At 41.5% G+C, this 128,144-nt stretch overlaps 4 protein-coding genes across 4 annotated transcripts; all 4 read left to right on the forward strand.

Moving 5' to 3' along the window:
- Positions 1 to 36,712: 36,712 nt before the first annotated feature.
- Positions 36,713 to 37,713, forward strand: LOC119741647 (tumor necrosis factor alpha-induced protein 8-like protein 1). The gene has a single exon (XM_038217481.1). The coding sequence runs from the start codon at positions 36,783 to 36,785 to the stop codon at positions 37,281 to 37,283; it is 501 nt and encodes a 166-aa protein (XP_038073409.1). The 5' UTR covers positions 36,713 to 36,782; the 3' UTR covers positions 37,284 to 37,713.
- A 10,432-nt stretch (positions 37,714 to 48,145) lies between these two features.
- On the forward strand, positions 48,146 to 49,212 carry LOC119740722 (spidroin-2-like). The gene is made up of 2 exons (XM_038216109.1): positions 48,146 to 48,568; positions 49,033 to 49,212. The coding sequence occupies exons 1-2, from the start codon at positions 48,146 to 48,148 to the stop codon at positions 49,210 to 49,212; spliced, it is 603 nt and encodes a 200-aa protein (XP_038072037.1).
- A 3,333-nt stretch (positions 49,213 to 52,545) lies between these two features.
- LOC119741972 lies at positions 52,546 to 85,700 on the forward strand. Its single transcript, XM_038217944.1, has 27 exons — positions 52,546 to 52,612; positions 54,495 to 57,484; positions 58,144 to 58,603; positions 59,731 to 59,909; positions 60,344 to 60,466; positions 61,499 to 61,680; positions 62,173 to 62,348; positions 62,629 to 62,963; positions 63,714 to 63,986; positions 65,139 to 65,373; positions 65,951 to 66,356; positions 67,622 to 67,731; positions 68,715 to 68,892; positions 69,488 to 69,623; positions 70,733 to 70,852; positions 71,386 to 71,515; positions 72,260 to 72,372; positions 73,734 to 73,896; positions 74,895 to 75,137; positions 75,913 to 76,131; positions 76,996 to 77,189; positions 78,124 to 78,325; positions 78,606 to 78,769; positions 78,928 to 80,824; positions 81,829 to 81,975; positions 82,930 to 83,202; positions 83,406 to 85,700. Exons 2-27 carry the CDS (start codon positions 54,542 to 54,544, stop codon positions 84,251 to 84,253), a joined length of 10,449 nt encoding a protein of 3,482 aa, XP_038073872.1. The 5' UTR covers positions 52,546 to 52,612; positions 54,495 to 54,541; the 3' UTR covers positions 84,254 to 85,700.
- A 3,510-nt stretch (positions 85,701 to 89,210) lies between these two features.
- Positions 89,211 to 119,335, forward strand: LOC119741973 (protein NO VEIN-like). Its single transcript, XM_038217945.1, has 27 exons — positions 89,211 to 89,306; positions 93,268 to 95,664; positions 95,890 to 96,352; positions 97,059 to 97,237; positions 98,580 to 98,702; positions 99,508 to 99,689; positions 100,887 to 101,062; positions 101,220 to 101,554; positions 101,828 to 102,100; positions 102,446 to 102,680; positions 103,334 to 103,739; positions 104,283 to 104,392; positions 104,537 to 104,714; positions 104,926 to 105,061; positions 105,820 to 105,939; positions 106,385 to 106,514; positions 106,960 to 107,072; positions 108,606 to 108,768; positions 109,427 to 109,669; positions 110,118 to 110,336; positions 111,251 to 111,441; positions 112,593 to 112,794; positions 113,518 to 113,681; positions 113,844 to 115,734; positions 116,070 to 116,216; positions 116,785 to 117,039; positions 117,435 to 119,335. The coding sequence occupies exons 2-27, from the start codon at positions 93,313 to 93,315 to the stop codon at positions 118,280 to 118,282; spliced, it is 9,834 nt and encodes a 3,277-aa protein (XP_038073873.1). The 5' UTR covers positions 89,211 to 89,306; positions 93,268 to 93,312; the 3' UTR covers positions 118,283 to 119,335.
- Positions 119,336 to 128,144: the final 8,809 nt, after the last annotated feature.

Consider the following 128,144-nt stretch of genomic DNA (forward strand, 5'->3'; position numbering starts at 1 on the left):
AACACAGGTTGTGGATCATAATACATTGTGCCCGGATGTGCTGTGTTCTCAAAATATTTTGCAGGTTTTTGAGGTCAACTTGCACGCTGTATTACCACTCAACCACCCAGCTTACCAGTGCACAGTGAAGTTATATCGGATAAGAACCATCAGTTAAAAAAATTCAAAATTTCAAATAATGGCATTGGGGTTGTGTTCCCACAGTGTTGGAACTTTGTGAATATACTATGAATTTTTCCAAGTAGAAAGGAAATTGGTATATTGTCTCAAGTGGTGGAAAATATACCCAGGGTCAAAGATTCTGCTCAGTAGTTTGCAAATTATTTTGGGGAAAAATTACTCCTCATCCTGGTTTTAAACTGGAAAGTATCTTGTTTTTTGAAGGGCAAAACCTAATATAGATTTACATCACCTCGACGCAAATTCCAACTGATGAATAGTTTATCATGTCTTTGACAATATGTTGAACATAGGTTCATGAAATTTCTATTCATTTTTTTGTACGATATGCTTCAGTGGCTTTGCCGTGGCCTCATGGTCTCATATACTACCCAGGGAGCTGAGATGGTATTTGGAATGTTTCATTGGCTCAATGAGCAGGGTACATGATGTAGCACCTTCGGCATCAATAATGGTGGATACATGCACTTTACAAATACGCATTATCATTATTATTGAGAAACTTGTCCATGGGATCGTCCATGGGATCTCCTTTTAATATATAAAGCCTCTTTAGTTCTAAGCATTTACTCTTGTCAAGCGACACACCCTCCCACACCAGACTGACCCACCCGTTCCCAACCCAGTTAATTCTTCTACTTAGCAGGGTTCGTTTACAGCCAATCCCAATGTTCACCATGGCAAAGAGAATCAGTTGTCAGGTTTTTTTGGGTGTTTTTCTATTTCATTTGCATTCTCATGAGGTTAAAATCATAGAAAAGTAATGTATTTTCTGATGGAAGAATGGAGGAAGAAACATGAGCTGACCTCACTTGTCAGGTCAACTTCCACTGATGATGATAGGCACTTTTATTAGTAATAGCTCTGGGTAATAAAAATAAAGATCAGACAGTGTGTAAATCCCAAGTCATTGATAAAAAAACCTGTCCCCATCACAACATTCACTGTGCATTATCACCCAAATAAATCCACTACAGTTAAGTGGAATTTTATGACCAGGATCAGTCTTGTTGAGTCAATGCTTTTAATAGCCACTTGGTCTGGCTGGATGTGTGCTCCATGCATGGCTTGTTGAGTGTCTTGTCAAAAAATTGCAGACTTGCAAAGTGACAACAAACAGGTGCTCTTAAAGACAGTTTATCCTCAATAGCCACTAGTCATTGATGTTTTGTTTTGATAGTATGATAGGAGCTTTCCTAGCTCACACTTTTGCCAGTGCATTATAAACTCAATTATGATATGAAATTCACCATTCAAGACCAATGTAAAGTGATTGAAACTCAATTTTGTACAGCCCTGAATCTATCGATTCCAACGTATATTCAAAGATGCTTACAGCCGTGTTATAAAGTTAGTCTGCTTTCAGTATATACATGTATAGTGAAGATAGCAGTTGACTAAAGGCCTTTTCTCACTAGACCAACAAATGTCGGGGGTGGCCCCGGGTCTACGCGGGGGTGAAAATAAGCCACATTTCCCACTTTACATACGGTATTATTTTCAAGCAAACTTAAATCCTTGATCGTGATTGGTCAATCCATGGCACCAGCGGTTTGGTATGTATTACAGTGTGCACGTTCTGTCTTTTACTGTGCGTCAAGTTTGCTTAAACTTAAAGCTAAATTCGATATCCCACTCACGCTCATGGAATTGACACAGAAAATGTAGTGTGTCTTTGTTCAATATGCCACTCGCACTTGTGGGAAAACTGTGTAATACTGTAGTTTAGAATTTGAAAATTAATGTTCAGTGAAATGAATTTGAGTGAAACATAGGAGGGTATTGTTTTTTTTATTGAAAGATGAAGTAAATGGTCAGTATAAGAAGGCAACCATTGTTTCCCCCCTCCCCCCCCCCAAAAAAAATCCTACAGGAGCATTGTGTTACCTTCTCACAACCAAAGGGGGTGGAAAACCTTCCAGATTTCTGCTCCACAAAGCAGAATTTCTTAAAATTTGGCAAAGTTAGTTTGCGTAGGCCCAGATGTGTACACACACCTTGCTTTAATACTATTGATGATTATGTTAATCTGATCATCATTTGGTGAGGATGGTGATGGGGAGGGGGCAAATTGCACCTTGGCATTGCCTCATTTTCAGTTTGTTCCCATAGATACATGTATCCAAAACCCCATGGACCACATCAATGCAGACAACAAACATAATTCATCCATAATGTGTAGGAAATGCCTCATAAACTTTTAAAACCGGCTGGGTCTTAAACTTTTACATACAATGGATGCCCTCTTGTGCAGGAGGGTACAATCAGAGGCACAGATGTGTAACAGATTGCCATCACAATATAGTAGTGAGTACTGATGAATCAGCTGGAGGAAACCAGATGGACCAGCCTGGTGCGTGGATTTGATAAGTTTCTGGATGGACTACTGGTACTAATGAGTTTCCAGGTGGATGGCGGAGGTCTGTTCAGTTTGGAACAGTGTTGTAGTCAACAAGTCCCCACAAGCCAATCACATACCATCCAGTCCCCAGTCAAGCCACAAGCTATTCAAATGAATTTGGACAAAGGCATTCTGTTGTTGTTGTTCATCTTGTGTAACATGTGACCCGACTTGTGAATGAACTTGTGATTTACACATGTAGGCCTACTTGTAAACAGACTTGTGATGGTCCTCACAAGTCCTCACAAGTCCTCACAAGTCCATCACAAGTCCATCACAAGTCTTCCAGTGCTAAGTCAAGTCACAAGCTATTCAAATGAATTTTGACAAAGGCATTCTGTTGTTCATCTTGTGTTACATGTCGTCACCGTTTTCACGAAGGGACGGGCATCTTTGTTAGATTCTCAGCTGCGCGCGCATAATCGAACACGCGCGCCCTTCCCTATGGAAAAGCACATTAAACAAGAAGGGCGTAAATGTGAAACAGTTGGATTTTCGTTTTCATGAAGGGACGGTCATCTTTACTAATTAATTTTGGCTAATTAACCACTGTATTAATTATAATTACTGGGTTCAAATTAAAATGTACCTATCAAAGAATTTTGTCAAGGTTTCCTTATTGCATAAATATATATAAATATTGCGATTATCTCGAAAACGGTTTTTCTTCAAAATCCACATGCCCGTCCCTTCTTGAAACCGGTGATGTGACCCGACTTGTGAATGAACTTGTGATTTACACACTTGTAAACAGACTGGTGCTGGTCCCCACAAGTCCTCGCAAGTCCATCATTCATCACAAGTCTATCTCAAGTCCATCACAAGTCCATCACAAGTCTATCTCAAGTCTTCCAGTCCTAAGTCAAGTCACAAGCTATTCACATGAACTGTGACAAAGGCATTCCACTTTTGTTGTTGTTACCGGTATTTTTGTTGTTGTTACATCTACTGTTACCAGTACTTACAACTGGACTTGTAGGCCATCAGCCTGGGGGTTTGGCCAGTATCAAATCAGGGCATAAATGATTATAGTGCACATGCGCAAGGTATACCGCCCCTAGAGTGGTAACAAGCATTTTGATGGACATTTTGAAAAAAGGGTGATAACACCCAAAAAGCTGCCACCGCTGCAATGCTATCACATATTTTCCAACTCTGGAGGTGTATACCTTGCCAAAATCGCTATGACGATTATTCCCCTCATTTGATACCGGTGGCCAAAATTTTGGACCGAGGCTGATGGCCGATTGTGAATGGACTTCTGATCAGGCCCGGTTCTAGAGCCTATATTTCTGGGGGGCTAGCAGGGGTGAAATGTAGACAGTTTTTTTTCTCCGGACACTTAGACCTCCGAATCAATAGGTGGTGGGGAGGGGGGGGGGGAGTGGGGTGGGGGGGGGGGGGGGGGGGGGGGGGGGGGGGGGGGGGGGGGGCTCGTACCACATTTTCAATGGCCAGCGCTGATAAAATCCTACAATCATGCACCCTATGGCCAAGTTCGGGCAAGGACCATTAGTCGGCTAGTGGTTGATTTGTGACGTACCTTACGCCTGCGCACTGGTAGCAACGTGCGAACGTCTCTAGTCAAACGCTGGTCAAAATGTCATCGCAAAACTTCTGGCTCCTGGCTCTCTGCTAGCGTTATGAATGCGCGCGGCTATTGGTTACCAGCGAAGCAACCAACCCAAGTAGGCTGGTTCCAAATAGTCGACTAGCGTAGTCAACCATCGTCGACTAGACAGAGTTCGGGCAAGCGTTAGTTAACCATTGGTCAACTATAGTCCTTGTGCGAACTTGGCCTATAATACCATAGTGCACAATTGCCCCCTTCTCACAACTATTTTTTTTTGGGGGGGGTGGGGTTTGAGATAATTCGCACGTCGACTTCTACAATTGGCTACTGCCATTTCTTTTTATGGAATATGTTTTTTTTGGGGGGGGCTACAGCTGCCCCCTAGCCCCCCCTCCCCCCCCCCCCCCCCCCCCCCCCCGAACCACGCAGGCCTGCTTCTGATTGACTTGTGACCTGACAAAGTCCTCAGTAGTCTTTCAGACCTACATGTATGTCAAGTCACAAGCTAGTCTAATGAATTGTGACAAAGACATGCCGTTGTTGTTCATCAACCTTTCCTTGCGACCGGAATTATGAATGAACTTGTGATTTACTTGTAAACAGACTTCTGGTGGTCCCCACAAGTCCTCACAAGTCCTCACTTGTCTTCCAGTCCAATGTCAAGTCACAAGCTACCGGTAGCCTAATGAACTGTTACAAAGACATTCCATTGTTACAGTTCATCTACTGATTTTCTTGTAACTGGACTTGTGATGGACTCTACTACAACAGTGGCGCACCCAGGAGTTGGCTTGGGGGGCCTTCCCATTTTTTTTTTTCATTTTTTTTAGAAGTTTGAATTTTTTTCAAAAGATATTGCCCAAAATTTTGGCTGCAGAATTGTTTTGTTTAATTGCCTCTGCGCCCTAATACACAAAAGATTTGCCAGAATTCTTTTCACCAGCAAATAATTTGAAATGTGTGTAATAATTACTCTATTTAAAATGTGGGTACAATCTCATTCAAAAGTGAATATCTTTTGTATCGCTAGAGAAATTGCAAATTTAGAGAAAAATAATCTTCTTCTTTCGGAATGAGACTTAGCATGGACAGTACTGTGTACATGTATGCACGTGGTATCAAATTCTCTATGTTATACATGAACTTGGGACTAGATGGTACATGTACATGTATTATGGAAAAAAGAAGTGACATTGACAAGGACACGCCAGTTTCCCTGAGTTGCTGTGCACAGAATTGTGCTTAGCACAAAATCTATTCAAGTAATAGCCAAAAGTCTTACCCGCAATAGAATTGGCGTCGTATTTATTTCTTTTGACCTTCACTCCACTGATTTTCTTCCAGCAGTAAATTTGTACACATGTATATTGCAATAAAATTTGTCTCAGGGCAAGTCCTGTGCATTCTTTTTTCTTCTTGTTCTTAAATCATGGCCACACATTTTGTCAAATGTTACACAAACACCTCGCAATCAAAGCTGGATAAAATTCTCCACTGCAAACTATTTTCTACCTGAGGCCATGTTTACATTAGACCTGTCCTGCTATGTATCACCTGAATGCATATCCTGAGGATTCCTTTCAATAGTAATCATATCACCGTCTCATCCAATTTGGGAGTCTGATATTTTACACTTACTTTTAAAAGCTCCAATTAACTACCCCGTAGTACACATGTAAAATAACAAATAAACCATGAATTGAAACATTTACATCCGCAGGATTTGTGTGACATTTCAGACTGTACACATGTTAAATTTCTCTCTCTTCCTCAACTTCATTGCCAATGATAACTCTTTAAAGTGTCGAATCTTACAGAAACATAATGATGACCTAAAACAGAATTTAACTTTCATAAGTGAAATAAAACTGTTTTACTGAATGGGTACAACAATGCACATGTTTTCCATGCCGTCGTGGAAAACTTAACAGATGCGTAGCGGAAAACATTCTATAGGCCTATATACCAGAATTGTTAATTTTTAAAGGTCAAAACAACATTTGCAAACATCCAACAACAAAAAAAGCTATCAAAATATTAAATTTTGTACGTGATTGTAGGTGAATAATTGTCTCAACTGTCCAGTGAAATCATGGCACCTGGTGTGCTGTCATTAAAAACCGGAATTTTTGTATTGATTTCCAACATTGGTCGGCCGCCCATCGTTGGAAAAACCTGACTTTTTCCAAATACTGCCACCAGTTTACTGAATTTAGTTATTTCACATTTTGTTTGCAATCACTTATACATCCGCGAGCTAGTCTGGTTCTTTGACCTTACATTTCCCAGACGTCTATAAATTGTCCCGTTTTGGGTCAGGGAACCAGGCTACAAGAACAGCATTTTTTCTTTTCTTTTTTTCCAGCATCTATGAAAAACAAAACTTTAAACTGGTCAGTGTATACAATAGTGCTATATAAAATACAAACCCCAAATCCATCTATTTCTGAAAATTACAGCAATAGCAAATGTTGAACATTCCCTTGAATAGCCGAATGTCCAGTTCAACCCGTAATTGTATTTCTGCTTCAAAATTCCATTAATCCTGTGTACCTGCATTCTTTCAAAACACCCAGGTAGTTACAAATATTTGATCGATGAACAACGCATTAAATCTCCTGTGTGAATGAAGTATTTTTAATTAATAGTTTTACATTTCATACATCGCCGTAATGGTCTTTTTTTGTGTGGATGAGGCAGCCCGTAAAAAACCAATAATTGCTATGAAAATTTCATACCCGTCGCTTGCACCCTTAGAATTTATACGGCAACACCATGGCATGCTAATGGTTTTTGTTAATAATTGACCAGTTTCAAGGCTTACTAAGGCGAAAGGAAGCAAAAGGCAATGATAATTTCATTAGGTTCCACCCTGGTGGAAAATTAAAACAGAGAAAAAAAAAACCAAAGGATATAATAGTTGAGTGTTGCTGACCAACTGAGCTGGTACCGTTACTGTGTTTGCACTTGGCGACTGTATCTTGATTAAAAAAAAAAAATGCTGATTAGGGCTAGAGCAACAGGCCAGCGTCGCTGGTTGCTGCAGGAAATACCACTCGACTACGACATGGAGAAACGAAAATTTCATCCAAATTTAGTGTATTATTCCTTTTTTCTTTGCCAAACTGCAACTTAATGTTTGTGGCAGTTTCCCACACTTTTTGTTTTCTTTGATATTATCAATAAATAAATCAATTTTGGGGGATAATGGTCCTTATTCGCAGCAGAAGCTGAGTTATGAAGGACACTGCTACAAACTGGTAGAGCCGAAGGCATGTAAAGGCGCCTTAGGCCAACAAAAAAAAGTCTCCGGTTTCTGGTATGGAGCTTGCCCAAAAAGTGGTGCGGCGACGTGGTTTTTTTTTTTTTTTACCTGATTTTTTTGCTTCAAATGTCGGCTGATGACTGCAAATGGTGGCCGACTAAACTTAGTGCAAATATATGGGAGTCCAGAGAGGCCACATAAAGCTCATTCTCGACCATAACCCAATCTAAAAACATGTTAAAATTGTGCAGCAGCAGGATTCCAGTCAAACCAGTGAGTTTGGCGGTTTTGAGACATCATCTTTCATTGGAAAAAAAAACTTTTTCATTTTGCCGACGCGCATGGCTACGGCGACGCGCGCGCATACCAGAAACCGGAGCCTTTTTTTTTGGCCTTAGGCAGCTGCCATACGACCCATGTCTTACCACGGAGCACAGCCAAATCAAAAGTGTAGATATTTGAGGAGGGACGAAAACCGGAGAACGCAGAGTTAAAAACCCTTGTGGCACAGGAGAGAATCAATAAACAAATCTACTTACATATGACCCAAGACGGGAATCGAACCAGGGCCACAGTGGTGAGAGGCGAGTGCTTTACGCACCGTGCCAACCGTGCTGATCACCGGTAATACAGTGATGCATGTATGCATATTGCATGCATGTAACTCCACAAATATTTTGAAAAGAAAAACGAACGGCACTTCAGCACGCCAGAGACATAGCAAGGTCATACATGTAAAGGTATATCGTTTGTATTTATAATGTACCTATGTTATAGCATCATACATGTACATGTACCTTATATTATTTCGCATTCCACCAGGATAGCCCACAAGATCTTTTGACTTTTTTTCCAAATTTTAGTTTTAGAGGTGGGAGGAAAACCTAGAATGACATCCCGGAGAAAAATTGTGGACTTTATAGGTGCCGGTACCGGTGTCACATGAAAATCCGACTCCTATGAAAATCGGACCCCTATTACCCTATTATTGGTTGATCCCTCGCACGTGACAGGTCACTCTCCCGAAACAATCCTAAAAATAGCATAGTATCGTACTCACGCGTGCGCAGTACTGCCAATGAGTCCACATTTCATGGAGTCAGATATTCACGCTACACCGGTACTTGTACATGGGGAACAAGAATCCAATCCATAACGTGGCCATTGTGGGATTCGAACCTGGGTCACAGTGCATGGTGAAAGGTGAGGGGAGTATTACGACAACTACTTGTACATGCACAGGCACCTAGCTGTCTATCTTACGTTCTAGAATTACGTTCAGATGTACCGGTGGGACCTAAGTTTTAGACTCTATTTCTTCCCCTGAATATTAGCTCTGTATGTATTGCTTCATTGATACAAAACTCAAACTACATGTAACTCTGTATTCTAGATGTCGGCCAGGTGAAAGCATAATTTGTCCTTGACATGTGACCCTGGTATAATAACCAAAACAAATTGATTGTGCAGGTACAATTTCTCCAGCAATGAGTCTAATTCATAGTGTGATGGACAACAGTTACAGTACTGTAGTGGATGCACTTACTGTGCCGTGTACAGTTACAATTTCGGCACAATTTGTGGCAATCTGTTCTGGTGCCACCTACTATGAGTATGACATGTATTTATCCCGCGAGTGCCGGTGGAATACAGTGGAATATACTTGCATGCAGTTCCCACACCCCAGTTTTCTCCTGTCGCCTCAAAACAATGGACCAAACAGGGACTGCATTATCGGTACATGTAGTGTAGTACTCATACTCGCTTTCGTACTCATTCACAACCTTACAGATGGGTTATGTTGGATTCTTGCATTGTTCTCTTTCTAAGAATTTCCCTTGTGGGGCACTGTAAAACAAAGCCTGATTTGTGCGCCACCTTTGATCTGATACACTGTGCCCTCTGGAGACGTGTGTACAATAGGGAACAAAAGATTGTATACGTCTCCACAGGGCAATTTCTATAGATGAATACCGGTACGTCTCCACAAGGTTTTCGCGAAATAGATATATGGATTTTACTCAAAAACTAGCAATTTCCAAGCTATGTTGATGTGTTGCAAATGGAAGAGTTTTAGAAAAGGGATATTAAGTCCAAATTTCAGCCAAGGAAACGCTTGGTTGCGTAAAATAGGCAGTTGCAGTTCTCCTACAGAGATGGCCGTGATTGAGCGAGCCCTTTTGTATACAATGTACAAATAGTAAACTGTCCCCTCAGCACTTGTTGCTGTTTGCAGATCAAAATTGTTCTCATCAGTACAATTATGTAGTGCATAGGCCCACTCCCATATAGTGCAATGAGAGCCAATCATGTGCACTTGATAAAAGCTAACCGTCTTGCATTGATTAATCCACTCATATTAAACAAATGATCTCGCAGATTCATTCTGATCCAACTTTAATGAAATCCTGAGCATCAGCATATCATGCCGTGACTGAAAATTAATTTCCCCTTTTTAAATGTTTGAGTTCCGCACGCCTAATCCACAAGATGCATGCACAGCACGTTGTGCAATAACTGCGCTAAATTGGTGGTAGTTAACCTTTTCCAACAATTGCCTTGTCTATAAGCCAGGCTAATGTATAAACCTCCCTGGTTATAAGGCAGTGAGACTGTTCCCCCGACTTTTATTAATTTCTAAATATAGTTTGACCTCCCCCAGGGCAGCCAGGGCAGTGCACGTATTTTGTGGTGAACCCCGGTGACATTTGACCCAGGTAATCATTTCCTAGAGATGTTGGCAGGGGCACCGTTTTGATTCCTCAAGTTCAACCTGATAGCCTGGCAGTACACCATTGAATTATTAGCTGAACATTGTAGTCTTGATCGTTGCACCACTGTTTTTCAAACACAAAGTTAAAGGGAATATACTACATTTGCAAACATCAAAAAACAAAACTACACAATTATTATGAAATACCATACTGGACTGTTAGTCCATGAATTGCCCCGTTTCGCATAATTAGGGTCAGGGAACCAGACCTACAGAAACAAGATTGTTTTTCTTGTCTTTTGAGCATCTATGTCCACAAAACTTCAAACAAGTCAGTGTAACAAAATTTGCTATAAAATACTAACCCCCAAATCCATCCATTTCTGAAAATTACAGCAAAAGCAAATGTTGTATACTCCCTTTAAAGGCGTACATATTACATGTATAATTTTGCATTTATCCCAAAAGTAACACACCGCATTCTTCATTGCACCACTGTTTTTCAGACACAAGGTTAAAGGCATAAAATCATTTGCATTTATCCCAAAAGTTACCAACAATGGCTGCGTACAAAGTCTATAGAGAGTCAAGCAAATTTTTAAAACAAAATTTGAAATGTTTCTCAGTCCCAGATTCATGTCTTGTCAGCATTTTTGCAGTGATTGGCCTTTACTGAGATGATATATGACGAAAAAAAGTGGTGTCAGGTTGCAACACTCTTTCCTGGATCATCAACATTGGCATTTATCCCAAAATTAAGTTACCTACCAAATTATTATCAAAAAGCTTACTTTGGATGCAAGTTCATACTGGTACTAAACACCCTGTCAAACATCCTGCTGTTAGTTAACAGAAATCAAGAAATGTACCGGTAGGTGATTTCCAACGATTAGTCAACTGACTGATATTTGGAAATAAAGTGCTGTTGACAAAATCATGGGTTTTTTTTTTTTGGGGGGGGGATCAAAAGGTTGTGCATGGTCTTTCACTGTTTTGTTCAATAAAAAGATTTGATGTTTCCAACCCATGACCCATGGCTCAATATCCAGAGGAGGTGTTCCCCATGTTAGTGGCTAAATCTCTTGAAGCCTTTACAGGAGGCTAAGGCCCAAAAAAAAAAGTCTCCGGTTTCTGGTATGCGCGCGCGTCGCCGTAGCCATGCGCGTCGGCAAAATGAAAACGTTTTTTTTTCAATGAAAGATGATGTCTCAAAACCGCCAAACTCACTGGTTTGACTGGAATCCTGCTACTGCACAATTTTAACGTGTTTTTGGATGGGGTTATGATCGAGAATAAGCTTTATGTGGCCTCTCTGGACTCCCATATATTTGCACTAAGTTTAGTCGGGCACCATTTGCAGTCATCAGCCGACATTTGAAGCAAAAAAAGTCAGGTAAAAAAAAAAAAGGGGCCGCGTCGCGCACCACTTTTTGGACAAGCTCCATACCAGAAACCGGAGACTTATTTTTTTTGGCCTAAGCCAAGGGTTTTGAAAATCCCCTTTGTTTCTGATACCCCTTCCCACCCTTTGGAAGCAACCACCTGCAAGGCTCTTTCTTGAAATTTTTACTCACCAACCAATTTTTTTCTCAGTTTCTGCCATCCTTGCCTGTAACTCTCCAGGTTCAGTGTATACAAATGTACATACTGTACATGTGCATGTATTTTGTATACATGTATGTGACAGGCAATTTACAGTCCATCCCCTGTCCGGTCCGGTTTCCGGGAGTTGCTAATCCCCTTCGCATACATTGGCATCTTGCCAGACTCTTTTAACATAGGGAGTGATCATGTTCAATGGCTAGACATTTGAAACATATGCACATGTACACACACCGTCGTGTACATGTTTTTTGGGGTGTAAATCATTGAGACTGAAAAAATTGTGATCGTATGAGAGTGTCAAGTTGCAGTTCAGATTACCTGGGGATTACCAGAAAAGACATTTTATGCGTCAGTTCCCCCCCCCCCCCCTTCTCTTCCTGTTCTATCCCAAACCTTGTAATGTTTTTCTAGATTTGTACCAGTATTCATTTTCTGTTGGAGTGGGGGGGGGGGGGGGTGAGGGGGGAGTCAACATTTTGGGGCTTGATTTTGAATAGTAGCCTTACACTAGTTCCTATTGCTTGAGTAAACCACATTGTCCAAAGTTGGACAATTTAATTTCAGGGAAAAAGGTACACTGAGATCAAATTTAATTCACTATTTTTTGCATCATTAAAGATAATTCAAACATCTCACGAGAATGACTGTCTCATTCAGTGTCAGCAGCCACACAGGACCTCTGTATGAGCAGACATATGCACAGGCACAACGCAAAGAAAAAGGAAAAAGAAAAGAAAACCTGACGCAATGTCCACTATAAGGAGTTCCAGATTTTAATCAACATCAACACACGGGTAGTTTGATCTTGATTCGATCCTCTGAAGAAAAAAAAACGCGGCCTCTCTGGTCAGTCGGCACCCAGATCCGGAACCTCGGCAGCAAATAAAAGAAGACGACAAAAGCAACCAAACGTGGCTTTATTAAAACTGAACCTGCAGGAGTTATTAAGCATCGGCGCTGCTGGGAGGCCTGGGTTGCCGCGATTTTTATCAGTGCCATCGCAAATCGGAAACCTAAGGGGGAGGCCTGCGGACTTGCTTCCTGAGAAGCTGTATGCTGTCTGTTTTAGGGGGGTGGAGAGAAGGAAAGGGGGACGTGTGGTTGCCGGATTAAAACTAAATGAGCTTGTCACTTCCAATGCGTGGTGATAATGACTTCCATTTTTATTAATTTTTTTTTAAAAAGATTTACTTTAAAGAGCGACATCACTCATTCAGGGTTTTGCATTGTTACTATACAGTAACAAAAATTAATGTAACAGTTTGGGGTCATTTATAATGACGTGACTCGCCCAGCGCTATAGCAGTAGTGATGTGCATGTACATTCTGGGGCGGATCCAGGAATTTTTGCACTTGGTCTCTGTAAATATATAGGGGGGGGGGGTGGGGTGGGGTGGGATGGGGTGGGGTGGGGTGGGAGGGCTCGTACCATGATACTTTCATGGGAGTGCTGTTCAAATCCGATGATCATGAACACTACACTACAGAGTAGTGTACAAATACCCCCGTACCCCAGCTGCCTCGGTCAAATGTTGTGCACAGGTGGACATCATTACCGGTATAATTGTCATAATTTTGTTTGGGTGTCAGAGCAAGGGGGGGGGGGAATTCACATTATTTTGAATATACTTCTATTTAAAAAAAAAATTGAGTCAGAGCTGCATCTGCACCTGACATTTATAGTTTAGATCATGTATACATTCAAAATGAGTCGTTCTATAAATTGGGGTCTTAAGTGTGACATTTTTTTCTGTCCCTGTTACCTGTGAACTATTTAAAATGCCATGCAAGTATTATTCAGAATGACTTTAAACGATTTTTATTTGTTGGGTAAGGTAGTTTGCTATTCACAATCACTCGTGGAGGACGACTGCATGAAGGAGTGCATGCAGAATTTTAAATCATAGGTGTCAGATGTAACAGGGATGGGGAAAAAAAGAGGACCCCAAATTTATAGAATGACTCGTATTTTGTGAGACATTCGCAGGCGTCGGTTTGGGTTGAAAAGAGAAAACACAATTTTGTGTTTGGGATGAAGAGGCCAGTGAGAAAATGTATGTTTTGAGCTGCCGTTGAAAGTATGTGATGTCCACAGGCGAGGGGCAATGCTAGAAAAATCTCTGTCTCCATAACTGGCTAGTTGGGTCCGGGGGAACAACGAAACTATACATGTATTGCTTGTCGACCTCATCAGACCCAGCCCGACAGAGCGGGGTTGCAGTAAGTTCTTTAGATATAGAGGGGCAGGGCCATGAAGTGTCATTGACCAAAAATATTTACACCAGTTTACATGCATGATCTTTCATTGTCTTGATACCGTCACTTTATTTTATTTCTTTCTGGTAATGAAACCAAGGATTCCTCAAAAGTACCCTAAGCACTGTAGCTCGAAAGCCTGAAGAAACCTGTAGAGAGAAGGCAATGAGAAGAATTTACAGTTTTACAGGTGGGAGGAAAAGCCCAGAGGAATATTCTGAGGAAAACCCACGGAATCAGGTAGGGACTGAAAACCCAATCCACATATTGGCCCGGGCGGGATTTGAACCCGGGTCACAGCGGTGGAAGGCAAGGAAAGTACCGCTACGCCAACCTGACTCTCCATATATCCAGGACATGTGTGAAATGGATCCTGCAGTATAGGCTTGCCAGGATATCCGCTCGTTCATTTCCCTCTGTGTGTGTTTTTTTGGCTGGCAAAACAGGATCTCATTTATATCCAGTGTACCGGTACATGTACGTGAGTGCTCAATTCATACTATTGAGGTACTCCAAAAAGGTTTTACCAAGCCAAAGTACCAATGTGTATGACAAGGAATGATTTATAGTACCTTAACCCTGTCCTTGATAACGCAAGAGAGGATTCAAGGGGTGGTTGGGGTGGCTAGCCACTCCCCCCCCCCCCCCCCCCCCTTTTCGGACTAACCAATGTTCATTATTTAAATAACGGAAATAATTACCAAGTTTCATTAAAATCCCCGTTTAACGATATCATTAGTCGGCTAGTGGAGACTAGTGGTTGATTTGTGACTTACATGTAGCTCACGCTTGTGCACTAGTAATAGCCATATGCAAACCCTTCCTGTCAAACGCTGGTCGAAATTCATCACAAAACTTCTGAATGAAGGCTATTGACAACCAGTAATTCAACCGTACCCTGTGGCCTGGTTCCAAATAGTCAACTGCCGGTAGAATAGTCCATCCATCCGGCATTCGAGAGAAGTTAATAGTCCAAACATGGTTAACCATAGACCTTGCTCGAACTTGCTCCTATAGGGCCTGTGCGCCAACAAAAGAGGGCACGCTTTTACCACTTCTAAGAGCCCCTTGGACAGGACAACGTGTGTGCGCACTGTAATTCTTGCGCGAAGTTCGCACGGCTTGTTTTTTTTCTGAATGTGCACAAAGCCAAGCTACATCGTCTTCACGCGTGAGCGTCAGGCGTCCTCGGTGCGCGAATACGTTTGAATACGTTCGAATTAAACTTGCGACTGTCTCCCGGCCTAATCCCCAACTCCAATAACTTTGGATACATTTGAAATACGCAGTGGATGGATCGGGAATCAGTCTAGGTCACCCCCAACTCTCCTTGCCGTTGATGGGGGTACTTGTGCACAGAGCCCATAGCGATCACTCTTTGGAAAGTCCTGCTTTCCCCCACTGCAACCCAATCAGTGTCCAACAGAAGGAACTGTTCAGAGTTGGATTCAGTTGGGCACTGGTAAATAACGCCAAGTTGGACTCGGTTTGATCCAGCAGACAGCTGAAAAATAAGGCACAGTTGGATTCTGTTGGATTGAGCACACTGGTCACTTTATATTTTCATGTACCCAACAACTTGGCAAGTTGGGTTGTGCGACTGTGTTGGGTTGAGCAGGAAACTGTAAAACTCATAATGAGTAACTGTCGGACTTTGTTGGAGTTTGGGAAGTCCCGAGGAACTACTAGGGGGTTAGGGTTTAATGTAGTGTTGTGGATTTTCAAATTATTTGAATATTCATCCATTGCCTTTATGGTAGAAACCTTTTTAAGGACATCAATTATCATGCATAGGTGCATCGATATCTTTTCGAAATACGCAGCTGACAAGCTGGTATTTGACAGGTTTTAAAGATGCAAATTAGGGATAATAATTCCTCATGGAACTATCAAAAAAAAAGCTAAAGGGGACGAACCTGTGTTCACAGGAAAGGAGTGGCCATCTCTCTTTTGAAGGGATTGGGCCAGACTCATGGAACTATAATTACTCATGGAACTAACATTGTGCATGTGGCTGGTTCTCCGCTGTTTGCCGTGATGTAGGATAATTTGGATGTTTTGTTTTGAGAATCGCTCATAATTTGATGTTGATGGGTTCTGTTGGATTCAGCAAAGCGTTTAGAATTTATCTTAGGATATGAAAAAGTCTAACAGCAATACTTTGGGCAATGATTTTGGGGTACCGTTGCAGTTGCGTCTATCTGTCCATCGTTATACTCAGTGATATCTCCGCCTTGTTTAATCCCTGTGCATTGAGAGGAAATGTTTCATCACCCGAGCGTTCATCTAATATGTAATAGCCTTTTAGTTTCTTAAAAGAGGCTGTCTTAGAGGAACCTCATAAATGTGTATTTTGATATGAACATTTCCTTGTAGGTTTTGGCAATTTATTAAATATGAAGATTCATCACCCCAGCATTCCTCTTGGCTTATGTTATAGCCTTTTAGTTTCTTAAACATGTTTGTTTTATATGAATATTTCCTTATAGGTTTTGGCAATTTATTAAAATTTAACGCTATAGCGTCCATCATTTGTAATATGCTTATTATGTTCGTTTGAAGCAACAAAAGTGCTCACAATCTAAAGAACGGTGCTGTGCAACTAACCTGATGAAGTTTCAGCTCAGTGAATGCTCCGAAAAAAAAAACCCCTATATTCTAGAATCTTGATTTTAAATCAAAACTTGCTGCGTCATGTTTTGAGTTGGGCCTGAATTCAGCGTCCGACACATGGCGCGCGCGTTGCATGTATGCATGTACCGGTAGGAATGAAAAATTCCTTTCTCCATGCATATTTTGTCATGTCATGTACCGGTAGGCCTACAGCTCAGAAATTTCAGATACCTTAAAAGTCCTTAGAGAGAGAGCAAAAGCTACATGTACTGCTAGTTGTTCCGGCTCCATGGTACTTAATTGTAAAAACAATATACCCTTTGGCTGGGTACTTCACCCTGTTGGCGTCTCTTGACTTTGGACCATGCATGTATGTACTTGAGTTTTTTTGTATGTGTCAGCCACTGCTGTTTATCCCTGGAAACTAAATTGTTGATTCTGATGTGCAGGGTGACCGTTTTAGCAGATTTTTGGCTAACTTTGACAGATTTTTGGTAAAAAAAACGAGTTTGACAGAAAATTTGACGGAATGGATTTTTTGGGGGCAGATTTCTGGCAGAATTATGCAAAATTGGTTATTTGACAGAAAAATACAGCAAATTTGAAAAAAAATGGTACATTTGTGTGAAAAAGCTTTCATCTTTTCAAACAAACCCTTGCATAATGGGACAGGTTGGCTGGTCTAGGTGCTGAGGTTCACTGGGAACCAGACTTCGTCGTGGCACGACCACGTTTTGCCTGAAATTTACACTATTTCAAAATATTTTTATGTGACTATAGATTGTTATGCCCCGCGGCGAAGCCGAAGGGGCATACTGTTTCCGCCTTGTCCTTCCGTGGGTGGGTGGGTGTGTGGGTGGGTGGGTGTGTGGGTGGGTGGGTGTGTGGGTGGGTGGGTGTGTGGGTGGGTGGGTGTGTGTGTCCGGATAAATCGTGTCAGCGCGATAACTTGAGAAATACTTAACATATGAACTTCAAATTTGGTTTGTGGATTGTTCTTGGTAATCCTAAGAAGCCTATTGCATTTGGGGCCAAAAGGTCAAGGGTCAAGTTCAGAGTGGCTAAAACAATAGAAATCTTGTCAGCGCGATAACTTGAAAAATACTTAACATATGAACTTCAAATTTGGTTTGTGGATTGTTCTTGGTAATCCTAAGAAGCCTATTGCATTTGGGGCCAAAAGGTCAAGGGTCAAGCTCACAGTGGCTAAAACAATAGAAATCTTGTCAGCGCGATAACTTGAGAAATACTTAACATATGAACTTCAAATTTGGTTTGTGGATTGTTCTTGGCAATCCTAAGAAGCCTATTGCATTTGGGGCCAAAAGGTCAAGGGTCAAGTTCACAGTGGCTAAAACAATGGAAATCTTGTCAGCGCGATTACTTGAGATATACTTTACATATGAACTTCAAATTTGGTTTGTGGATTGTCCTTGGCAATCCTAAGAAGCCTTTTGAATTTGGGGCCAAAAGGTCAAGGGTCAAGGTCACAGTGGCAAAAACAAAAGAAATTTTGTCAGCGTGATAACTTGAGATATACTTTACATATGAACTTCAAATTTGGTTTGTGGATTGTCCTTGGCAATCCTAAGGAGCCTATCGCATTGGGGGTCAAAAGGTCAAGGGTCAAGGTCACAGTGGCTAAAACAATAGAAATCTTGTATTTATTCTGAGATCATAGGGATTAGGGATTTATTCATATAAAACCTACAGAAGACACTAATGCTGTCAATGAACATTCCATTTGACCAAGGTACATGTAAGTTGATGTTAGAGTGGTGTTATGTCATGGAAACAGTCACGGTTGCGGGGCATTTGTGTTTGTAAACACACCTGACTTGTTTATAATGTAATTTGGACCTTAATTAAGGCAAAACTGCAACATCCGCATGTGATTTTAAGTGGTTATAGTGTATTTCGAGTAATTTGGGGGAATTTGGCAGATTTTTGATCAATCTGACAGACTTTTTAAGTGCATTTAGCAGAATTTGGCTGTGACCTTACGGTCACCCTGCTGATGTGTGCACACGCAGTTGAAAAAGAAATAGCGAAAAGGCTTACATCTGTGGGTAATTGACAAGTCTCCATGCAAACTGCAAAAGTGGATTTTTTGTGTTTTTGTTTGCTTTTTGTTTAAGTATCCCGAATCAGGTGAAATTTCGAGCCACCACTCCTGGAGCAGCTTTAGCTTGCCTTGTCTTGTCTTTTTATCTTCTTGCTTTTTTATCGTACATACTTCTGAAGAACCCTCGACAGTCTTAAACACCAAGCGGAACTCACCAGAATCATCAGCGTTGTATTTGTTATTTCAAGGTGCCGCGCTTTAAAGCGTTTTGTTTACGATCCCCTCGGGGTGCCGTGAATATTTGGAGTATCAATCTTTTCAAGCTGTCCAATTTTCATGTTTCGGGCCGTCAACAATATCCCAGGAATCCGCTCGTGTGATATACTTTTTTTCTTTTAATTCCTTACGGGCATATTGCCCAGTGTTTGTTTTTCCTGCGGGCTGATCGAGAAATATGCGCCAGTGTCAACCTTTGTGATCGTCTTCGTTATTGATAGCAGCTGCAGTAAATTTGATACGGATATGTCTTTCTGAACTGGAAAGAAATCAGAATAATAATATTCATGTACGCATCGCATATCAAACTTATTTACTCAGTTTCTACATGTACCTGAAACATCATTCTAACATAAACCATGCCAATTCCACACCAAGAGTTCCTATTTATAAACTGCAGATGGACATTTGTTGTCTGTAGGCCTATTAAACCAATTTTATAAATACCGGTACCTGGGGCACTTTACCTCTTCTTACTCACAGAGCCTGGCATATGGTTAATTTTAATACACCATTCAAAAAGACCTAAGACAGTTTACCCATTCCTTTTGGTCGAGAGCCCATCACGTGGCCAGTCTTAAACTGGTCTTCAACAGTTTTCCAGTGTCACATGAAAGTTTGACTCCTATGAAATCTGGTCCCTTTTACCCTTTTATTGACTGAACATTCACAATCCTCACTTTGCTAAACAAGCATGCGCAATACTACCAATGAGTCAGTATGCCAAAGTCCAAAATTCACACAACACTGGCACAGCTGCGTTCTGCATCACATCACGCAGTACGCGTCTTGCGCGCGCCAACCTCCATATAAGGAGTTGTTTAGGACTACTTGCGAGAGACACATACCATAACATAGCTAGAGGGGTGTTTTAAAAAAACGTTCATGAAGTAAAGTATTGAAATTTCTTCTTTTTTAAACTTGTTTTGACTCTTTGATAGAAAAGGTATTTATGAATGGGAATAAATACCAGTATTTGCTTGGCCGGTATTAAATAAGTCCGTTTACCCCAGCTTTCGGCACGGGCTATTATCAGCGTCCGGCCATTCCCCCAGCCAGGCTTAAACGGACTTGTTTAAAACCAGCAAAGCACACATTTATTCCCTTTTGTGTTAAAATAAGGGAAAACCTTGTCACAAGACCCTGTGCTCTGCGCTACATACAGACAGTATACGGTACGTGCACTGGCTACAACCAAATACTTGAGAACCACTGATATGATCACCAGGGAAGATGTTAAGCACACTGCACGTGCCACGCGCCTCATATGAAATATCTCAATCATGGGGTAAATTGGAAGAACAAAATTGTTGGAAGTTTGTCAACTTTTCAGCTTGTAATGTTGTTTTTTTACGGAAAAGGTATTTGTAAATGGGAAAAGTGTGATGTTCGATAAACCTGATGTTTAAAACTGGATGTACATTTACATTGTAAATGCTAGTACTACCGTATTCTGCTGACAAGCATGGAATTTGAAATACACTTACGTACATGTTTTAACCTTGCTGCGGATGCATCCGTGTACGTGTTCTGCATTACCCCCGAGGACCGACACACAAAGGGAGAACAACAGAATCCTTTCAGTCCTCGGGAGTTGGGTCTTTTGTTGGAAACAGTCCTCTGTAGTAAGTTTGTGTGCTTAGTCTATGGGAGAGTGTAATATTACAGCCCTGGACAGAGGGAAGCACAAAGCATTGTCCTCGAGAGTATAGTAAAACAAAAGTGGGTGCTACTGTGAGTGTACTGTACCCATACTTGTGCTTGGGGGAGCTGTCTACGTTATGGGGACTTTTTTATTGTTAGGCAAATGAGGACCGAGTAATAGGGACTTTCTGCTGTCCCAGCGTCCTCGGTCTGGGTATCGTTGGACAACTCGTGTGTAGTCCCCAGAGTGATGGAACACCCATGCGTGTACCGTGTATTTGTTTGTCTTGTTTCATTTTTGTCATACCGTATCTCCATTTTACCTCTTCCTTCCTGTCATTTGCTGTATGTCCCCCCCCCCCCTCCCCCTCTCTCGCTCTCTCTCTCTCTGATTAATGACATTCCAGACAAAGTCCAAAAAGCAGAAGAACTGGCATTCAAAATATGCAGGGTACCCGGTATGTGTATTTTGTGGTCGAATCAACAACAATATTTTCATTAGTAAAATACCATTCCAGCTACATGGTACCTTGTTTCCTACCTCTGTGCTTTGATGAAGCCTCAAATGTCCGGAATCTGTCAAGATGTGTTCAGCTTTTCGATAATTAAGGGGAAAAAAAGTCGATTAAAATTGATTAAAATGTGAGAAATGTAAAGAAAGGAAAAGTAGCTCTATGGTGTGTCCAGGCAGTGAACTTGTGCCTCACAGTCACTGCACGTACACATGAAATTTCTCTTGAATGTCTGACAGTCTGATGCACAGTTGTACGTGCACAGTGCACTTATTTCTGACATTGAATTGAGATTAATGACAGAATTCAGCACCAGCACATTTGTGTTTCAAATGAATCATTCATGGACAAGGACAAAGTAACTCAACTACTAAATTATTTGTGTTTATATAGTACATGTAACTGCAGAAACTGAAAGATTAGTCAGAATTTTAAATATACCGGTGTATATTTTTTATATGTACAAATGTATCTTGTAAAAATTATTTTCTTCCAGATGCTGAAAATGAACTCGCTAGCCTTGTGGAGAGCGAGTTGTGCTCTCACACATGCGAGTGACCCTGCGAGTACTCGCCAGGTTTTTAAAACCGAGCAAGCAACTGCGAAAGCGGTATTCCCTGCCAACTGCGAGTACCCGCAAGTGCTTGCGAGTATTCCCTCTCCCACAAGGCAACCACTCGCAACCACTCGCAGGTCCACACTCGCCCTGTTGGAGACTACCTTTACTCTGCTTATGGTCACTGTGAATTAGGCACAGACTCACTAACCGGACACATGTACCGCAAGTTGTGTGCAGAAACTACAGCTCAGTCTAAAGCAATATAGACCTCTATCATGCTGCCACCATTTTAGTCATGTTTCCTGAATCCAAAAACAGAACTCAATGACAACGTTTCTCATGTAAAGGAACCAGACTATTTTTTCCTTCCAGCCTCGCTTTGGTTACGTTGATTTGAATGGGAAAAATCACAATGGCCGCAACATGATAATGGTCTATAAGATTGCATGACAGTTTGACTAGTAACCTACTTTTCTTCCCTGTGCTTAATAGCATCTCCGTGAAATTGGCCCCAAATCACATCTTCCTCAGTTCTCTGTAATAAACCTCAAGCTTTCTAATCTAGGTCCATCATGAAGTATCGTTGTTTATATCTCTTGGAGGCACTCATCAATTTGCCCAAGTAGGGAGAGCTTCCAAATATCTTGTTTACTTTCCAAGATCCACTCAGATACTGTATCTGAGTGGATCTTGGGAAAGTAAACAAGACATTTGGAAAGGGAATTGTCAATGATTCATAGCATTATCCTTGATTCTTGATTCTGCGTTTAATGCGATGTGAAAGGCAAAGAGGGATTTTTTTTTTTTTTAAAGAGAGATAGTTTACATGTGTAAATATCAGCCTGTAGTCAGAAGCGTTTGTCAGAGTTAATGCAGTGGCAGAGAATTCTGCAGTTTCAAAATCCGCAAAGTTCTTACATTCTGTTTACATTGATGCATTGCAAATTCAACCAAGAACATGTACGTACGTATGTTGATGCTCAACATTCTTCATTCAGTGGCGCCTAGAAAGATCTCTCGAAAGGCTCCCATATGATACATGTACTTCCTGTGCGAATTTTGTGGAGCACTGTCTTTTTTGTTGAACATTGTCTGCTTTAGTAGGCAGGAGGATGGGTTAAAGGGAATATTCAGCATTTGCAAACATCAAATGATAAAACTACCAAATTATTATGAAATATGTTACTGGACTATTATAATATAGTGAATGACAGTCTAAAGCATCCTGTTAAATAGTGGCACCTGGTGTGCTGTCATTTTCAAGAAAAGGGGTATTTTTGTATCAATTTTCAACGCAGGTGGCTTTTTTTCCCTTCAAATTTACCATATTTAGTTAGTCCGCATTTTATTTGCAATCCATTACACGCCTATGAACCGGTATAAGCAGGCTAGACTTGTTCCCTGACCTTACTAATATTCCCCGACGTCTATAACTTGCTCCGTTTCATCTTAAGTGGGGTCAGGGAACCAAACTACAGGAACATTATTGCTTTTCTTGGTTTTTCCGGCATCTACGAACAACAAAACTTAAAAGTCAGTGTAACAACATTTGCTAAAAAAAAAAAAAACCCAAATCCATCCACTTCTGAAAATTACAGCAAAAGCAAATGTTGTATATTTTCCCTTTAAGTTCCAACTGGCAGGCTTGGGATTTTTCTCACAGGCCCTCTGACAGCACTAATACCCCCACCCGTACAACCCCACCTACGTGTACACCCCCCACCCCCAAACATGGGTATGGGAGATGATAGGATGACAAGGCCTACATGTACGTGCCTCTGCAGACCTTTCCTATTCATCTGTACAAAACCTTACAGCCATCCACTTCCATGTCAATTGGAGATGAAAGTGATGATCATTATCTATTAATCAGCCATTAAGCCTCTGACCCTGAGGGAGTCAATTAATTATTATCTCTCCAGCTGTGTGGTCTTCCTGCTCCTGCTCAGCGCTGCATAATCTTAAGACTGAATCAATTCAAATTGTGGGTCAGTTGGGGAAAACATGAAAAATGACTTTATTTTAACAAGATATTAGAGAATGTCTGTGCTATGTACATGTTTCACCTCAAGACTTACACCACTCTCAAAATAACAATATGGCACACATTTACTTAAATGTCTAAACACAACGTACACATTACACAATTTATGCTTTTTAAATTTGCCGCCCTCGGTGAAAAACATCGGTTAGCCATCCCCAAAGACAATTCCTCCATACACCACTGGTATTTTTCCCTTTACAAGGAATCTTCAACTTGGGACAAAATTGACTTCAAAACACATTCATAAATACTTAAGACAGTTTACCCATTCCTATTGCTCAAGAGCCCATCACTTGGGTGGTTTTAAACGGTTGATAAAACACCAGCTGGCTGGTCTTCAACACTTTTCCGGTGTCACATGAAATTTGGAGCCCAAAAAATCTAGTCCCGTTTACCCTTTTCATTGGTTAAACATTCACGATCTTCAGCACGCGCAACACTACCAATGAGTCCGTACACTACACCGGCTACACCATTGGTAGTATTGGGCGTGCCTGGTGGGACCTTTGCGTGGTTGTTGAAAGAGAGACTGCATGTACTGGCAAGATAATGGTCCGTGAGCGGGGCAACCAGCCACCAGGCCCAAGCCTACTAATACTACCAATGAGTACGTATTTCAAAGAGTCCTTAATTCCACTACACCGGCAACGCCGCGTGCATTCTGCACCACATCACGCAGTACACATGCGTGCCAATTTCCATATAAGGAGATTTGTATTACTCCTAGCTAGAGGCACAAGTATACACACAAGAGGCACATGACTTTTTGACCCATACATTGTAGGTATAATGGGAATAAGTATGTGCTTGGCCAGTATTAAAGAGAATATACATGATTGGCTTTTGCTGTAATTTTCAGAAATGAACTATTTGAGGGGTTAGTATAATAGATCAAATATTGTTAGACTGACATGTTTGAAGGTTTGTGTTCGAAAATGCTGGAAAAACCTAGAAAAACAAAAATTTTCAAGTAGTCTGGTTCCCTGACTCCACTAAATATAAAATGGATCAATTTACAGATGCCGGAAACTTGTAAGGTAATTACCAGTCTAGCCGGCCTGCACCCGTTCATGAACATGTAACCAATAGCAAACAAAATTTGGACAGAAAAATGGTTAATTTGGAGTAGTAGTTGAAAAATAGTTAGGTTTTTCCAACGGTGGTCGGCCGACCACCATTGGAAATTTTTACAAAAATACCATTTTCTTGAAAGTGACTTAACACCAGGTGCCATAATTTTACAGGATGCTTTAGACTGTCATTTACCAACATCCTAGTATGGTATTTCGTAAAAACTAGGTAGTTTTATTTTTCGATGTTTGCAAATGTTGTATATTCCCTTTAAACAAGCACGTTTAAAACGGGCTTGGGGCCTGGTCACTGGTTGCTCCACTCAAGGAGTTTAATCTTGCCAGTACATGTACATGTACATACAGTCTCTCTTTCATTGAACCCAACCATGCAAAGGCCCCACTAGCCTCTTCAGTGCTTCCACTCTCCAAAATTGAATTTCCTTAGATTGGCATACTTTTTCCTGAGATTTCCTTAGAATTTTCTTGGAATTTCCTGATATATTTCCTTAAATGAAGTCACCATAAAATGGCTATTTCTCAGTTTTTAAGTCTCTCAGTTTTTCAAAAAAATTCTCACTGATGCTTTAGGCCAAGTTGCGTCCTTGTCCTCTGCACGGGTTTTCAATATGCAGACATCAGCTGAGGCTCTTTCGCGAGTGCTGGCCAAGACTGTGGATGCGGCCCTGGAGCCGTAACCTCGACTCATGTTCTGTATGACCCCCCAAAATGGCCTAGGTTTTCATTTGGATACAAATTTACTGTACTTTCAATTGAATTGCTTGATTTTTCTTGTATTTTAGAAATTTCTGTAAAATTACCTCAAGATTTCGGGATTTCCATAAAGTTTCCTTCAATTTTTCATTTCCTGAGAAATTTCCTTCGAACCTGAAAATTTCCTTAAAATAAGGAAATTTCCTTAAAATCGGAAACACTGAGCCTTTTTGAGACACAGTGGACACAAATTGAGGGCACTTCTTGTATTTGGTTCAGTAAAACTCTTTTGTACATTTATGGTACATGTATTTAATAAGTATGTACCGGTATGTGCCCGTACTGAATAGCCTCTCCTGTTGTGTCCCATGTATGTCTCAAAAAAGCTAATTGGTCAGACTGTCAGTCATCGGTCAGCCCAAAAAAGCTGCCTACAATTATCAAGTACCATTTGGAATCGGTTTGAAGCAGCTTATCTTTATTATCATTGTACAGATGGCTCTTTTGTCCAGGATCTGTCACAATGACCCCTATCTACCACACTAACCCCTGAACCCCACTTCGCCTGATTACGACTGATAACCCAATATTATAAAGTGGATAGACAGCGATTGGACCATTATGTTGAAGTACATGACATTGATTCCAACGAGCCATTTCAAAAGTTCTTTCACAAGAAGTTTGGTAACAAGTAACAGGGAGTAAACAATAACAAAGGACTGCCTTTGTCAAAGTGCATTTGAGGAGCTTGAGACCTGGATTAGATCTGAATTACTCGTCATGGTCTTCTGAGGGCCGGTGATGGACTCTCGATTGACCTGTGATGGACTTGTGAGGACTTATGAGGGACTGTGACTGAAACACTGCAAATTTGTTTCAGCTCAGATTACCATAAAATGAAATCAGTGTGAAGTTGAACATAAACATGAACACATATTTCTGGCGTTAACGGAAATTCAACATGTTAAACGTGTATCCTGAGGCAATCTTTTCAGTGTTTTTAATAAACATAGCTAATTTTGACTCGCCAGCCGGGCTACTTTAAGGAATAGTTTTCACTAGCATGTAGCTAGCGGGCTACCGCTAAAGTCGAACCCTGCCTTTCTAAGATGGTTGCAGATGCCCAAAATAAAAAGAAGGATTTGTGTCCATGTGTACATTATTCTGTCTGAGTATCAAGAGCAAAGAATTGTGTGCTGCAGCTGTATGCATAGAATGATGATCATGAGCCCAGAAGTCGGTGATCAGCAGAACCATGAAATTGCGCCACGGCATCAACTCCGGCAAGTCAACAAGCTGAAAACAATTTGCATTCTTGATTTTTGTATGCAGAGTGACTCGACAGTCACAGTAACCCTCCGTGCTTCAATATTTTTGCACTTGGTCTGGATCCCGGGAATTCAAACAGGCTTTACGCTCCGCAAAACTGGGGCCGTAAAAGACATCCCGGCGGTCCCCTGGACGGATGTTAGAACGAGTCATGAGTTTGGTGTCTATCTCTCCTGGCAAAGCTTTGCCATTTGGCGGAGCTAATACAGCAGACAATTCATCCCATGGGTCATTGACTTTGTGGCTCATCATTTCTCCTCAATTTGCCAGCTTCAGCCGAGACATCCCCTCACCTTAATTCCCAATGGATTCAGGGATTGCACAGAACATGCGGTAGCTAAGGGATGAAGCGCTACTAATTCAAACACTGTTATTAAAGGGACCTTGGGGTTTTTTTCTGCTTCATTTTAGCCAGAGAATATGGTTGCCATCCTTGCATGTTGGTTAATATTTTAGTGACAAAAAAAATCTTATTTTCAAGTGCCTGCTTTTCATTTTATCCGTTATGTTGAGTAACGCATGGACCTCATTTTCTATTACACATTGGTTTTCCTTTATGCCATTATTTTCTACCTCAAATTTGCCAATAGCCAAAAATCAGCTACAAACACAATTTGAGAATTAAATCCAAAAGTTGAGCTGAAGATAAGGACCTCATATTCTTCCTTTGTTTGCAATTAGAAAAATCGTGCAATGTTTTGATTGAATGCAATTTTACCTCGGGCGGTGAACATACAAAATGTATAGACGTTGCCTCACGCAAGATGCTCACAATTAAATTAGGATCAGCCATGAAACTGTAACAATCCAGTTTGTGTCTAGGCGGGACCAAAGTCCTTTGCATTGCAGAATTGCCTCTTTTTACCTGGTTGAAAGTACGAGGGCGATGCTTGAGGAGAAAGATTTGTAGGTGTTACAAATGGATAGGTTGCAGCCAGACAAAATTTTGCATCCAAGCAAAATTTTGCCTAGAGGGTAATTTTTTTTCAGTTCAAGGCTTTTGAGGAAAGTTGACCTGTATGAGTTGCAGTTGAAAAGATGCCTTTTTCCCGACTAAATTTAAATGCAATGAAACATTGTATCATAGGTATTTAGACAGGCTGATGAACTCATTTCAATGGAGATCAGTTTTGCGGTAAAAAGAGCAAGAAAAAGATAAGGGAAAAAATGAGGCGGGGGAGGGAGAAAAGAATGCACTCGGTGTGTGAAGAGGAGATTTCGTTTTATAATAACTACTGTTGATAGCCCCGTGTGCAGGACCTACTGTGCCACACACTGGTTTGTGCCCAAAGCTTATGTAATTCTGAAGAGTACAAACAACATAACGTCTTGATTTGAGTGCCGATTGCATGCTGATAATGTGTCCAAATGTCCGACCTAGTACATGTAAAGGCCGGCTCTTTATTACTTGCCGCGAAAGCGAATGCGAATTTGTGATGTCATGACACCGCGAATTTGCAAAAGTTGTACACATTTCAACTCGGGTGAATTTTGTAGCGAATGTTTCATGACGTCATATTTCCTTCTCAATCGCATTTGCATTGAAGCATGAACCAGCCGTAACGTTGTCTTTGACATTCAGCGGGCATTGTGCAAGAAGTCCGTAGGCCTGAAACTTAAACACTTTAGAATGAATGTATGTAGTTCGGATGAAAGGACCCCCTTAAGTGATTTTTCATAGTTTTATACTGCACCAACAAAATGTAATTAGGATCATATATTTTGTGCTGTCCAAAGGCTTGCAAGGAACTATTACTTTGGTGGGACTCGAACCCATGACCTCCTGCTCACTAGTCCAGGGGTGTTTCCAGTCAAGCAATTGTTGCATGGAACGCGTCCCAGTTGTCTTTCGACCACCCAGTTTGCCGGGGTTGGTTGGTTGGTTGGTTGGTTGGAATCTGATATATCTTCCTACAAAGATAAGATATTAACACTCATGCATGCAGTGTATGAAGAAAGAAATTTCCTTTGTGGGAATTTTATAGAACCCAATGGTTTTCCCTCTTGATCCCTACAAATCATATACACATGCGACCCTCAGTATTTTGTTAAAGACGTTACAGGGCTTATTAACTCTTTCAGTGCCCGCGAAATTAGAAAAGTTTAGCCCTAAAGTGCCCAACTTCAAGCATTTTGTTTTAATTGTTCGAAATTCTGTAAAAAAAAAAAAGTAAATAAGTTTGAATCACTAAATTTGTTGTTATTGCTCTCTGGTATATCCTTGGTACATTGGAAAGTCAATAGTAGTCACGTACATATTGATACACCCTGAAACACTGTCCTGCACACAGGGGAATTCTGCACTTTTTGCAGAAAAATACGAGTGTCAGTGCTGCGCCCTCTCGCAAGAATTCGAATGAAGCAAACAAATACAGGTCGTACCTGAATGAAATTGATATTATTAGAAAGAGCGAGAGCGCCCCTTTGTGATAACATGCTTACTCTACCTCATACATGTACAAGGTTTGGAGATTTTACATGTAAGTACAAACATTACCTCTTACATGTACGAGGTGGCAATTTCGAGCTAACAAATATACCTCGTACATGTACGCCATTGGCACTGAAAAAGTTAATTACATTGTAGTGATGTCCAAATGCACATGTCAAAAATACACATCAAAAATATTTCTCTTGAAGGTAATTACATTCTTCACAAATTTTGTCTTTACAACATCAGTGCAGTTACAATATTTGTTCCATATGCCTCATTACTTGGTATTCATGCACTCAGATTTTTTTTTTCTTTTCTGTCAAGAGATTAATGAGTCTGTAAGGGGCAATATCCCGCGTAGTGCACAGTTGGGTGTATATACTCTGTGTACATTTGTGTTACGTAAAAGCCGAGGAAAACATAATGAGTGCATTGGTTGGTGACCAGAGAGAGGTACTCTTGTTTTTCCTTTGACAAAAAAATTAATTACGGCCTCAATGTTTGCGCAGTCATGCTTTTAAGGAGAAATCAGCTGGAATATAAAAGGAGATTTGCGTTCAGGACTGCCAGTTTCAAGAGTGTTACAGCAGTGCAGCTTCTACACTACTCCAGAAAACAGCTTTTGGCTTGTTTCCGCAGAGATTCTAAAAAAAACCTGGCGAATATGTGCTTCTGCTACGTATTTCTCAACGGGCGGATGAGGGCCCAGTTTGCATTTGGACGAGGTCAGAGGAAGGTTGGAGGTACAATGTTGTTGTGTATTGTTATTCTTGTGGCATTGTTCATCCCCTGCTGCTGGGGTTTGGAGGTGTGTTATAGAATGCGCGCAGCAGATCTTCATGACATTTGGTGACTTTTCCCCAAAGTTGTACCGTGGTCATTTTGGTCACATTTCTGTTACCACAGCAACCTATTCCAATAAATTGTTTCCTACGTAAATGCATACAAAAAATGTTTGCAAATTTTTGTCAAAAGGAGTTAAGTTTTTTGGGGAGTACCTAGACCTATTGGTTCCATGCATGTAGATAGCACTTAGTGAAGTCTCACAATAGCTCTGTGTGTGCGGGACACACGCGCACACACTGGTTCACGTACATTGTCCGGAGTACATGTTGTACGTATGCACATCGCACAACAAATATTCCTCTAAATGTGAACAAACCTATAGGTCTTGTTCAAATGACGTCATTTCCTACAGACCATCCATGTTCATCGGCAATTTGAGCGTCAACTTGTATAACGCGCATCGGCTGCGTGGTACTTCGAACACATTTTGAGCAACAAGCGCGCGTGTTTGGAACATTTTCAACACTGCGCAATGCGTGCTTGATTGCGTTAAATATGCAGTTGCAGTTCTCCTACAGAGATGGCCGTCATTGAGCGAGCCCTATAGCCTTTTCATGCGATAATGCATTCAAAAGTTCCAACTTCCACCTTACTTTCTTCACGCCACCGTTCAGGGGATACATGTGCATGGATTCGGTATTCAGACATTCATTTCAGACAAATTAACATTGTTACTTGATCAACAGTGATGCATTTTGGGAATCCATCTTGCCCCATTGAAACAAATAGCTGTTTCCAGTTTACATTCTGCATGTCAATCTGAAGATTACGGAACATGTGCTTTTTTTTTGCATGTTCCATAAAAAAAAATAATCAGAAAAATCAAAATTTTAAACATCTGTTTTACAGTTTACCTTTTCCACTACTAATAACGTCTTTATTTGCCTCAAACATGTGCATAAATGTTTGAAATGATGACTTGCACCAAACAACATATGTTGTTGGATACTAAGTAGCAGCTGTTTTTTGACACGTTGGTTCACATATGTGATGTGATCAAGCTACATGAGTCGTTTGTCGACCCCGGTCGAAATTTTTTTTATTACAGATTTGAAAAGAGCACCATCTCAGCATTACTGCTGTGAAAACCGCATGCTGATACCATCCTTAGTTCAAAAATTATGGAAGTTGGAAAACCAAGAGATGTCATAAAGTGATGTGATGAAGTGGCCCTATTTTGGCCCGTATCTCCAAATGAAAATTCCCGACAAACGACTCACTTAGCTTGATTGCATCACATTGTAGTTTGGGCTAAAAGGCCTCATGAAATACTGAAGCCCGTATGCACTTGAAATGCATCCAATGAGCAAACAGTGGTTAGTGGTCAGGCTGAGTGAGGCAGCCATTTAGTCAGTGCACAGCTGTCTAATGTAATGACATAACCTACTTTCATGGACATCCATCCGTTGTCGAGAGTATATCGATATCTTGATCATCAAAACGATTTTTCTGCTTGAGGGACTTACGATCATAAGAACCCCTCAACATATTGTTCAAGTACTGCAATTTGTCCTGTGTAAGGAGCTTCACGTGCACATAATGTAAGCCACAGAAGGCAAGTTTTATAGGCAAGTTGGAAGCTACTGAATGCGCTGCAAGCTAAACCATGGCTAGGACAAATACACTTTCCTGACAGTTTATAGGGAAATATCCTCGGAATTTAACATGAAAGTAAAGTTAGTGTCCTGAAGTTTGCAATAGCAGTATGTACTCGGATCTGTCTGTGAGCTTGTCATGGTCCTGAAAAGAACCAGTTAACTTGACTTTTCGATGCGTGTGCTCCTTCTATCTTCAGGAGACTGCCAAACCGCAAGGCATGAACAGCCAAAGAGGGATCCTGGGTGGTCACTAAAAATAAAATACGCCCGTCACTTTCTTCTCGGAGATTACGCACCTGAAACCAGCGGCCTATTGAATTGTACATTGCCTCATGCAACATTGCTGTAATACTAATACATGCTCGCCAGAAGTGTTAAGAACATTGATTTTTTTTTAACTTACCAAAAAAGAGTGATTTTAATAGAATGACTTTAAGTCAAAAACAGTTACTTTTTTTGGTACTGTGTTTGTTAACACCTGATAATTGGATGGCAGCACTCTGTTGACATTTTAATTTGTTTCCAACTTAACAATACACGCAAACATTTTTTTTTAAATTAAGAGCACATACACTAGTACTAGTAGTGTTGTCTTTGTTATTACCTTCTTAAAATTGGTTTTATCAATGGATACAGGGCTGGAGGGCCCTGTTACCATTACATGCCCATGCACATGCACATGCAGACATTTTGGATCAATGATTTTATAAAGTTAAAGGTATAGTCCATCATTTGTAATTTGTGCATTTTGTTCGTTTGAAGCAACAAAAGTGCTCAAAATCTGAAGAAGGGTAACAACAAACCTGATGAATTTTCAGCTCAGCTTCAGCTGTACATGTATATTCCGAGAAAAACAGCATTCTACGATCTCAATTTCAAATCAAAAGTTGCTGAATCATGTTTTGAATTGGGCCTGAATTACATGTAAGCGTCCGAGACTCGTTCTCACTGAGCCGATTGCAGATACGCGATGTCGCGCACTGATCCGATGAATTATAGCAACCGCATGTGCGTGTGCGTCGTAATGCTTGCGCGCGCTTCGCTGCAAAACAAAACAAACTACTAATTTAAATTTCCTACGGTGTGTCTTAAGAAGCACCATTGGAAAGGCCTTCTTTCGTTGATTACTTCAAAATGACAGCTTGCCAGAAAGAATAATTTCACAGGGAGTTTAGTCCCCTTACTATCTTTCAACCAAGTATGTTTTTCAACAATAATTACGCCAGTTACTTTTCGGATAGCTGCAAATGATGGACTATAGCTTTAAAGAAAATGAAGATCCATATTTTTTTTCTTTAGACATTAGTCGCAAAGTCCTTGTGTCTATTTATTGGGATCTTCATAACACATACATGTACTAATGAGCTTACATGTATGTGTGGAGGCAGTGATTGCGTCTGAAGAACGCCAATGTGTCCCAAAAGAAATTGAAGGGGAAAAAAAACAACCACAAGGATACAGCAAAAACAAAAATTAAAGGCGCGGAAGCAGTTGGTCTGGCTGTTTGTTAAAGATGTTGGCCTTAAGATTGTAATTCCATCCCAGCAGGTTAACCAGCAGATGTGACTGTAATTGCTTTGTTTAACTCCAATGCAGAAATCCAATCCAATCCAATCCGATCTTCCCGTGAATTTTCTTGTAGTCAAATTTACCAGGCGTTGATTTGTATAAGGGTGGTGGGTGGGAGGGGAAAAGGGAGATATGGGGGGGGGGGGGGCGGCAAATGGCATTTAGTTTTGTGTATTTGAAGAATACAACATGGTTTCAGGGAAGTGGAGGTACGTAGTCATAATCAACCAACACCTTGGGAGAAGTAATTTCATACTAATTCCCTGAACACATAAAAAGGTGTGTTTGTTTTATTACACTTCATACACAAATAGCATAAGAAGGTGACAAAATTATAAAATTCTTCCTAAGTAGAATAATTACCTGAACATATACAATTAATAGTGTAATATTTCTGTTGTGTGTTGCAAAGGCTTTAGGTCAATTTGACTGTACTGCTAAGGTGCTAACCCTGGGGTACTGCTTTCCATGTACACGTATCTGCAGTACATGTATGTATGCATATCACATCCAGTACCTACATGTAATTATAGAGGACTCTGTGCATGTGGTCACTGTACAAGCGTGAGGCCCCCTTTAATGGAGAAACCATTGTGCATGCTACATATACAAAGCAACAGCTTTAGTCTGCGATGGATTGTCTGTACAATAGCTAGCACAATGCTTTCGCCATTGAGGAGGGCCTTCGTTATAGAATTGATAGTGATAGACCTTTATCATGCTGCAACCATTTCAGTCATGTTCCCTGTATCCAATAACAGTACTGAATGATGTTTTTTTTGTGCAAAAAGGAACCAGACTATTTTTCCTTCCAGCCTCGCTTTGGTTACGCTGATTTGAATGGCTCAAGAAAAATCAAGATGGCTGCAACATGATAACGGTCTATTACTGTACAAGCTTGAGGCCCCCATCAATGGAGAAACCATTGGGCATGCTACGTACAAAGCAACAGCTGTAGTCTGTGATGGATTATCTGAACAATAGCTAGCACAATGCTTTCGGGATTGAACAGGGCCTTCATTATAGACTTCATAATGTGCCTGGATTGGTTAACTGTCCCTATATTACCCTATGAAAGAACCATGCTTGGTTCATAAATAATGTATGACACATTAGCGAGTTAGTAACAATGCATGATCATCCCCCAGAAAATTCAAGTCCAGTCTCTACAACGTATACATAATCCAATTTTTAATGGCCTTATTGTAGGCCTGTCAAAGCCTGCACTGAAAAAAACCAAGGCACATGATATTTTCAAAAAGTATGCACACTGAGCATTGAGCACACTCTTATGCCTGAAAAGATTGAGGTTTATTGGCAGTAGTGACATAGAAATGGAGCCACAATTGCAGTGTGTGATGACATCTGCATTGACACAGCTTCGTATCTATTCAGTTTCTCCTTTTTTCTTTTTTTGAGAATCGCTTCCCCTCAGATATCTTTGATTGAGTTGTGTGATGAGCCATACGGAGAAAATAGTGCATATTATGCAAATACACTACTTGTTATTCATTTATGCAAATGAGGTTTAACAAAATGCATAACTCTGCATAATATACTCATATTGGTCTCACTGAGGTCCCCAGAGGAACATGTATCATTGTGTTTGAACAGTACTTATTTTTCCTAGCTAATCTTCCATTTTGCTACTTAAAATGCAGGTATGGAATTCACCGTCATACAAATGAATTAAAACAGTGGCATGTTCAGTATATATGGTTATCAGAATAAAATTGATACCGTTGTTTACATTCATTGATTGACAACATTATTATCAGCTTTCGTGACATGTCAAAAATAATAAACTTGTAAATGAAAATAAAAAGTAAATAGTGCAGTACCCAGAACAGCTGGATAAACATTTCAACAATTGCTACAAATGTGTCAACATTGCTCACATCTCATGAAAACTTCTTCTACATGTAGTTCCTTTTAAAAAAAGAAGCTGTTAATTTTAAGAGTAAAATTGATCTATTTTGAACAGACAAAAATATTCATTTTTATTTTTTTTTTCATTACAGCATCTGTCATGAAATAAAAAATGTTATACACATCACTCCAAGATCACAAAAGCACCGTTACATTGCAACGCTTAACTGTTCCATGCCTGATTTTTGTATTCAGTTCCGTTGGAAATACATTACTGTTAATCACTATACTGTACGCTTATCGGAAATCGTTGCTTCTGTTAATCATTGGTTAAATTTCCATTATAGCAGGGGCGCTCAACCTACATGTGCCTATTGTGCATTAACTTGACTTGCTTTTAGATGAAGTAGAGTGTATTTTGTGGGAGATGAATTACGTGTGATTGAAATAACTGTGTCCTGTGGTTTTGTTCGGAGATGTACGTGTGTATGTGTACGCTGTCTTTATGGATCAGGGGTAAAGTGTCACGTATACATGTCTACATGTACCGGGTACCGGTATGTATGACAGTGGAGCGCTGTGGTCCAGTGGTTACGGTTTTCAACTCACGTGCCATTACATGGGTTCGACCCTGACGGGGAACATGGTGCTTGTGTTCTTGGGCAAGACACTTTACTACAATTGCCTCTCTCCACCCAGGAGTATAAATGGGTACCTGTGAAGGTAGAGACCAGGTTGCGCTGATCTCAAGCTGCCACAAAGACTGGTCTCATGGCCTGATGAACAGGGGCAATAATTGTGAAGCACTTTGAGACCTTTTGTTTAAAGCGCCACATTATTTTTATCTTATATGGTGTCAATTGAAAGTAATCAAGTCAACGTGTATACCCATTGTGTATTCAGAAATGCTTACATGTACCCCGGTACATATGGTCTTATATGGTCAAAGGGGACATAAACAGAACATTAATTGTAGCATTTGAAATTGTGTTTTTTCAGCTGTTGCTTTATCTGAGTTTGATCCTTATATGCAAAATGTTAACACCGATTCAAAAGACTGTAAAAGTACATACATAGTAATATAAAGGGAATAAAAAAGAAAATCACCTAAACAGCCAAATTTCAAATCAGTTTAAAGTTATCCGTAGGAATATGCTGGAACGCACAATTTAACGTAAAGATGGGTTGTTCCAAAATAGGGGGTCCAAAGTGTGACTTGCTTTTTTTCTGTCATTATTACCTCTGAACTCTGTAATTTGTTATTGAAGTGTCATTGAAAACTTCCAACTTCAAACAATGTTTTATTTGTTGGAAAGGTATGTTTCTATGGTGTCTGCCCCACCCCATATCTGGAGACTTGATTGATTTTTTCATTACCCCCACTGCCCCCTTTAAAAAAAGTTTATGGCTGTCATGGAAGGGGACGAGGGGAAAATTCATTTTCCTCAGCCCATCATACCCCACTACTAAGGTATGTGTACTGTGCCGTCCTGTTCCAGAAATGTCCTGCTGCCATTGGTAAAATTACAATCTGATGTTGGTATTAATTTCTTATTTGTATTTTTGTTTTCTGCAGTGGCTGAGGCAGAGACCCACGTTAACTCCAAGAGCCTGGCGCTGCGTGTGGAGAAGAAGATCGCCAGCAAGATGTCCACCAAGCGCGTGGCCAACATGTTCATCGACGACACCATGGGCGGGGTGCTGGACAGCCTGTCGGGGCTGCTCCGCCAGTACACGGGCAACAAGAAGGACGCCGACAAGATCATCAAGAACATCATCAAGGTGACCATCAAGATTGGCATCCTGCACCGCAACGAGCAGTTCAACCAAGAGGAGCTGGCCCTCGCCGAGAGCTTCCGCAAGAAGTTCCGCACATTGATCATGACCTTCGTCAGCTTCTATGAGGTGGACTTCAGCTACGACCGGCCCTACCTGACGGAGCTCCTGGACACCTGTGCCCTGATGCTGACCCGTTTAGTCGAGCGCCACCTGCGGGACAAGTCGATTGGCCGCATCGACCACGTCTTCAAGTTTTTCTCGAACAGTGCCTTCATGGAGACAGTCTTTACCCCGGACACGCCCCTAAAAGGCCACCTGGACAAAATCATAGTGGGGCTCAATAAACTATTAGAGGCCGGCCACATCTGACTTTTTTTTATTATTTTTTTATCTGGAAAGGGAACTTGTCTGCCTGTTCCCACTCTTTTTGTTGTACACAACAGACGTACAATGTACGTGAACATGCGCATACATGGGACTGAAATTGACAACTCTCCACCGAGGCTCTGCAAATTTAATTTCGCGGTGTAAATGATTTTAGCGTGATTACAACAACTCCAACTTTTAAATGCTTTGATTTTGTGAAGTGTTTTTTGGGGGGTTCGTGTGTATTTGTACATATCTGTCATTTGGGCACATGAGGATTTCAGTGCAATGTCATTACTCCTCATTTGCCATGGTCCTCGTTGCACGTGCAGTTCTGACAGTGGTAGCCACAAAATTGCCTCCGATTGTGCACAGGTAAGCGTTACAACAATCACGAAATGTATCCACACACAATCATAGTTTTTATACAAAAGATAAATTTTACGTACTACTCCTTTGCAATTTGTATGCACCGAAAAACAGACCTCCCTTGTAAGCTTCCATGCAAAGCATGCCTTATAATTTACACACACTTGCATTAAACATGATAATGGAAGAGAACTTCAACTCCCCTTCCCCTACCCCCTACACACACACAAAAAGTCAAAGCATTTGGGATTGACGTATGACACCACTATTGCACCTTGCCCACGCAGTGAATGAAAGACAAAATGGGTCATTATACGTATTTTCCTGCTCGTAACATACAGCTTTGCGCAGTGGCACATTCCGGTATGATGGATGTTTTTAACACAGTCCAGAGTTCAGTTCCTGCCAACGGATGTGTGGGTTCCTTTTTAGATTTCACTGTTGCACGTGTTTTCCATTCCTGAACACCTACGAGTACATGCACATGAATGCCTTCAGATAGACCTTTCAATGTGGCTTTGGAATCTGGCAGGATGCAGCTTTTTGTGATTGCTGGTATCTGCTTTGATTGCTGCATCCACATGCCCTTCTGTTGTTGTTTTTTTTTGGGGGGGGGGGATTTTTTTCCACAAATGGTCAGTTTCAGACAACTCAGAACGTGAATTGCAATTGGCAAATTAAAATCCAGATGTACAAATGGCCTCGATGTAGGAACTGGATTTGCACGAAAATTTTGAAATGAACTACTCCATCTGACCTTGTGTTTCGTGATTGTTTCAAAAATTGCTGGGCATAACCCTCAAAGTAACCAGAAGGTGCCATAAAATGGAAATATACGTCAGTAGCTGTAGACTGCAGGCACCAAGTCATAATGTTCAACCTTCTGAAATTTTTGGTTGACTGATATTTATTTCATTCGGCTAGACAAAAAAATTTCAATTGGGAAATATGCTTGTGGCATACACTATTGTACACTGACAAGAAGTACATGTGTACAAAGAGCTCCAAATACATGTTTCCATTAATATTTACCTTTATTCAAGGTATCAACCCAAAATGATAAACTTTAGAATAAATGATACAGCTTCAGTTTGGACATTTATCAGAGGGCAAACTCAGCATAGTGCCAATGTGTTCAGCCAGTTAGGAATAGACACGCATGAATGTTAAAAGTTGAATCTGGTTGAGTAGACGTACCATGCATCTGATTCATCTTTGTCATCTGTTGGGTCGTAAAGAGTGACTTTTTTGCGTTCCTGTGTCATTTACCATGCAATATCATCAAATTTGACTTCAAACTATTTTTCTTATATATTTGGCAGGTACATGCACTTTGCCATACACAATCACTCTTGAAAATATACATGTAAGGCATTAAAAAATGTGTCCTAACTTAACCCAAAAAAAATTCGAAAAAAAAAATTGGACCCCAAATTTATGGAATGATCCATCTGCAATTCTTTTGGAGTTGCTTTCACTCATATTTTCCTGGTTGTAAAAAAAAGGGGCTTTTTAAATTTTTTCACAAAGTTATGGTTTGAAACTGAAGACATCTTGATGGTCAAGTGCCATTTGAAACATGACGTTATTCATAAATTTTGAGCGGGTTTTTTGGGGTTTTTTTTGGGAAGATGGTTTTACTTTGAACTATGCAATTAAACTGTTGAAACAGACCAAAATAGATTCCAGAATATATCACCATGAAAACTTGCTGGTATGTGAGCCAAGTTCAAATATGTCTAGAAACGAAAGCCGATAAGCAAACACACTTGAAATGGTCTAGTGCCACAGTATCCCATGACAGTATCGTGTCTGATATTAAATTTCGCGTGTGACGAATATATTTTTTGTTTGTTTAATATCTAAGTTATTAGCCTTAACACTAGGAAACTTAATTTAACAATCAGCATTACACAGGAAGCCACAAATCATATTGTGAAAGGTATATAGATGTTTTGTTGTGTAACTTATTTTTTTAATAACTTTCCACGTACATGTATGTGTACCGGTACATGCATAGCCTTGTACATGTGTAAAGCACAGATGGATCATGCTTCGTATATTTGCGTTTCACAGTGTAAAAAGCTTATATTTTATTTGGATTCGGTGCAAACAATTGGTAAGCAATCGTATGTAACTGTTGACTACATACTAATAACACTCTTATTGTTAACATTTTAATTTTTTATCTGGATATGTTCCAGAGTACTATTGCTGATAAGGCCAAAAAAAAAATATTCGGTGTCTGGTCAGACCAAAGTTTCGGAATTGATGCGGCCACGCGGCTTTTTTTTCTTTTCTTCAAGCTTGGATTGTACAGACAAGGTGGGTACTATTTTGCTTTTTTGGTGTCCTCATGTACATTGTGTCCTCCATAATTTGCCTTGGTGCTTTTGATCATTTGCCTTGGTGCAATTTCCCATTCCTTGGTGCTCTTTGGTAAAAAAAAATTGAGGAGGTGCGGAAATAGAGGGCGCTGTTGGAGCTACCGCGGAACATTTTGGAAAAAAAAAGATCGACGCGCATGATTAAAATCGATGCGCGCGCTGACCAGAGACTGACTTCTTTTTTTTTTGGGCCTAATAATGTTTTTTTTTGTGTGTCCTTAGGCCTTGTTTGTCTTGTTTTTTGTTTTGTTGTCTACATATTTTTCTGTGTTTTTAGCTACAGATAATCACTAGAAAATAATGCGCAACCAAGACATTTAAGTTTCAGTGAACATTGCATATTAACTTAGATCCCAATTTCATGTCTCCACAACCACAGAATTCTGCACTTGTATGCCCACCATTTTATCATATTGTGTTTCCATAGCTACCATAGTAAGTAATTCCATGCTTAAGGTTTAAGCTCAAAATCCTTAGTTATCAGATTTATGCATACTTTCATGCAAACATTTTGTGCTAACCTTTTTAATATGCTAAACGTTAGGACAGACGTTTCTGCTACATTGTAAAGTTTAATAGTTAAAGTAAGGAAGAGTTATGAATTTGGGCCCAGGCCAGTTCAGAGTTACTGTAAAAGCCTGCACATATACTCTATCAAGCAGCTGGTCTCAAGCTATAACAAGAAACTGGAAATATCATCAAATATTGTATTACAGACTGTGTATAGGATTTAGTTACTCTTTTTACTGTTAACACAGAACAAAATTTTGGCTATTACGGTAGGGTAACACACAGCTGTTCTAGACCACATATACATGTACATGTACATTTGCTCTAGGAGGAGGGTCTCATTCTATCTTTCTTGTAGTCATCCCATCTTCTGTCATGTCATCCTATCTTCTGACTTTTCAGGGTTTTTTGTTCCAGTGAAATACATATAATTAATGCAAGGGCATTAATTGTACAAATTATGGCGTAGGCTGGGACAGTGAGCATTTTGTTTGTTCATGTACCGGTACTTGTTGAAAGTTTTCCAGACGCCCCTCGCTTATAACGGGAGTTTACACAGGAACAGCCGTTACATCCAAACGGGCCAAGTCCAAATGTAAATAACTTAAAGATTGATCTATCATTCATCGGCTAGATCTCGTAACCCAAAACCTGCTGATACAGCCGTTGATGCTGGCCTATGTACCTCTGTTGCTGGGGAGGCCGAGGAATGTCCGACGGTCAAACAAAAAGAGGTGAAAAGATGCGAGAAATAGGCGAAGGAGAAAAGGCAACAGAACACTTGAAAAAAGGGGGCTTCGCGAGTGACATAAGGGTTGCCATGACAACAGAAACCTGATGTAGTCATTTTTTTGTGTGCTAGATGGCAATCTGGAAGTGGCTTGGCGAGTTGAGCGGTAGGATTGAGGGTATCCAAGGAGGCCAAATGTTTACATATTTGGACAAGAGAATGCATGGTCTAGGTTAATTTAAGGGGTAAAATTTCAAGACTTTTCTTGCTACTCCCCTAAGTCTTTGTATGCTCCCCTCAGTCTTTTTCCCTTTTTTTCACTTCGAGTACTCAATTATTTGTTGCTGGATTTTGGACTATACAGTCCGAAACTTAATGGCCCAGCCATTCATAAATAATACAAAATGTCTTTTGGTGTTCTTTGCAGTGTGAGATTTTATTTTGTGTACCATTCTCTACCCAGAAAAAGTTGCAGTAAAAGGAAACTCTGTTAGTACAATTTCGTATGGTCCCTGAGGCAGCCGAAATAAAAAACACTTACAGTTTCACTCAAGACTGCCAGAAAACTGCACTGACAGCCCTCCAAATTTCTGTAAATCTTCTGATACGGGGTCATTGACCGGTCAAGGGTTTTTGTGAAACCAGAAAATGCTGGGTGTCCATTGATTTCTCCCCATTTCTTTCATGTTATTTCCTTTTCCTTTTTTGTTGTTGATAGATCTTGCTTATTAAATTATATTTCTATGAAACATAGGTAGAATTTTTCAGTGCCGTGTAATCTTACACCTTAATTAAGCTGAGGAAGTGATAACAGTGAAGCTGTGTTCTGTCAACGTCCTGTTTCATAATGAACACTTTTTTTTTATCTCTCCTTGTCCAAAGGAGGAAGAAACAAAACAACAGACAAAGAAAACTGATGACTTTAAGCAACAACTCAATTTCTGTCCACTTTTTTTTTTACCGAATGAGAATGAACATCTTATTATCATTAATATCGTGATGTCAGATGTACAGTGGTATTTTTTATCCAACTGCTTAGACCTATTGATTAAAGCACACCTGATCATGAGAGCTATGGTTGGCACACTAGCCAAAAAACTTCCCATCCATCAGAAGGGGAAAAACTTGCGACTGATCACACCTTTAAATTCAGTAGTCACTATCAGATTTTCAAGTCACAATATTCCTACATCTTTGCGTCGTTGTCTGTGCCAAATGTGCATCCAGGGAAGCCTATCCCACACTGATTTAATAGATGGAGGGATAAAAGGAGGGGGGGGGGGAGGGGAAATTGATCATGGCGGACTTAGTATTCCTTTGCCGTCCAGTCTCAGTAAAAAGCGAGTGACAGTAACAAGACCTGGGGGCAACCCGGGCCCGTCCTCCCCTTGAAATTGAACCGATGGGAGACACGTGAATCTTAAGAAGCTGTCAGTTTAACGCGAAGTGCACCTGCAAGCGTGATTCCTGGCGTCGCGATGCTCCCACTGGAAACTGGAAAGTGCTAGAATTTTTTTCTTACTACGACAAGAAAATCGACCCTAAATGCCATGGACATTCCGAATGAATAGAAGAAGTAACACTTCACGATTAGCGACTGCAGTTAAGGCGAATGTGAGAGCTGTCTTTTTATAAAGTTAAAACTGCGCGGAAAAAATGAAACATGAATTACAAGCCCTTTCACATCTCCACTCCCCCCCCCCAAAGGAAACATGCAAGCAATTAGAGGAAAATAGATTGGAAGTGGGGGAGAAAAGCCAAAGTTGATTAGCTCTTGGAAAATCACATCCATGCCATTGGGAGAAAAACAAATTGAGTGAATATTAACGACAATGACTACATATGCCTAAACTTTGCACATTCAGTTGTAGATATTTTTTCATTGGAAAGTTCACAGACCCCTCTCCAATCACATAGCCAAAATTGTATGGTTTCTTGTTTTGTTGTTTTCGTACGCACCGCGTGAACAAAGTGACATAGACTTGAAGTGACGGAGATTGCCAAGTCATTGTCCTATGCTCCTCACTATGGTTAGGAGTGTGCCCCCCCCCCCCATCCACTTTTCAAGTCATCGGCCATTAGTTATGGAAATGTCATGACCTTTCCATATTTCAGTGTCCCGTATAGGGAAGGCACAAGTGGCCTTACTAAGGTATGTCCTGTGGGAAACCATTGAGAAAATCAGTCAGAGATGTTGCATTGTGAATGTGCCATTTCTAAATGTCATTTCAAAATACCCTGTTTGTACCATCTTTCATGTCACATCTTGGCTACTGTCATTTCATTGGTCTAAAACTGTTTGCATGTCATTTGACATAGAAATGATGTGCTTGGGCAGTGTGGAATATTTTTGACTGAATTAATGAGTTCGAGTGCATCAGATATTTTTCTTTTGGTAAATGTGGTGGTGTTACCAGTGAAAAAAACAAAGTTTTTAAATAACTCGCCAGCAGCTCACAATAATTGTAAATCATTTCTCAGAATTGACTATCAAACTTTTCACCAATTTTCTTTTTTATGAGGGAGGCGATTTTCATAATGTTTTTAAAATTTTGGAAACTAAACGAAACATATGTTCTCATTCTTGAGAACTTAACAAAATTGTGAGACATCATGTTTCTTCAAAATTGGTTCCCAGAAAAGTCAAATGTTGCCTGTCAATTTTGCCCGTCGGACTATACGTGCTTCTTTTTTTGTAAACAGTAATGTGTTATCTTGAGTACTGTATATTAATAAGGGGCTAGCATTACGACATGTTTTCAGGATGTTCTTTTGTCCGTCCTTGAATGGGAACATTCAGGTCACGGTTGTAAGAAGACATCGTTGAAAAATCAAACCCGCTGGGTAAAATTTCATGGTTCTGCCTAAGAGCAGGAGAAGCTGTTACGTGCTAACAAGAGCAGAAAAATTGGGCTGACCTTAAGCAGGTTCCACAACAGTGTAAGCTGAAATTTGCAAGCATGGCAAGGAATCTGTTGTACATTGCATCATGATTTGTGGCAAATTTGTCCCATGAATTTAGTGTGTTCCTTGTCATGCAGAATGCTCTCAGTCTCTTTGTAATTGGCTGAAGATCTGTCAACAGAAAATCATATGTGGAGGGGACACTTGAAAGGTAAAGTAACCTTGTTGCGCACTGGTGTGTAATTGCTTGTAAATTCTGTCAAGTTGAATGTAAATAGGCATTATTGTACACTTATTGAAATGGGCTTCCCGAAAACTGACAAAAACATAATCTATAGATTAAATATTACAATACATAATGTATCAAGAGACAGCGATGGTAATAAGAAGGCCACATAGTGTCTTTGGACAAAATACATTATATGATCGAATGACATTTTATTTGTTTATTGTCTAACATGTTTCAAGTAATTGTCTTGTGGATACAGATAGTGTTCCTAAATTTATTATTTTTATATTATGGTACTAACTATATAGTATTTGTAGGTTATGTAAATTATAATGTAAAATGTTAAATTGTCAGTATGGGAATGACAAAAAAATGTTGATAATTCTAATACATACTTTGCAAAATGCTCATTTGAAATTGTTTTATTTTGCAAAGTGAAGGGAGTAAATAGTTTTAAAATATAACATGGTTTGAGGGTGGAATACCTTTGGGAGCTTATACACTCTCAACTCATGTTATATTTGTGTAATATTCCCTGGCAGTGGAGAAAGGGGACACCTGTTGGCTCCAGCATGAACAGTAGACAGTGGTTCTTGTCTGCTCCTGACTCAGGCTCCTTGTGCATGTGTGTGGGAGGCATTAATTTATTTTAAATGTGCTCATACCTGTGTTATCTTTGTGTAAGTTCCAGAATAGCAGCAATGCATCCGAGTGGGCCTGACTCTCTTGGTACAACCATTGAGGGGGTAATTGTGCACATGGGTCCATAGTTCCAAGTCAGGTTAGGTTAGGCCAAAAAAAAAAAATATTCGGTCTCTGGTCAACCCAAAGTTCCGGAATTGACGCGGCCACGCGGCTTTTTTTGTTGTTTTTTGTTGTTGTTTTTTTCTTCAAGCTTGGATTGTACAGACAAGGTGGTACTATTTTGCTTTTTTGGTGTCCTCATGTACATTGGTGTCCTCCATAATTTGCCTTGGTGCTTTCGATCATTTGCCTTGGTGCAATTTCCCATTCCTTGGTGCTCTTTGGTAAAAAAAAAAAGAGGAGGTGCGGAAATAGAGGGCGCTGTTGGAGCTACCGCGGAACATTTTGGAGAAAAAACAGATCGACGCGCATGATTAAAATCGACGCGCGCACTGACCAGAGACCGACTTATTTTTTTTTTGGCCTTAATATGGGACATAGAATGAGTATTTACTGTTTTTGAATAACTGCAGAACCACATCTTCATATTTCATGGATAATATGCTCTCATAACATCGTATTATTGGCTCCAAATTGTTTGTTTCAAAGTCACTGTGCTGCCATGGAAAAACGGATATATATGTCCTATCTGAAGAGATATCGGTTATTAATAAATGTATTAATGACAGATTTTTCGAATTGCAATCAACGAAACAAATCTCTCGGTTTTGATGAACCAGTGAAAAAGGAAGCTTCAAATCTAATTTCCTGAACAGTAGTTTTTCTGCTTAAAAGGCCGACCAAAACTTGCTCAGAGCTCATCAATAAAAAACAATTTTTGGATTTAGTATGTTTGTATGCCTGGATCATCGATAAGAATATATATGCACCGTATCGTGTACAGAGACAAGAATTTTTATGAAACAATTTTTTTTTTTGGCACTGTATCTTTTTGTGTTCTTTAATTGTAGCTTTTGCTGGTATTTTTTTTTAACCTGACCTGAACTGAAGCAAGTGTAGTATATTTTTTAGCTTGTCACGCATTGCATACAAATTTAATAGAATAGAATTGAAATACTGTAGACAAGCCTCAGAGCAGACGACCAGGTTAGATTAGAGTTGCTTCAAGTCCTTTCTTGCCCTCTTTTTTGTGTTTTAGTTTCTGTGGTATCATCTGTAATAATCCGTGTATGTAAAGCATTAATATTTATATATTAACATTAAAAAGGTGCAAGGTTTTTTGTATTTTTTGTATGTGTACTGCTTTGCGAAGATAAAATATAATGTTCTTGTTGATATTGTGTAGTTCATGTTGTTTGTACACGACAGCAGAATTAATTGATGTGTAATGAGGACTAAAATATAACAGGTGCTAAAACAAATCTCAGTTATTAACTACCATTTATTTTTTGTCTTCATTTGCATTTGGATCTTTAATCACATAATCCAAACATTTGTGAGTCTGGCACCCTTTTTAGTACCCTTTGGTAAAAAGGGTTACCAATCAAAACCTCATGTGATGTATAATTGCTTTTGGCTGGTTCTCGGCCAAATTTTCTAAGCAATCAGTTTTATGCCGTTGGGTCTTAGCAAAGATGCCAGGGAAGTATTAATGGTTGAAAGGCCTTTTTCCTTGAATTGTTGCCTCCCCCATCTTCCAGAGTTGGCATATGTACTAGTCTTATGTCATCAACATTGTCCCTAAAGTCACAGACAGTCGAAAACTACCCCTGCCATGCCTTTTACACAGGCTAGTCACCAACAGTCATATAATTATTTCAAGCAAGCACTGTGACTATAGTCAAATTCAGTCAACTGACAAATGCAGGCAACATAGCCACAGCTGGCACATCAATCAACTGCATAGCTGTAACAAGTTACAAAAACAGTCACAGCCGGTCAATCCTGCCCTGTGTATAGGCTTGGAGCTCTGAACTGTTTGTAACAGTCACTTGATTGATTTTGACTGAAAGGACAACTTTACACAATGTATGTTTGCATAGGGGGATAAAGTTCCATTTGCATCCATCTGAAAACAATAGGCTAATATGATACTATTTTCTTCTTCTTCCGTGTTTCAATAACATTTTAGTTGCCTTTGGAATTATGACTGTATTGTTCCTCTTTGCAAACTTTGCAAACTCTGTAACAATAATTTTTAATTGCTAGTATTGAAATTTGAGTTAGATTTGTTGAATCAACAACGTACTGGTGTTGTGATGCGAATAAACGAAGAGTAACTGTAAGAAATTAAAAGAAAACTCATATAAAATAAAAGCATTTGTTGTGTTTTTTTCCTCAATTCTTTTTTGCTGGCACAGAGAGGGCCAGCCTGGTGTCCTATTTGTACCTCTGACCTACTGACTGACTGACTGACTGACTCCCCCAATTTAGGAGCTGTTTACACAACTTGCCTATTCATGTCTAATATTAAGTATTCCACGTGTGCATTAGTCCGGCGCCACTTGTTTTGTACGGAGGCAATGCAAGTCAAATCTCCAGGCGAACAGCAGAAATGGATTTAGCATTTCAATCACGTTACCAATAAGACTTATTGTACAATTGTGCCATGGATAAGCTTTACTAGGTTTGCCTGGTTCTGTGTATTTTGATATGAATCCAAGAAAGATGAGGGTGTTTTGGGATTTACCATTTGTTCTAAAATATAGGCTGTGACTAATTGCCGTGGTCAAATCTTGGTTGTCGCACAACACCGCCATGCAAGTTTCTTTGCCCCACCCCTGCCCTACTATCTAATCCCCTCTATTCCCCCATCCCTGTATAGGCCTATATAGTTCATGTTGTTTGTAATGACCATGAGAAACTGAATCAGGTCTAGAAACCCAGGGTCCAGAGGTCTATTGTCCATAATACCAGAAGACCATCGTCCGGAGGACCAGGGTCCAGAAGACCATCGTCCGGAGGACCAGGGTCCAGAAGACCATCGTCCGGAGGACCAGGGTCCGGAGGACCAGGGCCCAGAGGACAAGGATCCAGAACTCCAGGGTCCAGAGGACCAGGACCCAGAGGACCTTGCAAGGCCCACAGGACCATGCAAGGCCCACAGGACCATGCAGAGCCAAGAGGACCATGCAGGGCCCGGAGGACCAAGGACACTGGTCCAGAGGACCAGGCATGGACCCAGATGACCATGCAGGGCCATGAGGACCATGCAGGGTCCAGAGGACCATGCAGGGTCCAGAGGACCATTGAGGGCCCGGAGGACCAGGGTCCATATGACCAGGGTCCATATGACCAGGGTCCATATGACCAGGGTCCAGAGGACCAGGGCCCGGAGGACCAGGGCCCAGAGGACCAGAGCCCAGAGGACAAGGCTCCAGAACTTGAGGGTCCAGAGGACCATGAAGGATCCAGAGAACCATGCAGGGTCCAGAAGACCATTCAGGGCCCAGGGGACCAGGGTCCAGAGGAAAAGGCTCCAAACATCCAGGGTTCAGAGAACCAGGGCCCAGAGGCAGTGGCGTCACCAGACTTTTCAGTCTGGGGGGCACAGGGGGGGGGGGCACCAGCATTTGATGGAGGGGGGGGCACTTAGGTGGATACGGATCGCCGTCCTGGGGGAGGGGTCTCCTCCCCTTTGGAAAATTTTCGCATACGGAGGATGGGCTAGATGCAAAATGGTGCCACATTTGATGCTAAATTCGATCTGAAGATATCTCCAGAAATTGCTATTTTTGAGGTAATGATTTTAACAATGCGCAGAATTTTGCAGAGGATAGGGGGGGGGCACCAGCATTTGATGGGGGGGGGGGCACTCGGGGGGGCACTAGGTTTTCCAGGGGGGGCACGTGCCCCCCCTGCCCCCCCCCCCCCCCCCCCCCCTTGGCGACGCCACTGCCGAGAGGACCATTCAGGGGCCAGAGGACAAAGCTCCAGAACTCCAGGGTTCAGAGAACCAGGGCCCAGGGGACCATGCAGTGTCAGAGGACCCAGCACACTGGTCCAGAGGACCAGGCTCCAGAGGACAAGGGTCAAGAGGACAAGGCTCCAGAACTCCAGGGTCTAGAGGACCAGGGCAAAGAGGACCAGGGCCCGGAGGACCAGGTCCAAGATGACATAGCAGGGCCCAGAGGATTAGGGCCAAGAGGACAAGGCTAAAAAAAAAAAAAACAGGGTTCAGAGAACCAGGGCCCAGAGGACCATGCAGGGTCCAGAGGACCATTGAGGGCCCGGAGGACCAGGGGCCAGAGGACCAGGGCCCAGAGGACCAGGGTCTAGACGACAAGGGCCCAGAAGACAAGGGCCCAGAAGACCAGGCTCCAGAGGACCAGGCTCCAGATGACCCAGAGGACCAGGCTACAGATCTCCAGGTCCAGAGGACCAGGGCCTAGAGGCCCAAGGCCCAGAGAACCATGGCCCAGATGGCCATGCAGGGCCCAGAGGACCCAGAACTTTGGTCCAGAGGACCGGGCTCCTGAGGACCAGGGCCCAGAAGAAAAGGGCCCGGAAGACCAAGCTCCAGAAGACCAGGCTCCAGAAGACCCAGAGGACCAGGCTCCATAACTCCAGGACTCAGAGGACCTGGGCCCAGAGGACCACGCAGGGTACAGAGGACCAGGCTTCAGAGGACCGTGGCCCAGAGGACCATGGTCCAGATGAACAGGTCCCAGAGGACCAAGGTTAAGATGTTGCTTCAATAATGCTCTTACTATTTATGTTCACTGCCCAAGTTTCCCACTCTGTGTGAATGTTTAAGTTGCCTTTTAATATAAATCGAAATGTCGGAAATATTATGTTCCTTACCAAGAAATAATTTACATGAGACTCTTCGTTATTCCACAGAGTAAAAAATTAACCAGTCCCTCTCGATTAGACTGCCCTGATGTAATTCGGCCTTGCATAATAAGTTCGTCAACTGGTTGTGCTAAATTCGTTTTTCTTTAAGGAAACAAACATGTATAGCGCAACGATGATGACACATGTAATTATAGACGGTGTTGGTCAACACGGGCGTCGCTATAGTATGAAGGGGGTGCTGTCATGCGGCCGTCACGCACTGAAATGAGTGTGTAATGGATATGTTCCATCCAAAATCATCCTTTTAACTCCGTTTCTAATTTCCTCTCCAAATATTATATGAACTGTTAATTATGTTGGTTACTAGTCTTTGAATGGATTTATTATTATTTTTTCAGTGGGATAAGTTCAACTTCAATCGTCAAAATGTGGCCCTTTCACATTGAAAAGTTCTGGAATTTTTAACGTCGCAAAACTGCGTGTGCACACTCTGTCGATCCGAGTGCGCATACCCTGTGGAGGCCCGTCCCCTGCAATTCGTAAGTGGAACTGTATATGCGAGTGGCGCGGCGGATCGAGCGCGAAGCCCTATATGTGGGGTCGGAGTCCGAGCCCGCTAAAGGGATTATGATCTAAGGTGCAATCTGAGGCACTTCCTCTGGCCACTTCCTCCCTGACTTTTTGAATGAAATGTGCTCGTATTAAGGGAGATATGGGGCATAGCTCATCAAAGTTGATATTGCGTTTATTACTTTGAAAAACGCAGCCGCATCACGGCGTCCAGTCAGTACATTCCAGTAATTGCCAGACATGAAGGATTTCAGAGTTGTTGAGATATTATAATGGAATTCGATGTTTCCAAGATATTTTATCACAGAAAACACGGTAACATGGATATCCATACGCTTCCGTCACCCAGACAATTGACAGACCTATCGCCGTTTGCGAGTTAGCCACGCCCCTTAGGCACCCCTTTGGAATTGTGTACGTTAAGTTTTGTTTTTCTCAGATTTTGCTCGTTGTATATCTTTTTTAAATTTTCCATTTGTATATCATGTAATTGGACAATATTCCACAGGCTGCGTTGACGCGATATTCTACCGCGATAGCAGTGGCATAGCCACCGGGGGCGTGGGGGGGGGGGGGGGCGACCCCCCCCTGAAACCTTGTCCCCCCCCCAGTCGCCCCCCCCCCCCCCCCCCACTGAGATTTTGAGTTTCTAAAAAAAATATCATTGATCTAAATCTAAATAGTAGCGAATGATCCACATGATGACCACTGAGAAACGACCCTTCGACCGGCGACCGCGGACCAGTAAGCTGACAACCGGCGTGACATAGCGCATAATGATAATCTAAAATGCGTATTAACACCCACTGCACTGCTCGCTCACACCACGGAACACGTATAATTATAGACAGGTGGTCCGTGGGTCACACAGTTTCAGTCGGCGATATCACGCGAATTGGCCACGCACAAACTTTTTCCTCCATTCATATAAGCTAAATAATAATAAAAGACCAATTAAAATTCCTTGAAATTAGTGGCGTAGCCACGGGGGGGGGGGGGGGGGGGGGGGGGCGTGGTGGGGGACAGCCCCCCCCACACGCCCCCCAGTCGCCCCCCCCCAACCTTGTCGCCCCCCCAGTCGCCCCCCCCCCCCCCCCCCACTGAGATTTTGAGTTTCTAAAAAAATTATCATTGATCTACATGACGCCATGGGCGTCAATCCTGGGGGGACAGGGGGACTGGTCCCCCCCCCCTACTTTTTGAAGGGTGGGGGACACAATATCAAATGTCCCCCCCCCCCAGATTTTTGAACTCGTGTCTCATTTACAGGGCCCCATTATGTACTACAATGTATCTTTTGCAATGTACAATGTACAATGTATCCTATAGCTCAGAATTCTGGTAGCTGGTTCAATGACTCCAACCTCGAAAACAATGTTCAAAAATTTTCTTATGCCTTTAGCTGAGAAAACCTCGAAAATTATGTTTAAATTATTATCTTTTGTGCTAAGATAATTATTGGTTTAAGTGGTAAGAAATTGCCTCAGATCACACCACAGAGCATCGAGAATCCAATTTTCGAACCCCACGCCTATAGCTCAGAATACCGATAGCCGATTCAATGACTCCAACCTCGAAAACGATGTTCAAATAATTATCTTTTGCTAAGAAAATATTAGTTAAAGCATGGAGGAAAGTGGTAAGAAATTGCTTCAGATCACACCACAGAACATCTAGAATCCAATTTTTTTCGGGCCCTTAAGCGGGCCCCGAACCCCCACGCCGTAAGGGCTTCGCGCTTCGCGCTCGCATCAGTTCTGATCAAGGTATGTCCACCCCCCCCCCCCCCCACTTTTGAGAAGCGATTGACGCCCCTACATGACGCCCCCCCCCCCATGAAATGTTCCAGCCCCCCGGCGCCCCCCCCCCCCCCCCCACCCCACCCCACTGAAAAATTCCTGGCTACGCCACTGCGCGATACTTATTTTGGAGTCACACACGCGCGTGGAGGGCCTTGTGCAAGTTTATTTAATCTTCTGCGGCAAAAAAATATATTGGTGGCGCTCTGTAACAAACGCTTGCACTTTGTGCATGTGCGACGTGCATACATGTGCAGCATGTGGCTAGCTTGCTGAAGCTGCAGGATTTTGTTGTCATGTAATAACTTTCATACGTGTATGTAGGTCCATGCTGACATCATGGCTGAACTATTGAAATCAAGTTGACGACAGCAGTAAGATTCGGGACGAGTGTAATATTCATTATTACATGCCACTTTGCTGGTTACTGAATTCATGAACATGAAAGGGGAATATTTCCATATCTGGCCATCAGTAACTTGTCAATGTCAAGTGACCTTGTGTAAAAACCGAGACTGGTCTGAAAATTTCTAACCTAAGTATTTTTTCATTAAATACTTCAATATTTTCCCTGCTAAATTTGACTTTTTAGGATATCACTTTCTGATGGCTGATAAGGGAAAAATTAGTGATGTCCATATATATGTATTCCCTAAGAGAATGTAATAATATCCACTTCTAAAGCCTAGCGGGTAGCCATAACCCGTTTTATGGATACCACCTTCTTTGGGGGCATAACAATGAAAATACGTCCCATCATGCAACAGTAGCTGAGCATGATGGGATGTATTTTCTTTGTTTTGCCCCCCCCCCCCAAATTGCAAAGATGGCGGTATCCGCAAAACGGCTCATGGAGTACGAGTAGGTGGCCTAGTACTAGGAGATTCCAGTGCATTTTCAAAGTACTTTCTTATGAAATTGGAATGTTCACTGGAATGTAGTGGCTGTGCAGCAGCCATAATGCAAAGTTCAACCAAGTTTTTCAAATTCAAAGCCAGTTTTTTTCCAACGCTGGTCGGCCGACCAGCGTTGCAAAAATACATTTTTTCTTGAAAATGTCAGCACACTAGGAGCCATAATTTTACAGGATGCTTTAGACTGTCAATCCCTAACAATTCAGTAAGGTATTTCGTGATTATTTGATCATTTCGGTTTTTTTATGTTTGCAAATGTTGTATCTTCCCTTTAATTGCATCTGTATAATTTTTTATATGATATGGAATTTGCGTCTGGGAGATGTTAATCTTATATATTGGGTTTAGCCCTTCACCGACGTATATTATAAGCACTGTTTACTCAGTGTTGTCTAAGGGCTTGCGAGAAAATGATGTCCTTAGATGTCAAAGATAAATGATTATGTGCAAGACATCACTGAGAATATGATGAAGTAAGGCAGTCAGAGATAAGATTTCAGAAAACTTGTTTCAGTCTCAAATTTCTCTCAAATTTATAGACCAAATTTGAGGTCATGAAATAACTGTTCATTTCCAATTCCCTCCAAAGTGTTTTTTTCTCACAATGGAACTTGATACATTTGTCGAATAGGTACTAATGACGTCACACTTTGTTTATGTGTGTGCTTTCCTATGGTGCTCAGTGGACCGTGGGCGCCCACTTGCTCTGTAGGAAAGTGCACATGTAAACCGTGTCATTAGTACAGTGGCTTATTCAGTTAAAGGGAAGATACAACATTTGCAAACATCAAAAAGCGAAGTGATCAAATTTTCACGAAAAACCTAACTGGATTGTTAGAGAATGACAGTCTAAAGCATCCTGTAAAATCATGGCTCCTGGTGTGCTGAAATTTTCAAGAAGAATTATATAGTTTCCAATGCTGGTCGGCCGACGTACCAGTGTTGGAGAAACTGGCTAATTTTTCATATTTAGTTATTATCCGCATTTTCTTTGCAATCGATTACACACCTGTGAAGGGGTACAAGCCAACTAGACTGATACTCTGACCTTAAAATACCTCAATGTCTAAGTGGGGTCAGGGAACCAGACTACAAGAACATGATTGGTTTTCTTGTATTTTTCCAGCATCTACATTTGTACAAGCCCAAAAACGTGAAACATATCAGTTTCACAATTTTTTGCTATAACAAACTAAATCCTCCAAATCCATTTATTTCGGAAATTTGCAGCAAAAGCAAATGTTGTAGATTCCGAATAAACTATTGACTGAAAAGGGGTAGGTTTGGAGCCCATACCAGAGTTGCAAATGGGCATGTATTTTAAATTTTTATGCATTTATTCTGTTTGTTTATCACACAGGAAGTCAAGTCAGTTTGGTAGCTTGATTGATACATGCTCGTGTCAAGATGGCTTCTGCATCTAATATGAGAGAGGAACAGCTTGCAACGTTAAGAGAAGAACTTGTGGAGCTCTTGAAAGCAAACCAACCTCACATAAACCTTGGGAATCTTCAGGGGCTCTACAGCAAGCATTTTAAGAAGGACCTCGCCGTCAGGAAATTTGGCGTATCCTCAGTCAAGCAACTGGTGCCTTTGCTCGGGGACGTTGTGGAAATAGTCACCGTCGGGAAAAGTAGATTTCTGATGTTGAAAAAGTTGCCAGTGGCCACAAAAGCACAGAAGAAAGGTGGAATTAGGAATTATATCCCAGTTGAAAACACCACGGCTGCAGCCAAAGACACCGGAAATCTGTCAGCAGGGTCAGAGCCCAGCTCCAAGAGATACCAAACAGATCAATCTTCGGTGTGCAGAAGAGATACCTTGATGGACTTGAGGAAGGATTTGGTGGAATTGTTTCAGAGTTCCCCTACAGGGTACATCGAGCTGAACTGCCTGCCAGAAAAGTATAAGTGGAAGTACAAAAGAGCCCTGAACCTTGCTGAATATGGCATCACCACAGCTGACTCGGTTGCTTATGCATTCAGGGACATTCTTGAGGTTGTCAGTCAGTGCGATAACATCAAGCATCAACATGTCCGAATTAAGCCAGAATGCACTGTCGCCCAACAAAACAGAGGTGTGGGTAAGCAGACCAAGCCTAACTATATGCAGGAGAAACTAAAAAAGTTGCTTCAAAATTACCCTGGAGGTTTGAAACTAAATGCAATCGGCACAAAATATGCACAAGTTTACTACACAAATGCACCCAAGAGGCAGGCGATAAAAGATGCGTGCAAGGATGTCTTTGAATTCTTCAGTAGGTGCCAGACACCCAGCCGCCGGCTCCTTCGGCTGAAACCAGGTCATAGCAAGGCAGGTGGTGGCGGGAGAGCAAGTGAAGCCGTCACCTCAAGTCAGCAACTCCCTCACCAATTCCCTCCGCAGCTACCAAAGCTGCCTTTGAAGGAACAGCTACAGGGGCAGCCCCACAAGATGGCAACCAGTGTCAAACAACTGAACACAAATCAATGCTTTGACGATGCAGTCCCAAGTTCAAGAGACAAACAACGGAAGCGGTCTGCATCAACTCAGCGACAGCAGCAGCAATCCAAGAAGCCAAGACAAGCATACCTACCACTGGTTCAGCCCTTTGACACTGGAAGTCTGTCAGGAGGGACAGGGTCCAGTTCCAAAAGATATCAGCCAGATGACTCTTCGACGTGGGGAAGATATACCTTCATAGATGTGAAAAAAGATTTGGTGGAATTGATTCAGAGTTCACCTGAAGGGCATATTGAACTGAACTGCCTGCCAGAAACCTATGAGCGGAAGTACAACAGAGCCCTGAACCTTGCTGAATATGGTATCACCACAGTTGACTCGATTGCTGATACATTCAGTGACATTCTTGAGGTTTTCAATCAGTGCGAACACACCAGGCATCTTAGTGTCCGCAATAAGCCAGAAGACGCAACTGCTCAACAAAACAGAGTCAGTGGTGAAGGGGCCCAGTCTAACAGCTTTCAAGAGGAAGTGAAAGAGTTGCTAAAAGATTTCCCTAAAGGTTTGAAGCTAAAAGCAGTTGGCAAACAATACGTGAAAAAGTACCACAAACATACACCTAAGAATAAGGTGATAATACGTATGTGTAAGGATGATTTTGAAGTATTCAGTACCGGTATGTGCAAAACACCCAGCCGTCGGTTTATTCGGCTGAAACCAGGTCATAGCAAGGCATGTGGTGGCGGGAGAGCAAGTGATGCCGTCACCTCATTTCACCAACTCCCTCCCATTGTGTTCAATAACACAGGGCTAGGGACCTCTTTGCAAGCAGCCCCGGAGGGCTGCCAAGATCCATGCCCAGTAGGGATTGCAGGAGTCGCAGCAGGAGGTATTGGCGTCGGTGGATCTGGTTCATCAGGAGCCTCACAAGCTGTAGCTGCCTCACCAGTTCCATTACTGGGTCTCAGTGTTGGTGCTGTAGCTGAGAACCCAATTACACCACCTGGACAGGGTCACCTCGGGCCTGTGTTATGCCAACAAAACCAGGATCAGCAACAGCAACCACAAAAACTTAAGGAAACTGCAGTCGGTCTTGTGCAACAAGAGCAGATACGAAGTGTGTCAAAAGTACAACCTCAGTGCAGGGACGATGCAGTCGAGAGTGCAAGAGACAAACAACAGAAACGGTCTGCATCAGAGTCAACTCAGCAACAGCATCAGCAGCAGCAATGCAAGAAACCAAGACAGGTATACCTACCACCGGATGAGCCCTATGGGGAAATGTGTCCATCTCTTTTGTCGTCACAAAGAAGCAGCTCAAAGCAACAAGCTCAAAAACAGAGCACCCTGGATGAAGTGGCCCAGACCCTTATTGGCAACCTTGCTGCAGCCAATAGGTTAGTGACAGTGAAACGTGTGGTAGAACTTCTAAAGCAGCATTTTCAGGCCACCAGTTTGGAAAACCTTGGGCTGCAAAACGAAAGCCAACTGCCTGTCCTGAATCACTTGATGAGGCTCCAGTCCAAAGTCAATGTCTTCATCCAGGCATTTGTCCAAGTCAGGCCCATCTGTACCCTCCACGAACTCCGGGAATCTCTAGCGATGGTAGATGCCCCAACCGGTTCCACAGAGAAGCTTGACTATGCTGCCCTCCACCTAGGTCCCTTATCCAAGCAGCCCCTGGTCTATTATTTCTTTAAGTTTCCACCAACCAAAGATGACAGCGATATCCCCAAGATCACAACCCTTCATGTCTTGGAAATTCTGAACAAGTATCTGTCAGAAAAAGACTTGTGGAGAAGTTATGTGAAGTTGGAGGACTTCATGGCATATGTTGTAGAAGACTATGGTGTGGAAGGGCCTTATGACTTGGGTTTGCGAATCCGGAGTGTTGCGCTTGCCATTTCAGTAAGTATCATTTTATTTGGTAAAGGCTATTTACAGTTTTAGCACATTACTTATGCCCAAACCTTGTAACAATTAAATTTATTTTTGTATCAGAATTATTATGTTGCAGCTTTCTTTATCTCACTGATACTTGTATTAACCCTAACATACCTGAATCCATCAAAATCCACATCCCTGTTTCGGGGGATTTCGGCAGATTCAGGATACCTCCCTATTGCACAAACTGGGGGATTTTGATGGATTTAGGATTGCAAGCAAAGCGGAACTGCAGGATTTTGATGGATTCAGGATACCTCTATATTGAACTGTTGTGGGACTTTGGTTGATTCAGTATCTCAACAGATTTACTCTCGCCTAACTGGTGCATTCTGATGGACTCGCTGGCCACCAACATTGATGGATTTTGGAGGATTCAGGATACCTTCTTGTAAAAGAGCCGTAGGGGTTAGGGTTAATAAAATGCTTATTTGAATAATTGGATGGTTTCCAACTATAAATTGAAAAACAAGGTAGCTTTTGCACCAAATTTAAAAGGTTATTAATAAATTGATTAAGGAGAGACCCATTGCACTTCTCATTTGTCTTTATAATGCCAAACAAACGAGTCACAGATCAAGATGACCTAAATTGATAATAAATGCTTATTTTATTTATATCAGGCACTGAGGACTGCCTATCGTGAACAGAAAACTACCATGGACCAGGCTCGTGAAAACTTGAAGACTTCCATGACTGAAGAGGTGGCTGAAGCAATGGAGAAAATCCGCAAAGCCGTGATATCACAGGCGGACATCACTGGGCACCAGTTTCCCTCGGGTCCTCAGCTGGAGGTCCGGCGCCGCTACTGCAACACGACAGCGGCAGACGCAGTCAACAGGGTGTTCAACAACGCCTACGAGCTGTGTGCCTATAGCATGCCCCTGCGCCAGTTTTGCAATGCGCTGAGGAGAATGGTGATGGACAGGCTGAGCCGGTCGCTGTTCCAGCTGGCTATCTGTAGTGGTGACCTGTGTCGGCCGGATGACCTCCCAGAGGCAATTCTGGGTTCTGACGACAAAGACGAGGAGGAAATTGGTCCGGAGGTGGAGCAAATCCCAGTGAAATCCAAACCAACTGAAGGTACACTTTGTTTTATTAACCCTAACCCCTTTGGTATTTTTACTAGAAAGTATCCTGAATCTGCCAAAATCCATCAATCTAGCCATGCAAAAAAATAAATATGGGTGGCCAGTGAGTCCATCAGAATCCACCAGGTAGCCGAGAGTAAATCTGTTGAGATCCTGAATCCATCAAAGTCCCCCAACTGCTCAATATGTAGATGTCCTAAATCCATCAAAATCCGGCAGTACCGCTGGGCTTCATGTCCTTATGGAGGTATCCTGATTCCACCGAAATCCTCCAAAACAGGGTGTGGATTTTGATGGATTCGTCTGTGGCTTTATCTTCATCTCGGGCTTCAGAATCATGTAGAAGACTAATGTCTAAAATAAGGGAAGTAACCCAAAATTTTGCCTTGGAATGTAATGTTCATTTACTGCTGAACTATTATGATTCAGAGTCCCTCAAGTCTAGGGCTAAAAAAATTTCATCAAGGCGAAGGCAGATATCAAGCTGAGTTTTTCGAAAACCTCTGTTAAAAAGAAACTCATACAAATTCATGTGTTTACAGCCGACTGCTCCCAGCTTCCAAAAATCAATCGAAGCCCAATTGTGGCAGGAAAGTAGAAGGAGCTGGGGTGTACTGTGCTCATTTTTACGAAATCTTTTATAACATTGTAGCAGTAAATGGGTTAAACAATCAAGACATATGCGGCTAAAGTAGTTGAGGGTACCAAATGAATGGGAGAAATGTACTTATTATGACAGCGTCGCCTTCGGCTAGCCGGTCACGTTTATCGACATAATGAGCCAGCTAGTCAAGTTCTCCTCTGGAATCCTGAAGCCCCTCGACGAAAAGGTCGTCCCAACATGACCCTGAAAACATCCATCGAGCAAGAAACTGGTCTGAGTGGTCCATCTCTTTCCAACACTATGCTCGACAGGGACAGTTGGGCCCAACTCATCAAGTCATCATGAAAATGAATGAATGAAGAAGAGAAGGCCTTTGTAAAAAGATCTGAAAAGTGTTTGTGCTCCAACTTTGTGTTAGATGAATAAACAACATTAGGTCAAGCTTTCCAAAATATTCTATGGAAAGTAAAAAAAAAAACAACATGGCTATAAACCTTTTTTTTTTTGCCTCCTAGATCAAGTCCGTGAAGAACTACAGTGTTACCTAGAACGCATTCAGCATGGAAATGTCAATCTCAGAGACCTTGCCCGCATCGAGGACAAACTTTGCCAGCATTTTGGCTTTCAGGACTTTGTGTCGCTCAGCCGAGCCAGGAAAACCTTCCTGCAGTTCCTCGCACTGGATCATCCAGAGGTAATCAACTTTTCTTCCCTTTTGAAACATTTTTTTTATCTTCAGTATTTTTGTTTTGCTGATTTAACATTGAACAGTCAAACCTTTTCGCATTTCTCCTGTATTTGGCAGGTGTCATTAACTGATGGGCGTCAACGAGTGTTTTCAAGGCATAAAAGTTCAAGCTTGTGCTCAGAGTTGATTCTAGTCACATTCAAATAAGAATAATCTTGAGACTATATTGAGATATTTTGAGAATTTTTAGGGTCTAAACTATATAGATAAACACGCTGGTATTCTTGTATTTCTTTTTGAGACATTGTATAACTAAGGTTATGCGGGAATGATTGACATTGTAATCACTTTGTGGTGTCAGATCTATAAAATTATTGCAAAAATTTGCAAAACATACTTCTCTGAACAGTCTTCTTGTGTACATTTTGACATTTGCTCAGGTTTTGGAGAGTGTTGGCGGTACCCTGATGGGGCTGGTATCCAGCAATCCCAGCCAGGGGTCCATCTACAGACCCTCACGCATGGATCTGGTGGAATTCATCCGACAGTGCGACCCTTGCAAAGTATGTGTTTTAAGAAGTCATATATTTTTGAATTTATATCTCCCTTCAACTTGTATTGGGTTTAAAACTCGTCATCGACAGATTCTATCTCCAGATTGGCTGTGAGTGTGTCACGTGATATCGGCTATTTTCACTTGATCATCTACACCCATAAAATATAATACCCATAGCAACCACGCTACCAAAGCACTTATGTACTTGCTGTTGTGTTTCCCATTCAAACAGGATCTTCCAGGATTCCAGAGGAATAGGCTAAAATTTCTTTCATTGAAAAACAGGATTTTGTTACACACAAAACGGAAGAAACTTCACATTTTGGGAAAATTCAAGTTTATTTGATGTAAATGTATATATGATTACCCCCTTAGGCCATCAGCCTGGGGGTTTGGTCGGTATCAAATGAGGGGAATAATGCTCATTGTGATATTTGGCAAGGTATGCACCCATATGTGATAGCATTGCAGCGGTGGCAGCTTTTTGGGTACTATCATAAAAAGGGTGGGGGGGCAAAACATGCTCTTTACCACATATAATTAATCCGGTAATAAGAAAATAGGTGGCCATTTTGAAAAAAAAATTAAAAGTGATAACACCCACAAAAACTGCCACCGCTCACACTGCAAAGCTTTCACACATTTTCCAACTCTAGATGTGCATACCTTGCCAAAAATCGCTCTGAACATTGCTCCTTTCGATCATTTAATACCGGTGGCCAACTTTTTGGAGCGAAGCTGATAGCCTACCTAGTCACTAGATTTAGTGCTTTAATCGTGATATATCTCAAGTATACTATTTATGTGAAGTAACTGAATCTTGTTGCAGAAACAAATGTTGGAGTTCATGGAGTAATCGGTGTCCTAATGATAGGCAGAGCATACTGTCAGATACGTTGAGTTCCCCCTGGTTCTCGTCAGATCCTCACGAACTCCCACTAACTAAGAGATGTCGTGTCATGAGGTGCAGCGGCAAACTTATTCTTATTATTGCCGAAACAAAATGAGAATTAGAGAAATCTATAACTTTCCCTTTCAGGAGTCTCCAGACACCCTGGATATCTGCCTGTGTGCCCACTACCAGGTCAGCAGCGTGGAGGAGCTAGGGCATGGACCTGTCAATCGGCTGAGTCAACAGATCATCAAGATGGCTGCCACAGTAAACCAGCCAGAGGAGCAAAATGCTGTTATTTACGAGACGGCTTTGTGTGCATCAAATAGGTGTGGTTTTAGTGACTCAACATTTGTGACCCAGCCCATCAAAATGAGTCATATGTTGCCAAAATTACTTTTAAGTAATACAAATCTTAACAAATCATACATAGTTGAAGTCAGCGAGAATAGACAACAGTTTGACCCACAAAATATAGGAATATATTACAATGTCAAACTAAGCGATACATCAAAATGAAGAGCTCTTTCAACTGAACATAAATTACGAGAATGCTTCAAAACTCATTTTGTGTGGTCCGGTGACATATTTTTATTTACAGCTTGCTAAATGGCAAGGCCAAACAGTTGTTTATTGATGCAATTTAATGCATTGGAGTCCCTTAAACTATACCTCTGCAGTTTAAATAAATAAATAGGGTGAGTGGTTGGGTAAAATGTGAATCAACTGTCAGCATTTGCTTTGCTGTTTGTAGGCTTGGCTGCACGTTGCCTGCTGACCAGCTTACAAATGTTTTCTCTCCTATACACATTCTTTTGAAGGCGGAATGAGAGTAAACACAAGGAGGTCGGCTTGTTTGGCTCTCAGAGCCTGGAGAGCGCCCTCGCTTGTCTGGCCTCTGCCCCTCTGCTGGAGGATCTAGCCGAGTGGTCTCATTGGTCGATGGTCTTTGAGCCGGAACATGGAAACCTGAAAGCATTTCTGGAACGAAATCCTGGTATGGCATTTGTGTGATTAAAATTTCCTTTTAATTTCAATTCTTGGTTCCTTTTTTATTATTTGATTTTAAGAGTTGAGTGCATGTTTCTTTTCCTTTTTGTAATATTTCTTTCAAAAATGGTAGCATGGTGCTGTTTAAAAACATTTTATAGTCCCTTTATTGTAGTTTGTAATACGAAATTTAAAATGTTTTTTGAAATTGTACAAACTGTCTGATGATTTTTTTCACATCTTCGTAGTAAATAAGGAATTCAGGATTTTTTTGTCTTGAACTTCAGGTCAAAGTGTGTCGCCACCAATAGAAATCAATGCCCTGGAGGTCCGTCCTGGAGTCTTGCTCCGATTGGCCACAGATACGTCACCTGACCACTTTGCCGCAGCTGCAAAGCGCGGCGACAGCATCAACACCGTCGGCCATCTTGCCTCTCTAGTGGCCAAGGAGGGCCTTACCAATGCACCACTGGCATTGCTTAGCAACCACATGGAGACGGCTCTGAATATTCTGGCCGTTGAGTCTGAGGGAGAGGAGATGAAACACAGGGCTGTGATTGGTTTTGTGCTGGACTGCCTAATGGCTGTGCCTCTCCTCATTGGACAGACAGTTGTTAGGCAGGTGTGTATTGACTTTTTTTTTTAAACTCTTTGACAATAGAATTAATTGATTAGATTTATGAAATGAAAATACTCTGAAATCAATGCTGAGCTGAAACGTTTCTTCATCACCAATTTGAGGTATTTTTTGGCCAAAATATTGGTTCAGGTATACAAAAAGTTCAAAGCTTTGCTACTATTCAGGTAGTTGTAGCACCCAGAAAAAACTGAGGTCTGAATAACATCCAAGTCGTGAAATGTGATGCGATCAAGCTAACTGAGTGGTTTGTCGACCCTGGTCAATTTTTCTTTTTTTACAGATTTGAAAAGAGCACAATCTCGGCATTCCTGTTGTGAACACCGCATGCTGGTACCGTCTTTAGTTCAAAAATTATAGAAGTCGAAACACCAAGAAATGTGACGAAGTGATGTGATGAAGTGGTCCTATTTTGGCCTGAATCTCCAAATGAAAATTCTCGACAAACAACTCATTTAGCTTGATCGCATCACAAATGTCCAAAGAGTCATCTCACTTGAAAATTTGCGAAGTTGGTAAATTTTCTGGAAGTTTTGCCTCGAGAGATGTAAATGTTAACATTGGATTTTGCCATTCACCAATCCCCTTGGAAAAACATTCAAAGCGTTGAACGGAAGTGGGACTTTAAACTACCGTCTCTTTACCAGTGCAGCTGTTTGCCACTTGACCACAATTTCCTTGACAAAAGGCAAAACTTAATGAAAATATTTATTATGCTGCTCTTGGTTACTGCAGGTCATCTTAAATCCCCTGACAACCGTCATTGGGTCAGAGGTCAAATCAAGACAGTTGATTCTCAAGGCCTGCCGCACTACCACCCAGAGGACAAAAATCCAGAGGCTGGGGCTCCTGCTGGGCATCGGCCAATGGAAGAACAGCTTCACAGAGGAAAGGATGCCCCGGAACATGGATAAGGAGGAAGACTATGTAGAGGACTTCTTAGGAAGTGAGGACGAATGTTACTTCAGTGATTTGCTCGGGATGAGCAAAGCTCCTAAACGTACTGAGGTGACAATTTTATAGATTGATCTGAGTTCTTTCTGGTAATGAATCTGAAGGTCCTTTAATGTTTCAGCTGAATTGAACAATATAACTTTTTGTAAAAAAACCCCAAAATTACAACATGATTCTGAGGTTAACCAGTTAATACTGGAAAATGTGTAAACACGACCTGGTAATGTATATTCACAGGGGTTAAATCGTCAAGAGTCTTTGGTGGTGTGCACACTGTATTTTGAACTTGAATTGCCTACTATACACGGCCTGTGGTGAGAAGCATCGTATAAATATTGTAGTGTCAGTATTGGTAGTGTTTGACTTGACATAAAAATTTGGCCGATATATCAGTCAGTATCAGTTTTTCTGTCAAAAATAATCCTGGTGGCTAAGTTGTAAAGCATGCTTATTCTATTCGTGAGTCTGGGCTTTGGATTTTATTTGTAGAACTTGTTGGAAAAAAACACTGTAATAAGCTGTAATAAGCTATCATATTTTGAGCAGAAGATTCACAGAGGTTTCACTGCGAAATGTCCCATCTAAGGTCTGAATGCTTGTGAATCAGATACATGTTTTATCAAACCTAACCGGTTTTTCTGTTGCAAGGGACTCGTGTTTTTGTGAAAGCAGAGTTGTCAAGTCATCACAACTTATAACGTCATCACAAAGCAGTCGCTAGTCAATCGCAAATCATCCAGTCTCATGTCAAGCACAAGAATTCATACTAATTGCGATATTCAATATAATAGTCATATTTTTCATGCGCAGTTGAGACTTTACTTGCTATCTTAATTCTGAATTGATTTGTGATTAGTCAATTTCACAATCTTTGATTAGGCCAAAACAAATAATAGTTCACAATCTTTGATTAGGCCAAAAAGAAAATAATAGTTCTGCTTCCCGTTTCCCTACCTACCCTATTCTGACAGCCCCTACTTTATTTTTTCATTGGAAAAATGAGGAAAAACACCCAAAACCATAAATTTCTAACTTTACCCTTGACTACACGCAGACGCCTCTATATGATCGTACACAAAATAAATTTGGCAAAAAAAAAAAAAATTGCCTACCTACCTACCCTATTTTCGAATGCCATTTAATCGGAAGCAGAACTATTTTTTTGGGCCTTAGAGGCAATTGACAAATCTCTTACATTGTCCACAGGCGGCAGAAAGCTCTTCAACCACGGAGGTCAGTCCCATTGACACACCATCCCTTCAAGATGCTGAAGAGCTTTCCCAGACATCGCTGGAAAAAGATGAGCAGAGTAGAGATGCCCAAGAAGTCCTTAAAGAGGAGGAGACGAAAGAACAATCTGAAGATGACTTTGGCAACCTCATTGCAGCCAGTTTTGAAGATGATGAAGAAAGTATGGAAGTTCAAGAGGATTTATGTAAAAGTAAGAATGTCTTTGATTTTGAGATATTTCCTTGATTTTGTGGTGTTTTGAAAAGGCTGTATCAAGAACTAATCAAGTGATCTTGATCCCAAGTCAATGTTAATCAGAGGCCATCCTGTCATCCTATCCAAAGTCAAGTCAAAAGCTGTACAAATAAAATATGTCAAAAGCGTTCCTTTATCTGTTATTTTATAATAATGTGTTTGATGCCTGGCTGGTGGTTGACTTATTATTTGACATAATTTTAACTCTGGTCCTTATAACGCTGATATTTCAGAAAATAACATATTTTGTCTCATAATGTTAGTGTTAAAAGCATGTGTAAGGAACATACTCAAATAGAACGGGACTGAAACAAATTGGGGAGTGTGATTTTTTTTCTGAAAGTAGAAAACAAAGTTTAAAGAATAACTGAACAAAATAATTTTAATTATTTCTTGTCCAGTAGAATCGAAAAGTAATGCCAATGATTCTTTGGCAGCGGGCTCGGAAAAAACACATCGTCTTGGAATGAGAATTTGGACACAAATTTTAAGGAAAAATACACATCAAATTTGATTGTTTTATTTCCACTAAGGAGAGGGTGATACTGATGATTCTCAGGCAGTGGGCACGGGAGAGGAAATTTCAGCTCGCGGTGAAACTTTGGATGGAGATACTCCACCTGTAACAGAAGAAACAATCAAGACCGAGGATGAAGCGGAACCAGAGCCTGACCTAACGCCATTCCAGCGCGACGTGCTGGACTGCCGGGCAGTGATCCACAGCATCTGCCGGGAGGAGTTTGGCGTGGGCATGGAGCTGGACGAGCAGACCCAACGACTGATGGACCGGCAGCGGGAACGCATCGGTCGCAGCCTCAAACGACTCTCTGAGGAGCTGTACAGCAAGGACACCCATTTTGTCCTGGAGCTGATCCAGAACGCCGACGACAATGAATACGAGACAGGGGTGGACCCTTCCTTAGTATTCCTGGTGGACAGGTCAGTGGCAGTGACAAGATACAACTTTTTTTAAAACGTGATTTGTATCAAGATACCATTAAAATTGTTACTAGTTATGAAACCAAGGATTTCACAAAAGTACCCATGGCACTGTAGCTCGTAAGGTTGAACAAACCTCAAATCAAATTAGGTTTTGCCCTTCACCGATGTATAAACACTGTACACTCGAGTGTGTTACCTCCCGAGTGAAAGTTGGAAAAAATCACTCGGGTGGAACTCGAACCCACGACCTCCTGCTTTCTAGTGCAGACGTCTTACCACTCGACCACCGAGCTAATGGGATCGGTTAGCTCGGTGTTGAACAAACCTATAGAGAGAAACCATGGAATCAGACAGGGACTGAATACCAAATCAACAGATTGACTCAGGCGGAATTCAAACCTGGGCCAGTGGTAGGCAAGGAAAGAACCACCACACCGCAGTGAAATCACTGCGCCAACCTGACACAAGATACATATCATGAGTCAGGTTGGCACATCCAGCTGTTTGACACACATGCAATAATTGAATTCGTTCATAAGTTTGTTGGTTATTTAAAGAGGTTGTGTAATGCTGAAAGTCGTTTTGTTTTTTGTATTTTTTTTATTGTAGAGTAGACCCATATATATCATAATGACAAAGTCCCATTCTTTTGTAATGTCGTTTATATGTTTATAAAACTGAAATTCATCGAGTAATTTGTTGGTCGGCGAACGCATAATTGAAAACAACAGTTGTCGGGTTCTTCGTAAAATGAGAAAAATCGTGACGTAATAAACAGGACTCGTTTATACTACGCTGCATCGGGAGTCCTGTTTATTACGTCACGATTTACTATGTTTTGTTTGCTGCCCCCAACGCCGACTTTTACACAAATTGCATGTTCGGGTCGAAACAGGACCTGAAAAACGGCTCTCAAAAGTACCCTTTGTACTCATTTCATGACAGACACAGTAGTCGTTTTTATTTCATCACACCTTAGGCTACATATACCACATTCCACAGCCTCTTTAAAAAAATTAAAATTTCAACCACTCGAAAGTGCTACAGCTGCGTAACTTTTTGACTTTCATCTCAAAATTACGTTTTAAATGGTAAATGTCTAAAAAAAAAAGAACAATGGTAAATCACAGTTACAAGTTTGGACTCTTGTTTGTAATCTGCCTATGAAATCTATCTTTGACTAAGCTTACCTGAAACTATTCCAGACATTCACGGCATGTGCAGCATTATCCATACAGTGATATGTCGTTACACCCCTACAGGTCTGAGGTGACTGTCCTTAACAACGAGGTCGGGTTCTCGGAGAGCAACATCCGGGCTCTCTGCGACATCGGGAGGAGCACCAAAGGAAAGCACAAGAGAGGATACATCGGTAAGACAATGGAGACAGTTTTGTTAAACGTTTTGAAATGTTTGCAAGGATTTTGACTTGGGATTGATCCCTTGCCACACTGTGTATTTTCGGTTCAGTTCCAACAGATCCCACTGGTATGTTATGGTTGGATTTTAATTTAAAAAAAAAGATTCAAGTTAATTTGGCTCGCACTCTTCGTTTTGCACAAGAATGTTCCGCATTAATTCCTTACTAATGGAATTTCATAAATGATGACCTTTTGCCGGAAATGTTGAATAAGGATCTTACAGTACTGAAATAACAAAGACAGGTTTATGGACAAATGAGAGGAACACCAACATATCTGATTAACTCAGTTGATAGACTGCCATAACGATATTAATTTCTTTTGACATCTGTTTTCATTATTGGGTTGTATCTGTTCTTAATTCTTCTATTTCTTTTACTTATTTTTCTTCTATTTATTACTGGTAATGAAACCAGGGATTCCTCAAAAGTGCCCTAGGCACTGTAGCTTGCAAGCCTGAAGAAACCTACAGAGAGAAGACAGAAGAAATTACAGTGTTAGAGGTGGGAGGAAAACCCCAGAAGAAAATTCTGAGGAAAACCCACAGAATCAGGTAGGGACTGAAAGCCCAATCCACATGTGGTCTGGGGCAGGAATCGAACCCAGGCCATAATGGCGGAAGGCGAGGAAAGATTCACTGCGCCAACCTGACTTTTATTTATTACTGGTATTGAAACCAGGGATTCCTCAAAAGTGCCCTAAACACTGTAGCTCGCAAGCCTGAAGAAACTACAGAGACAAGACAATGAGAAGTAATTACAGTGTCAGAGGTGGGAGGAAAACCCCAGAAGAAAATTCTGTGGAAAACCCATAAAATCAGATAGGGACTGAGAACCCAATCAACATGTGGTCTGGGGCAGGAATCGAACCCGGGCCATAATGGTGGAAGGCGAGGACAGATTCACTGCGCCAACCCGACTCCCTCTTCTTTCAGGGCACAAGGGCATTGGATTCAAGTCAGTTTTCAGAGTGACTGACAAACCTGAGATCACGTCCAAGGGCTATCATGTGTGCTTCGATCAGAGTTCCGATCAGATGGGTTACATCTTGCCCACCTGGGTAGGGCCGGAAGAGATCCAGGATGTTGCCCAGATGGAGGAACCTACCAAACCGTAAGAGCTAATGCTGTTGAAACAATCGTACAGTACTTTACAATACTTGTCAATAGGCCTGATCCCTGAGCAAACGAGGACAATTTAACAATTCTGTTTTCTGAGTACAAATAGTAGAATCACAGTTACTGAACAGTTTTATCAGCTTTACCTCAATGTTTTTGCCATGGGAGTGGGGGAGGGGTGGGGGCGGGGAGTGTGCACAGTGATAGCATGCTTGGATTGGTGTGTATTAGTAGTATTTATTTCTGGTAGTGAAACCAAGGATTCCTCAAAAGCGCCCTAGGCACTGTAGCTCGCAAGCCTGAAGAAACCTGTAGAGAGGAGACAATGAGAAGAAGTTACAGTTTTAGAGGTGGGAGGAAAAGCCCCAGAAGAATATTCTGGGGAAAACCCACGGAATCGAGTAGGGACTGAAAACCCAATCCACATATTGGCCCAGGCAGGATTCGAACCCGGGTCACAGCGGTGGAAGGCAAGGAAAGTACCGCTACACCAACCTGGTTCCCCAAATTATAGGACAGTAACAAAGATTTTGTGATTTTCATCAATATTCATCACATCTGCATGATCTTACGAATATTTAATTGAACAGCTGGACCACCCGGATCACCCTGCCTCTGAAGGGAGACTTCCAGCGAACCACCAGCCTGGTCAACAAGTTTGAGGATGTCCAGCCCTCCCTACTGCTGTTCTTAAACAGACTACGATCGATTATCATCGTTAAAAAGGTTAGATTCATGAGTAGTTCAATCCTTTTAGTTACATATACATTACACATAGTGGGGCTCCATACTGCCCTGTATCTTAAATACATGTACTTTGGGTATACACCTTTAAAGAAGCACAGAAGCATTTGTTTTTATTCCTATAGTATTTGTTGATTTTTTTCTTCAAATTCCAGGATTCTACTGAATAGTTCAAATGCGGCTGGCTCCAACATTTTTTTTCTGATACTGCCACCTTTGTTAATGATGGATTTTTTATATGTAGGAGTAGTATTGTTCTCTTTACTTGTCCGTGTTTATTTCTTGAACTGAGCATTAAAATAAAATCCCAAACGAGATTACGGAGCCATTATTAGCAATCCTATGGGAAGAGAAATAGGCTTAGGTAATACTCTGTGGAGAACAACATTTGGTTAACTTTTAGAAATGTTTGGAGAGATAAACAATTTTGGATAAACTTTTCAGACTCTTTGGGCTTCCATTCCACCTTAGTTGTCAATGGAAATTACAGTCCATACCAGTCAAGTGAGAGAACTTACCTTTCCTGTTTGTGTGCACTTGTTAATTTGTAACATGTGTTAAAGGAAATATACATCATTGGCTTTTGCTGTCATCATCAGAAATGAACTATTTGAGGGGTTAGTATAATAGATCAAATATTGTTACACTGACAGCGTTTGAAGTTTTGTGTTCGAAAATGCTGGAAAAACCAAGAAAAACAAAACTGTTCAAGTAGTCTGGTTCCCTGACTCCACTAAATATAAAATGAATCAATTTACAGATACCCGAAAATTGTAAGGTAAGGGTACCAGTCTAGCTGGCCTGCACCCGTTCATGAACATGTTACCAATAGCAAACAAATTTGGACTGAATTAATGGTAAATTTGGAGCAGTAGTTGAAAAATAGTTAGGTTTTTCCAACGGTGGTCGGCCGACCACCGCTTGAAATTTTTACAATAATACCATTATCTTGAAAATGACTTCACACCAGGTGCCCTAATTTTACAGGATGCTTTAGACTGTCATTTACCAACATCCTATTAAGGTATTTCGTAAAAACTTGGTAGTTTTATTTTTCGATGTTTGCAAATGTTGTATATTCCCTTTAACAGGAAGAGAACACGACAAGCCACATGAGCAGAAGAGATAAAGGAGGCAACGTTGTGGAGATCCGCCACTCCAAACACACAGACAGCTGGCTGCTCATCAAGAAATGCTTGGATGCTGCTAAGGTATTGCACAATATTGATTCTCCTGCGACTGGAGTGGGATTCGAACCTTTAGGTAACAGTTTCAGTGCTTGGCCAACAAATTTGAGAAGTCTGCCAAATTAGGGCAAAAATTGCTAATTCGGTAGAGCAACTGGTACAGTATTCTCATTTGGGGTTCGAATCCTGCTGCAGTTAATTTCCGTTGTTCTGATATTCTGACATTCTGACAGTCTTCAGATGTTCAACAACAATTTTTACCGAATGCTCTATTGAGATTTTTTCTTTGGTCGGATGGCCAAGATACAACAGAAGTCAGGCCAAAATTTGAAAATAAAACAAATGCATTTGTAGTTGGCAGAGTTCATTTGAATGTCTATTTAAATATCTCTCACAGTCTATGTAACCATAGAGCTACTTGTTCTAGAAAATGTCATTTGGAAAACACCAACATTTATTCAAACTTGTGCTTAATACCTTGGATCTTTCGGTATGCTTGACTTGCCATTTTTCTGGGTCTTGAAATTTTTTTTAACAATCAATGTTTGGTCTTATAGCTACAGCGAGTGGGCATTGAGTCAACAGAGTTAGGTCTAGCCTTCCCTCTGTCTGACGGCATGTCCAGCGAGCAGAACGTCTTTGCTTTCTTGCCACTGAGGAGCTATGGTTTCCGCTTCATCATTCAGGGTAAGATGAACCCAGGAAATTCTTTCCATTTCCATGCAAAAAAGAAAAAAATATTGGAGAAGTTTGTAGCTGCACAAGTGACTACTTTTGAAAGAGAAATGGTTGAGAGGAGAACAAGATGCATTAATTTGGTTAGTATGCTCAGCCTGTCACGAGCCAAGAGAACTAAATCATCTACCTATCTATGGCTTTATGCAGATTAGTTTAGTTTAGAGTAAACTGACTAAAATTCTAACTGTTATTGCAACACATGACTGAACCATGTTCTTTGACTTGACTTTGGAATACAGTGGAACGCCGCTATAACGAACATGGTGGGATCCACAGAAAGTGTTCGTAATAACGATCGTTCGGTATTTTTTTGTTAATCTGTTGATTTTTTCAACAGTACTGTTTGTTACGTTTTGTACATTAAAACTGGGAGCCAAGGATGATGTTTGGTATAGCTGAATGTTCTGTATGGCGGTGTTCGTTATAGCGGCGTTCCACTGTAGTAATATTTGAAGATATTGATGCCAGATGGCCATTTTTTGCAGAGATCTGATATCAGAATTGTTGTACATTGCTGGCATCTTTCCTTTAATGAGCTAGTTCCCTCATTACGTTTATGCCGTAACAAAATTGAAAAACAAATTTTCTGTGACTTCCCAGAACATTTTGCATACCTTGTAAAAGTCCCTGATTATCACATCTTAATTCCAATATTGTCATGCTCATTTCACTCTTTTATGTTTTATATTCCAGGTGACTTTGACATCCCGTCATCTCGGGAGGACGTGGATGCTGACTCTGCCTGGAACCAGTGGCTCCTGCGAGAGATTGCGCCGCTCTTCATCGATGCCCTGGAAAACTTCAAGGTCAGCAGATACATATCAAATCTGTTCTTGTTGGAGAGAGAGCAAGTTTTTGTCCAAAACTTGATTTAGTTTTTGCCAGCATGCCAAAAAAGCCTCCTCGGCAGTAGAAGACGATATCACTGAGATCAATCATATGCAGACTTAGGCACTTTGGCACTCAAACCCCCACAAAATCCGAGCATACCTCTCTACACAGGGTGAGTAAAAAACCGAAACTCAAATGTTTTAGTGAAGGTAAGTGTTCTTTCAGCAAAACAAAAAACAAATCACATAGGGATGTGTGTGAAGTTTCTTAGTTTTGCTGAAAGAACGCACACCTTTTTTGTGATCCGTAGACAGAACTTTAGAACGTTGGTTGTGTTTAAAATTCCGTAACTTGAAAAGTACATGAGTGATTTGAATGATTCTTGTACTAAAAGAAAGCTTATGAATTGGGCTTTCATATCCTAGATTTTGAAAGTGCTACATGTAGAACTACACTAACACAGTGGTCCCGACATTTGGGTTTTTTTTTTTTTTACTCACCCTGTATTCATGCAAATATGTGCGCACTGACTATGCTCGGGTCCGAGTGCCAAAGTTCCCCACCCCTGGATTTGACTCATCTTGTTGATAGTGCCCTCTACCACACAGCAGCTTGAATAGGCTTACTTGTCAGGGATCAGGACTGCATGGCTGCATCATGGGAACAAAATCCGAATCCAGACTTGGATCCGTTCTTCGACCAAGACTGTAGGAGAAATCAGGTTCAATTTGAAGAAAAGTGGCTTATAAAATGGAACGCAACGATGAATTACGTCAGCAGTCTAGCTGAGATGAGCGAGACTCAAACTGTGCTAATTCATTTATGAACACAGATGTATTTATACTCTGGCCATGACAATGATAAAACAAGGATTGCAGGCCATTTACCTAAAATTATATCGGACATTGAAACTTATGGGAATATCAGAGACAAACTGAGTTGTATCTGTGTGATTGTTAAACTCAGAAACTAGATTTGATCATCAGTGATGCTTCAGGAACCCTGTGTGTCCTCCACCACTTCTGAATTCGGAGAAGGAAAACAAAGCAAACTTTGCATTGTTTGAAACTATTTCCAACCCATTTAGTGCCCCCTCTAGAAAACGAGGAACCCAAAGTACCCCCCGTGAAATTGAAATCAAGTATTGTTTGAAACTATTTCCAAACCTATTTAGTGCCCCCTCTAGAAAACGAAGAACCCCAAGTACCCCCCGTGAAATTGGAATCAAGTTATGCCACTGGAAGCACTTCAGCTTAAACAGTATTTGCACCACCTTATTTTATTGTGAATGGCGGGAATTTGTAAAGTTTGTGAAATATCCCATCCCTTTTTTTAGGCACATTACCACGACGATCCCGTCCATGCCGTCTGCCAGTTCCTCAAGTTCGTTCCTATGGAGAGTCAGATTCTGACGGACTTCTTCCGGAAGGTGGCCACCAACATCCACCAGAGACTGAAGGCCACACCCTGTATGCCGGTACTCACTGGCCAAGGCGAAGGCAAGTTTGCTTTATAGCCGGAGTGCATGACCTATAGCGGACTGTGCGAGGACCGTAGGATGACCGGTGGTTAATAGCAATATGCGACCGCCTCGACTCAAACGATGGTCAACACTTGATCACAAAACTTCCCACCTGGCTTTTCAGGTCCTGGCTCCCCATTGTGCTTTATGATATATGATGGACACGGCTGTTGGTAACCAGTGATGGAACCACATGCCCCTATGCTTGACCTTTTAACCAACCATGATTAAATGCATCCTACCAAGAACGGTCACAACACTGGTTAACCAATGGCCATGCACGCGTTATTTACAGCTGGGTAGTTCCACTGTGTTGGGCGTACATCTTGGACTATTCAACATTGTACATACTTGTAATTATAATCATTAAGTGGATTTTAATTTTGATAAAATGTATCAGTTAGTTACTACAATGATTTAAAAACAAAGCAGTTATTCATCCAACTTTTTTCAAACAATCTAGTACAAAATTTTGAAAACCGTGGTGTCTTACGTACTCAGACAAATACGTACCAGTTAATTAATTAATTTTCAGTTGCAAGTAACAGGCCCACATTGAACATTGTTTGAAATAACCATATTTCACTAATATACAGATCAGTCCTTCTGATTTGAAAATCACAGGCGTGTGGAAAAAGGCACACGTGGATGTTTCTAGGCGTGTGGTTTTTCTAGGTGTGTGATTTTCTAGGCGTGTGATTCTGTGGTCCGGGGGCGATTCAGGCGTGCAATTATTCACACTTCTCGGGAAGCTTTTAGGCGTGCGATGGCGTGGGGGTGCAGTCGCACGCCTCAAATCAGAAGGACTGCAGATAATAAGCTTCAAAATGATACACGTGTTTCATTTGTGGCATTTGTACCATCTTGAAATGTTGGTATTGAGCTGTATAATTCTGTGGAATTGCCCATTATCGGTGCAACATTATTGAAAATAAATTCCAGTTACGAGTTGAATGTATTTTATTTTTCCTTCAGATGATGTTTGTTGGAAGTTGCCATCAGAGACCCTCATGTGTCCAGACCGTAGCGTCCGGGAGTTGGTCTGTGAGTTGGTTCCAGAAGACACCTTGCAAGAGCATCTGAGCTGCTCCTACCTGCATCCGCATGTGGCGAGCGCCGTCAGCGAGGTGTTGCTCAAGAGTCTGGGAGTCAAGGTGCTACAGATGGCGGAGCTGATGAACATCCTGAGCAGTGTGGCACGGGCAGCTAAACAGACAGGTATAGTGGCCTAACTATGGGAGAATTGGGATCAGGGGGACCCCCCCCCCCCCCATTTCCAGGCCTGTAACTCAACCCCTCTGATCCCCCCCCCCCTCCCCCGCCCCATCTCAGAATTGGGAGACTGCAAAAATAGCTTTGTGTTTTGAAACTATGACCAAACCCATTGTGAACCCCTAGTCTGGTTGAAAATCACAACGGTAATGTTTGCCCGCAACCAGCCTATTGCAAAATAGCAATAGGCCGTACCATGAATGAACAAATTTGGAGGTGATGAGTTTCCATTTTTGCTGATTTCGAAAGTGTTTTTGGCAAATATTAATAAAGAGAGAGAAATTACTGTTCAGTATTCAAAACCTATGCAGTTGAAATGCTTGAAAGTTACCTTCATGGAGACACTGATGATTTTGCATACTTTTTATGGTAAGACTATCCTGCTCTGAACGTGTTGCCCTTCTCTGGGCGTGTTGCCTGCCTCAGGAATGAGTCCCTGCTTTGCAGCAGATTGTCTGCTCTGCGGGCGACCAACCGTAGCGGCCTCACTTGCTTGAGCAATTGAGCAACTGGTTTACACACACACCCATACATCCTTTAAATTGCACTTTATAGTATAGTGATTTTGTCAGACTGATTTAAACACGTGAAGAAGAGTATGAAAGATTAATGAAAGAGTAATGAAATAGTATGTTTTTTCTATTACATATAAAAAGCAGTAGTAGTACAAGTTTTGTTGATTCCTGTCACATATGTGGAACTGCGGGTATTGCTGTTACAGAGGAACCGTTGTCTCCTAAAACCGTGGCACAATGGCTGACCTGTATCTATCGTAGCCGCGACAAATACGACGTATCCCAGGGAACACTGGACCAGCTACGATCCATTCCCATGATTCCACTGTCATCGGGACGGGTTGTCACCATGGAGGAGGGCAGTGTGTTCTTCCCTAACAGGGAGGAAGACAGGACCAACCAATCACAAGGCCAGATGCCATCAGGTGATTTCTTCTTTGACCAATAAACGCAGATGATGAGATAGTGGATGCACTGAAATTTAAAGTACTGCATTAAAACAGCAACTTTTGTAAGAACATAGTTTTTAAACTCTTTTTATCCCATTGGAAAATTGGAAAATCAGAGTTTTAGCTGATGAAGTAATTGTGAGCAATTCAAACCACAAACAAAACCGACTTCATCTTGTGAAATTGTCATCCGTTTGTAGATTCCTGTGAGTGACATTGGTTTTTATTAATGAGGGGTCTGAATGAATTTGAGTTTGTGTGATGTTGACCTATCACCGTTTGCAAGTTAGCCATGCTCCTGAGATGGCCCTGTGGAATTTTGTACGTTAAGTTTTGTTTGTCTCAGATTTTGCACATTCCGCGTCAGTTTGTATATCATGCAATTGGACTATATCTCTGCGTTGATGCGATTCTACCACGATAGGTTAATTGCACAGAACAAGACGTGACGGAAGTCAAATATGAAGTTGAAAGGGACCTCTTTGAGACAAATGCTGGGTGGCAAAACGCTTAGTAAATCACTCCTGCTGCCTGCCTCTGAGGTTTTTCTCACAGATATCATTTGAAAAAGAGAATGTACCATGACAATCTAGTGCAGTGGTACTTAATTCCTGGCCATTTCTCTCTTTGAACCAGGTCAATTTCCACTCATCTGGAGTTTACCCCCCAACTTCCAAAACCAAAAATGTTTTCATTGTCTTCCCTCCGCACATTATTTTCAGGCTTGCAAGCTACAGCGCCGTTGCCACTTTTGGTTTCATGACTTTACTACAACATTGAAACCTTATAATAAAATGCTTTAATTAATGTAATAAATGCAATATTTTTGGTTTTGTCCAGTAGCTCACAGCCAGCCCTTACAGGCCTTGGAGGAGGACATGTGTACTTTAGACGGCCGAGTCCTGACCAGCCTGGACAGCGTGGCCAACTCCCAGGTGATCCAGCTGCTTGAGGAGCTAGGAGTCCTTCGCATCAGTCCTAGAGATGTGATTGGCCACCACATACTGCCGGTCATCCAATCCGATCAGTGGAAGGTAGGTTTTTGATTTGATTAATCGAAAATTACTGTGTAAAAATGAAGGGTTTCCTTGAGAAAGCGCAATAGCACATACCAACAAAATTCTCCACCAAAAAGTAAAAACCACAAAACATACTATGGAAGAACATCTTTCAAAAGAAAGTGATATAGAACAGCACAATGGATGTGTACTTGCTGCAAATAATGTAAAAATGTTAGGGTTTTTTTTCTAGAAAGAGAACCCGAACCTTACGTTTCTGTACCAACAGGGAGATGGATGACGGGCATTGTAAAGACTTGGTTTTCTTGACAGTGTTTCACCTGTTGATGACAGTATTTATTAGAAGACACTATTGGGTTAATGTATATTCAGATGAAACCTTTAGTTGAGTTGCATATACTCTCTGTGACATATAGGTACTAGCACTTGAAACTAAAGGCTAAGGCTAAGCCAGTGGCTAAGGCTAAGCCAGTGGCTAAGGCTTGAAATAACACACAAGTCTATGGGAAGTGGCTGCGGCTGCTACCATAAACACATGTAATTTCAAGTCGTAGCCAAGTAATACAGACATGGCCTCACTTAGCCTTCACTGGCTCTTGCAAGTACTTCTCTCAGTATTACCAGCAGCTGTGTTTTATTGTGACGTTGTTCTGTTACTTTGTAATGCTTGAACCGAGGTCTGGCAGAAAGGTTACTTTTAAGAACATTTTTGGAGAAAGAAATCTAAAATGCTTCTTTATTCTCCATAAAAGGCACTATGAAACCCAAAGTGTCAAAAACGTCTTCGTCTCAGACAAAATGTTTGAAGTTTTCACAATGGTTTGTGGAACTTTGGACCTGTCAGTTATTGGTGTGTATCAGACATTTTGTTGTGAAAGCAGTCATTTTGTGGTTCGTAGGTTGGACGTGTAGGTGAAATGATGACATCAGTTTTATTGATATGATTTAGGACAAATCCCAGGATGTTCTGGTTGGCTACGTAGTGTACATCAAAGAACAGCTAGCCAGGCAGCCAGATGTCTGTGACTTGGACAAGATAGCAGACTGCATCCACGTTGTGACCAACCACGGACTGATCCAACCCAGGGAGAGACCTGTTCACTTCACTGTGACGTATGGCAACCCTGTTGACCTTAATCAAGACCTGCCAGGTATGGTGTAGGAGCTGACTTTTAATCCAATAAAAATCGCAAGCAAAATCACCAGTCAGGTTACAAGTTAATCACAAGGCAAATCACAATGACAAGTCAATCACCAAGCGGTCAGGATGGACTTGTGAGGATGCATGGCACCCTTGGGTTAACTTCAGGTGCTAAGCGTTCATCTGGCACACACACAAATGTTGCATCCCACTTTACAAAAGTTCATAGTAATCACTTATAATGTGGATTTACTTAGCCAATGGTTGTCTTGTCTTGTTTGAACTTGCAGGCTGTGATTGGGTTTTGTTGGACAGTTGCTATATCTTCCATGACAGGCCTCACAGACTCCACCCCAACGAGACTATGTCATGGAATGCTTTCTTCAGTAAGCTCGGGGTGCTGAACTTCCTAGCTGTTGAGAAGAAAGTAGTGACAGTGAAGGTGGAGGAACTGGCAAGTATTTTTCTCTCCCTCATCTTTCGAATGATTTGGAGTTCTGTGTCGATTGTGCTATTTGTTTTTTCATATTGCTAATCACGCTCATTTTGGATTTTTAGATTTAATAATAAATGTATAAAAAAGTAATGAATTTATCGACAATTGTTTCTCAGGATGTGACACCCTGGGCGGACCTTGGCCAATTCTGGGAGGAACCAGCAGACGGTGTCTACAAAATCCATGATAATGCCTGCAAAGAGTTTGAAGAGTTGGTCCAAGCCAATCTGGAAATGTCTACCATACAAAGTCAGCGACGGTGCCTTCTTGAGATTCTCAACCACGAATGGAGCAGATACTATCCTGCTTTCATGGGGGCTGAAGTGTTTGACCAGTCTGGGACAAAACTTGCTAGCACTGAGTCCAGCTTTGCAATCCACCTGAAGACAAGCCCTTGGCTGCCTTCAACTCCGATCAGAGAGGACAATGCAGGTCAGGAGGTGTTTCGAAGGCCTAATGACATCTTCATATATTCAGTTAGAGCACGGGAGCTCCTGGGTGATCATGTTCCTTACTTGGATGCCCCTGTCCAAGGGGATGGAGGCCCCATGTTACAATTCATTGGATTGAAAACCATTGGAGTACTTGATGTCAACTTCATGATTTCAAAGCTGAAGTCGTGGTGCGGTGATGAGGGCCAGTCACCAGATCTTAGATCTGGAACCCCCTTCTGCACCTCCCTGGGTCACATCATCAGGGTGTACAGTTACTTGGAGGAGAATTGCCGTCCCAAGGAGCTCAAAGAATTATTCAGTGATCACAGAGTTGTGTTTGTTCCTCCGAAGGTAATGCTGCAAAAATATGAGGTCCCCGTTCCTGGCCAATTTGTCCACAAGTCTCTGGTATACTGGCAGGATCCTTCAAGTCTCTTAAAGAAGTACATCAAATGGTCCACCCGTGCCCAGCTGTGTGCACTTTACCCCCAAAACATGGAGGACTTCTTTCGAAGACAAATCAATGTTGACAGTATGCCGACCATCAAAGAATATGCCCAGGTCCTGGTTCATTGCGCTGGGGCTATTGCACTTCCAGACAATGCTCGCATCAAGGAAGAAGTCTTGGTGCTCTATAGCATGCTTGGTCAAAAGTGCTCTGCTTTAAGCTCAAGTGGACATAGACATTATTCGGATGAACATGCAGTTGGGTCAGCTCAGCAGGAACCAGATGTTAAGTCGAGTTCTGTCCAGTTCTTGAAAAGCATCCTTGAGGGGCAAGCAGTCTTTCCCACTTCGGGCAACAAGTGGGTGACTGCGGAGGAGAAGCCCCTGATCTGTGACAGCCAATCTACAGACATCCAGAAGCTCTTCTTGGACAAGAAGGAGGTGCATCTGTTGAATTTTGGAGATCGCAACCGTCTTGGCCGAGTTGTTGAAGGTGTGTCTGGGTCAGTAGACCAACAATACGTGGATGTTTTCCTTGAGGCATTTGGCATTGAGATGCTGTCGGACTGCATCAAAGAAGAATTCATCACTGAACTCACAAAGCCATCTCCCCTACTTCAGCTTTTCCTCCATGATGTCTGCCATTATATTCAGCTCTACATGAGCATGCAGCGCAATGTCAAGAAGGAGTTCCAGTCCACATGTGAGAAGCTTTCAACCACATTGAACATCGCTGCCAAGTTGAAAGTTATGCGCTTCATGTCAGCCAAAAAGATTGACAAGGTCTACCGTTTCACACATGACCCCAGTGTGTTTGCAGAGCAGAGCGTTGAGTGTGGACTCCAGGAGCTGACAGAGTTCTACATAGTGACAGGCATCTCCAAGAATCTGCGGCAGAACAGCAATGTGAGGCGAGAGGTGGCCAAACTCTTCAGCTGCGAGAGCACTGAGGTCCAAGAAGCATTGTTCAGTTTCATCGGCAGTCTGCTCCTGGAGATGGGGTCCAAGCGGGGAGAATCCGTAGAGAAAGGAATCAATGAGGGTATCTGCAGGGCCTTGGGGCTAACCTTCCCTCGAGAGGACAATGATGAACCGTGGGAGGTACCCAAACCATTCATCCCAGAGGAAGTTGGTCGGTTGATTTCTGCTCTTAAGCCCCAGTCACACATTTACAGTTTGGAGCTCCGGATCTCCACAGTTTGAAATTTGTGATAAGCCATGGGAGTACCGTATTCATTCTTAGTACATCTGTAGTTATCCGTCATCTTCCTTGGTTATATGGGAGGGGCTATGGAAGTTTAAAACTGTTCAAAAACTTCTGTGGTGAAACGTCATGAAAATGTGACATCCGTAGGACATACATACTGAATCGTAGTGTTATATGTGGCTATTCATACATATTCTTGGAGATTTGTAGCTCATTTGTGGTAGAAATCTCTACGAATTTGCTACCAATGTCCTACCAATGTGCCCGAATGTGCTAGGGTTCTGCTAAGGTTGTACTACAAATATCCACACTTTATTCGTAGGAGAACCTTGGTCATCTGTGGCCCAATCGCAGACAACCGTGGCATTAATGTCATCATTCTAAGTAATACCATTGATATTCTTTACCAATTCGTCCATACTCTTGACAAACCGTGGTGTATTCGTAGAGAAACTGTAGGACAGTCGTGGCCATCCATCCTGAAACCCCAATTCCTCCTTAATAGAAAGTTGATTGCTTCTCGGATCTCGATGGTTCATCATTATCAATTGATTCTTGGCAAACCGTGGATATTCGTAGCTCTAAACCATAAACGTGTGACTGGGGCTTTACTTTTCACTTATTGACTTAACTTAAGCATATTGCTTTTTTAGGAGCGACAGTCTTATGACCTATCCTGCATGCATCTTGTGTGTTTTAGGGGGTAAAGTCAGCATGGCTGAGATTTGTGTTGAGGTTTAAAGAGAAAAAAGGTCTGTCATTAAAAGATAATTAGTCTGAAAGTTTAGCATGAGGATTTGTATGCATATAAAACACAACTACTACACTTTTTGTGCAGGATATGTTCTTTTGCAAAGTTGAAGTTGAAGTACAATTTTCCACTTCCCCTGATCACTCAACTATTCTCATTATTTTTTTTAACACTTCAGTATTCAAACCAACCAAAGTCAAGCCGGTAAGGGAAGCTACACAGCCACAGCCGTCAGCCAGTTCACTGCTTCAGGGTAATGACGGTGCCGCTATTCGCAGCTGGCCGCCTCGGTGTGGGACCTACGGCCCACAAATATCAACCAAAGGTAATGTCTGGTACCCTGACAATTGGAGTCACTAATGAGTCATTTCAAATTGTTGAGCATCTGGCAGTGGAACTTAGAGAATTTGTTCATTGATGGGATTCCTTGTAAAATATTGCACATTGACACCATGGGGTATTGTATGAGGTACAAACTTCCGGGTACATGTACAAAGTGGTGATGTTGATGGGTTTCAGCCATTTATTACATCCAATGATTACGGTGTTCGACTCGTGTGCCGTGGTACATGGGTTCGAATCCTGACCGGGGGAACATGGTGCTTGTGCTCTTGAGCAAGGCACTTTACCACTATTGCGTCGTCCTTCGGATTGGACGTAAAGCCGTAGGTCCTGTGTGTTGTAAAATGCGCTTTAAAGAACCCAGTAACACTTGTCGCTACGAGAAGGGGTTCGCCCTGGTGTTTCTGGCAGTGGCCGCAGCACCTTTTAAACCCTGGTGCCACATAATGGGTCTCATATCTCTCATGTACTTCATTCATCTAATAATAGACATAAGTCCCAGTGCCTTGAGTACCTCAGTACTCCATTGCGCTAATGCCTGAATAGGTTTCTGCAACGTAGCCATACAGACATAGATACAGATACAGAGAGTGCTGTTTAGTTAAATGACAGCATTATGTGGACTTTAGATTACCTTTTTCCCTTCAGATTACTCTTGTTCTGCACTGCTTTTTTTTTTTTAATTTTACTCTTATAATTGAAAGCTTTATTTTGTAGTAGGAGGCTTCATTTTGCCCTCTAAATGGGTGAGGCAGCTTGTTGCCTGCTCCACTTGCAAGTTGCCCCCTTCACCGGTGATGACCGGTTTGAGGATGATCAACTCATGAATGATCAGCTCATGAACAACCTACACACCTACACATGCCTTGCACTTTATAGTATAGTGGTGATTCACTTAAGCAGACAGGCATTTACATTTTTGTTATGATTGTTCCAGCTGGTGGCTTTCCCAAGAATGAAGAAGCTGTCCTCAAGATGTGGCCTCCAGTCCAGCAGTTAGTTGGTGCTTATCAAGCTGCCCCCTTTTCAACAGGTCCTCCACAGTCCACTGGCAGGCAGTCACAACCTCGTTATGGCATGCCACATGAGGGCACTGCAATTACTCAAGGGATGCCACACTACCAGAGTTGCCAGGATGGCGTTGTAGTGCGGACCTCGGGAGCCAATGGAGGAGGGGAGGTACCCAATCCAGGGCAGGTTGCTGGACAAGGTAGGACAGTGTTTTAATGTGAAAACAATTTCTGAATTTATAGTTGAAATAAAAAGTGAACAGTTTGCAGTTTGGCTATGGTTTTTGGAGATGTTAAGTGCCATAGCGCGTTGATATTTTATTTGCCCTATCCAAATTACGGTGAAGGTTTTATTAAGGGGTCAAACACCTGTAATTGACAGTGCGACTATTGTTTTGTTCAGGTGGAAGCAGAGAAGGCATTGGTCCCCCTCACCTTCACCAACCATCTGCAGGAGGTCCAGTACAGCCCAGACCCGCCCAGGCACAGCAAGAAGCCTCGTCTCCTAATGAATCCTCAAGTGATCCCACACAGTTGGCTAAAAACATGGAGGGGCTCGGTTCAACAGAGGAGGATTCCTGGGAGAGTGCATCCTTGGGATCAGGACTGGTGAAAGATGATAATGGCAATGGTGATGATAATGTGGAAGGCATTCCGGCACCTGAGATGGTCAAGGGAGACTTTTACAGTCCGCCTCAAGTCCAGCGTTCAGCAGCCCTTCCCCATCCCTCCACTGGCAGCATCAAGAAATTCTTCCTACCACCACACACCAGTGGAGAAGCCATTGAGGTGGAGTTTGAAGACATTGCTCCTGGCCCAGCTCTCCTGGAGAGTCTTGAAGGCCTGGGCCGTCCTCTTGGCAACAACACAGACACGACGAACATTGCACGCTGGGGAGAGAAGCTGGTGTACCTCTACCTGCTCCAACAGGCTCAGAGTATGTCACCAGAAGGGTCAGAAGTTACAGTCAAGTGGGTCAACATGCAGGACGAGACAGGGGATCCGTATGACATCGTCATCACCTGTGGCTCACAGAACATCTACGTGGAGGTGAAGTCGACAATCAGGGACCAGAAGCAGGTTGTGGAGATATCGCCCAGGCAGGTGGCCTTCGCTCTGGAGATGGGTCAGGCCTTCCACCTGTACCGGGTGTTCAATGCCGGGAACAAGAGTGGGGTGAGGCTGGGTCGTCTGCAAAACCTAGCCCTCAGGATGGACAGGAAAGAAGTCAAACTCTTCATGTACCTGTGATGTGCCGATGAGTGGACATACAATTGCTGAAGACACACATCCCCATTCCTCTAAATTTCAAGTGCCCCAGGTACCTCTTCACTCAAAAACCATAACACACTGTACCTCCAACTAAGAAACATGTGGTCTGTGATCAGATGGTTAAAGGGCCCATAAGATGTTGTTACCAAATTTCAGTCCCCCAACTAGAAAATCCTGCCTACATCATTTGCTGTTATGTGGAAAATCAATGTAAGCTCAGTACAAAAAGTTCAATATTAGGGACGCTATGGAGTACTTTCTCTGCATGAGCAGAACAGAAAATTGAAACAGCTCCTCGTAATTGCAATTTAAAAAATATTCCTATGACAGTAGTACAGTCGTTTATGAAATTTGGGTTTCAAAGATCTAAGTTCTGTTTATTTCTTTGGCACAGGTACTGGTCTTTCAGTAGTATGCAGATCTTACTTCAGGGGAAGTTTCACCTTGTGGGTTAAAAATGTTTGACTTGTGATCAAAGGATCTGGGGTTCCAATCTAGATGGCGGTCATGTGCTGTGTCATAGGTTCAGCTAGGCACTTCAGCCCAACATAGTTTTCTCAGCCCAAAAGAATAAATGATATTGTCAGAAAGTTTGTAGTATAAGTGTAGAAGAAAAAAAGAAGTTATAATTTCTTTTTGCCAGAATTTATTTATTTATTATGTTTCATGTTTTTGTACAAGAGCCGGGGGGAAATGGGTTTGTAGGAGAAATATTTGTTTTCATGTTGGCATGATGTTTGTTATATTTAACCAGTTTGCGCCAGATGACCTCTATACCTGCAAAGGTTTTGCAGAAATCGAAACAAATGACGAATAAACATGCAAAGAAAGAGGCCAGAAATACGAGTGTGCTACCCGAGAGTGATGACTTCAACCTGCCTGACAAGATGTCGAGTGAAAAGTAATCCTGCACCTTGTTCTGTTCTTGTCAAAATAATCCTGGCGCAAACTGGTTCAAGAAGGCTTTTCAAACAGATGGATAGGTTTGAAACAGTTGCATCTAAAAATGGAATGTTTCATTTCACAACAGTCGATATGTTAACACACATCTTTCCATGTAAACTGGTAAACATCTTTTGAATAGCTTTTATTTAAATTTCTTTCATTTAAATTATTTATTAAAAAAAAGCCGAAGAAAGTGCCATTAGTCCCACGAATTCGTTTTTGGCAGTACAGGTCAGTTCTGAATATAATTTGTGTAATATTCAAGGATTGTGTAATCCAAATGTTTCAACCAGTCTACCAAGGAAGAGGAAGTGTATTGGGCCTTATTTAATAATACATTGTCAAAAAAAAGGTATTTCTAAAAAAAAAAGTTATGCAGTGGTATTTTGTGCTAACTTTGTAACAGTTGCTGTAAAGTACCATAAAAAAATAATAAACAATTAAAAAGGACAAAAATGAAATTGCTTATTGTAGATTTTCACTCTTGTGTACTGTGTTTATTTATTATTTTATTTTATTACACGTCTCCGCTGGCTGACCAAAAAAAAACCCCACATAAGGCCCCCCAAAAAATATATTCTGTCTCTGGTCAGACCAAAGTTCCGGAATTGACGCGGCCACGCGGCTTTTTTTTTTTTATTTGGCTTTTTTTTTCTTTTTCTTCAAGCTTTGATTGTACAGACAAGGTGGGGTACTATTTTGCTTTTTTGGTGTCCTCATGTACATTGGTGTCCTCCATAATTTGCCTTGGTGCTTTCGATCATTTGCCTTGGTGCAATTTCCCATTCCTTGGTGCTCTTTGGTAAAAAAATTGAGGTGCGGAAATAGAGGGCGCTGTTGGAGCTACCGCGGAACATTTTGGAAAAAAAAAAGATCGACGCGCATGATTAAAATCGACGCGCGCGCTGACCAGAGACCGACTTATTTTTTTTTTTGGCCTAAGATATACAGAATCATAAATTAAAACCTAAAGGTTTACAGTTTGAGAAATGCAGTGCAATGGGAGACTTTTGAGATACGTAGTGGCAACAAAAATCACAGTAGTTCTTTCAAATTGTCATAAAAAAACATATGTCAGCCAAATAATGAAAGGTTTGCGGAAACACCATGTGTGAATAATATCTCAACTAAGAGAATGGTTCTGAAAAGAACCAGAGGTATAAACTTGATGTTCCGGTCAGTATGCTCTGACCATCTTCAGGAGAATGCCTAAACTCTAAGAAGGTACCCTTAGTTATTGCATTGCCAGATCATAATAGAAATGTAATTACAAGATCGAGAGACAACTTGAAAATAAAACATGTGCCAAAACATTCCATGTTGCATAATTTTTCACCATGATGGTCTGTTCAAAATAATTATGCTTGAAACCATTTATGCTTGGGTACCCCAGCCCTGATGCAAGTTTGCAATGAACATCTATGTAAGGGATTCTACAAGCAACATATTAAAAAGTACTCAATTAGCTGTTTCACAACATATTGATTTGTTAACATGCACTTACCTTATGATAGGCTATATAGCCCAATATGGGTCTGTTGTTTGCTTTAAAAACATCAGAACCAGTTTGTCTGGACTTGAAATACTTCTGATTGTAAGAGGCAAATTTAACCAAGCCCAAGTTTAAAAGCTGAAATTTTGAAAACACACGTGTCTCAAAAATTAAACTGCATGTAAAAAAATCTGACGGTATGTTTAAAAATGTGAAAAAATGTATGTATGCTGAAAATTCAGTCTTGTATTATTCCAAAAGGACAATTAATGCAAGAAAGTAAACTGGAATTTAAATACCAACAAAAGTATTGAATTGTTAACAGGTATATGCAGGGTGACCGTAAGGTCGATCATGGCCAAATTCTGCTAATTGAACTTCAAAAATCTGTCAGATTTAAAAACTTGATAAAATACTAAAAATCACATGCAGTTGTAGTATTGCCTCAACTATAAAGGCTCAAATTACAAATATAAACAATCTATAGTCACATAAAGATTTATGAAATTGCGTATAGTTCAGGCAAAATGCGGTTACGTCACGCTGAAGTCCAGTTTTCAACCTCAGCACCTTGACCAGCCAACCTGTCCCATTATTCAGGGGTTTGTTTGAAAAGATTAAAGCTTTTTTAAAATAATTAATGTGTGTAACATTTTTTTAAATTGCTATGTTTTTCTTTTGAAATAACTATTTTTTGTATAATTCTGCCAGAAATCTGCCCAAAAAAATCCATTCAAATTCATGTCAAATTTTCTGTCAAACTCGTTTTTCAACAACGAATAATGTCAAAGTTAGCCGAAAATCGGCTAAAACGGTCACCATGCGTATAGCTTTGCGCATTGGAAGGGGAATTCCCTTCTTCAAGCGCATGGGATTTTCCCGTATGAGAAATAGCTCATAAATATTTATAACTTGCTGGCAACAGCCAATTGTGTTACAGCTGTATGATCACATGACAGGAGTGACTCACGCATTCAGTGCAGTGTCGCTGGTATGGTGGTGTACCCTAACGTGGCGCACTTCGACAACTCACTGGACATCCGTTCAAATTGCTTCAAAACCCAAGAGCCGATTCTGTTCAGACTTACACACGTTAGTGCCGGATTGAACACCTTCCAGAAAAACTATCTGTCATTCATTTTGGTTTAGTACAAATGACAAAAAAATTCAGAGAGTACGACAGAATTGTCGAGAAGTTACTTACGCAAAACTGTCGAACTGTCCCCTAACGTGGTGCGCGCCGCTGATTGGCTGAAATGGTTTGGTACCATGCTACGGTGGCCTATGACGATCATTTGCCCTGACGACAATTTGCCGTGAAAAAAAGTTTCGTTTTATTGCATTTTATGTTATGCAGGAAACAATATGGATCTTTAGGTGTTTACAAGTTTACAAACGGCTACAACATTAAAAACAGTTGAAAAGTAAAGCAAATCTCTTGAACCTCGAAATCAGAAAATATAGCAATGCAAAAAGACATGACCCTTAAATAAAAAAAATAAACATGGTCATTTCTGTTTTAGCCTCTGAAAAAGAACTTGCAACGTCAGGCCACATTGATTTTTAGAAAAAAATAAACAGTTACAAAAACGTACGCTCGTCCAATATTGTAAGAAAAATAAAAATAAAAATATCCAGTAACTTGAATAAATGTTTTCCCTCACATGGAATTCTGCCGAAGATCTCTCTACAAAAATGAATAAATAAACAAACAAACGATATACTACAAGTTTTTTATTTTAAAATTTAATACATGATTAAATATAAAACTCTAGCTCAAGTTAAGAGAATAGAAAAATCAGCAGTTATGTTTCAATAATAAATTTATTTCTGACACGATATTTAAAAGGCATCCTAGACGTTTTAAATACATAACAATTTCAACAATATTCATATAATGTCAATTACCTCTACGTTTTGCATATCCGCTACATTTACTCGATTATAATATCTAATCAAAAGTGCACCCGCACGGTACCGGTGATGCCAAGCCACATAAAAACTAGGCCTAATTGTATTCACTTTATATGTCTATTACAGGCTACCGTACATGACGTCATGACAACCTAGAGCAGACGACACTATTTTTACGTTCCGGTAAATTTCCAGTAAACTTCGGATTATTCTGCTTACTTTTCATTAATACTGATAACGTTGACGAATAATATTACTTTTTAATTAGTTTAATTGTTTTGGAATCTTGAATTAAAAGAAAACGTCTGCTTGTTACCTTTTTTTGGCCATTGTTTCTGGACGTCGACGGCATCTTGATACTTTTTGCTATGGGATCGTCTGGCTTTCTGTGTAACCTTTGACCTTCTACGCGCAATCGTGACGTCAGAAATTTGAATCTAGTATGTATATTTGCGAAGGATTGTGTGACCTTTATTAAGTGTTAATTGTAAGAAAAATGGATTGTTCATTTCGTCAAGAGAGGAGAAAAACCAAAGTGCGCCACGTTAGGGGGCGCGCCACGTTAGGGTACACCAACAATATAAATCGGCCGGCTTGCTTGCTTGGCCTAAAACTTGGTTCAAATTTTAAATTAACAGAGGCTAGTTATAAAGAAGTGTGTATTTAAACAACAGTTTATTGGTAAGTTATTTCCATGCTTTTAATCTTGACAGCTTTGAGCTTATATTTTCCTTCACCATCATGCATCATGTTGACATAAAACATCGATACATGTACAGTACATCATGTACATGTACATGTACATGTCTGTTTGCATTGTGTTTTCTGTGTCATTGTGTGTATTATAAGGCCAGCTTTAAGGTTATTTTGGCTTTTCCTCAAAGTTGCTGAAAAGTGAAATGCCTTTGTTTTTGTTAAGATTTTTTTGGCTTTTCCGCATAGTTGCGGAAAAGCTAATTTGTTTTTGCTCATGTTTTTTTTAACATTCAGTCTTGGGAGTTCTATCCCAAAATCCATAGATTTTGAACACATCTTTTCTCAGTGCCACTTCTAGCAGTCATGTATCTTTGTCATACATCATTCAATGTTTGCGTAGGCATTATCCGTGGTCAATGCATTCGTCACGAGCCGCTCGCACGCATAATTGGTGGCCAAATATCCTCACCATCGCTAACTCACTAGCTCTAACATACTGTTATAATAGTTATATACCACGGTAATATATTGTGAAAGGTCAAGAGGATCACGTGACATGTCACAAAAACGCATGAGTGATGTACGCCGTGGTACATGAGTGATGTACCCCATGGGGTACATTACCTTGATCTTTCCCGCTGTTGAAAGTGTCGTTGGTACGTAACGTAAATTGATGTATGTTCCTGTAAGATGTGCCATGGGAGTTAGTGATGAACAGCTACAACCGCCATTGTTGTTTACATCGTTCATCACTGTTTGTCTGCTAGATTTTTAACTGTGCCAATTTCGCTGCCAATTTCGCCGTAATTTCACCACAATGTAGGCAGATGATGACAACTGTTGCCTCCAAAAAAAGTGCTTTCTCTCTTGTTACAAAGACGAGATCAGAAATGTGATTTTTGAACAGGACAGCTTCAGCACGAGGACAAATACGGAAAATTCTGTGAAAATAGTTCGCCAATTCTGCACCGCAACAGGAAGAGACCCACAGTTTCAGACGTTACCAGTGACAGAATAAGAATTGGACAGCTGTAACAGGGTCCATGCTGTGACGGGGAACTGCTGTGACGGGGTCCATGGGTTTTGTACACCCTCTGGGGCAAATGGCACCCTCGGCTTTGCTTCGGGTGCCAATTGCCCCCTTGGGTGTACAAGACATCATGGACGCTGTCACAGAAGGCAACAGTTAATGTATCCGTGCAGAAAATACAGTGCTAAACAGCAACCTCATGCGGCCACTATATTTATATGCAAATCAACCAGATCTGATTGAATGCCTGCCCTTGGTCCAACCATCAGCTTATGTTTTCTTTATTTTGCACTAGATTTCTAGTGCACGACCTCGTATACGAAAACAGATAAGTGTAGGCGGGGCATATGTGGACTGTCCAATCACGCCTTGGTTAATTCCGAACAATTTTTTATAGATTTTTATAGATTTATATATTCTTTGTGTAGCCAGAGGTATTGGAATTGAAGGCCTTCGGGCCACAGTTTTTAGGTAAATTTTTTAATTCCGGGCATATGCCCCTGGCTTTCGTCATGTTCGTTTTTGTTTCTTGGTTTTTGGTTTTCTTTTATTTTGTGAATGTTTGTTGTTTGTGTTTTTAATGCCGAATAAATAATAATAATAATAATAATAATATGCAGTTACTTTGCAACATTACGTGTACAACTATGGCGGAGATGGTCATTCGTCGTCCGAAGATCTGATGCGTTGCTTGAATTCTAGCAGCGAATTATTCCTCGGAGACTTTCAACACGAGCAGCATGTCGTGGTCACAACGTTTTCGTGAATTTGCCGACAGGTTATAGGAAAGTCATCATTTTTCAGCCGTGCGACAGGCACAAAGCCGTAACAATTCCTACGCAACAATCAACCAATGAGAAAATGACTTTTAAAGGTCAGCTTTAGGTTATTAGCATAATGAGAACCCCTAAACCCCACGCTGACGGTTGGACCAAGGCGTTAGTCTGGGTCTAGTTGATTTGCAAATAGGGCTGCATGAATTTGCTGTTCGCGCTGAGTGCGCTGTATATATGCTAGCACTAGCGAGTTAGCACCAGCGAGAATAATTTTTGGCCACCGGTTACGTTACCATGCGGACGGCTAATGACGAAAGCTTGACACCATGAAGGCATAGACCTTATAGCAAAATGTGTACCGAAGAGTGACGTCATGATGACGTCCTCATGTGCCAAGTGACATCCTCATAAAGGTGCATTTTTCAATGACCTATATCTAAAGAACTACAAGGCCGATTGGGATGAAACTGTGCATGTTCATAGACAGGGATGTGTTAGAGATGAAAATTGAAGTGACGTCATGATGACCTAGATTTTTGAAGTTTTGAAGATTGTCGCCATATATCTCCTAAACGCAACATGCTAAATTCAACATTCGTTTTGTAAAAGGTTTGTTAGGCCACACAAAAAAATAGTTCTGCTTCCGATTACATGGCATTTGAAAATAGGGTAGGTAGGTAGGGAAATTATTTTTTTTGCCAATTTTTTTTTGTGTATGATCATATGGAAGCGTCTGCGCACAGTCAAGGGTAAAAGGTAGAAATTGATGGTTTTGGGTGTTTTTTTTCTCATTTTGCCCATAAAAAAAATTAGGGTAGGGGCTGTCATAATAGGGTAGGTATGGAAACCGGGAGCAGAACTATTATTTTTTTTGGCCTTGGGTCATAGACATATATGCACAAAAACGTGTAACACTGTATACTCAGTGTGCTACTTCCAATGTGAAAGTTGGAATATCACTTGGGCGGGAGAGTCTTACCCACGACCTTCTGCTTTCTAGTGCAGATGTCTTACCACTCGACCACCGAGCTTGCAGGATAATATGCTTCGAATCTGATGTACATGTAACAGTGGGTACCACAGTTAAATTATTCATAAGATGAATTTGCATCAGGGTGATGTAAATCAATATTAGGTTTTGCCCTTTTAAGAAGGTCATGGGTTCGAGTCCCAAAGTGATTTTTTTCTCCCTACTTTCACTCGGGAGGTAACACACAGCATTTATACGTTGGTGAAGGGCAAAACCTAATATTGATTTACATCACCCCAACGTAAATTCACCTGATAAATAGTATCAAAGGGTGGCTGTTATAATATAAGGAAAGGTCTGATCGTCATGAAACTTGGTGGGAGGTTCGATGATGTTAATAATGTGCATAATCTGAAGTTTCGTCACGATGACGTCGTCAGCCAACACGGTCCATGGCCTCCCTCCCAAAACGAACCCCCTTTTTTTTTTGTAAGTGACGTCGTAATAAAGGCAGGCACTGCGTACACCACCAAAGGCCTTAAAAAATGCTTAAAGTGGTCAATAATTGAAACAGATTGCACCAGCGCGCCCTCCCTCTTGTCGCAAGTGCACTGTCTTGTTGCAATTGTTAGTCCAGTTGCCTTTTAAGTTTAGTAAAAGTATGACAGACCCCCTTTTCTTTTTGAGTCTCTCTCCCTCTCTATATCTTGCTTTTTTAAGCAAAAGGGCGGGGGTAAATCCCCTCTAAATATTAGCCCTAATCCATCCATTGCTGAAAATTAAAGCAAAAGTAAATGACACCTTAATTAAGACGTAAAAGATATACGTAAAGGATATCACTTCAGAGAAATTAGGCAGTCAGAGATTAGGCCTGTGGGGTCAAATATTCAGAAAGCTTGTTTCGGTCTCAAATCTCTCAAAGATGAATGTTTAGGCCCCCTAATAAATCAGTTTGAACTCTACCATAAAAGGGCACAATTCAGTTTCAACCAAAATTTCGTTTTCTCACAATTCAGCTTCATACATAAATTTGTGGATTAATATGTGAAAATTAAGTGACAGTTTCCATTTAATTGTATTTAGGAAACCTATATTCACTGGATAAGGTAGGCTTCAAGTCCATTCCAGACTTTGTACAATGGACTTTACAGATGTTCTTTTTCTTCACAGGAAGACAAGTCCTTGTTAATTTGAAGGATACATATTCATGTCAAGATGGCTTCTGCATCTAATATGAGTGAGGAACAGGTTGCAACATTAAGAGAAGAACTTGTGGAGCTCTTGAAAGCAAACCAACCCCACATAAACCTTGGTAATCTTCAGGCACTCTACAGCAAGCATGTTAAGAAGGAACTTGCCATCAAGAAATTTGGCATTTCCTCGGTTAAACAACTGGTGGCTTTGCTTGGGGACGTGGTAGAAATTATCGCTGTCGGAAAAACCCAATATCTGATGTTGAAAAAGTTGCCAGTGGCCACAAAAGCGCAGAAGAAGGGTGGAGCAGGAAAAGTCAACCCAGTTAAAAGCAACACTGCTTCAGCCAAAGACATCGGAAATCTGTCAGCAGGGTCAGAGCCCAGCTCCAAGAGATATCGAACAGATCAATCTTCGGCAGTGGGAAGAGATACCTCGGTGGACTTAAGGAAGGATTTGGTGGAATTGCTTCAGAGTTCACCTGGAGGGCATATTGAACTGCACTCCCTGCCAGAAACCTACGAGCGGAAGTACAAGAGAGCCATGAACCTTGCTGAATATGATATCGCCACAGTTGACTTGATTGCTGATACATTCAGAGACATTCTTGAGGTTGTCAGTCAGTGCGATCACATCAAGCATCCACATATCCGCATTAAGCCAGAAGACGCAGCTGCTCAACAAAACAGAGTCGATGGTAAACGGACCCTGTCTAACAACTTGCGAGAGGAACTGAAAGAGTTGCTTAAAAATTACCCTGCAGGTTTGAGGCTAGCAACAATTAACACAAAATACTCACAAAAGTACCACAAAAATGCACCCAAGAGGCAGGTGATAATAGATACCTGCAAGGATGGTTTTGAATTCTTCAATAAGTGCAGCAAACCCAGGTGTCGTTTTCTTCAGCTGAAACCAGGTCATAGCAAGTCTGATGGTGATGGGAGAGCAAGCGATGCTGTCACCTCAGGTCAGCAACTCCCTCCCATGGTGTTCAACAATACAGGTTTGGGGTCGACTTCTTTGGGTCTGTTGGGAGCTGCCCCAGAGGTTTATTATGGTCCACCCCCAGTAGGGTTTGGAGAAGTTGCATTTGGAAGATTTGACATCAGTGGATCAGGTTTATTAGGCGCCTCGCCAGCTGTAGCTGCTGCCTCAGCAGTTCCATTAATGGGTCTTGATGTCGGTGCTGCAACTGAGAATCCACATACACAACCTGGACAGCTAGGTCTCCTTGGGCCTGTGGTACATCAACAAAGACAGGTTCAGCAACAGCAACCACAAAAACTTCCCCTGAAGAAAACTGCAGTTGGTCTTGTGCAACAAGAGCAGATAAGAAGTGTGCCAAAAGTACAGCCTGTGAAAGAAAGTGGGAAGAGAAGTAAGAAAAACAAAGTTAGTGGCCAGCCTCCAGAGATTACATTTGGAAGCTTGGATGCAACTGAATTGACTCTGTTACAGCCACGAGACCAAAAACCTAAGCAAAGTGTTGCAATCAAGCAGGAACATGTGCAGCAACAAACCCAACCGAAGTGGCCACAGCCGTATTTGAAGGAACAGCTGCAGGGGCAGCCCCACAAGATGAAAACAAGTGTCAAACAACTGGACACAAATCAATGCAGGGATGCTGCAGTCCTTAGCTCAAGAGACAAACAACAGGAATGGTCTGCATCAACTCAGCAACAGCAGCAGCAGCAGCAGCAGCAGCAGCAACGAAAGAAACCTAGACAGGAATACCTACCACTGGATCAGTACCCATCTCTTTCTTCATCACGAAGCAGCAGCTCAAAGCAACAAGCTCCTAAACAGAGCACCCTAGATGAAGTGGCCCAGACCCTTATTGACAACCTTGCTGCAGCCAATGAGCTGGTGACAGTGGAAGGCGTGGTGGAACTTCTCATGCAGCATTTTCAGGCTGCCAGCTTGCAAAAGCTGGGGCTACGAAACGAGAACCAACTACCAGCCCTGAAGCAGTTGATGAGGCTCCAGTCCAAAGTCAATGTCTTCATCCAGGCATTTGTCAAAGTCAGGGCCATATGTACGCTCCATGAGCTCAGGGAATCCCTAGCGATGGTAGATGCCCCAACCGGTTCAACAGAGAAGCTTGACTATGCTGCCCTTCACCTAGGTCCTTTATCCAAGCAGCCCCTGGTCTATCAGTTCTTTAAGTTTCCACCAACCAAAGATGACAGCGATATCCCCAAGATCACTACCATTGATGTTTTGGAAGTCCTGAACAGATTTCTGACTGCCAAAGATCTGTGGAGGGATCGTGTCAAGTTGGAGGACTTTATGGAATACGTTGTAGAAGAGTATGATCTGGAAGGGCCGTATGACTTGGGCTTGCGAATCCAGAGTGTTGCTCTTGGCATTTCAGTAAGTTTCCTATGTACAGTTCTTTTCTGAAATTAATTAACAATTCCATTACACATTTACTCATGAATGCACAAACCTTGTAACAATGATTTTTAGTAGATAATTTCTAGCTCGAAATGAAAAAGAAGGTCTTTGTACCAAATTAAAGAGGTGCAATTTTACATTCCTATCACTTCTAAATTTATGAAATAAATGCTACTTTTTACTTATATGTACTCTTTTCAGGCCCTCAAGACTGCCAAACGTGAACAGAAAACAACCATGGACCGGGCTCGTGAAAACATAAAGACTTCCATGACTGAAGAGGTGACTGAAGCCATGGAGAAAATCCGCAAAGCTGTGATATCACCTGCAGACATTACCGGGCACCAGTTCCCCCCGGGCCCTATGCTGGAGGTGCGGCGCCGCTACTGCAACGTGACAGCGGCAGAGGCGGTGAACATGGTGTTTAACAATGCCTACGAGTTGACTGTCAATAGCAGACACCTGAAGCAGTTCTGCTTGGCGCTGAAGAGCATGGTGATGGACAGGCTCAGCCGGTCGCTGTTCCAGTTGGCTATTTGTAGTGGTGACCTTAGTCGACCCAGTGACCTTCCAGAGGGGATTCTGGATTCTGAAGACGAAGATGAGGAGGAAAGAGGTCCTGATGAGGAGGAGAGAAGCCCAGTCAAATCAAAACCAACTGAAGGTATGGGGTTTCTTAAAACAGTGGCTTTGTCTCTGGCTCCAACTTCATATCTGTCTTCAGCATCATTTTGAAGACTTCTGTATCCAATGGAGAAGCAAGATAACAGAAAAAAAATCTGACCAGGTACAAAGGATCTGATACTGAATTGATGAATCTCTCAAGTCAGAGACAATAACTCTAGCCAGAGATGAGGCCAAGTTTTTTAAACACCCCTGTGAAAGATTACAATAAAGAATTTAAAGCAAATTATTCCCTAGAGGCATATTTTTATAAGAGCCTTCTTGGATCTTACAAAATCAATCACTGTGATGTTGTAGCCCAACTGTGATGGGATACTAAAAGTAGCTGGGCTCTATTTTCCTCATTTTTACAAAATCTTTTATTACATTGCCAGTGGTAAATAGGCTAAACACTCAAATTGTATGCAGCCAAAGTAACAGATGGTACCAACTGAATGAGAGAAATATGGTTGGTTTGGAATGTGTACAAATTGTTATGAAAGCTGTGCCAGATTTTTTCCATATCTGCTTTGTGTATTCCAAAGTGCGCTTGTACACAGTGCACAGTGTGCAAAACAAAATATGTACAAAGTTGGACAAATAAATGAAATTAGTTGAAGCTTTCCAAAGTATTCTTTGAGAAGTTGGCTATGTGTCAAAAATTGCTACAAACCTCTTTGTTTCTTTTTTTCTTTTTTGCCTCCTAGATCAAGTCCGCGAAGAGCTGCAGCGTTACCTGGAACGTATTCAGCATGGAAATGTCAATCTCAGAGACCTTGCCCGCATCGAGGACAAACTTTGCAAGCATTTTGACTATCAGGACTTTGTGTCGCTCAGCCGAGCCAGGAAAACCTTCCTACAGTTCCTTTCACTGGACCATCCAGAGGTAATAATGATAATAATTTGGGGGTGAATCATTGTTCTTCTTGTCTTAGTGTGCTGTTGGACCCTTTCCTTTCAGTATTTGGCACGATACAATTGTCCTGTTCTGTTGTGTATGGGCTATGGTGTTTTGCATACCCAAGATGGCAAATGGCAACTATGGGCAGCAGTGTCACTGGGCCACCTACAGTTAACCATTTTTTTCCCAATCGCCCACTTTTGCCCCGTCACAAACAATAGCCTCCATCAAAATACAAATGCGGAAGGGGGGGTGCTTTGTCACCTAGCCTCCATCAAAATACAAATGCGGAAGGGGGGGGGGGGAGGGGGAATGTAGCTCTGCGCCAATGTTAAAAAAAACACCTGCGCCAATGTTCAACATCTTGCAACAGGGGGCACTGTTCAAAGCGGGCGATACGGGCAAAGTGACAATGGGCATGGGCGTCGCGAGGGGGGGGGCAAGGGGGGCACTTGCCCCCCCCCCTGGAAAAGCAACCCCCCCCCCAAAAAAAAAAGGAAGAAAAAAAAAAGGGAAAAAAAAGAAAGGAAAAAGAGGCGCGAAGACAAAGTGGTGTAAATTTAATGAGTTGGGGGGGGGGGGGCAAAATGTCCCTGCCCCCCTCTAAAAACTGATAAATCGAGAATGTGTTGAGAAATACAAGCATTTTTTGGCAACAATTTTTTTTGCCCCCCTCTAGAAAAAATCCTGGCGACGCCCATGACAATGGGTGGCACTCTACACCCAAGCATATTGGCCCATGGACACAAGATTTTGCAGGCAGGCAGATACTTTTGCGGAGAAATTAATTGGGGTGTCCGCCACCCCCCCCCCCCCATGATGCCCATGCCAAGGGAAAGACAGGGTGCCATTTGTTGAAACACAGTACTGCCCATCATGTTGCTACCAAATTTCTTACCAAAGTCTTGCATTAATGGCATTTGAGAGGTCCATGTGTTGTTTTCCCACGTGTGACTTGGGTTGGGCCACAACAGACAATTTTGTTTACTTCGTAGCGTCTTCAGAGATTGGTAGATTACGCATTTGGGTAACATATGTTGGAACAACAGTGTTTTAAAGTCATTATACTGTCGTTGACAGATGTATAGTTGTTCTGGTGTTTGTTGTATACTAAACAGGTACATTGGCATATTTAATCGGTTCTACCGTGATCTAAAAAAAAAACTGCATCCAAATGGTTGTGACATTATAACAAAGTCCTATCTAACTCCCAAAATGCAATGCAATATTTTTGACGTCATAGCAACTCGGGTTAATACACCCACATACATTGATACACATGCTTTTCTACGATCCTTTAAAAATATATGTTTTAACATTTGCTCAGGTTTTGGAGAGTGTTGGCGGTACCCTGATGGGGCTGGTATCCAGCAATCCCAGCCAGGGGTCCATCTACAGACCCTCGCGCATGGATCTGGTGGAATTCATCCGACAGTGCGACCCTTGCAAAGTATGTGTTTTAAGCAACACCTGAAAGAAATATTTTATAACTTGGTGAAAAAGATCCCCCTTCCAAGCTTTTTCCAGTAATGAGCATGTAATCTAACAACAAATGCTGTCTCCTGATTGGCTGAGAGTGAGTCACATGGTACATACATTGGCCGTTTTTGTTTTTGTTTGTTTTATCTTCCACACTACTACCCAACTAGATAGAATATAGTGTACATCGATACATGAAAAAAACCTCCAGAGCAATGATGAAAAAAATGAAAAGTTAAAATTTACTTCTCAGAAGTCCTAAAGACTTCTTTACGAAACTCCAGACAAAATTAAAGTTTGGGTAAGAAACACGAAGAGAGGATTAAACTTAGCTACAATAAATGTTTCCTTTTAAAAAAAACCTCACTCCTATTCTTTCATCACCGCAAAATTGCTCAAAAATTGCATTGAATGTATGCTTAAAATCAGCTAAAATCATGTTATTTTACTTCATTCATGCAATTTTGATATGAGAAATAACTCCAGATTCCGTGCACAAGCCTTCCCTCGACCGTTGTAAAGAGAAAGTTGCATGGGCGGGACCACTTGGAGAGACCCTTGGTTGCTTTAATTGCTAACGTACTGGTGCCTGAGTGACGCTCACCTGAGGACATAATAATTTATAGTCGTGTTTACTTGACACCACACACACAAGAACTTGGGTGCGTCCCTCCCACGAGAGCTCTAATGCAGCCGTCTACTTTTCATGCACACAGTCCATACTTTCTTGTAGAAACAAATTAAGCTTTCCTTGGATTAAACTTTGACTTTCAAAGGAATCTCAAGACACCCTGGATATCTGCCTGTGTGCCCACTACCAGGTCAGCAGTGTGGAGGAGCTAGGACATGGACCTGTCAATCGGCTGAGTCAACAAATCATCAAGATGGCCAATAAGTTAGGCCAGCAAGAGGAGCAAAATGCCGTCATCTACGAGACGGCATTGTGTGCATCAAATAGGTGTGGTTTTAGTTACTGCCAAAATGTCTATGACCCGACCCAAATTAAGGAGTCCTTTTTCACTAGATTTACTTTTGAATAAAAGGAATTTTTGGAAAACATGTATACAGGCTGAGTTAAAAAGAAAGTGACCCGGATTAAAGATTTCTTTTCTTAAAAAGCAATCAAATTTGATACACCAATGTCTTAAAGAGCATGTTCTTTCACTCATCTGAGGAAGGGAATTACTGAAATTGATCCATGCCATCAGAAGTTATGCATGTTTTACTAAAATAACCCATTTTTATAGCTGTCCATGGAATGCCATTGGAAGCTATTGAGCTGAGTGAGAATTACAGATTACAGACAAGCATTTAAATACAAATGAGATTTAAATAATTCTAATCAAGACTGAAACATTATTTTTACTGTCAGATTTTGTGTTTTGAATATGAGGAAGAAGTCAACCCTTTTTTTTTCTGAAATATTGATGGCGATTTTTGCATGTTTTCCTTTACAAGTTATCGTTCATTCGATCGAGTTGGGAAAACATCCGTGTTTCAATGTACTCAATGGGTATTCATCAGTTCGTAGAATTGTAAATGAACAGTGGTGGACAGCCCAGTTTTGTGATCTTCTTTATTGAAATAGACATAACATGGGAATAGAGTATATGCACATTACATGAAATTTTCACAGTTAAAAGATAATAAGATGCACTTTATCCCTATGTTTTTTGTATGAAATGGAGCAAGCCAAATATTTGACAAGTATTTTTCTAATTCGGTCACTTTCTTTTTGAATCACCATGTAGTGGAAATCATGTATATCTGAATATATTACAATGTCAATATTATTCCCAAATTTTGACAAGATGAGTTGGGATTGACAAGTTTCAGCAAGTTTCGCAGACATGGTAGGAAAGAAGGCTTGTATCAGGCATGCAATTTTCACTTGGATCAGCTGATCTAAACTTTTTTCACTGCACACGTATGCCATTAAAATTAAAAAAAAAAATTAAAATTCAAAACAAGTCTTTCAAAACATGGAATTCCCTCTTAAATTTTGTTTAGTTACTTCCTAGATGCATGCCTGTTATATAGATGAGAGCCAATTAAGAGAAACCGGCAAAGGGGGCTTAACTTACTCCTGGATTCAGCAGTGTTCTATGCAGCATTTTAGTTTTAACTTATTTTCTTTCGCATACATTCTTTTAAGGCGGAATGAGAGTAAACGCAAGGATGTCGGCTTGTTTGGCTCTCAGAGCCTGGAGAGCGCCATCGCCTGTCTGGCCTCTGCCCCTCTGCTGGAGGATCTAGCCGAGTGGTCTCATTGGTCGATGGTCTTTGAGCCGGAACATGGAAACCTGAAAGCATTTCTGGAACGAAATCCTGGTATGGCGTTTGTGTGATCAGATATCTCTTTCTTAAAGCCACTTATTTGACTTTGCTTGTGGTTCAAGTTCTCTGCAGATTTTAATCAAATTTAGCTATTACCAAAAAGGATGTAATTTGGAATAAGAAATCAGAATCTTTTGATCTTGACTTTCAGGTCAAAGTGTGTCGCCACCAATAGAAATCAATGCCTTGGAGGTCCGACCAGGAGTCCTGCTCCGATTGGCTGCAGAGACGTCACCTGACCTGTTTGCCGCAGCCGCAAAGGGCGGTGACAGCATCACAGCCAGTGGTCATCTTGTCTCTTTGGTGGCCAAGGAGGGCCCTGGCAACACCCCCCTGGCATTGCTTAGCAACCACATGGAGACGGCTCTGAATGTTCTGGCCGTTGAGTCTGAGGGAGATGAGATGAAACACTGCACTGTGATTGGTTTTGTGCTGGACTGCCTACTGGCTGTGCCCCTTCTCATTGGACAGACAGTTGTTAGGCAGGTCTGTAGGGACGTTGTGTCCCAGATTGTGAAATGTTTTAGAAGTTTTGCTTTGAGAGATGTACATTTTAACATTAGATTTTGTCACTTACCAACGTCTTGGAAAAACATTCACAGGGTTGAACTGGAATGGGCCTTTAACCTACCATCTTGTTACCAGTGCAGATGTTTACCACTTGACCACAATTTCCTTGAGAAGCGGCAAAAACTTAATGTAAATAATTTTGAGTATTTTTAAATTTAAAGATTGACCCTACTGTTTTTGTCACTGCAGGTCATCTTAAATCCCCTGACAACCGTCATTGGGTCAGAGGTCAAATCAAGACAGTTGATTCTCAAGGCCTGCCGCACTTCCACCCAGAGGACAAAAATCCAGAGGCTGGGGCTCCTGCTAGGCATTAGCCAATGGAAAAACAGCTTCACAGAGGAAAGGATGCCCCGGAACATGGATAAGGAGGAAGACTTTGAAGAGGACTTCTTTGGAAATGAGGAAGAGTTTGACTTTAGTAACTTGCTTGGGATTCACAAAGCTCCAAAAACTACCGAGGTGACAATTTTATCGATTTATCTGAATTCTTTCTGGTAATAAATAAAACAGTTCCTCAGTGTTGCATCTGAATTGAGCAATATCGTAGCTTTTTGTAAAAAAAAAAATGCAACATGATTCCGAAATTAAGCAAGTTTATCCTATCTGTGAGTCTGGGCTTTTGATATCTTTTGTAGAGCCTCTTGAAGAAAAATCAAGTCACAAGCATTCATATTAATTGTGATAGTCGTGTCCCCCCCCCCCCCAGTTGTGACTTGGCTTGCAATCTTAATTGTGAATTGATTCATGATTAGTCAATTTCACAAGCTTTGATAAGAGGCAACAAATCTCACAAATTGTCCACAGCCAGCAGAAAGCTCTTCAACCGCAGAGGTCAGTCCCATTGACACACCATCCCTTCAAGATGCTGAAGAGCTTTCCCAGACATCGCTGGAAAAAGATGAGCAGAGGGGAGATGCCCAAGAAGTCCTTGAAGAGGAGGAGACAAACGAACAGTTTGAAGATGAATTTGGCATGATCATTGAAGCAAGTGATGAGGATGATGAGAAAAATATGGAAGTTCAAGAGGACATATGTGAAAGTAAGGAAATCTGACATTTAAATGTTTCTTTGATTTTGTGGGTTTTTGTAGTAAATGTTATGGTTTGTTAAAGAAAAAAGAAGGCTGTGTCGAGATTTGTAATCTTGATCCCAAGTCGATTTCAGTCAGAGGCCTTCCAGTCTCAAGTGAAGTTACAAGTAATTCAAATGAACAGCGACATACACATTTCTTTGTTATAGTTCATCCCCTGGTACTTGATACCCGGCTTGTGATTAACTCATGATTTATTGGTTTGACTTAATGTCAACTCTTGTCCTAACAACATTCACGTTTTAGAAATAGCACACACACTTTGTCTCATAGTGTTTGTCTTAAAGCCTCTTATTCTTCTTTTTGCATTGGGGTGTTTTTTGGACAGAAGAGTTAAAAATGTTAATTTCAATAAAACAAAATTGTAAATTAAAAAGGGACTGAAACAAAGTGGGGTTCATGAATCTTTTTTTTTTTCTTAAAGTGGTAAAAAAGCTCTAAGATTAAATTTGATTATTTCATTTCCACTAGAATGAGAAGGTAGTGCCAATGATTTTCCAGCAGGGGTCTCAGGAGAAGAAATTTCACCTTGGGATGAGAATTTGGATGAAAATTAATAAAACAAAAATAAACATCAAATCTACTTTTTTGTTTCCGCTAAGGAGAAGGTGATGCTGATGACTCTCAAGCAGTGGGCACAGGAGAGGATATCTCCTCCCATGACGAGTGTTTGGATGCAGATGCTAAGCCCCTTAACGAAGAAACAATCAAGACCGAGGACGAAGTGGAACCGGAGCCTGACCTGACGCCATTCCAGCGCGACGTGCTGGACTGCCGGGCAGTGATCCACAGCATCTGCCGAGAGGAGTTCGGCGTGGGAGTGGAGCTGGACGAGCAGACCCAACGACTGATGGACCGGCAGCGGGAACGCATCGGTCGCAGCCTCAAACGACTCTCTGAGGAGCTGTACAGCAAGGACACCCACTTTGTCCTGGAGCTGATCCAGAACGCTGACGACAATGAGTATGAGGCTGGGGTCGAGCCTTCCTTAATATTCCTGGTGGACAGGTCAGTAGTTGTGGCGAGATAATACTATTTCAAGACTATTTCAAGATACAGAGGTTGCAATACAATGTACGTCATTAAAATTGTTAATTTATTTCAGGTATTTAAACAATGGATTCCTCAAAAGTGCCATTTCACTGTAACTCACAAGCCTGAAGAAACCTGTAGAGAGAAGGCAATGAAGAACAGTGCAAGGAAATCCTTAGACTAATACTCTGGGGGAAACCCATGGAATTGTGCTGGAACTGAAATCCCAATCCACGTGTCGTCTTGGGCGGGATTCGAACCGAGGCCGTTAGAATTGGAAAGCAAGGAACTGAATCCCCATTACTGTCATGAAATGTATCACAGGAATGAGTTTTTCTCAGACTTATGTCTGAAATCTTTCCTTTTGTTAGTACATTTTGTAAATATAGTCTGTCTTTTGCCGACAACATTCAACACCAATGATCACAGCAGATATTTGGTGCAGTCATGCCATATTGTGGCATTCTTGTCTCGTGATTATTGATACCTCTGTGTATATATATCATTGCTCCCCTGCAGGTCTGAGGTGACTGTCTTGAACAACGAGGTTGGGTTCTCAGAGAGCAACATCCGGGCTCTCTGTGATGTTGGGAGGAGCACCAAAGGAAAACACAAGAGAGGATACATCGGTAAATGCCACTGGATATTACGAAATAATATCCAGTGTATATAAATTATAAAATATTACGTAAATATACGAATGCAAAGTTGTGACATCATGGTTCATGCTGAAAATTTATGACCGTTCTGGTCATTTTCAATTCACCATTCAGGTCACAAGGGCATTGGATTCAAATCAGTGTTCAGAGTGACCGACAAACCTGAGATCACGTCCAAGGGCTATCATGTGTGCTTCGATCAGAGTTCCGATCAGATGGGATACATCTTGCCGACCTGGGTAGGGCCTGAAGAGATCCAGGATGTTGCCCAGATGGAGGAACCTCGCAAGCCGTAAGAGCTAAATAATTTGTCATACAGATGATACCGTAGATTGCAATTCTTGCCAATAGATTGATCTATTAAGTCAGCCCCGTGGTTGTTTTTTACCACCAAGATTACGTATCCTTCCATTGACGGGAGGCTTTGTGGCAGTCCAGAAACTTTGCAAATTTCATGAATATCCATCATAACTGCATGATCTCATGAATATTTAATTGAACAGCTGGACCACCCGGATCACCCTGCCGTTGAAGGGAGACTTCCAGCGAACCACCAGCCTGGTCAACAAGTTTGAGGATGTCCAGCCATCCCTACTGCTGTTCCTAAACAGACTACGATCAATTGTCATCGTTAACAAGGTTGGGTTTATGATTGATAATCCTCTCAGTTCTATTTTACATTACACGTAGTGGAGCACCATACTACTCCGTGTACCTCATGCTTTGAGTATGCACCTGAAAGTGTGAAAGGGTACCTGGATGTTTAGGGAAAGTTAAAGAAAATCCCCCACCCTTGCCCACTTTGGGAAATGTTCCAGCAGCACTCTCAGCAAACTATATGGGCATGAACCCGGCAGTATTTTGACTGCAGGAGCCTCGGACCCCTATGGTAATGTGTCTTCCCGAATAGTTCTGAACGTTGTGTTCATATGTGGAACATTTGCTCTCTTAATACACCTAAATTCTTCAATTTGTTTTACAATTTTAGTCTTTGTATTGATATATTTTCAAATTCCAAGATTCTAAGATTTTAAATATGCCTGGTTTCAACGGGTTTTTTTTTTTTTTTATTGCATGAAGCCGCCTTTTTCTCTTTAATTGTCTCTTTAGTTTCACACACAATTTTAGAACAATTTCAAGGTGACAGTGGAAAACCGTCTGTGATATCCTTTGGGGTAAATGGCCAGGGGGAAACAAGTATGATCTAATTATTGTTAACAATTTTCCAAGTAGGGCAAATGGGGGTTTGGGGTCGTTTTGAGATTATTTGGCATCTCTCCAAACCAAAAAAATTGTAACTGGAAATTGCTGCATGCAACTACAAGTCAAAGGAGAGAATTTGCCTCACTGGTTCATGTGCACGTGGACATTTCCTACGTTATGATGTAAATTTTCAGGAAGAAAACACGACAAGCCACATGAGCAGAAGAGATAAAGGAGGCAACGTTGTGGAGATCCGCCACTCCAAAACCACTGACAGCTGGCTGCTCATCAAGAAATGCTTGGATGCTACTAAGGTACTGCACAATATTTATTCTCCTGCAACTGGAACGGGATTCGAACCTGTAGCCTTTAGATTACTTTTCCAGTGCTTTACCGATAAAGTTGAATCGGGCTGCAGTCACTTTCCTTCGTTCAACTGGTAACACATTTTATGTCAATGAACAAGTCTTATAATGTAAACTGATACTTACCTACGGCTTCATGTACATTCCTTTGGGTGGGCAATCAGAACAAGAATATGCATTTGAGCATAAGACAATATTTTATGTGGCAATTGTTTAATTGCCAAGTCTGTTGATTTTTTGTTGAGCATAGTCTTAGATTGAGGCTGGCTCCTTAAAGTCTGGACGGAAATTTGTAATGACAACAAAAAAATAACCCATGATTTCACCTTAGCTTTTTTTGTTAAATGTATTAAACATGCCTTTAAAATGTTTTGTTTTATTTTTTGTCAAATAGTTACAGCGAGTGGGCATTGAATCGACAGAGTTGGGTCTAGCCTTCCCTCTGTCTGACGGCATGTCCAGCGAGCAGAACGTCTTTGCTTTCTTGCCACTGAGGAGCTATGGTTTCCGCTTCATCATTCAAGGTAAGATGAACCCAGGAATTTCTGCTTAGTGTCTGAGGAAGTAACTTTTTTAATATGAAGGTAACTAGAGATTTAATTGTTAGAGAATTTGATTTTGTTGTGACTGTAGATAGTTTGAGAATGTTCTCGAAGTTTCAAGACAAGATTTACTGCCTCATCTTATTCATCAACAGTTTGTGTTTCAAGGAGTGCTGTGATGAAGTATTTTCCTCAAGCTTCTTCTGTTGTACTCCCTCATTATTCCTTTCCAGGATACTTCATTCTCTCTTATCTTGTTTTAAACAAAATGTCAACAGATTCCTTCTTTATATTAAAAGCATGTTTCTTTCCAATTATTCTTTTTTTATGGGGGGGGGTATGTTTGTTTGTGATTGGCCAATTTTATGAACCAAAACTGTTCATATATTGTTTATCTCAAGTCCATGCTCAATATTTTGTATCACAGGCGACTTTGACATCCCATCATCTCGGGAGGACGTGGATGCTGACTCTGCCTGGAACCAGTGGCTCTTGCGGGAGATTGCGCCGCTCTTCATCGATGCCCTGGAAAACTTCAAGGTCAGCAGAGATCTATTCAATCTGTTCTAATTGTTAGATGGTGAGCTAGGCTTTGTCCACAAGTTAAATTTTTCTCCTTTAAATGCAGTCAGTCCCTGAAAAAAAAACATGGTCAAGTCTCCAATGGCAGTAAAAGGACGATATCACTGAGATCAGTCAAATCCTGTCTTAAGCACTTTGGCACTCAGAATCAAAACTTCTGAGCATACCTTACTTTATTCATGCAAATAATGTGTGCACTGTATTCAAGCTAGTGCACGCTTGAGGTATGCTCAGGTCCGATTGCTAAAGTGCCCTCTACCGTACAGTGGCTTGACTAAGCTTATTGCCAGGGATCACGACTACATGGCTGCATCATACGAACAAAATAAAATCCAGACTTGGACCAAGACTAGGAGTGATTTGGGCCCAATTTCATGGCTCTGCTTACCACAGAATTCCGTGCTTATGTTCACCATTTTGCACTCACAGCGCTAGCAGGAAACTTCTGTGCTAACCCAGTAAGCACAGAATCCTTAGTTACCAGATGTACGCATGCGCACAAGCCAAATTTCCTTGCTAACCCGTGAAATATGCTTACCGTAAGGAGGGAATTTTCTGCTATAGTAAGCAGGGATTTTTCATTAACGGTATGCAGAGCCATGAAATTGGGCCCAAAATCAATCAAAATAAGGATGGTTTACAAAAGTTCAGCATAATGATGAACTATGGTAGTAATCTAGCTGAGATCAGCCAGAGATGTAACTACTATGCTAGTCAGGCCTGTCAACTCTCACGCATTGAGCTTGAGACTCGCACATTTCAGGTTATTTTCAAGCTCTCGCGCCCACATGTGATTTCTCACGCTAAAAAAAAGTAAATAATTAAATTATTGACTCCAAACTCGAAAATGATGTTTAAGTGATGATCTGTTGCTAACAAAAAATGGTTTAAGTGTTCAGAAATTGCCTCAGATCGCCCTACAGAACGTCTAGAATCCAAAATTTTCCAGGGCCCACTTGCCGTTAGGGCTTCGCTCTCGCATTAGTTCTGATCACGCTCCATCGCCATATTCTCACTCTCAGCTCTTACTCAAAGTTGGCATCTCTGTACTAGTTCATTTATGAACACAGTTGGCGAAATCCATTTGTACATTAATATGCTAGTTCAGTTATGAACACAATTGGATAAATGCATTCGTCACTATAGCAATAACGATGATAAAACAGGGATTGTATGCCTCTTGACCAGAGTCATCTTGGTTTATGAAACATGAAAATAACAGAAATAAACTGAAATGGAGCTGTGTGACTAGCTATGAAACTGGGAAACCAGATTTGTATGACCTCCCCCCGCTCAAAATTCGGAGAAGAAAATAATAGCTTTGAATTGTTTGAAAAATGTTCCGCCCCCACCACCTCCATGTAATGGGACCCTTTGGAAAAGCTGCAGCTAAATTGGATTTGTGCCACTTTGTTTGTTTTTAATTGTGAGTATTTGTTGTGAATTGCTTACATGTTTGAAGTTTTGTGAAATATCCCATCCCTTTTTTAGGCGCACTACGACGGCAATCCCGTCCATGCCGTCTGCCAATTCCTCAAGTTCGTTCCTATGGAGAGTCAGATTCTGACGGACTTCTTCCGGAAGGTGGCCACCAACATCCACCAGAGACTGAAGGCCACACCCTGTATGCCGGTACTCACTGGCCAAGGAGAAGGCAAGTTTGCTGTATATATAGACTAATTCGGCAATGGCCATTTTCTCAGGTGGCACCAGGCAGGCTTGTGCCAGTCGCGCTCAGGTAATATGCACCACTCCGGGCTCCTTTGACCAAATTGGTTACCAAAATACGAAGGCGCATTGTCTTTATGAACACGTGCAGCATGCGCCTGGAAGTGGTTCCACAGCAAGAATGGATTCTAAATTTGTTTACGTTCGCCGAATGAGTCTATAGACTAATGTGCATGGCCTTCAGACTGCACACTTTGGTTAACAACGGAAAAGTTTGATGAAGGACCATTGGGCAACTAGTGGTTTATTTTCATGTCTTAGCTTACCCCGTGCGTTAATAGCAATGTGCGTAATCTAAAAAGACTACTGTCTAATACCGACCATGAGCAAGTTTGTTCAAGATGTATACTTTACCTTTTAACCAACTGTGCATCAAGTACATGCTTATAGTCAATGATTGCTTGATTAGTCTATATTTGGAGTAGCCTATAGAGGTTGGTTGCATGGCCGGTTTCCAATGGCCATGCACATCTTCATCTACAGCAGGAAGCCAGGACCAAGAAGTTCTACAAATGTACATTATAATTATAATTGCACATTATTGGATAGGAAAAAAAATTGAATGCATTTTATTTTTCCTTCAGATGATGTTTGTTGGAAGTTGCCATCAGAGACCCTCACGTGTCCAGACCGTAGCGTCCGGGAGTTGGTCTGTGAGTTAGTTCCAGAGGACACCTTGCGAGAGCATCTGAGCTGCTCCTACCTACATCCGCACGTGGCGAGCGCCGTCAGTGAGGTGTTACTCAAGAGTCTGGGAGTCAAGGTGCTACAGATGGCGGAGCTGATGAACATCCTGAGCAGTGTGGCACGGGCAGCTAAACAGACAGGTATAGTGGCATACGTAACTGGAGGCATTTCAATGCCTTTAACCCCACCCCTCCGATTTCCCCCCCCCCCCTCCTCCCCCACCCTCCTCCCCCACCCTCCTCCCCCACCCACTCTGAATTTGGAGAATTTGCAAGATTAGCTTTGTATCCATAGTTTTTATGAGACAGAATTGCATCAGGGAGATGTACATTTTTTTTCATGTTAAGTTTTACCCCGCCAATGTATTTGCCACTGCATACTCAGTGTGTCCGAGGGCTTTCAAACAAAATATTGACAAGCTTACTCAGGTGGGACTCGAACCCATGACCTCCTTCTAACTAGTGCAGACCTTCTAAGATGTCAATCTGAGTGATACCCCAAAACAAAGAGTATGAAAGAGTATGTTCTTTCTATGACTTATGATAAAAGGAAGTCACTTATGTGCAACTATGGGTATTGCTGTTACAGAGGAACCGTTGTCTCCTAAAACTGTGGCACAATGGCTGACCTGTATCTATCGTAGCCGCGACAAATATGACGTATCCCAGGGAACACTGGACCAGCTACGATCCATTCCCATGATCCCACTGTCATCAGGACGGGTTGTCACCATGGAGGAGGGCAGCGTGTTCTTCCCTATCAGTGAGGAAGAAAGGACCGACCAATCACAAGGCCAGATGCCATCAGGTGATTTCTTCTTTGACCAATAAGGTGGATGCTGAGATGGTGGATCCGATGAAATTAAAGTACCGAATGAAAACATGGTTATTTTTGTGAAGAATTTTTTTTTAACTCTTTTTATATTCGTGTTTATATGCCAATCTTATTTAAATGCTACATTTTCTTCGGAAATTCTGAGTTCAGTTGATGAAGCAATTTGTGAGCAGTTCAAGCCACAGACAAAACATATCTTTGGAGGCCTACTTTGTGTTTTACCTTGATTGCATCTTGTGACAATGTCATCATCCACTGAACCTGAAACCAATGAGCCTGAGCTCAAATGGAGACACGCTTGGTTGATGCAAGTTCAGATAAAAATTAATTGTGTGCATTTGAGGCAATACATGCTAAGGAACCAGTGCTTGCAGATACATTGTGTCTCTCCTAGTAGACTGATTCGGCGACCAGAATTATAGCCATAGGTCGAACCAGCTCGCACTCGGGTAGTATGCAAGCACTTTGTGCTTCTATGACCAATGGGCCTCTCTCAAATGACATTAATTCCAACAGATTGTCACGATGTATCGGCATTTTGAGCGTCAAATTTTTACGTGACGAGAATCGGCAGCGCCCTATTTCAAAGAAATTTTGAGCAACATGCGCATATGTTTAGAACATTCTGCACACTGCGCACACATGCAAATGATGGCATTGAACACGCAGTTGTAACTTTCCTACCAAGATGGCAGTCTATGAGTTATGAAAGGGGTCTATAGGGTTACCAAAATGCCTTGGTTTTAAGAACACATGCGGCGTCTAATTTTGCTCTCCAAATTAGTCTTTGGAGCTCTTGAGTGTTGATGAAGCACAATCTACTTTTGCACATATAATGACATGTTAAATAATAATCATAACTGCAATAATTTTGGTTTGTCCAACAGCTCACAGCCAACCCTTGCAGGCCTTGGAGGAGGACATGTGTACCTTAGACGGCCGAGTCCTAACCAGCCTGGACAGCGTGGCCAACTCCCAGGTGGTGCAGCTGCTTGAGGAGCTAGGAGTCCTTCGCATCAGCCCCAGGGATGTGATTGGCCACCACATACTGCCGGTCATCCAATCCGATCAGTGGAAGGTAGATTCTCGATTTGATTTAATATCAAAAACAACTCTCGTGGTGAAAATGAAATGGCTACTTTTGAGAAGATGTGAAAACTTGCACCAACTTTTCTCCAGGCGAATTTTGAAAAAATTACTTAACGATAAAAACTCTTTCAAAAGAAGTGAGACAACTAAAAAGACGGATGTGCGTACTTGCTGAAAATACTGTCAAAAGCGTTTTTCTGAAAAGGCACCTGAAACTTCCGTTTCTATACCAATAGACTGGTGGGTGACAAGCATTGTAAAAACTCAGTTTTTTTCGACAGTAGCTCCCCTCATGATAGTATTTATGCAAAAACACTATTGGTTTGATGCACATTCTGATGAAAACTAGTTGCCTGTACTCTGCACCATATGTGGAACTAAGCACTTGAAATTAAAGAGGTTGTGGAATGCTCGAAGACATTTCCGTCATTTTTTGGGTATATGTAGCCTAAGGTGTGATGAAATAAAAACGACTATTGTGTCTGTCATGAGATGAGTACAAAAGGTACTTTTGAGAGCTGTTTTTCAGGTCCTGTTTCGACCCGAACGTGCAATTTGTGTAAAAGTCATCATTGGGGGCAGCAAACAAAACATAGTAAATAATGACGTAATAAACGAGGACTTTTACACAAATTGCACGTTCGGGTCGAAACAGGACCTGAAAAACAGCCCTCAAAAGTACCTTTTGTACTCATTTCATGACAGACACAATAGTCGTTTTTATATCATCACATCTTAGGCTACACATACCTGAAAAATGACGGAAATGTCTTCGAGCATTCCACAACCTCTTTAATGTAGCCTTCACTGGCACTGGCGATTACTAATTGGATGAGCCTGTAACCTTGAGTATATAGTGATGTTGTTCTGTTACTCTCTTACTCTCGATCAGATGTCAAGCAGAAATGTTACTTTTCAAAACTTAAAGAGGCTATGAAACCCAAAAACCTCTTTTTTTGAGACAAAATGTTTGATAATTAGACCATTCCCTGAAGAAAATTGAACTTGTCACTACACAATGGGTGATCATGAGACATTTCTTCCCTAAACAAACAGATGGCAGAAATTTGAGGTTTCATTATGAGGTGTAGGTGAAATGGTGACATCAGTTTTATTGTTATTCCCATTGGAACAATTTAGGACAAATCTCGTGATGTTCTGGTCGGCTACGTAGTGTACATCAAAGAACAGCTAGCCAGGCAGCCGGATGTCTGTGACTTGGATAAGATAGCAGACTGCATCCACGTTGTGACCAACCACGGACTGATCCAACCCAGGGAGAGACCTGTTCACTTCACTGTGACGTATGGCAACCCTGTTGACCTTAATCAAGCCCTGCCAGGTATGGTGGTAGCTGAGTTGTGAGTTAGTGAATCAAAAGTCAAATCACAAGATGTCACAAGCCAGTCAAATCAGAGGTCACTCACCAGTCAATCACAAATCAAATTACAAAAAAAGGTCATATCACAAGTTAATCACAGGTCAATCGCAAGTAAAGTTACAATCCAAATCACAAGTCGAATCACAAGTCACATCACAAAACCATCGTAGCTGAAATCGCAAGTCAAATCAATCACAAGCCAATTGTAAGTCAAACAACGAGTCAATCATAACTCAAATCACAACCCAATAAGTCAAATCACAAGTCCATCACTCGTCAATTACAAATCATTGTAAATCTATTACAAGTTAAATCACATCAAATCACGATTTAAACACAAGTCAATCACAAGTAAAATCATAAATCCATCCCATGTTAATCACAAGTCACGATGTAGTGATATGAAAAAATGTGGCTGTGGGCACTGTGTGCGAACACCTACTCTCACAAAGCTACATTTTTCCTATCACTTCAAAATCACAAGTCATCGCAGCTTGTGACTTGACTTGGCACAGGATGACTTATGAGGATGCATGGCATCCTGGGGTTAACTGCAGGTATTATGCGTTCATCTCGCCAAACAGAATGTTGTGACCCACTAGCACAACAGTCAATAATAATCACTAAATTGGGGAGTGACTTAACCGACAGTTGTCTTGTCTTTCTTTCTTTCTTTCTTGGCAGGCTGTGATTGGGTTCTGTTGAACAGTTGCTACATCTTCCACAATGGGCCTCATAGAGTCCAGCCCAGTGAGGCTGTATCATGGAATGCTTTCTTCAGTAAGCTAGGGGTACTGAACTTCCTAGCTGTTGAGAAGAAAGTACTGACTGTGAAGGTGGAGGAACTGGTAAGTATTTCTCTCTCGAGAGAGAGTTGTGGAGTTCTGTGTCGATTGTTTTATTTAGGTTTTTTTTATATTGCTAATCTTCTCTTATGTTGTATTTTCAGATTTTATTACAAAATGGATACAAAAATAATAAGTTAATCCCCCCAAAAATGTGTTTTTCAGGATGTGACACCCTGGGCAGATCTTGGCCAATTCTGGGAGAAACCAGCAGATGGTGTCTACAAAATCCATGATAATGCCTGCAAAGAGTTTGAAGAGTTGGTCCAAGCCAATCTGGAAATGTCTACCATACAAAGTCAGCGACGGTGCCTTCTTGAGATTCTCAACCACGAATGGAGCAGATACTATCCTGCTTCCATGGGGGCTGAAGTGTTTGATCAGTCTGGGACAAAACTTGCTAGCACTGAGTCCAGCTTTGCAATCCACCTGAAGACAAGCCCTTGGCTGCCTTCAACTCCGATCAGAGAGGACAATGCAGGTCAGGAGGTGTTTCGAAGGCCTAATGACGTCTTCATCAGTTCAGGTAGAGCCAGGGAACTCCTTTGTGATCATGTTCCATACTTGGATGCCCCTGTCCAAGGGGATGGAGGCCCCATGCTACAATTCATTGGATTGAATTCCCTTGGAGTAGTTGATGTCAACTTCATGATTTCAAAGCTGAAGTGTTGGTGTGGTGATGAGGGCCAGTCTCCAGATCTTACATCCGAAACCCCCTTCTGCACCTCCTTGGGTCACATCATCAGGGTGTACCATTACTTGGAGCAGAACTGCCGTCCCCAGGAGCTCAAAGAATTATTCAGTGATCAGAGAGTTGTGTTTGTCCCTCATCAGAAGGCCTTATACGAGTTCCCTGTTCCTGGCCACTTTGTCCACAAGTCTCTGGTTTACTGGTGGGATCCTTCAAGTCTCTTACGGAAGTATGCCAACTTGTCCAACCGTGCTGAGCTGTGTACACTTTACCCCCAAAACATGGAGGACTTCTTTCTGAGACAGATCAATATTGACAAAATGCCGACCATCAAAGAATATGCCCAGGTCCTGGTGCATTGCGCTGGGGATATTTCACTTCCAGACAATGGTCGCATCAAGGAAGAAGTCTTGGTGCTCTACAGCATGCTTGGGCGAAAGTGCTCTGCGTTAAGCTCAACTGGACATAGCCAGTATTTGGATCAACATGCAGCTGGATCGGTGCAGCAGGAACCAGAATTTGAGTCGAGTTCTGTCCAGTTCTTGAAAAGCATCCTTGAGGGGCAAGCTATCTTTCCCACTTTGGGCAACAAGTGGGTGACGGCGAAGGAGAAGCCCCTGATCTGTGGCAGCCGTTCTTCGGACATCCAGAAGCTCTTCTTGGACAAGAAGGGGGTGCATCTGTTGAATTTTGGAGATCGGAATCGTCTTGGCCAAGTTGTTGAAGGTTTGTCTGGATCAGTGGGCCAACAATATGTGGATGTTTTCCTCAAGGCATGTGGTATCGAGATGCTGTTGGACTGCATCAAAGAAGAATTCATCAGCGAACTCACAAAGCCATCTCTCCAACTTCAGCTTTTCCTCCATGATGTCTGCCCCTACATCCAGCTCTACATGAGCATGCAGCGCAGTGTCAAAAAGGAGTTTAAATCCACCTACGAGAAACTTACAACAGAGGTAAACATCGCTGCCAAGTTGAAAGTCATGCGCTTCATGTCAGCCCAAAAGATTGACAAGGTCTACCGTTTCACACATGACCCCAGTGTGTTTGCAGAGCAGAGCGTTGAGTGTGGACTCCAGGAGCTGACAGAGTTCTACATAGTGACAGGCATCTCCAAGAATCTGCGACAGAACAGCAATGTAAGGCGAGAGGTGGCCAAACTCTTCAGCTGCGAGAGCACTGAGGTCCAAGAAGCATTGTTCAGTTTCATCGGCAGTCTGCTCCTGGAGATGGGGTCCAAGCGGGAAGAATCCGGAGAGAAAGGAATCAATGAGGGCATTTGCAAGGCCTTAGGGCTGACCTTCCCTCTAGAGGACGATAATGAACCATGGGAGGTACCCAAACCATTCATCCCAGAGGAAGTTGGTCAGTTGATGTCTTCTCTTGACTTAACCTAAGAATGTTACTTTTTTGGGAGCAGCAGTCTTATGTCCTATCCTGGATGCATCTTGTGGATTTTGGGGTTTTTTGTTGTAAATTTAGCATGGCTGAGTTTTGTGTTGAGGTTTAAAGTGAAAAAAAGGTTTGTCATTGAAGAAAAAGTAGTCTAAAAGCTTGGCACAAGGATTTTTATGCATATAAAACCTAACAACTACACTATTTTAGCAGGATAAGTTCTGCAAAGTTAGAGTTAAGTACAATTTTACTCATCGCCTGATCACGCAACAAATAATCTCTCAATATTTTTTTGAATTCTTCAGTTGTCAAACCGACCAAAGTCAAGCCACTGACTGAACCCACTATGCCACAGCCGTCAGCCAGTTCACTGCTTGAGGGTGATGACGATTCAGCTATCCACAGCTGGCCACCTCGGTCAGGGACCTATGGCCCACAAAAATCAACAAAAGGTAAGCGCCGAATACCCTAGGATTAATGGCGTCACTAATGAGTCATTTCAAACTGTTTAGCAAAAGGCTGTTGTAGAACTTAAGAGAAATAGCTCATTGATGGGAGGCCAGGTAAAAGATTGCACATTAACACTATTGGGCATTGTTTGAGGTACACACTTTTGTACATAGTGGTGATGTTAATGTGTTTCAGCCATTATTACATGCAGTCCTGTTTAATTAAAATTTCAGTGCAATAGGGACTTCAGACTACCTTTTTTCCCTTAATTTTATATTTCTTGTAATTGAAAGTTTTATTATGTAGTACAAGGCTTCACCTCGCCCTTTATGTGGGTCAGGCTGCTTCGCCGCCTGTTGCCTGCTTCATAGGTACATTGTAAGTTACCCACTTCGCTGGCAATCGCCTACTTTTAGGGTGATCAACTCGTGAACTATAAACTTGTGAGTGATCAGCTCATGAACACCTACACACATACACATGCCTTGCGTTTTATAGTATAGTGGTGTTTCACTGAGGCAGACATGCATGTCCATTGTTTTAATGAAAATGTTTGCTTGATTGTTCCAGCTGGTGGCCAGCCCAAGAATGAAGAAGCTGTCCTTAAGATGTGGCCTCCACCCCAGCCATTAATTGGTGCTCATCAAGCTGCCCCCTTTCCACTGGGTCCTCCGCAACCTAGTGAAGGCATGTCACATGAAGGCACTGCAATTACTCAAGGGATGCCGCACTACCAGAGGAGCCAAGATGACCTTGTTGTAGTGCGGACCTCAGGAGCCATTGGAGGAGGGGAGGTACCCTATCCAGGACAGGTAGTTGGACAAGGTAGGACGGTGTTTTACTGATGTGAAAACAATTTCTGATACTTGGATTTTACAGTTGAAATAAGAAGTAGATAGTTGGAGATGTTAGAGGGTTTTTGGAGATGTTAGCATTCGCCAATCGAGTCTTTGTTCATTCCTTTTTCTTGTGACCCGGCTTTCAATTTGACTTGTGATTGACTTTTTATTGACTCTATTACAACTCTCTGTGGCTAAAGATGTTCTTGAAGGATGAACATTTTGTAGTTTCCACATTTGTAATCTCTACAGTTCAGTTCATGTCTGTTCGGAATCTTCCAATAATCAGATTAATGCAGTTTGTTAAAACTTTAATATAGAATATGAGTAAATGGCATATTAAACACCTGTAATTGACAGTGCAATTATTATTTTGTTCAGGTGGAAGCAGAGAAGGCATTGGTCCCCCTCACCTTCACCAACCATATGCAGGAGGCCCAGTACAGCCCAGACCTGCCCAGGCACAGCAGGAAGCATTGTCTCCTAATGAATCCCCAAGTAATCCCACACAGTTAGCTAAAAACGTGGAGGAGCTCGGTTCAACAGAGGAGGATTCCTGGAAGAGTGCATCCGAGGAATCAGGAGAGGAGAAAGATGATAATTGCAATGGAAATGATACTGAGGAAGGCATTCCAGCACCAGAGAGGGTCAACGAAGAGTTTCACAGTCCGCCCCAAGTCCAGCGTTCAGCAGCCCTACCTCCTCCCTCCACCGGCAGCGTCAAGAAATTCTTCTTACCGCCTCATGCCGAGGGCGAGGCCATTGAGGTGGAATTTGAAGATCTTGCTCCTGGTCCAGCCCTTGTGGAAAGCCTGGAAGGTCTCAGCCTACCTCTCGGAGACAACCCAGACACGTCGGATATCGCACGCTGGGGAGAGCAGCTGGTGTATCTCTACCTGCGACAACAGGCTCAGAGTATGTCACTAGAAGCGTCAGAGGTTACAGTCAGGTGGATCAACCAGCAGGATGAGACAGGGGAGCCGTATGACATCGTCATCAGCCACGGCACCCAGAACATCTACGTGGAGGTGAAGTCAACAATCAGGGACCAGAAGCAGGTTGTGGAGATATCACCCAGGGAGGTGGCCTTTGCTCTGGAGATGGGTCAGGCCTTCCACCTGTACCGGGTGTTTAGTGCCGGGAACAACAGTGGGGTGAGGCTGTGTCGTCTGCAAAACCTAGCCCTCAGGATGGACAGGAAAGAAGTCAAACTCTTCATGTACCTGTGATGAGCAGACATACAAAAGTGGGGGAGGGGGCTCATTCCCTCTAAATGTCTAGTGCCCAGGTGCCTCTCCCCTGAAAAAGTCAAATTGCCCCAGCCAACCAAGACAAAATGTGGTCTTCGATCAGATGGTCAAATGTTCCTCGATAGAAAAATCCAGAATACACTCCAGGCCATTATGTGGCCACTCCATCTACCCTCATTACAAATTAATAACGAACTAAACTGCTGCAAACTGCTTACTGACTGGATTGACATGAAGCTGGTCTAACGTTTCAGTCTTTAGCGAGACCTTTCTCAAATGCAAGTTACCGTGGTACAGACACAAACATGTAGGGGACACATAAGCATCACAAAATTATTGTTATCAGAGAAACTATGTATTATTTGCTCTGCCTGAGCAAAACATAAATTTGAAACAGCTCCCAAATAATTGCAATCAATTAAGACATTCCAATGTTAGTAGTAGAAATGTATTTATGAAATGGTGGTTTGAAGGATCAGTTTTTCCATTTTTTTGGGGGGGGGGTACCACCAGAGGTCTTTCAATAGTGTACAGGTCTTATGGGTTAAAGTTTGCGACTTGTGATTGGAGGGTCCGGGGTTCAAATCCAACTGGCCATTATAATACTGTGCCCTGGTACTATACTGTGCCTAGGCACTTCAGCCTCGAGTGGTTCTCTCCACCCTGGAGAATAAATGCGTACCATCACTAAATGTTATTTGGCTTATTTGATGTGTATTTTCATATTTTTATACAAGAAAGTCGTTGGTAGATAAAAAATGGGTTTGTAGTTGAAAGCTTATGTTTAGTTTTGGCATGGTGTTCTAAAGACCGCTTGTCCATGTCATAAGTTTGAAACAGTGGAATCTAGTAACGGAATATGCTCATTATTTTAGTCCAGGACTTACAATTTTATATTTTTTCATTGTATTTTCAATCAAGTATCAAATACTAAAAATAATGAAGTTTAATTCATAAATAAAACGGCATGTAATATTTTCATTGGTAACATACATATACTTTTCCATATAAATTGGTAAACGTCTATAAATAGCTTGAAAGGTAATAGACACCATTTGCAAACATTCAAAACTATCAAAATATCATGAAATACCTCATTGATTGCTGGTGTAATAGATCAAGTATCCTGTATAATCATTAAACCAAGTATGCTGTCCTTTTTTTTAAAGAGGAGTTTTTGCCCTCATTTCCTGGCAATGATTAGGACCAAACCATTGTTCTTTCAACGGAAATCTAATAATCTATGCTTTGCGTCATGAAAATATGAAGATATATTTTCACAGTTTTTTTTCAAAAAGTATATTTTTTTGAGCTAAAGTTTTGACAGGTTATTTGTTTAATAACTTGCTTCAGATTGATTGTATAGACCTTTCTATTGTTTGAAAACATTGAGCGCCATTTTGTATGGGCTGCTATAAGCGCATAAATTGAAGCTGTGGTTGGCAACATTTTATTTATGTATTTCTTATTTTAACTGAGTAACCCATTCAGTGCAATCCACTGATCTCCCATGGGTCCCAGTAAAGAGAAGACAATGTGGAGATCACATATTTCCCCAAAAAGTCCTCATCATAACGCCTCATTTGAAGAAAAAGGCATGTTTATGAAGTATTTTGTTGCATTTGTTGATTATTTTGTATTCACAATTCAAATAATATTTGGGTAACCAATAATACCAGTTCTTAATTTTTTTGCAGTGTGGGCCTTCCATAGTTTGGCAACCCGTGGTTGGCAACATAGATGTTGACAACCACGGGTTGGCGACAAAAAGGTCGATTGTTGTTCCTTGAATCGGCAGAAACTCATTTTTGCAAATGATTTTCATTACCTTAAAAACAAAAAGGGAAAGCCAAAGAAAGTGTTATGTGTAATATTAAAAAATGTTAGAACTTTGAGCTAGACTAGAAAGTCAATATGAATCGGCTAACAGTAATGCCTTCTAAAAGTACTAGGGATTTTATGGAAGTTATTTTAAAACAAATGTAATGCAGCTGTCTTTTGTGATACAATTATAATAATACCGAATCTTTAAAAAAAAAAAAGGAGGTACAAAATGGAATTGCTTATAACATATATCCACTCTAGTGTAATCATTAGGTGCAATTTATAATTTATTAGCGAATATAATCTATTTGGAATAGAGGTTCTAGATTATGATTTAAAATATGATATGGGTACCGGTATGTGCGATTTATATAGCAGAAAAAATAAACTACAAGGAAACACAGAAAGGTTTTTGTGTGTGCATGCCTCAGCCAGAAGTTTGGGCGGTTTTTTTTTATTATACATTAACTGTAAGCTCATATGAGAAGATTTGTTAAGTATTATGACACAGTGAATCTTTTCATGCACTAAAGTACAAGTAAAGTACAGGAGGATTCCTGGGATACTACATCCGAGGAATCAGGAGAGGAGAAAGATGATAATGGCAATGGAAATGATACCGAGGAAGGCATTCCAGCACCAGAGAGGGTCAACGAAGAGTTTCACAGTCCGACCCAAGTCCAGTGTTCAGCAGCCCTACCTCCTCCACCGGCAGCGTCAAGAAATTCTTCTCACCGCCTCATGCCGAGGGCGAGGCCATTGAGGTGGAGTTTGAAGATTTTGCTCCTGGTCCAGCCCTTCTGGAAAGCCTGGAAGGTCTCAGCCTACCTCTCGGAGACAACCCAGACACAACAGATATCGCACGCTGGGGAGAGCAGCTGGTGTACCTCTACCTGCGCCAACAGGCTCAGAGTATGTCACCAGAAGCTGCGGAGGTGACAGTCAGGTGGATCAACCGGCAGGATGAGACAGGGGAGCCGTATGACATCGTCATCAGCCACGGCACCCAGAACATCTACGTGGAGGTGAAGTCAACAATCATGGACCAGAAGCAGGTTGTGGAGATATCGCCCAGGCAGGTGCCCTTCGCTCTGGAGATGGGTCAGGCCTTCCACCTGTACCGGGCAGTGTTCAGTGCTGGGAACAACAGTGGGGTGAGGCTGTGTCGTCTGCAAAAGCTCGCCCTCAGGATGGACAGGAAAGAAGTCAAACTCTTCATGTACCTGTGATGTGTAGATGAGTAGAAATACAAGGGCTGATGAGGCATATGCCTCTCCCCCTACATTTCAAGTGCCCCAGGTGTTTCCTCCCTTGAAAATTATAATTGCCCCAACCAAGAAACATGTAGTGTGTGTCAGATGCTTGAAGGGAATGTACAACATTTGCTTTTGCTGCAATTTTCAGAAATAAATGAAGTTACATGACTAGTATTGTTTAGCAAATATTGTCAAACTGACATGTTTCACATTTTCGGCTAGTAGATAATGGAAAAAACCAAGAAAATCAACCATTTGCAGTGACGAATCCAGAACACAATTTTTTTTGGGGGGGGGGGGGGTGCCAAAAAAATTTGTCACCCAAAAAGTGGGTCCACAAATTCACGGCATGGGGTTCGGACCCACCTAAGGGCCCCGGAAAAAAAAGGTTTTAGATGCTCTGTGGAGCGATATTAGGCAATTTCTGACCACTTTAACCAATTTTGGTGAAAAGATGGTGGTGTACATTGCTGCCTTTTTGTGAGAGGGGGCCGGGGAGGCATGGCCCTGTCCCCCCCCCCCCCCAAATCTGCCCTTTAGACTTTCATTCCCTAACAATCCAGTAAGTTATTCCGTATGGTGTACTATAAAGGACACCTATCTGTCCATCGTGCCTGTGAGTAAAACCATCGTGCCTGTGAGTAAAACATCGTGCCTGTGAGTAAAAACATCGCGCCTGTGAGTAAAAACATCGTGCCTGTGAGTAAAACATCGCGCCTGTGAGTAAAAACATCGTGCCTGTGAGCAGGTCCATCGTGCCTGTGAGTAAAACATCGCGCCTGTGAGTAAAAACATCGTGCCTGTGAGTAAAACATCGCGCCTGTGAGTAAAAACATCGTGCCTGTGAGTAAAACATCGCGCCTGTGAGTAAAAACATCGTGCCTGTGAGTAAAACATCGCGTCTGTGAGTAAAAACATCGTGCCTGTGAGCAGGTCCATCGTGCCTGTGAGTAAAACATCGTGCCTGTGAGTAAAAACATCGTGCCTGTGAGTAAAACATCGCGCCTGTCAGTAAAAACATCGTGCCTGTGAGTAAAAACATCGCGCCTGTGAGTAAAAACATCGTGCCTGTGAGTAAAAACATCGTGCCTGTGAGTAAAAACATTGTGCCTGTGAGTAAAAACATCGTGCCTGTGAGTTAAACCATCGTGCCTGTGGGTAAAAACATCGTGCCTGTGAGTAAAAACATCGTGCCTGTGAGTAAAACCATCGTACCTGTGAGTAAAAACATCGTGCCTGTGAGCAGGTCCATCGTGCCTGTGAGTAAAACCGTCGTGCCTATGGGGCGCATTGTGTAAATAAATTATTTAACAAAATTGTTTATATATAATTCATTATTTATTATATAATTCAGTTTTTCGGATAATTATATGTAAATAATTGTTTGGCCGTTTGCATTATATGTAAATACATTTATTTGCCACCGCATTATTTATATATAATTTTTTTGCATTCTAATTATTTACATATAGTTGAGGGCAAACTAGAATTATTTATATATAATTTATTTGCAAACTTATTATTTATATATAATTTTTGCACACTTTTTTATTTATACATAATTTATTTGCAACCTTTTTATTTATATATAATTTTTTGCACACTTTAATTTTTATTATATAATTTATTTGGTACCTCATTATTTATATATAATTTTTGCACACTTTAATTATTTATTATATAATTTATTATTTCTTATATAATCCATTAATTATTTTATAATTCATTACTTATATATAATTCATTATTTATATATAATTCATTATTAATTATTTAATGCATTATTTATTATATAATGCATTATTTATTATATAATGCATTATTTATTATATAATTCATTATTTATTAAATAATTCATTATTTATTATATGATTCATTATTTGTTATATAATTCATTATTTGTTATATAAATCAGTATTTATTATATAATTCATTATTTATTATATAATTGTGCGCCACACACATTATTTATAAATAATTGGTTCGGTCCAAGGCGAACGAGGCTATGATCTATAAATAATGGTTTTCAGCAAACAAGGGAACAAGACTAGGCCTACAGCAAAACCATTTTATATTATATAATGTTTTTTTGAGCTAAATAATGAAACTCGCATGCAAATTACCTTTACTAGGACACGCCTATGTTTTAAATAGTCATATCACATTGCACACCGCACTTGCTATAGAAAACATGCAGTATTGTGTATTTTGGGTGGGTCTGAATTTTTGTAATTTGCGCCCCGAAAGCTATTGGAAATGACTCTCAAATGTTGTAAACCCTTGTCTCAATTAATGTAAACTAGCGTATTTCAAGTCAACGATTCTTAAAAATTACGGAGAAAGTAGCTATGCACAACGCTCGCACTAGCTAGCTACGATGGCCATCATGATCTATCCCGCAGTGCAGTGCAAAAAAATATATATAAATAATACATTTTATCACTGAAAGATAAAATACATTGTTCTCCACAAACGCACAGTTGAGTCCTACACTTTCTTTTATCAGCTGATGGTTGCTATGGTGTAGGAAAAGGAAACAAAAGTAAACATATCGATTGGCCTAATTGCAGTTATCTGCCCCTTGATGGCTTAAAGCCAAAAACGATGTTCTTGGCATAAGGATTGATGTTTTTTTGCTAATTTGATACAAATGTATCAAGTTCACGCGCGTGCATTGCAATGCACGCGCGCAAGAAAGGCCAGTTCGGCGTAGCTTTTTGAGACCGCTACATCAAAAAAAAACCCACCTCCTCCCCTTCATCCGCCATATTTTACGAATTTATAAATGGCAGTAAGGTCCTGGGAGCGACAGGCAGTGCCTCAATTCAAACTAAATAAACAAGTTGGGTATTTAGTTCTGAAGTAAGACTTGGAATTTGGATGTTAAACATTTAACAGGTTGTGTTTAGTCTTTGTAAAAAAGTACGCCAAGCACCCATTTGTACTGATGGGGCATGCCAACCGTATCTACGAGCGGTGGACCAAATCGGGGTGCTTTTCCAATTTATTAAGTAATTTTTGCATATATTCAAGTCGTGTGACAAAAACTAAAAAAACACTTTGGCTAGCACCCACTTGTTCTGGTGGGGCTAGTGAATGGTTGGCAAGCGTGCCAAGGTTTTGGGCACAGTGATGCCAAGCATGGCAAGGAGGGGCAAGCGTGCCCCGTTTTATGGCAAGCGTGCCAAAATGTTTAGGCAAATAACTTTAAGTAAATCGAAAGATAATTTTAATTGTTCCGTTAAAGGTATTCACTGCCATTTAATCAAGTTAAACATTGACCAAGGAGAAATAAAATAGCGGCTCAAAAACTATGCCAAAAAGTCAAGTCATCGTTTGGATGCGTGGTTTTGTGTATTGTCTGAGAATAATGAGGTACCAAATAAATTATATAATAAATAATTAAAGCGTGCAAAAAATTATATATAAATAATAGCTTTTGTCTATTCTGATGTGTTTTCATGACGACATGCACGCCACAGTCCAGTTCAATGGCTCAAGATCTGCTAAGTTTGAAGTTCGTCGGGGCGTCAAGCAGGGGTGTGTACTTGCTCCTACCCTGTTTGGGATCTTTTTCTCAGCCCTGCTACACCGTGCATTTCCCGAACCATCTGGTATCCTACTTCACACACGCAGCTCCGGGAATTTCTTCGACCTGTCCCGTCTCCGTGCCAGGACGAAGATTCGGCATGTTCTCATCCGGGAACTCCTGTATGCTGACGATGCTGCCATTGTTGCCCACTCAGCAGATGAGCTTCAACATCTCTGCAACTCATTTGCCAGTGCTTGCTCGGAGTTTGGCATGATCATCAGCCTTGGCAAGACAATGGTGTTATCGCAAGGCCCAGGTCCCCCTCCCATGATCACCATCAATGGCACACCTCTGAGCGTGGTCAACAAATTTCAGTATCTGGGTTCTACAGTTACCAGCACCAACTCCCTGGATACCGAACTTGACTCCCGAATAGGTAGGGCTGCAACCACCTTTGGCCGACTCCGTGCTCGTGTTTGGGACAACCGGGCCCTTTCCATCAAGCTGAAGATCCGCATCTACGTATCCTGTGTGCTTAGTGTGCTACTCTACTGCAGTGAGTCATGGCCGACCTACCGCCGTCAGGAACGTCGACTGAACGCGTTCCATTTCCGCTGCCTACGTTCAATTCTTGGAATCTCCTGGCAAGACCGAGTCTCAAACCCTGCCATTCTTGAGCTCACAGGAGTCAACGACATGTTCACATTGCTGTCAGCTCGCCGCCTTCGTTGGTCTGGTCATGTCTGCAGACAAGAGGACGGTCGACTGCCGAAGGACATCTTCTTTGGGGAGCTGGCTCATGCTCCTCGCCCCCGTGGTCGTCCAAAACTCCGTTACAAGGATGTTCTAAAGCGTGATCTGCGAACCTTCCGAATCCCAGTCACCTCCTGGCAGACCGTGGTGCAGGACCGCACTCGTTGGCGATCCGCTGTCCATCTTGGCCGCTCTGCTTCCTCTGCCGCCTATATTGCTGATTGCGAGAATCGTCGTGCAGCTAGACACCGAGCTACATCGTCGTATTCGACGGGATAGGCCACTACTACCAAATAAATTATGTATAAATAAATAAAGTGTGCAAAAAATTATATATAAATAAAAAGGTTGCAAATCAATTATATATAAATTAAAAAAGTGTGCGTAAAATAATATATAAATAATAATGTTGCAAATAAATTATATATAAATAATTCAAGTTTGCCCAAAACTATATGTAAATAATTAGGTTGCAAAAAAAATTATATATAAATAATGCAGTGGCAAATAAATAATGCAAACGGCCAAACAATTATTTACAGATAATTATCCGGAAAACTGAATTATATAATAAATAATGAATTATATATAAACAATTTTGTTAAATAATTTATTTACACATTGCGCCCCATAGGCACGACGGCTTTACTCACAGGCACGATGGACCTGCTCACAGGCACGATGTTTTTACTCACAGGTACGATGGTTTTACTCACAGGCACGATGTTTTTACTCACAGGCACGATGTTTTACTCACAGGCACGATGTTTTTACTCACAGGCACGATGGTTTTACTCACAGGCACGATGTTTTTACTCACAGGCACGATGTTTTTACTCACAGGCACGATGGTTTACTCACAGGCACGATGTTTTTACTCACAGGCACGATGTTTTTACTCACAGGCGCGATGTTTTACTCACAGGCACGATGTTTTTACTGACAGGCGCGATGTTTTACTCACAGGCACGATGTTTTACTCACAGGCACGATGTTTTTACTCACAGGCACGATGTTTTTACTCACAGGCACGATGTTTTACTCACAGGCACGATGGTTTTACTCACAGGCACGATGGACAGATAGGTGTCCATTATAGTACACCATAATTCCGTGATAATTTTGTTGTTTGATGTTTGCAAATGTTGTATCTTCCCTTTAAAGAGCCTCGTAGGATGTTGTTACCAAATGATGAAACACACCGCCTACACCACTGGCTTTTATGTGGAAAATCCATCCAAGCTCACTGTACAAAAAGCTTGATATCAGAGACGGTACTTCCTCTGCCTGAGCAAAACAGAAAATTTAAACAACAATCAAATTAAATATTCCTATGATAGTAGTACAAATGTATTTATGAAATTGTGGTTTCTGGGATCTGAGTTCTGTTTGTTTTTTGGCACGATCCACTTGTCTTTCAGTTTCACCTTGTGGGTTCAAAATGTGTGACTTGTGATCGAAGGATTTGGGGTTCCAATCCAGATGGCGGCCATGTGCTGTGTCATAGGTTCAGCTAGGCACTTCAGCCCAACATGGTTTTCTCGGCCCAAAAGAATAAATGGTATCGTCAGAAAATTTCAAGTAAAAATGTAAAAAAAAAAAAAAAGGAATAATTTCTATTTGACAGAATTTATTTTGATATTCTTCTTATTTAATGTTAAAGTTTCATATCTTTATACAGGAACAGGGGAAAAACGGGTTTGTAATATAAAGATTTTTGTTAATGGTGGCATTATTTTCGTTATATTTAAGAAGGCTTTTCAAAAAAAATCGCAAGTTTTAAACAGTTGCATCTACAAAAATTTAATGTTTAATTGGGACAGAGATTCACCAAATGAAAGCTCTACATTTTGTTTTTAATCACACATCAAGTGGAAAAAATTATATCAAAATAGCAGTTGATATTGTAACGAAATATTGCTTCGCGCACTGGGCTTCCGTAGCTGCTGAGCGCTGGTGCGCGGGCTGCGTTCCGTGCGGCAATGCGCGTCGCTGGTGCTCTGCGTGCAGCGTATATAAGCGCGCTGCACGTGCGTCGCGGGCGTCTTTCCGCTGCTTGCTCTTGCTGCGCTTCGTGCGGACGAAAGCAAGTATTCTCTGTGTCTACCCGGTGTGGTGAGCGTGTGTGCGTGGTGTGCAGACCTAGGCGCCTGGAGGTAGACTCCCCCCAAAACGAGTCCGCCCCTCAGGCCTCTGCGGTTACCGTTCGTCGTGGAGGCCGAAGCCCATTATTTAGTCGACGGCAGACGCCGCCTGGTAAAGTCCGCTACAATATGTTCATAACACATCTTTTCATGTAAACTAGTAAACATCTCTATGAATAGCTGTTATTTTAATATACAAAAAATAAAATTAAAAAAGCCAAAGAAAGTTCCATTAATCGTACAAAAATTGTTTTTTAGAAGTAAATTTAGGTCAGTTATGATCATAATATGTTTAATATTCAAAGAATGTGCAATTATTACCAGTCTACCAA

This window comes from Patiria miniata, unplaced genomic scaffold (assembly GCF_015706575.1).
Source record: "Patiria miniata isolate m_02_andy unplaced genomic scaffold, ASM1570657v1 HiC_scaffold_5, whole genome shotgun sequence".
NCBI classification, from domain to species: domain Eukaryota; kingdom Metazoa; phylum Echinodermata; class Asteroidea; order Valvatida; family Asterinidae; genus Patiria; species Patiria miniata.

What these genes read in the sequence shown, in the direction of transcription:
- LOC119741973 (XM_038217945.1), top strand. Translation starts at nt 93,313, where the DNA reads ATGGCTTCTGCATCTAATATGAGTGAGGAACAGGTTGCAACATTAAGA. An exon ending in GACAGACAGTTGTTAGGCAG is followed by an intron (nt 101,555 to 101,827) that starts GTCTGTAGGGAC and finishes TTGTCACTGCAG; the next exon opens with GTCATCTTAAATCCCCTGAC. An exon ending in TTAATATTCCTGGTGGACAG is followed by an intron (nt 103,740 to 104,282) that starts GTCAGTAGTTGT and finishes GCTCCCCTGCAG; the next exon opens with GTCTGAGGTGACTGTCTTGA.
- LOC119741972 (XM_038217944.1), top strand. Translation starts at nt 54,542, where the DNA reads ATGGCTTCTGCATCTAATATGAGAGAGGAACAGCTTGCAACGTTAAGA. An exon ending in GAAATCCAAACCAACTGAAG is followed by an intron (nt 58,604 to 59,730) that starts GTACACTTTGTT and finishes TTTGCCTCCTAG; the next exon opens with ATCAAGTCCGTGAAGAACTA. An exon ending in ACGGGCAGCTAAACAGACAG is followed by an intron (nt 75,138 to 75,912) that starts GTATAGTGGCCT and finishes TTGCTGTTACAG; the next exon opens with AGGAACCGTTGTCTCCTAAA.
- LOC119741647 (XM_038217481.1), top strand. Translation starts at nt 36,783, where the DNA reads ATGTCCACCAAGCGCGTGGCCAACATGTTCATCGACGACACCATGGGC.
- LOC119740722 (XM_038216109.1), top strand. Translation starts at nt 48,146, where the DNA reads ATGCAAGGCCCACAGGACCATGCAGAGCCAAGAGGACCATGCAGGGCC. An exon ending in CAGAGAACCAGGGCCCAGAG is followed by an intron (nt 48,569 to 49,032) that starts GCAGTGGCGTCA and finishes GGGACCATGCAG; the next exon opens with TGTCAGAGGACCCAGCACAC.